Consider the following 113258-nt stretch of genomic DNA (forward strand, 5'->3'; position numbering starts at 1 on the left):
GATGGGAGGCTAGGGAGACCTTACCCTGGAGGGCAGGAGGTTCCAGAGGGCCAACAGTCAGAGTTCTTTGACTGGCAGGATCCGAAGTAGGTCCTCCCTGCCAGTCAGAGTAGAGCAGGCTTGACCTAGCGGGGTTAGACTTTTCATCAGGGAGCCTGGACCTCTGCCATGAAGGGCTTTCAAGGTCAGGAGCCATCAGCTGCTTTAATTCTGTTCCCCTTCTCCTTCACCCTGAACGAGGTAAAAGGAGAGGAGATCCTTCACCCGATCGCTGCGTGCTCTCTTCTGCCCAGTTACATCGCAGACAAAATGGTTCAATACAACTCTTGTCACTTTATTGCCAGTTGCCAAGAGGTTTTCTAAGGTTTCCATTCAATGACCTGTATGGCGATCTGGGCTGCTCTCTGCACAGCCGGACTGGAGTCGCACAGCCGCTTCCGGAACTCCGGCACGTACTTCAATAGGGCCTTGCGGCCTTCTGGGGCTTCTGACAACATGGTCAGGGCCTTGATGGTGTAGAGGCGGACTTTGCTCTTCTCATCATGGATCAGAGGCAGAAGATAATCAATAGCTTCTGCATTAATAGCCGCATATTTCCCTGAAACGGAGAGAAAACATAGTAGGGAATGGACTAGGCCAGCAGTGAGTGGTAAATCTAAGAGGTGAGATGGAAGCAGCTGCACCCAGAAGGTCCGAGTGGGCTTCCTGGCCCCCTTGGCACAACCCAGGCTTTTAGTAAAAACTGCCAAATAAGTTTTATTTAGGTGAGAAATACTACAAAACTATCCTGGATACAAAGTGGAAATTGCTTCTCCAAACTTGCCTTTCCCCTCCTCAGGCCAAGGAGTGCAGCCCAGAGGCTGCTGGTGTGGAGGGAACTAAAGGTGTCTCTAATAAAGACAGAGACGATGAGTGGAGGAAAGACCAGTTCTTTGGAACCCATCTGGATAAAGAAGAGGACGGGAGATGGCCCACATGTGCTCTGGCAGTTGCTCCTCAAGAGGGGAGCGCAGGACAGTGCTCTCCCATTGGTCTGAGAGCCGGGAGACGAAGGCACCAGCTAACATGCTCACAAACCAAGACAGTGACCTGGATAATCTGTTTATGTTTGATTTGCAAAAGAGGTTTTGAAGAATCTTATGAGAAAGGACAAAGAAGAAAGGGGAAATAAAATCAAATTCTATAGCATTATTTGATGGGGCTAAAGACTGATTATTAGAAGTAAAAGGAAGGAATATAAAGTTTGTTTATTTGATCACGATTAAAATACAGATGATGTCATTTCTGGTAACACATAATAGACTAGACACCAGGACTGAAATTGTGATGCTTTGTATAAAGAGATGGGATACGGGAAGATTTGTTGTAATTTAAGAGGAGGTGAAAAGTTATTAAAGTTGTTTATACTTGTGATGAAGGCTGGGAGTAAATTTTGTAAACTTTTTTCTTTTTCTTTTCTATATTCTTTCTTTCCTATTTTTCTTTTTTTCCCTGTACTTTTACTTTTTCTTTCTTTGGTTTATATTAGTTTTTGTTTTCAATTATAATTTCTCCCAGGGAGAAATGGCTGAGCCCCCTCCTCCTCTCCCATGGCTAAAGTGCTGAGCCCCCCCTCCCACGGAGAAAGGGCTGCCCCCCTCCTCTCCCAAAGGGCTGAGCCCCCCTCCTCTCCTACGGAGAAAGGGCTGCCCCCCTCCTCTCCCAAAGGGCTGAGCCCCCCTCCTCTCCCACAGAGAAAGGGCTGCCCCCCTCCTCTCCCAAAGGGCTGAGCCCCCCTCCTCTCCCACGGAGAAAGGGCTGAGCCCCGCCAGCTCTCCTTTGCCTCGCTCACCTTGGGTTGTCACTGCCGAATTCATGAGGGCGCCAGCTGCGTAGGCTCGTACCTCGGCATCCTCATCTTCCAGCAGGGTGACCAGGTCTGGAAAGACGTTTTCTTTGAAGACCATGTTCTTCCCCTCCAATGGGACACTGAAGTGGGGAAAGCATCCCTTTGGATCAGCTGAGGTTGGTCCGCTTGCCTTGCCCTTCAGAGCAGCCAACTAAGCCAGAGTGAAAGCACTCTCGGCACACCTGGAGCTACCCTGGCGCTCCTTCACCCTCTGCCGTGCGCTGGTGTGGCTCACCTGATGGCCATGAGGGCCTGGGCAGCCTTGCGCCTGATGCCCAGGGAGGGGTCCCGGAGCTTCTCCTTCAAGGTAGAAACGGCTCCTGTCGCCAAGGCCTCGAAGGCTTCAACTCGCAGGCAGCCTGTTAGGGTGTCCAGGATGAGTTCTTGGATGTCCTCCCTTTCTGTCTTCAGCTTCTGCACCAGCGATGGGACCAGGCCGCTCTCCACTATCCCAGTGGCCACTGCAAGAGTAAAGAACAGCTCACCCTTCCCTCTCCTGTCCAGCAGCCTGAAGGAAATCAGAGCGCAGGTGTGGCTGTAGGGATTCCCTTCCTACCCTGCTGTCATTACCATGGAGGGGAAGGGCGTTATGACAAAATCCTGGGGAAGAACACTCCGTGCTAATAAAAACGTGTTTCATGTGATTTTTTTAATCCTAAGAAAATATTTGCACTACTGGTCAAAACAGTTGCCTCTTTCTGCCCTCAAACTCCCCTCTGGGAAATCTCTGAGGAGAGGGGACCTTCTAATCAACAATCCTCCATACTTGCCCCAGGCTGCAGTGTGGAAGATTTTCACAACAGATCATGTTAGTTTCATTGTCATGAAAGAGGCAGGTAAATTTAGACTTTGAGGATGGAGCTGGATGTTACAAAAAGCAAAAAAAAAATCCTTTTCTGAGCTTCTGAACCTCAGTGAGTCATGTTGATCGGTGAGCTGCAGAAAAATCATGCAGGGCAGCATCTGACGCCATCCTAGAAACATCCAGCGAAACTCCTGCTCAGCCTCTTCATCTTGTCCCATGAAATTCCTCCAGAGATATTTTGTCCTTTCTGCTTTGAAATATTTACTTGAAGCCCCCACAAAAAGCCCTTCAGAGTTGTGGATTGGTGCCTCATCTTTACAGAAATGCCTCCCAGGACAAAGTCTCTTGCTAAGTGAATAGTGTCACATCCCTGAATTCAGTGAGACTCCCCACCTTTATACTTGGCCTTCGCCAATAGGCCAGGGGTCTCCAACCTTGGCAACCTTATGACTTTTTGACTTCAACTCACAGAATTCCTCAGCCAAGCATCGTCATAAATTGAGGATGCCCAGCAAGTTCCTGTAAGTTGACTCGTAGGTTGTGGACTCCCTGCACCACATTTTGGAAAGGTCATTGACAAACTAGACCATGTCTGGAGGGAAGCAAGTTGACAAGGAGGCTGGAAGAAAATCCTGATGGTGTCAGGAATGGTTGGAATGGCTGGGCATGTTTAATTTGGAGAAGACTGTAGGGAGACGCGAGAGTTGTCCAAGAAAGTACAGTAATGTAGACAAAAGGGCAGGATTGTGTTGTTCCAGAAGTCATGGGGATTAAATTACAAGGAAGACTTCAGTTGGATTTCAGGAAGCATGATCAACTGTTCCAAGAATGAAACATACCACCTAAGGGGATAATGGTGTCTCCTTCATTGGTCAGTTCTTTTTGTGAACTAAAATGCCCTAAAATGTACTCAGAATAATAGAATAACAAATTGGAAGGTCCAATCCAACCACCTGCTCAAGTAAAAGACCTTATACCATCCTGGACAAATGGCTATCCAGTCTCCCCTTGAAACTCTCCAGTGATGGAGCCCTCACAACTTCTGGAGGCAAGCTTTTCCACTGATTAATTGTTCTAGCTGCCAGGAAATTTCTCCTTATTTCTAGGTTGGTTCTCTCCTTGATTAGTTTCCATCTATTGCTTGTTGTTCTGCCATCAGTTTGCTTTGGAGAATAGCTTGACCCCTTCTTCTTCGTGGCTCAAATATAGTCAAGTGTCCTGAGGACATACAGGGAGATTCCTTGGGATCTCACAGTGCAGTCAGGCGTATGCCTGCCAGCTATTTGAAGTTTTGGATTTCTAATGCGGTGTGTCTAACTTCCAAAAAGGAAAATTAAAACTCAAGACTTAATGTCCTAAATACTTCAGTTGGATGCCTGTCAGGTGATTCTTACAGTCCTTTATTTACCAAGCAGGAAACTAAAGCATCTGGGAAGTCACTGACATTGTTAAGGACAAATTCTAATGAGATGAAGGGAAAACCTGGATTCATCAAAGGTGTTACAAAGAGGGCAAAACCCACTTCAGGATGCTGGAGGGAGAATCTGACAGCTCAGTTATTCTGATAGTTGATTTAAGAAAAAATTGGGGGAATCCTTCAAACAGATGCTTTGGAACTGACTTTAGGAATTTGGACAAAAGTGTAAGCCTTTTTTGATTTAAGTCAGTTCATATTCCTTAATATATTTATGCTGGTTTGTACAGATTTGGCTTTGAGCATATTTGCTTGTTAGCACTACGGGTCTTAATTAGATATGCAGCTTGTGATTTAATTTTCAGGAAATTCCTCCATTCAATCAATGCAAGGATGTCAAAACTTTCCCTACAACCACTTATAATAAAATGTTCCAGCTCTTAAATTGGTTGAAGTTGTATAACGTTGAACAACTGTGGTGGTGGTAGTAGAAGAAGGGACCATTCAGTAGTTGATAGAAGCGACCCTCTTCCAAAAGGCTACGTGGGATGCAGGGGTCCTGCCAATAACATTTATGCTTGTGGGTCTTGTCCTGCTCTTCCATGGATCTCAAAAGATTCTAGAAAGATGGAAACAGTGCCAGGAAAATATAAGAACATTCCAGCTGACTGACAACGTTTCGAAGACTTCCCCATTAAATGTGAGTGAATTAATTATGGTGATTCCACACCACCTGTCTCTTCTGGATGTAGGTTACGCCTCTGACGTTTTGTGAAAAGGAGCAAAAATTAATCTGCAGGTCTTAGTTCCAGAACCAAACAGCTGAACTGGGATCTGGCTTCTTCAATGAAAAAACATCTAAGGGGGAAAAAATCCCTTTGGAAATGGATGTGAAGGTGCTGAGGTTAACTTCTGTTGAAAGTTATCCAATATGTGTATTTGTCAACAAACTGACAAACTGTTCTTTTTTCAGAGCAATGAGAAGCCCAAACCACTAACTACTCAAGAAAAAAATGAGATGGAACAGTCAGTAATTCCTGCCAGACTGGCTTAGTTTTTTTTAAAAAAAAATCTAAAATAAAGTTTTCATGATGCGATACTTAAATTAAAAATTAAAATAACAAATACAAAAAGCAGATTTCATTTTGAAAAGCAATAAAGAAAAACAACAGGTACGTCGCAAGGAGACCCTGTACTAGAGCAATGTCTGGCTGTACTGGCCTATCGCCAGCTGTTTTTCTCACGGAAAGCCCTGAGGTTGGAAGGAGCCAGAAAACAGGGCCAGAGTTAGGGGGCCGCCCGTGAGGAGGCCCAGCCCGGCCCCAGGAAGATTGCCACCACCACCACCACCCCGGGCTGATGTTCGGACAGGAGATGAGAAAGACAATTCATGGACCCAAAGCTGTTCCAGGCTTTGCAGGCTGAGGACGGCAGCTGAAATGGGACCAGTGGCAGCTCCCAGGAGAACAGTGGGACATTTTCAGGATTCCAGTCATGTGGCTGCTTTGAGCCGCCCCGCTCAACAATCGGGCAGCTGTTTTGAAAGCTCGCCCTGCACGGAGGAAGACAATTGAGGGATTCTTAGGCCATGAATCAGAGGAGGCAGCGCTCGTGGTCCCAGGAGGGTCTGGGCTGGCAGAAATTGGGCAGAGGCTCTTCGTGCCAGGGAGGCCACCCGCATCGCTAAGACCAGTGGATTCAGGGAAGAACTCCGGCAAAAAGCACACCGGCTCTTCCGGAAGGAGGGTCTTCTGCTCTTCCTGGTCCCAGGGAACATCTGTCTACAGTATTTCTCTGGGCTGAGGTTCGGTTTGTTGGCTCTCACCCAGTGTCCCAGCCGCGGTAAGGTTTATCTTTTTCTTCTCTAAGCACGATGCTCGCTGAACTCTACATTCCGATGCGGCATAAAACTATTAAATTTGCATGCCAGGTGAACACGTCTGGCCATTATTTGCCTGGAGAGCAGGGGTAGGCTCTGAGATGGGGGCCCTGAGCTTGCTAAAGGAACGGGCTGCCCTTCAGCCTGTGCTCTGCGGCCAGCCACAGCAGCAGCAGCAGAGAAGACGAGGTTGTCCCAGCAGTTATGGGGCAAGATGGGGCACATCAGGAGTAACCTGACTTTGGCAGCAGATGGGGTGATGGTGGTGGTGTCTACATGGGCATCAAAAAAAAAAAGGCAAGAAGATGGCTACAAGCATGTAAATGGAAAAAGGGGTGGGTGGGTCTCTGATTATATGTTGTTTGTGGCTGCCTTTTATGACCCTCCTTGTGGGCCTGCCTTGGGGAAGAACAGCTGGGGAATTCTCTGTAGTTTTCCCAGCATTGGAAGAAAAGAAATATGCGGCCTGACATAATTCGAGATTCAGCTGATCCAGGATAAGATGCAAATGGTAAGATAATATACATAGGATGCTGTGGGTCAGTCAAGACAACTTAGAACACTTTCAAGTATGCATTCAATTGGAAAAGTAAGGTTTTTAATTTTTTGCACATATGAGAATCTATTTGATTTGAAAAAATTGCAGAATGTCATTTAATTTTTGATTATGAGGACCCAGATTGTTGGGGGCAATTAAGCTGACTTTGTAATAATACCGCTTGGAGGGGGGTGAAAGCCCTAATAAGCAGGCATATACATAGAATGAAGGCTATTGCTAAGCACATTGGTTTGTGCTTAAATTGTAAGCCGCCCTGAGTCTTCGGAGAAGGGCGGGATATAAATGGGATTAAAATAAAAAAATAAAATAAAAATTATCTGATTTAAAGCTAATCCCTGTAAATTATATCCCCAGAGGATATACTATTTATTATTTATAGTAGGTCAGCAACTGCAACAATTAGATTAAGTGAACAATGGTTACTTTGTCTATGAATTGATAGAGGAAGGGAGGAGATTTTATGCTTATATACACAACTGGAATTTATACATTGGCCCGGGAAGGAAAAATGGATTACAAAGGCAATGATTCCATTGCTTGCGATATGAGATCTATGGGATTAAGTGAGTAAGTCACAGTTAAGAAGTAGCTCCTGGGTACCAGTGTCACTACACTCGGCAGGTGTGCAACCAGCTAGTTTGGTCTTGTAAGGCAGGAGCGTTGGGTATGTTCACTGCCTTGAGTTACTTATAAAGTAATAAAGGTGGGATAAAAATGTATTTAATTAATTAAACAAATAAGGTAGACCAGACTAAGAAAAAATGTCATATAGGCCAGGACTACTCTTATTGTAGGAAACGTCAGTTGCATTATTGGGGTGATGGGTGGCATGAATAGATTAGAATAGAACAGAAAACAGATGAGACGAGAAGAGATCGTAACAGCTACAGCGAGATAATTTGCAGGTCTGAATGTGCTATCACAGCCTTGTGAACTAAGGAGGGGCCAGAGACCGGGGGCTCCAGCCCCTCTTAACTGGCTGTTGCCTGGGTAGTGGCTCTTCCTCCGGCCCTTCAAGGCGGTTCCCTCGGTTCTCCACACAATGTCACAACACACATTTTGTCATTCTCACCCCCCACAGAGGCTTCTGAGCTGCCAAGTGCTCCTCGGCAAACGTGGCATTCAGCAGCCATCGGCCAGGCCTGGAAGAAGAGGGGCCTAAGAAAACAGAGGTCCTACTTCTTGGAGACAATCTCTGCTCTCCTTCCAAACTCGCTCTGCTCAGGCATTTGGGCCAACTGCTCCTCCCCCTCCTCGTTGCTGCCCACCTCGTTCCCTTTCCCTCCTCCACACATTTGTGCCCCCCCCGCCTTCAGTTCCTGTATTCTCTTAAGTCTGCAGACATCTGGCTCTCTAAAATCATCCATTCATCTTGCTATCCCTTTTTTTTAAAAAAAGTGCTTGAAATACGTGAAGAAAAAAAGAGCACAGAACGAAAGGGGAAAGGCAGCGACCTCAGCCTGAATCAAACTCCCAGCGCGACCCCATTGAGAGTGGATGATGGAACTTCCCCAAAGAAGCCCAGCCCTTTGGTCTGAATCTTTTCCTCCCCATGCAGACCCACGGCCTGTGGCCACGTGGTCAGGATTCTTTTTTTTTTTTAAATTTTTATTAAATTTATTATTTAAAAACATTGGACACAGTACCAGCGAGCTGACAAACCTTTTTGTCTACAATGTTTAAATATATATATATACATGTATATATGTACATCAAAAATACACTTAAATACACTTAGATTACAAATCGGTGAAATACCACAATATTTAAAACAGTGAGCTAGTCTGTAAAACCTAATAGAGACCTTTCTTTTTATCCATCCAAAGATACAATTTGTTCCAAATTCTATAATAGTCTGATTGATCTTTATTCTTTAATTCCAAAGTTAATTTGTCCATTTCAGCGCAATCCCAAATTTTCCTAATAACCTCTTTTTGTCCTGGGATCTCATTCTTTTTCCATTTTTGCGCAAATGATATTCTAGCTGCTGTGATAATATGGATCGTTAAGTATAGCACATCTTTAGTGGTCAGGATTCTAACGGCATCCCTCGGCCAGCAATTATGCCGGAATCCAGACACACACCTGGATCCTAGGAAACCTTCATTTGTGGCTTTCTTGCTGATTTTGCATAGCTTCTGCACCACCACTCTTTCTCTATGGAAGGCATCATGGACAAAGCCTTGCCCGTAGTGTAATATTTATATACAATTTTTATCTTTTTATATTTTATTTGCACACCATCCAGAGTCACTCTGAGATGGGCAGTTTCTAAAGTTGACATATCCACAAATATAAAATAAATAAATAAATGAGGGGGTGGGTAAATGATGCCTGACCTGAAATATGGGACTGTATCTGCCACGGCTGCCAAAGAGAAGAAAGCAACCACGGAAACTCTGCAGGCACTTCCCGGGAGGCATCTCCCATAGGTTGACCATTTCTGGTGGAAATCAGCGCTTAGGAGGCGCCGCAGATTCTGCCAGAGCTGGGCCTGAATGCTGATGGCCAAGGGTAGAACCGGCCCTAGGAATCTGGAAGGAGGCCTCTCTTAATGCTGACGTGGGAAGGTCAGCGGGCAGACTGGAAAGGAGGGGGGGAGGGAAGGAGGGAGGGTGGGAGGAAGGAAATGGGTGGGAGGAAGGAAATAGGAGGTAGGTTAGGAAGGAAAGAAAAGGAAGGGAAGGGAAGGGAAAGGAAAGGGAAAGGAAAGAAGGAAAGACAGCAAAAGGTGCCAGACCCAATGGGCATTGCAAACAGTGAGGAGGATGTGAAAAATGCTGGAATGCAAATTCATCTGGCACAAACATTTCTGTCATTTCTGGGGCTTCTCCTTGGCACACTTAGTCAAAGATAAGTTTAGCTTTGGTCCTGTATTTTCAAATTGTAAAGAGAAATAGTGTGAGGAAAGACTTACAAGATTATGAGCCTGTTTTGTTTTTAGAATAAAAATGACTAACGGAAGATGAGATGCTGATTAAATTATGAATGGTGACTTGCTAAAAGAACATACGAGGCTAATAATCAAGCGAGATTAGTCAGACGTGCCGAGTCCACATTTGCCGTGCTTGGAACAGGAGTATTCACTGTAGCTGGATTAAAACCATCCTAGGTCCCTCAAGACCACATCCCGATCCCGGAATCTTAAATCGGAGGGATAATTAAATGCAAGGGAGGGCAGTTGTCCTTGGAATAGCAGCATTCCCAAAATATACCTTTCCAAGAGCTTCATATACTACTCTTGGTGCTGAAACCTGCTTTTATCGTGTTTAACACAATGTTGACCTTTCTTTAACAGTAAGCACTGCTTAAAAAGTGCTATGGAAACCTCTGGGTAGATTCCCCAAAACTCAAGTTAGGGGGGCAGTCCTATGGGGATAAGCAAGCCCGCCCTTCTGCACGACAGGCGTGCAGTCCCCAAGAGGACAGAGTGACAGCCACCACCTGGCGCTCCCATTGTCACTGGTGTTTGTGGCAGACTACCCAGGAACGCAGAAGCTCCACAGGGGCTCCAGCTGCTGGTAGCCTCACTCCCCCTCCTCCTGAAGCCAGCGGACCTCAGCTCTTTTCCCTGAGCACAGATGCTGCGCTTCCATGAGGTGCTGACTGAAGGACTTTGCTTGGTTTCCCCTCCATCCCTGCTCCTCAAGTCCAGTGAAAGGACTTTCATTTTCTTTATTCTATTTATTTGCTCATTTTCTATTCTGCCTTTGTACTGGAAATGCTGTCCACGGCAGTTAATCACAATAACCAATAGATAAAATGCAGAATTGTAAAGCTGGAAGCAAATTTAAAAACAAAGCGCTGTAGTTAAGAATTAATCACTTGCAACTCTATTACGGCAAAAGTGGAGCCTGTCTGAACAGAAGCAGGAAGGGGGTTCAGAGAAGACCCCTCCTCCCTTTGCACACCTGTTACACCAGACATGTCAAACACAAGGCCCGGGGGCCGGATCCGGCCCGCGAAGTGGTTTCATGTGGCCCCCAAAGCCATCCTGGAAACAGGGAGGGAACCGCCCCCACTGCCTTGGCCCTGGCCCAGAGACCCTCCTTCTGCCAGAGACCCTCAGATCTGTCCCACTCCTGCCCAGGCCCCCATAGGCACCCTTGATGCCAACGATGTAGAGCTGGCGTGGCTAGAGCTACCCACTCTAGCCATGCCCACCCAGTAGGCCACGCCCACCCATGCCACACCCACCAGGCCCCTTGAGGGCAACCGCAATGCTGATGCGGCCCTCAATGAAATTGAGTGACACCGTGTTACACTATGCCGCCTTCCTAAACTTCCCTGCAGATGATACCACTCTAATGGCAGAAAGTGTAGAGGAACTAAAGTGCCTCTTGTTGCGAGTGAAGAAGGAGAGTGCAAAACTTGGGTTGAAACTAAACATTAAGAAAACCAAGATCATGGCATCTGGCCCTCTCAATTCCTGGGAAATAGATGGGGAAGAAATGGAGGTAGTGGCAGATTTTATTTTCCTGGGCTCCAAGATCACCGCAGATGGGGACTGTAGCCAAGAAATTAAAAGACGCTTGCTCCTGAGGAGGAAAGCCATGGCAAATCTAGGCAGCACACTAAAAAGCAGAGACATCACCCTGCCAACAAAAGTGCGTATAGTCAAGGCTATGGTCTTCCCAGTTGCAATGTATGGCAGTGAAAGCTGGACCATAAGAAAGGCCTAGCGCCAAAGAATTGAAGCCTTTGAACTATGGTGCTGGAGAAGACTTCTGCGAGTCCCTTGGACTGCAAAGTGATCAAACCGGTCAGTCCTAGAGGAGATCAACCCTGACTGCTCTTTAGAAGGCCAGATCCTGAAGCTAAAACTCAAATCCTTTGGCCACCTAATGAGAAGGAAGGACTCCCTGGAGAAGAGCCTAATGCTGGGAAAGATCGAGGGCAAGAGAAGAAGGGGACAACAGAGAATGAGGTGGCTGGATGGAGTCACTGAAGCAGGAGGCGTGAGCCTAAATAAACTCCAGAAGATGGTGGAGGACAGGAAGGCCTGGAGGAACGTTGTCCATAGGGTCGCGATGGGTCGGACATGACTTCGCAGCTAACAACAACAAACTTCCCTTGCACCATCACCTTTAGGAGATCTGTACGTCCTACATAAAAAGTCTGTATGATAAAACTGGCTTTTCTTCTTGAAAAGTAACTGCAATGTAAGAGAGGATAATAAAGTAATGATTTGTTAATTTCGGAACTGGGTTCTAACTAGATTTTGGGGGCGCTGTTGTAACTGTGAAGGGTTGCTAAGCGACCAGTTGTAAATCGAGGACAACCCGTAATTTAGTCTTCTTGTTTTCCGCATCCTTTGTCTGCTTCTTGAGAAACTCATCCTTCCACCGGCCTGTAGCCTCGTTCGGGCATCCCTGGCATTTCACCCTCCTCCCCTCCACCCAACTGCCTTCCTGCAAGCAGCAGCCTCCATCCATCCTTTGCGGTGACCCAGGTACGGCTCGACACCCGGTCGTGAGCTGAAACGGCACCACCCAGTCGCTGGGGCGGAGGGGGCTCCTCTTTCCAAGGCCTGGTAGCCCGGCTCGCCCCTCCAAGACTGCCCAAGGAGCGCTCTCCTTTGCCGGACACAGTCTTGCCTTGCTTGAAGAGCGGATGGCAACCGCTTAGGCTCCGCTCTATCCCTTCGGCTAGTTCCCTTTTCAGTTGGCCCGTGGCGCGCAGCCGATTCCTACGGCGCGGCAGAGCCGATGGCTCCTCGGGCTGGGCCAGGAGGCGAGAGGCGCTTCTCGGACCCATCCCCGCCTTGGCCAGGAAAGCCAAAAGCCGCCCGGGGGCTCAGGAGCGAGGCGGCCCCCACGGAGAGCGGGGAAGGCGGAGGGCCCGGCCGCTCCGTCTGCCTCCCCGCAGGGCCGGCGGAAGGCTCGGGCGCGCCTCGGACCAGGCCCTTCATCGGGCTCGGCTGGAAGGCAACCCCGCCGCTCCGGGGGGCCCGGGATCCTGGAGCCCGGCCGACCGCCGCGCCCCGACGCGCCCCCTCCCTTTCGGACTGCGCCCGGGGGACGCCCGAGGCCGCGGCTGAAGGACGGGAGGCCGCCCGAGTCGCCCCGCGGCCAGGCTGCCGGGCGTCGCGCGTGGGGACCGGCGGGGGCGGCCCGCGAGGCAGCGGCGCGACGGCCGGGCCGAGCTAAGGGGGCTCCCGCGGCCGCGGACCCGCCCCTTCCCCGGCGCGCCGCGCCATTGGCGCGCGCCGACGCCGATCCGGGGCCGGGCGACCAATCCGGGCCGCGGAGCCTCTGCGGCGCGCCCGCCTCCCCCGCCCGAGGCTCCGGAGCGTGGCCGGCTCTGGCGTGCGGCTGCGGGGAAGCGGCCAGGCGGGCAGGCGGGCGGGCGGGCGGGCGGGCGAGCGAGCGGGGAGGCCGGTGGAGGGAGAGGCCCGTCCGTCCCTGCTGGGCGCGGGCAGCGGCCGGCCGCTTCCTGCCTCTGCCGCCTGCGGGCCGTCGCGGGGCGCCGCCGATGGGAGCGCCGGCTTCGCCCAAGCGCCGCGGCAGAGTCTGCCCGCCCCGCCGCCGCCAGGAGGTGAGTGCCGGCCGCGCTGCCTCCCCGTCCCTCCGGCGCCGGAGCGGCTCCTTCCCCGGGAGGCGCCCGCCGGCCCCGCCGTGTGCCGCTGCGGGCGCCTCTCCGGAAGCGGCGGGGCGGCGGCCGCCTCCTGCGGGAAGGGGCGGCGGGGAGCCCGGCAGACCCCGCGGAGGAGCGCGCGCCCCCGCCCAGCCCTGCGCAGCCCGCCCGCTCGCCGCTCCCGACGCCGCTGCCGCAGCGCCCTTCCCGGCGGGGCCGCCTCCGGCCAGTCCCCGAGCGCGGCGGGGGCTGCTTGGCGGGCAGGGGAGGCGGCGGCTGGGCTCCGCGGGGCGGCGGGCGCGGGCGGGGGGAGCCGGAGGGCGCCGGGGCGGGCAGCCGGGCAGGGGCGGGCAGGGCCTCGCAGCCGAGTCCTCGCCGGGGCTGCGGGTCCGTCCAGCGAACCGCGGGGCCAACGGAGGCTTTGGGCGCGGGTTGCGGGTGAGGAAACGGCGACCCTGCAGGGCAGAGCTAGCCGGGGGCCTTCCCGTCTCGGCCCCGCCGCCTTTGCCAGCGCAGCGGAGGAAGGAGCCCTCGGGCAGCTCCGGAGGAAGGCAGAGACGATGCTGGGAGAGGCTGCTCCGGCCGGGCAGAATCGGCGAGGCTGGGCGGTTTCTCCCTGGGGCCGCGGTCAATGCCAGCCGGCCACGTTTGCGCGAAGGGCGCTCGTTTCTTCTGCCTTAGGGCGTCGGGCGTCATTTGAGGCTCGGCCGCGGTGGGTTTAAAGGCAGGCAGTCGTCAGGTGCGGCCGGGCTTTCTCTTGGGAAGGGCCTAGGGAAGCAGAGCCGGTCCCTGCAGTGCCCAAGGGCGGCCAGGATGCTAATGGAGCAGGAGGGTCTGGTGGCGTGTCCAGTTGGTGGCCCGGGTTGGCTTGGATTTCTTGGGAAAAGAAGGATCCGTGCAAGCCCAGATGTCTCCTAGGCTTGAGAGTAACACCCAACAGGCACGGGATGAGCTGGGAAAACCCTGGAGGAGGAAGAGGCCTTAAGTGGCATCTGATTTTGAAGCCTCCTCCTGGGGAAAGGAGAGTTGACCCTCCTGGTTATTCACCCCCAGGCAGCTTGAGACTCATTTGGCAGGCAACCGCTGCCCTAGGACCATGTGGCCATTAGGGTAGTTGCTGTGTTAATAAAATCCGGTGTTGATGAATGGTTTTCACTGTACAGAGCCACAAATATAAAGCAAGCGGGTATAACGTATGATTCCCTGCACACGTACTGGGGAGAGAGCCTCAGAGGCCTCGCTGGAAGTGATAAATATGCAGTGGCTCAGACAGCAATATTTAGATGAAGTCACAGGTGAATATTCTGTTTACATGGTTTTGAATCTAAGATTGAAGTGAGGGACGGCAGCTTTAAATCCTGCATATGTGCTTAAATCCTTCAGGCTGGGTATGAAATTGTAGAAACGTAAAAATGATCTGTGCAAGGTTGCAATGGCTGGTCCAGACCACTCAGGATATTTTATCCCATGTGACATCCAAAAGCAAATTACGATCCCAGTTATATTTAAAAACCTGAACCCTTTGACATAACATGTAAGTGCAATTAAAAGATACCTTTACCAAGATGCGGTGGAGAAAAATCACCAAACCTTTAATGACTGAAAAGTGTAAAAACAAACAAACCATAAAGCAAATATCAACAAAGTATAATCTGATTTCCCAACGCAATGAGTTGTTTTTTCAGAGAATAACCATTTCTGCCATATGAAATTAGCACTGGTTCCAGTGAGTTGCAGTTTTCATTTAGAGTTTTCTAAAAGTAGCCCAACAGTGCTTGATGTGCCATATCAGCATCCCAACTCCCAAAATAGACAATAATGAATCTCTGAAAAACCACGAACTTAAAGAAATATTAGACGATTCGTAATGCTGAAGTGGGAGGGCTATAAGAGATGAGAACAGAGTCCATCCGCCACTCTGCCAACCGCAGGCAGACCAGAAGTCTTCCTCTTCAGTCTCCAAGGAAAAAGTAGGGAAAGGGCAAATTTTAAACCAGGGCAAACCGGTTCCACCTGGAGAGCCTGCACGCCTGGGGCACCACGGACGGAGGGCCAGAGTGGGCAAGGCTTCCCATTTTTGGCTGTACACCGTTGCTTCTCAGTTAGCATCAACATGCTTCCAATTTGTGGAGGGGGTCCTTCTCTGATGTCTTCTGTGTTTCCACTTGGTTTTGTGGATGGTTGGTTGATTATTACGGAAAGTAGGGATTCCTCCTTAGGGCAGTCCAAGCGGAGAGCCTGTATATACATACATACATGCATACATACATACATACATACATATATATACATGAGGCATCAAGGGCTGGAGGGACAAAGTAGGCAGTTTCAGTTTCCCATTCTTGGCCTCTGCCGGCATGCCATCATCTATCGGTTAGCATCAATGTGTTTCCAACCAACGGGTTGGTTTTGTAGATGGTTGATTGTTATGGGAGGTAAGGATTCCGCCTCGGGGCAGTCCATGCTCAGTCCATGATAGGAAACTGCAGAGGTTTCAGCCAGTTAGGCAAAACGGCATCATAGCTCAGGAGGTGGATGACTTGGGGCCATCAGACTGAATGGGAAGCTGATGAGGACTGTATAATAATCAGAATAGTGGAGGTCATGTAGTCCAGCCCTCTGCTCAAGCAGGAGTCCTCCCTATATCATTTCCGACAAGTGGCTGTCCACTCTCTTTTAAAAGTCCTCCAGTGATGAAGCACCCACAACATCTGAAGGCAAAGCTGTTCCACTGGTTAATTGTCCTCACTGTTAGGAAGTTTCTCCTTAATTCCAGGTTGCTTCTCTCTTTGATCAGTTTCCAACCTTTTTTCTTGTCTTACCTTCTGGTGCAAGACTGTGGACTTCCTTCTGGAGTCTGCCCATATTTTGTCCATTCTTAGCTGTGAGAGAATATAAAAAATGCCAGCTGTGCTATCAAGTAGCCTTATTTTCAGCAGAAAACTCAACTGCTCTTTGTTCCTCTTTCATTCTTGTAATCTAGCCAGGTAAAAGCCGTGCGACAGAGCCTTAATTTAAATATGTGTTTGCGTCACTGACAGTCTCCCTCCAAAGGATTCTACTTGTATAAATTCTTTTAATTCTGCAGGTCTGAGAAAGGGAAATTCAGCTGATGTGCTTCTCTGGGCCTCTGAAAGAGGCAGCCTTGATAGAACTGAAAAGCTGTAGCAGTGATTTGAATAAGTTCCTGTAATAACAACTGAATTATCATTGGAACAAATCTAGGTACTTCTGATTAAACAGGTTCCATAAAAAGGCATGGCAAGAAGAAACAGTGAGCTGGTTTGAGTTTTTATGGCATATATAGCCTGTCTGCTTCTCTGGTTAGTACCCACTGCGTGGGTTCCAGGGGAGGTAGCTGCCTTCCTCCGGGATCCAGCCCTGCCTTCAGCCTGATTTGCAAGAGAGTCAGATGTGGGAGTGGAGCTCACGGCAGGGGGCATCCTTCGCTGGTGGACACCAGGTGATGATCCGGGAGCTGTGGCATAGCCCAGAGGGCTGTGGCTGCAAATCGTGCCGGTTGGGAAGAGGCATCCTCTCCCTTTCCTGCTTTCCAGAAAACCTCTGCCCACGAGCGAATTTGAAGCAGCAGTGCTGTGTGGCAGCTAGCATTTTACATGCATGCAGGTGATCCCATGCGGAATGCAAGTGAGGCTCGGCCGTCTCCGCCTAAGAATGGCCACAGTTACGGTAGCAAAAAAGAGAATATTTATAACTAAGGTTGAAATGGGTTAGGGTCCTTGGTTTGGTTGTTTTCTTGCGGACTTTCACGACCCAACTAGGTAACATCATCGGTGCAAATCCCACTCCCCAAACACTGATGATGATGATGTTATCTAGTTGGATCGTGAAACACCTGCAAGAAAACAGTCAAGCTCAGAGACCGCTAAGGACCCCACAGTGATGATGAAGGTGCCCTCACCTGGGCCTGGAGTGACAGGGTCAGTTTTGTGCCACTCTTGAGTAACGCCACTTGCCCATCGGAAGGCGCCCAACTCAGTTCTGAAGAACAAAGTGCCTTGCTTTACCAGGAAACACTTCTAACCTGCCCCAGAGTTCAGTCTCCTCTCCTACCCTCAGCCCACTCTGCATCCAGACATTACCTTTGGACCTTCAGGGATTCTCTGAATCCAGGTGAAATGACCTCATCTGGTTTTGGAAAGTTTAAAGTGGGTGTAGGACAACCCAAAGTTATTCTGGCCTCTGGGGCAGACCTTCTTAATGGCTGGGTGTTTTAAAAAGCAGCTGGTGACCCAGATCTGCCACCTCAGGTGCCTCCTGCTGTTTCTCTCATCTCTGAGCACAGAGGTGGTAGCAATTCTGGCTCCATTTATAGCCAAAAGAGAGAGGTGGGTGCAAAGCTCTCGTTTCCCCCCTCCCATAAGGCAACGCTGAATCACAAGAAGGCGGTCTGTAATTAAATGGTGCAGTTCTAATCCAGCTTTTCCAGGGCTCACTTGAAATGATATTTACTATTCAAAATGGATTTTCTTTCTGGGAAATGGAAAGATAGTCTAACATCTGTAACTTATTAACAGAAATCCTTTTACCTGCTTTTTTATTCTAAATGCTACAGAACCAGCTGTGGATAATTTCCCCTGGTATATTAACAGGGAATTTTGTCTACCTGTTTGTGAAACCAGGGTTTCAGTTAATTATTTAATTATTATTTTATTTGTATACTACCAGATTGAATGGGCTCATGGCAGTTTACAAATAAAACGGGAAAATTATTGGGCAAAGCCTCTTGCAGCCCAATTTTGCACATTAACTTGGCAGTGATTCATTCTAAATTGGGAATTTCGGCTATGTTTAGAAATGTGGCTTTTCTTTGTTTATGTTTCTCATACTGGATTGTTTCCTATTTTGGTGTTATGTATCAATGATCTTTTATCAATTTTTCACTCTGATCAGTTGGAATTGCTTTGTTATTTTTCAGAAGTGTCTAAAAGAAAGCTAAAGACTTTTCTAAGATAGAGGGACACCAGCAGGATGTCTTAATTTATTTTCCACAATTCTGAGAGTAATTTAAATAAGAGATGTAAGTTCTAAAAGGTAATCTTTCTAAATTATTTCAGTAAACAGGAAATTCAAGTAAATTTCATTATTTTCTAGAAAAAAATAGTTGATAGATATTATAGACTTAACAACCCAAGTTGTATTTCTGAAGAAAGCTTAAAGGATGAAACTTCAGAGTATATTTACTCAAAGATCTCTCCAGACAAAAGTAAAATGGAAGCAAAGGTAGACTTTCTAGAAAGCAATCTGTGTGCAAACAACCTGAAATTTAAGCACACACCAGAAGAATTTGGTAAGGAAACTCTAGAAAACTACTTGATATGGATGAATTTTTGAAAGTTCTAAAAATTGATGGGATAAATTTCTGGAGAGTATGAGGAAAACAACTGCTACACAACCTATTTGTAAAACAGTAAAATTGTTTTTCCTCAAGACAATTTTTTTACTGAATTTAGATAGAAAAAAATGAACAGATCCTGAATCAAATATATGGAGAAAATGAAGTATTTTTCTGAAGAGAGTTTTTTCCAGGCTAACTTAATTTCTGAAACTTACTTAACTCTAGTGTGGGAGGCAAGTAAATCACTTGTGAGAGATTGCTGATCTCTCTTGCAGTCAGAAAGCCATAGAAAGAAGCCTTGTTAGGCCACAGCTTCTTTATACATGGAATTGTGCCATGTCTGAAATTTGGGCTTTAGCATTTATATCTAAGTTTAACTTAAAGTCTGAATGTTAGCTGCAATATTACTTACTTTTTTTTCTTCTTACAGATTCTGATTGGGTTAACTAAAGTTTCTGAAGGTGTATCTGAGATTTATTCACTATCCACCCTTATTTTTTGGCTGACTTACTGATTTTGTCTTGGGATGTTATGATCTGATCTGGTGGTAGAGTTAGTAGAGGATTGGAAAAGGGCTGATATGGTCCCCATCTTTAAGAAAGGGGGAAAAATGGACCCAGGAAACTATAGACCATTGGTTTAATATCAATACATGGGAAGTTCCTAGAAAAGATAATCAAAAACAGATGTGCAAACAACTAGAAGCAAACAAAGTCGTGACTAGTAGCCAGCATGGGTTTGTCAAAAACAGATCATGCCAAACCAATCTTATTTCATTCTTTTTTTTATTTAAAAAGTTTTACAATACATTTTGACTTTAATCCCCCCCTCCCCCACCCCTATCTAGCCCTCCCTATCCCTCTCCCCCATTCCCTCCTCCCCCCCCCCGACTTCCCAGAGCTAAATACAGGGTATAAAATCGAAAAACAAACATAAGCACCCCTATGTTATCAACAATAAACTATTAATTCTATCTCCCTCTAGCTCATATAAAATGAATACAAACAATATTAATATTACAAATAAAGTAAAAAAGAAAAAGAGAAAACAGAAAAAGAGCTTTACTCAGAATAGATTTTCTTAATCCCAGTCCTTATTCATATTAATTTCAAAAAAAAGGGAAAAAATTTTTCACCTACTATTTGCATTCTCCCACCTTTCTCTAATTTCTAAACAAATTCTCAATTACGCGCCAAAAGCGCCTATCTCTGTTAACCTTAATAATCTCCAACCAAACTAAACTATGATCAAAAATAGTTCTTGCATGTATCACGCCAAATGTCTCGCAGTTCCAGATCATCCTTGAGTTCAAGTAAAAAGAATAAAAAAAGGTTTAGGCAGTCTCTAAGACAACTTGTTGTTAATTAGGAGCTTGCGTACCCATTCTCAGTTCAACACATACTTTTAGTCCATAACCCTAATATACTTTTCTAGCAAGCAAATAACATCAATCTTAAATTGTGTTAAATATTAAAAAAAAACTTTCTTTCTCCTCTATGATAAATTTAATCCATTGAGATTCTAATTTAAAAATTTAATCACCAATCTTGACACCCCAAAGCTTTTGGAGCACGTCTGTCATAACCCCCATAACTTCTTTGGACCGCGCCCCATCCACAGCTTCACTGTAAGTACACTTTGGAGATTCCATAACTTTCTGCTGGTCTTGCTCTTGCTCTCGTCTCGCTCTTCTTAGGGCGGCACGCGTCATCCTCTGGCCTCCTGCAACAACCGATGAGACTGTAACTTGATCCCCTCCAACACCATTGTCCTCTGTCTGTCTATCTGCAACATCTTGAAGCTTTCCCTCGCCGTATCCCTTTACAGCTTCCAAAAATGATAGGGGGGTTGCTTTTAACACATTGCTATAAAAATCACGTGCCTGGGCCACAGTAACCAGACGATGTCTTTTACCTTCGTGCGTCACCACCAGTCCAACTGGAATCTCCTATCTAAACTTAATATCACATTTCTTAAGTTCCTGTACTAGAAATGCAAAATCTTTCCTTCTCCTTAAAATCTTCGGAGGAATCTCTTTTAAAACCAAGACTTCTTGCTCAGCCACTACCAATTTAGTATCATAGGCAGCTTGAATGACTTCATCTCTAATTACTCTCTTTGTAAAATAGACCACCACATCTCTGGGTAACTTCCTCTGTCTTGCAATCCATGAATTTACACGAAAAATTTTGTCCATATTTCCCTCAATTTCAGATGCTGGCTGGCCCAGTACCCCTTCCAGAGCCTCAGAAATCAGCTGCTTTAAATCTTCTTTACAATTCTCCTTTGAACCCCTGATTCTAAAAGCATACTGCATCTGATGATACTGAACAAGGCTCAATTCTCCGTCCATTTTATCCCTTGTATTTTCATTTTCTAATACCTTTGCTTCTAATATAGAGTTCTTTTGACTGAGATCCTCCACTTTTACATCCAGCTGTTGCACACATTCAGCTACAGATTCAATCATAGACAACATGTCCACCCTCATTGCTCTAAACTTCTCTTCCATCTTCTTCTCCAATTTCTCCATTTTCTCCTCCAGCTTTTTCAACTTTTCATCCATCATGTCAGACATCAATTGTGAATGCTTTCCAAGAGCATCTTGTAAATCCTTAAGCGTCAATGCCGGAGGAGGTGCAGGAGGAAGCAAAGCTTGCAATGAGGTCTGTTGCACCAGGGAAGACCCCGCACTCCGAAGAGCTTTAGAAGTTTTAGCCGCCATCTTCCCCCACTTTCACTTATTGCGCACTTTCACTTTAAAGCTATAAAATCCATTGAGCTAGAGAGTAAAGATAAGAGTCCACATCACCTTGACCTCCTGTACCACTCTGCCTGCATCTTGATAATCAAAAGTATTTCCTTTTGGCAGGGGTGGTTGCTAACGCCTGGCTCTGCTCCAAAAATCCCAGAGCAGGGGCGCTGCGCAGCTCGGAGCAACCCAGGCTTCGGGGGGGCTCAATCCTTCAGCCGCCCAAACTCTCAGCTCAGGCGGCCCCGGAGAACTCAACCCCTACCTGGGGCCTCACCCCCTCTTCTCCCGAGGAGGGGGCTTCAAATCCATCTAAACAGCTGATCGGCGCTGTTTACATGGAAAAACACAGCTGCGGAGCGGGGCAGCCCAAAAATGGCTGTCTTCAGCGTCGCGTCACCACCGGAAGTCCCCCAATCTTATTTCATTCTTCAACAAAGTGACTAAACTAGTAGACCAGCGAAATACTGTGGATGTAGTACACTTAGATTTCAGTAAGGCATTTGATAAGGTAGACCACAACCTACTCCTTGGTAAGCTAGAAAAAGGTGGAATAGACAACATCACCACCAGATGGATTTGTAGCTGGCTGGCAAACCGTACTCAATGAGTAGTCCTCAACGGCACTACATTCACATGGAGAGAAGTAAGCAGTGGGGTACCACAAGGATCCCTCTTAGGCACTCTTCAATATCTTCATCAATGAATTAGATGAGGGAATTGAAGGGGAACTCATCAAATTCGCAGATGACACCAAACTGGCAGGAGTAGCCAACACCCCAGAAGACAAACTCAGGATCCAAAAAGATCTTGACAAACTTGAACAATGGGCCCTATCCAATAAAATGAGTTTTAATGTGGAGAAAAGCAAAGTTTTAGATTTAGGCAGGAAAAATCAAAGGTAAAATTACAGACTGGGCGAGACCTGGCTTTAAAACTGTGACAGGTGGGTTAACTTTGCATTGGTATTTTATGTCTTCTCTTTGACAGTTACAACATCTGGCTTGTAAGGATAAATAAGTCAAAGTACAAAACTGAAGCCATGGCCTTCATCCCCGTTGCAGGGGGATCTTCATGAGGTTGTTCCAGAGGCAGCCTGGAGCTGTAACGCTATTGCTACACACAGGATCCGGCTCCTCTTTTTTTCACAAAAAACACACCTTAGGGCAAAATGACAATTTTATGTCTGGGTGGGAGGATTTGGATGAACTGAGCTAACTGCTAATTTGTCCGATTCCGCCTGCCTTTGCATTTGCTGCACCCAGGAGGATCCAGCTGGGTGCCCTACTTTGAGAGGCAGGTGGCAGGACACCAGCTTGGTACCAGGGCTATCTTTAAGTACGAATCTCTTGAGTTTCTAGTTAGCGAAGAAGGCACCTTCTACATCATGCTATATGAGGTGCTTGCTGCTGGAAATGGGAGGTCAAAATATGAATGTCACTCCTGGAAAAGTTGGCATTTTTGCAAGGCAGAACAGATATTTATTTTCTGTCTGTCATCAAATTTATTTATAAAATTTATTGGTCGCCCATCTTACCATGGGGTAACTCTGGGCAGCTTACAGTTACATATGCAGTTAAAACATAAAAAGACATTTAAACCTGGGGAAGGTGTGGGCGGCATGGGGGGGAGGTGGGATCTGAAGTATTGCTTACTCAGCAGCACACATGTATACATACACACCCATAATACACATATTTATGTACTATGGTCTGGTACAGGAGTGGTCAACTATGGCCCCTTTATAACCTGTGGACTTCAACTCCCAGAATTCCTGAGCCAGCCATGCTATCTATATGCACCAGAGAAGCTGGCTTCTCTAAAATAAGCCACAAGCTTTTAGAGACAAGACTGGAGATAAAAGCTGTTTGCCAGGGTTAGAAACGTTTGCTGGGATCAAGAAGATCCTCGGTTCCTTCCAGCGCCTGGGGAAGAGGGTGCCCTTGAAGGCCTGCTCCTCTGGGGTAGCTGACAGGAGGCGGAGCAGAAAACCTTTTCTGCAAGAGTTCCTCTTCTATAATTCAGATTCACTCCTTCTTCCCCAAATGTGTTAATTTTTTTTTAATCTCAAAGACCTTCAGGGGATAGGACTCTTGTCTGAGCGAGAAATGCTGTTATTAACTGCAGCTGTTTGTGTTGCAGGCATTTTAAAAAAACTTTTTTATTCCACCTTTATTCCTTTTATAAATAACTCAAGGCGGTGTACATATCCAGTACATCTTCCTTGTCCTATTTTCCCCACAACAACAACCCTGCAAGGTGGGCTGGGCTAAGAGAGTTGGCCTTCATGGCTAAGGTGGGAGTAGGATTCACTGTCTTCTGATTTTCTAATTTTTATTATCTTGTGGGGCTGCGTTATTAGCTATCCTGGGCTGTGGGTTGGACACGCCTGATGGAGGCCATTCCAAGTCAAACTGCCTTTTGCAACGGATGGATGGAGATTTTGTCAATGCCGGTCATGTTCAAGTGGTGCTGCAGTCGTTTTGGGATTGCACCCAAGGCTTCTATTAGTGGCACAATTGTTCTACTTCTCTTTGCAGGTTTTGTATTTTGTGTTTTCTCCAATTCGTTTTCTTTTATTCTGCCCTCAGCAGGCACTGCAATGTCCACCACTTCTTTTTCTTACCAACAATTGTTACACCTGGGGTGTTACGTAGCAGGTACTTATCTGTTTGGATTCTAAAGTCCCAGAGCATTTTTAGCCTCTTCATTTTTTATGACTTTCTCTATTTTGTGGTCCCACCAGTTTTTTCTTGCAGATCTTCCAATGCACCACTGTTGCTATTTTGCCATGCCGTTGCTTGCAGCAGCTTCCTGCAGCAGCTAGCCAGGGGGGCCCCTGTTTCTTCAGCTTCTTTGCAGAGGTATCGCTTCTATTTGCTGCTGTCTTCTCAATTCGGGCTTCGTATGTATTTTTTCTTAAGGCTTGGTCTTGCGCAGCCAGAATTAGCCCCTCTGTCTCTTTCTTCAACTTTCCTGCTCTTAGCTATTGCAAGGTCTTTCTTGTTGTTATCTGCTTCGCCTGCTATTTTTAATGCACTGGCCATGTAATAGCTTGTCTTGCCGTTTCTCATTTTTATTCTTCATTTGGTCTTTCAAGTAGGCCAGTGTGGTCTCTCTACTACTTAGTAAGCCAACCTGGTATACTAGCTTCAGTACATCCTCTTCTCTGTCCTTCAGATATTCTTCCAATGCCCTTTTCCTTCTTCAGCCATCTGATGTACTTGCAACATTTCACACCCACCTATTTTTCCTTGGTAAGTAGAGTCTGTCAACATTGCTGCATTGATGAAGGGCATGATTCATTGCCATTATTTTTCTGCTCTTCCTATCCAAGCCTTTTAGTTCTGCTTGAGTCCAGCCACTATTCCAGCTGTGTATCCAATGACAGGAATTGCCCAGCTGTTAATTGCCTTGATGGCATTTCCTTCACTGAGTTTGGACTTTAAGATCTTAAGTTTCATGATGTATTCACTTCTGACCTTCTTGACTTCAATGAGCTTGATGAAGTCAACTTGGAGGATATCCAGAATGATTGTCTTCCCCAGACTCTTGATGTTGTTTACGTAGGGCATCTTGATTCCTTTAGTTTTTCACTATTTTTCTCTTTATTATTAACTACTTTCACACTTAACAATATATATGAAAATATTTGCTATGAGGGGTCCTTGGTGCTCTCAGAACTTGTTTTCTTGCAGACATATCACTACTCAAACTAATCAACATAATCAGTGCTATTGTTCACTACTGAGAGTGAATATTCACTGCTTAGAGTCACTTGTAATTGAGGTGATATAAAAGATTGGTTCATAAATAAATAAACAGAGCAATTACTGATCCTATGAAGTGCCTGTCACTGGAGCACAAGTTCTGAGCAAATTCTGCTTACTTCAGAAGTCTCTTAGAAGTAAAAGGACGAAGTAACTAATCTTGCTGCGGAGAGACCAGCTTCTCCAGATGAAAGGTCCTGCTGTAATCCCATCTGGATGATGCTGCCGGGACCCTTCCTCTCTAGAGAACGGGAGGACCCAGCAGGTGAAGGCAAGTGCAGGCACTGCCCCTGGGGGGGGGGGAATTCGGGAAGCTTTGCTGGACTGTTACAGAACCGAGTGTCTCAAGCGCTTCACTAAGTGCGTTCTGCAGCGTGGAGGAAATGCATGTTGCAGAAAAGGGGAAACGACGACACTGCTGTTTGGGAATAGGACAGATGGAGGGGAAAGATCCTTACTTGACCTGGCTATGGTAATTCACAGCCTCCTTCCCCCAGGCCCAGAGATCCTGCCTGGAGCCTTACCCAGGACTGTCCTCAGAAATTACACCTGGCTGAAATGTAAGGGCCTCTCTGTTAAATAACATCGGATGTGCTGCTTCTCAATGGGGGTGTGTGTGCTGTGGAATTGTTCCCTCACTTGGCTGCCCCTTCCTGAAAATTTTCAAGGGGGTCATTAAAAATGGAAGCTTCAGGTGATGCTTGCCTGCTGCACCAAGATTAACTTTGCTTTCTGTTTTTTTCTTGTTTTGCTATAATGGTGGTGGTTATTTTTAGGATTTAGTCAATTTTTCTTGTTTCAATCACACCGATGTTTATTTTTTTTGTATTTCTTGTAAACCTCTGCAAGCTTTGCAGCAGTATATAAATTGAATAAATAAATAAGCAAACAACATTAAAAAAGACAAGTGTTTCTCATGGGTTATTTTGTTTTTCTCTAAAGCTAATAATTTTTAAAAGTTATATTTATTTCAAATCTTAGGTTTAGCAAACATCTTTTAAACAAATATAGCAATAGTACTTAGACGTATATACTGCGCCATTGTGCAGCACTTTCTGAGCGGTTTATAATGTCCACATATTGCCCCCAACAATCTGGGTCCTCATTTCAGTCTTCAGAAGGGTTGAAGGCTGAGTCAGCTATTATTACAGACCAATCAATGGCTGTCCAGTCTTTTTTAAAAAACCTCCAGTGATGGAGAACCTCTAACTTCTCGAGACAAACTGTTCCACTGGTTAATTGTACCTGCTGTCAGGAATTTTCTCCTTCTAGGCTGAATCTCTCCTTGAATAAGTTCCATCTGTTATTTCTTGTGCTGCCCTCAAGTGCTTTGGGAAATAGGTTGACCCCCCCCCTCTTCTCTGTGACAGGCCTTCAAGTACTAGGAGACAGCTATCATGCCTCCCCTAATGCTTTTCTTGTAGAGGCTAGACATACCTAGTTCCCTCAACTGTTCATCCTGTGGTCTAGCCCAGAGGTCCCCAAACCGGTTCCGTGGAGAAAGGTTTTTCCACGGACCGGAGAGTGCGTGGTTTTGTCTGCTGCCTGCATCCCACGGATGGGGCTTTGCTTGTTTGTGCAGACTGGTTGCTGGCGTGCCGTGACCCGATACCGGTCCATGGACCGGGGGATGGGGACCCCTGGTCTAGCCTCTTGCTCTCCTCTGCATTCCAGGGTCTAGGGCATAGGTGTCATTGAGGAAAGGGGGTCGGTGTGAAAATGGAGTTGATGTGAATGAAATCTATTTGTAATTTTATTCCCATATATTCTGGGGGCATTTTAGAAGGGGTACTGGGCCACACCCAAGATCTCAAGGACTGTGGGGAACCCCATTTTGAGCACCCTGCTTTTAACCAGGATTTATTAAAAGCTGTTAGTCATACTTTGCCATAAACTACAAGTCAGGATTTTTATCATATAAGGGTGGGGTTCATGCATCATGGAGGATGGTCCAATGCCAGATGACTGAGCAAGGGCAGCTGTTGTTCTTCTCTTCAGTAAGAGGGGAAAGAGGAGCTCATTAACCACGGATCAATGTCGCTCAATTGACCTCATTTTTAGTAGCAAAATCAGTATAGTTGACCGCGGGAATGAACCCAGAAAGCATCTGGCAGCTTCTTCCGGGAGAGTCTGGTAGAGCAAAGACCAGGCGTGGCCTGGACAGGGCTGTCCTTGGAGGGACACAGAGCCAGCGGCACCCAGCGGGCCCCGGGCTCTGGGTCAGGCTGGAGGAAGTGGGGCGTGGCATGAAACGAGGCGCTCTTCGAGGCGCTGTGCTGCTCAACCTCTAGTGAGGGATGGGGGTTGCCACGCCAGGAATGGGGCTGGGTCGGCAGAACTGGGAGTTCTAGTCCTGCCTTAGGCACAAAGCCAGCCGGGTGACCTTGGGCCAGTCCTTCCCTTAGGAAGAAGGAAATGGCAAACCACTGCCAAAAAACCTTGCCAGGAAAACTGCAGGGATTTGTCTGGATAGTTGCCAGGAGTCAACACTTAGAAAATACTGTAAAAATTGCCGCTGACACAGAGATAGCAAAATACTATAGGGTGGTATAAATATTCAGGGGAATCTGGAGAAGCACAAACAGTGGGAAGAAATTGGCAAGATGTATTCAACAGGGACAGATGGAAAGTCCTTCAGGTGGCAAGGAATAATCACAGATGTGAACAGCGGCTGAGGGGAGCCATCTTGGTCAGCAGTACAAGGCAAATCACCAGGGTGACACAGCCCCAATGATAACGTGTAGTCCTGGCTCCCTTCCAACCCCATTTTTCTATTATTCTGTTCTAAGATCAAGGGAAGTCCTAGTTCTTCTCTCTCTGCCTTGGGCAGACTGTACTTAGTATGCTGTGTGCAGTTCATTCTGGGAAGAACGCTCTCCACACTAGAGGGTGTCCAGAGGGGACCACCAAGATGATACAGTAGCTGGAAGGAGGAAAAGGAAGAGGAACAGTTGGAGGCATCCCATAGGCTTATTTGGGGGAAGGCCAGGAATGGCCTTGAGTAGAAGATGGAGCAGCAGTCTTCCAGGTTCTTGCAGAAGAGAGGACAATAGATTTAAACTACACAGAAATAGATTTTGGTTTCAGAAAAAAAAATCCTAATTGAGCTGTTCAGTATGGAACAGATTGCCTTGGGAGGTGTAATGGGCTGTGTGGGTGACCTTGGGGGACGAGGGGAAGAGAAGCTGCCTAGGAAGCAACCAGGCAAGAGAGGCCGGAGTCCCTAAGTGGCTAAACGGACAGAGGAAGAAACTTAGAAATGGATCTGCACTAATGGATCAAGTACTTTTGTGGCCGAGGGAAGTTTCTGTCTTCAGACTTGCAAGATTTTGTTAATGCAGCCTTACAGTAAAGGAGCTTCAGCTCATCAGGTTGTGCTTCCTGTCTGGTTTGGCTAGGAGGGCTGACAGAAGGTGATGATGCTTCTTTGATAGAAGCCTTTGAACGGGTGCTGGGTGGCCCTTTGTTGGCGATGCTGTAGGAATGGATTGGACCAGATGGCCTTCAAACTAAAATCTTTACATTCTGTCATTTGATCTTGCTAAATCCCAACCGTAGTCAGTGTGATACACAAATGGGGTGAAAGTCAATCAGGGTTTCCAGTCCTGCTTGGGCCCTGCAACTGAAAATGAGGAGACCCTTCCAGGTGGTAGCAGCAATTCTGAATTGTTTGTATCTGAATGTGTGCAGGTGTGTATGGGAAATGGAAAGAAGCAGCTGTGGCTGTGTGGAGGAAGGTCTGTGTGTTGCGAGGAAGGAGCAGCACAGTCAAATCCTGGCCTGGAAGCACTTATGAGTGGAGGAATCCAACAGCACACTGAACCCAGAAAGGGGAGGGTGAGCAAGAAGGCGGAGCTGCCCTGGACCTAGTCCTAATATACTGCCTTGGGCAGCCAGATTGGGAGGGCTATTCTGAATTGAGAAAAGAAACAATCTGCGTGTAGTGGAAGGGATGGCAAAAGAGGCATCAGCTTAGAATTCTTGTGCAACCACAAAGTCCAACCAACCTCCTTTGAATTACGTTGACCCTTATCTCACTCCAAGAAGGTGCCAACTCTTAGTTCAGAAAATTCCTGTGTGTGGGCATGAGTAGCAATAAATCAGTTTAGTTGGATCTTCATATGTGGACCTGGTCTTTTGCACCTAACATTGTGGTTGTGTTATTTAAAAGCAGGTCTTTCTCAAAGCTTAAGATCTTCCTGTTTAAAAATCACAATCTCTTGCTTCTCGCATTTGTCCCACTGTTGCAGAGATGCGGGTTGCGTTGTCCTTGCCTAGCTTTTACATGATGGAAGAAGCATCAGAATCGGGAGGGTTTGTCCTTTGGCCAGCTTGTCGCATAGCCTGATGCTGTAAATCATAATTTATAAATGTCAACCTGTGATTCATAAATGCCAAAAAATGCAAAGTGCCAAAATATGAAGAATGCTCTGCTTATGCCCAGAGGTGCTCTTGGCCAGTCAGAACTGTTTGACTTCTACCTCTTCTCCTGTCTGCGCTCCTCATGGAGAAAAGCTGGTCAGGAAGGAAGGAAGGTCATGAATAACACATCTGCTTTGCCACAAAATGGAAAGATCAGGCTGGCAAGGCCAGGAGCCCTGCTGGGCTAGGCACATATTCCCAGCACAAATCCGCTTCTCCTCAATGGGCAGTCCCACCATTACCCCTCTTCCATTCAGGTTACAGGAAGAGGAGAATAAGGTCTTTAGGAACACAGAAAGAGCCAACAATTGAGTTTATTTATTTTTCCTTCTTTTTGCAGGTGGAGTCTACTGAGTCCTGTCCCCAAACGTGACATCGGCCCTAAAGAATTGCCCGAGAAGCCAAATGCATGCAGCACCACGGTTTCCCAGGGCTTCATCTGCACCTGAGGGCCACTTGCAAGAGCAACTGGAGCATCCATAGCAGACCGAAGCGTATCCAGCTGACGTACATCGATTCCTTGTGTGCAGAAGAGGATGGCAAAACTATGCTGGAGAAGAAGGGCAGGCCAAGGAGAGAGAGAGATCTGACTCTTTCACGGGAAAGGGAAACTCCCTCCCTTACTGAAATGCGCAACTGCTTATTTCCCCAAGCGAGAGTGCCTTGAGATCTGCTGCAATGGTGGACTGTAATTGCTGGTAACGCATTCCAGTTCTGTACCCCAGCTGGGAGAGACGGGGCTGCTGGTGGAGGGGCATTTTAGAGGAGCCAGCTGTCCGTCCCCTTGAGACCCGATTCCCGGAGCTCCAGAGAGTCTCAGGTGGCCTCTCCTGCTCGCCTCCGCTGTACCATGGGATGTCGGCAAAGTTCAGAGGAGAAAGAGGCAGCGCGGCGGTCCCGAAGGATTGACCGCCACCTGCGCTCTGAGAGTCAACGGCAGCGGCGGGAAATCAAGCTCCTCCTCCTGGGCACGAGCAACTCTGGCAAAAGTACCATTGTCAAACAAATGAAAATCATTCACAGCGGCGGCTTTAATTTGGAGGCTTGCAAGGAATACAAGCCCTTGATTATCTACAATGCCATCGACTCTCTCACCCGCATCATCCGCGCCCTAGCGTCCCTGAAAATCGAGTTCCACAACCCCGACCGCGCCTACGATGCCGTGCAGCTCTTTGCTTTGACAGGCCCTGCGGAGAGCAAAGGGGAGATCACGCTGGAGCTGCTGGGGGTCATGAAGAGGCTCTGGGCTGACCCCGGGGTGCAGGAGTGCTTCCGCCGGTCCAACGAGTACCACCTGGAGGACAACGCTGCCTACTACCTGAACGACCTGGAAAGGATCGCTGCCTTGGACTATATCCCCACTGTGGAGGACATTTTGCGCTCCCGGGACATGACGACGGGGATTGTGGAGAACAAGTTTACCTTCAAAGAGCTGACTTTCAAAATGGTGGACGTGGGTGGGCAGAGATCCGAGCGCAAAAAGTGGATCCATTGTTTTGAGGGGGTTACAGCAATAATTTTCTGTGTGGAGCTGAGTGGATATGACTTGAAGCTGTATGAAGATAACCAAACGGTAAGTGTGCCTGAGCTTTTTTGGTCCCTCTTGAGCGCCTCATTACGGGGCTTCTGACAGAGTTTGTTGTGTTGCTGAACGGCGGTTCTGAATGGTTCCTCAAGCCCAGGGGTAGGCAACCTCGGCTCTTTTATGACTCATGGACTTCAACTCCCAGAATTCCTGAGTCAGCATTCTGGGAGTTGAGGTCCATGAGTCATAAAAGAGCCGAGGTTGTCTACCCCTGCCTAAGCCCATCCTGCTACCCCTAGCTCGGCCTCCTAGGCTTCCCTCCTGCTGCACTTACAGAAGAGCTTCACCTTCTAATTTACTCAAGTCCCAATGACTTACTTAGATGAAAGATAAAGTAGCTGCCTGTCAATGGGGGGAGGAGTATTTTCCCTGGGAAGTTAGTAAAAAAGATGCCGCTAAAGGCAGCCCAATGGCAGCATGGGGAGGTGTGAAGTCTTGGGGAGGGGGGCTGCCAGATGTCGAGGGGAATGTGTGGATGGGGAAGCCTCTTCTGCCCAGGAAAGCTCTCCCTATGAAAGGGCGCAGGAGGAATTCGCAGGGGGTCTCCACGGATGAAGAGGCTCTGCCCTGCAGATGCCAACTAACAAGACTAGTGAGTCTCACCTGGCAGGAAAAGCCCAAAGCCCTGCAGGCCTTATTGCAGAAGAAGCACCTGCAGTCTCCTAGTGCTTGTGACCCATCAGCCTTTTCCTTTTTAGCAGTAAAATGGAAAAACAATTCCTGCCTAAAGGATCTCATATCTGATTTTTACCTCACTTTACCAGTTGCTTTTCAGAGCAGTTGAGTTTTCAAGAGCTATTTCATTAATTAATTATTTGTGCTTGCTCAGTCTGAATGTCCACAGCCTCTCTTTTGGTGTGTGTGTATATGTGTGAGTCTCCTGTCAAAGGAGAGGAGAGACATAGATTTTGGATGTGCAGTTGAGAAAATCAAATAATTCTACAAGTGTGATCTCTCATTTACATGAAACTGATTTTGATTCAATTATTAATTCAATAAATTCTAATTTTTCATCCTGGCTGGGGAGTCTGGCCTTAGGATAGATTATAATAATAAAAATAACAACAACAACAACAACAATAAAGTTGGAAGGGACCTTGGAGGTCATCGTCCAACCTCCTGTTCAGTCAGGAAACCCTATACCATTTCAGACAAATGGCTGTCCAGTCTCTTCTTAAAAACTTCCAGTTGTTGGAGCATTCACAACTTCTGGAGGCAGATTGTTCCACTGGTTAATTGTCAGGAAATTTCTCCTTAGTTCTAGATTGCTTCTCTCCTTGGTTAGTTTTCATCCATTGCTTCTTGTCCTGCCCTCTGGGGCTTTGGAGAATAGCTTGACTCCCTCTTCTTTATGGCAACCCCTGAGATACATTGGAACACTGCAATCATGTCACCCCTCATCCTTCTCTTCATTAAACTAGAAATACCCAATTCCAGCAGCCGTTCCTTATATGTTTTAGCCTCCAGTCCCCTGATCATCTTTGTTGCTCTTCTCTTCACTCTTTCTAGAGTCTCAACATCTTTTTATACCGTGATGACCAAAACTGGATGCAGTATTCCAAGTGTGGCCTTACCAAGGCATTATAAATCATGTGATTTTCATTCTATCCCTCTTTTAATGCAGCCTAGCACTGTGTTGGCTTTTTTGGCAGCTGCAGCACACGGCTGGCTTGTATTTAAGAGATTGTCCACCAGGACTCCAAGATCTCTCTCACAGTTACTACTATTCAGCAAGGTACCTCTTATACTATACCTGTGCATTTGATTTTCCTTGCCTAAATGTAGAACCTTACTTTTTTCAGCATTGAATTTCATTTTGTTAGATAGCGCCAATGTTCAAGTCTGTCAAGTTCCTTCTGTATCTTAAGCCTGTCTTCTGGAGTGTTGGCTGTTCCTGCCAGCTTGGTGTCGTCTGCAAATTTGATAAGTTCCCCATCTATCTCCTTGTCCAAATCGTTGATGAAGATGTTGAAGAGCACTGGGGCCAGAACAGAGCCCTGGGGCACCCTACTACTCACTTCCCTCCATGTAGATGCAGTTCCATTGAGGACCACATGCTGTGTATGGCCTGTCAGCCAGCTACGGATCCATCTGGTGGTCATGCTGTCTAAGCCACATTTTTCTATCTTATCAAGTAGTAGGTTGTGGTCTACTTTGTCAAATACCTTACTGAAGTCCAAGTAAATTATATCCACAGCATACATATAAATGCATACATGTAGACAGACATATATAGTCATACATATGTACTCACATATGGAAGGAGAGATGAAGAAAATGTTGAGGGTTCACTTCAGTAAAATTGGACAATTTTAAATAGGTAGGTTAAGGAACCAAGCAGTGAAGAAAAATTTGTCTGCGTATTGTGTCCATGTGTGTGTGCATATGGACACGCATGTGTGCTTGCAGTATTTTGACTATCTAACTTTCAGGGGTGGGCAGGACGCATCTTAAATTCTGTGTTAAATTTCTTTTGAGTATATATGGTAATATCAGCTTGGAATTTGAGCAAACATAATTATGGGAATCTCTGGCTATATAAAAGTATTTTGAGACTGTTGCTTTTACCCTCCCAAACTTGATTTTTATTGTCAATTTTCTTTGTTCTTCCAAAATCTTGCCTTGCTATAAAATTTATCTCTGGCAGCAACCTGCATCTGACATGCCTTCTAGTATCCATCTGTTCTGATAGAGCTTCTGGACAACCCTTTCTGTGACCAATGAAGTCCAAGAGCTGGGTGGTACCCTGGAAATAGTCGTCCCAAGTGTGAGGTCCATGAGTTCAAGTCCTGGTAAATGCTTTGAATGCCATAGAATAAATCTGAGGAGTCCCAGTAAAGCAGGGGTTCCTAACCCCTGGTCTGTGGACCAGTACCAGGCTGCGGCATGCCAACAACTGGGCCGCACAAACAAGCAAAACCCCATCCACAAGAAGCAGGCAGCACACAAAACCATGCACCCTCCGGTCTGTGGAAAAACCTCTCTCCATGTAACCGGTTCCTGGTGCCCAAAAGGTTGGGGACCTCTGCAGTAAAGGATAAAACTATTCCTTGGTGCATCTGGTGATCACTGCAATTCTACACAATCAGTATATTCTTATTATTTATTAAATTTGTTTGGCGCCCATTTTGCCACAAGGTCACTCTGGGGGCTTTCAACAATATGAGCCCTTCATTGATTATGGACTCTGAGAAAGATATCATTTTCATTTCTTTAAATGATAACTCCTGGGGACAATTCAGTACAGCCCCAATTCCATTTGGCTCAGCCACATTGTTGTATCCCTCTGTCTTTCTACACATCTCTAGAATTCAGGCTTAGAGCCATGTGCACACATCCAGGCCTGCCCTCTCTGGTTGGTATGTTCTTTTTCTGTTCCTCTGGTCACCTAATGGATAGGAAATAGGAATACTTTCTGGAATTGAAGAAAAAGCTCAGGATTTCTCACCATCATTCAGCTTTGGGTCCATAGAAACTTCTCTCTGCTTAATTCAGAGAGATCTTTGTCTTCCAGCAAATAGTGGGAGAGGAAAATTTCATTCTGAGTCCTAATGCAGTTTAGAGAAAGCTTGCTGCGGTCAACATTGCATGGCCAATGTTCTTGCATATAATAAAGATGCTCTAGAATTACACCAGTAAGGAGAGATCTGTGCAAGCAGTCTGAAAAGGATCAAGATTGTAGAAAGAAAATGCACCACCAATAGAAGAGAATAATTTCAGTTCAGGGTTGAACGGTTCGGTCTGAGCTCAGTTGTTTTCTTGCAGACATTTCATGACCAAGGTAGGTAACATCACCAGGGCAAACCCACTCCCTTCTAGCACTGATGATGTTTCTGGAATGTATATGAGTCAATATAAAAGAGAAAAAAGTGACATTGTCATAAGTGTATATTACAGGCCACCCAACCAATCAGAAGAAATAGATGAACTCTTTGCCAGCCAGTTAATAAATGCATGTAGGAAGCATACCACAGTAGTAATGGGAAACTTCAACTATCCAGATAGCAACTGGGAGACAAATTCTGCAATGAGCGGGAGATCAAACAGAGTCCTAACCAACTTAGCCAACAACTTTGTCACCCAAAAGGTGGAGGAGGGAACTAGACGTAAAGCTGTACTGAACTTACTAATAGAGAATAAGTGATAGAGGAAGTTGAAGTTGCCAGAACCTTGGGTGAAAGTGACTATGTCATACTGGAATTTAATATAATGCCAACACTAGCAATAGAAAACAATCCAACCAGGGTCTTGAAGTTCAAAAGAGCTGACTTTAACAAACTCAGAGAGAACCTGGGAAAGATCCCATGTATGAAAATCCTAAAGGGGAAAACAACTCAAGAAGCGTGGGAAATCTTGAAAAATGCGATCAGAAAAGCCCAGACCAGCACAATACCATTGAGAAAGAAAAGCAAGAAATTCAAGATCTCTCTGACAAACTGAAAGAGAAAAAGGACAAATACAAAAAATGGAAAGAGCGGAACATAACAGGCCGATTATTGGCAGACAGCCTGAACATGCAAAGATGAAGTCAGGAAAGTCAGAATGAACAAAGACTTGCAACAGAAATCAAGGATAATAAAAATGTTTCTTCCAACACATTAACAACAAGAAAAAAATCAAGGAAACTGTAGGTCCACTAAAGAGAGATGACAAGGAAGTAACAGGCAGTAGGGAGAAAGCAGTGCTGCTTAACTCATACTTTGTGTCAGTCTTCACACAAAAAGAAACTATAACCCAACACACCAAAAAACCACTGCAAAAGATATCCTACAAAACAAAAATTAAAATAAACAAAAAAAATGGTAAGAGAACACCTATCCGACCTTGATGAATATAAATCACCGGGACCCGACAGATTACATCCCAGAGTTCTGAAAGAGCTGGCAGATGTTTTCTCAGAACGGTTGCACCACAACTTTCATAAATCCTGGAGCACCGGGGAAATGCCAGAGGATTGGGAAAGGGCTGATGTGGTTCCCATCTTCAAGAAAGGGGGAAAAATGGACCCAGGAAACTACAGACCAATCAGTTTAACATCAATACTTGGGAAGATCCTAGAAAAGATAATCAAAAAATAGATCTGTGAACAAGTAGAAGCAAACAAAGTCATAACTAGTAGCCAGCATGGGTTCATTAAAAACAGATCATGCCAAACCAATCTTATCTCATTCTTCAATAAAGTGACTAAACTAGTAGACCAGTGAAATGCTGTGGATGTAGTACACTTAGATTTCAGTAAGGCATTTGATAAATTAGACCACAACTACTCCTTGGTAAGCTAGAAAAAGGTGGAATAGACAACATCACCACCAGATGGATCTGTAGCTGGATGGCAAACCGTACCCAATGAGTCGTCCTCAACGGCACCACATTCACATGCAGAGAAGTAAGCAGGGGGTACCACAAGGTTCCATCTTAGGCCCAGGACTCTTCAATATCTTCATCAATTACTTAGATGAGGAAATTGAAGGGGAACTCACCAAATTTGCAGATGACACCAAACTGACAGGAGTAGCCAACACCCCAGAAGACAAACTCAGGATCCAAAAAGATCTTCACAAATTTGAACAATGGGCCCTGTCCAACAAAACGAGCTTCAATGCGGAGAAAAGCAAAATTTTACATTTAGGCAAGAAAAATCAAAGGCACAAGTACAGACTGGGCGAGACCTGGCTCAAAAACATTAACTGCGAGAGGGAGCTTGGAGTCCTAGTGGACGATCACTTGACTATGAGCCAGCTGTGTGCAACAGCAGCCAAAAAAGCTAATAGAATCCTGGATTGTATAAACAGGCATAGAATCAAGATCGCGCAAAGTATTAGTAGCAATTTATAAAACCCTAGTAAGACCACACCTGGAATACTGCAGCCAATTTTGGTCACCATATCACAAAAAAGATGTTGAGAATCTGGAAAAAAATTCAGAGAAGAGCAACAAAGATGATCAAAGGCCTGGAGACTAAAACTTACGAAGAACTGCTATGGGACTTGGGTTTGGCCAGTCTAAAGAAAAGAAGAAATAGGGGAGATATGATAGCCGTGTTCCAGTATCTGAGGGGCTGCCACAAGGAAGAGGGGGTCACATTGTTCACCAGAGCACAGAGGGAAGGACGAGAAACAACGGTTGGAAATTGATCAAAGAGAGAGGCAATCTGGAATTAAGGAGAAACTTCCTGACAGTGAGGACAATCAACCAGTGGAACAGCTTGCCTCCAGAAATCCTGAGTGCTCCATCACTGGAGATTTTTAAGAAGAGTCTAGATATTCACCTGTCTGGGATGATATAGGTTCTCCTGCTTGAGCAGGGGGCTGGACTAGAAGACCTCCAAGGTCCCTTCCAGCTTCTATTCCTTTCCATTCTATTCATCCAAGAAGTTTCTTCCCTTCTGACTGAATGGTGGAGAATTGAAGGATTTATATTCCTTGCAGTCACTATTAACACTGTTCGGGTGACCCTGAGGGCACAGATAAACGTCTGAGTGGCCTCAACAACTCTCAGAGTGCTAACAACCAGATGACTGCAAGGGATATAAATCTTTCCTTTCTCCACCATTCATTCAGAACTGAAGAAGCTTCTTGGATGAGAAGTAAAATGTCTTCAAGGAAAAACAAACTCCAGATGCCTCTTGAAAAAGCACCTTTGGGATGGACACAGACACAGACACACACACACACTTTACTGTATGCCCTTGACAGTTTTCAAAGTCGTAGTCACAGTCACAGGAAGGCAGCCAGTATTGACTGGAGGAGCACCAGCTCATGCGTGCCAATTCTCATATAAAGTAATCAGCTTATGTCACTTGACCTTTAGTTCGGTAAAGGACCCCTGCTCTTTTCTAGAGCCAGAGAAAATTACAGCTGCACTTCCTTTACACTAAATGCCCAACTTGAATATTCGGGATTGAAGAGCTTTTATAGACAATCTAGCAGAAATGTTTTGTGAATAATATAGCACTCACACAAATGTTTTTCACATTCCCTGAGCGAAAGAGAAATTGGCCAGACTGCATTGTGGTTTTGGTCCAAGTGTGAGGAAACAGAGTCCTCTAGGTTAACCAGCTGCTAAACCACATCTGGAGGGCTGCACTCCCAGTTGTGCATCCACTAAGAAGGCGAAGGCTTAGGTATGCACCTGAGGGAAATATTTGTGTCACTCATTATAGCCGCAGGCACAGCGTAGTACGTGATCGTTATAATTTACACTGATGTACAAACAAATGAGTGTGCAGTTCTTCCCTCAAAATGCTGTTGGCTTTGCACCACTCCCTGAAGCGTTCTCATGTTCTTTGCCTTGCCTCACAAATTAAAAATACATTTTCAACCATGGCTAGCTAGAAAATAGACTGTTTGCTTTGCCCCACTATTATATTAAGGTATTTGACAGAGCAGATCACAACCTACTTCTTGGTAAGCTACAAAAATGTGGGACCATCAGATGGATTTGTAACTGGTTAACAAACCACATGCAACGTCTACTCCTTAGTCGAGCTACATCTACATGGAGGGAAATAAGTGGTGAGGTACCCCAAGGTTCTGTTTTAGGTCCAGCTCTCTTCAATATCTTTATAAACGATTTAGACGAGGGGATAAAAGGGGAACTCATCAAATTTGCAAAGAACACCAAGCTGGAATAGCCAGCACCCCAGAAAATAGGGTTAAGATCCAGATGGGTGCTCCATCACTGGAGACTTTTAAAAAGAGACTGGACAGCCTGTCTGAAATAGTGTAAGCTCTTCTGCTTGCACAGGGGATTAGACTAGAAGATCTCCAGGGTCCCTTCCAACTCTGATGATATTCTATGATGTTCTATGTTCTATATTCCCAGCTAGAAGAAAAGACATGAAAGGGAGCAACACAACTCTGCATATAGGGCATCTTGACAAATTAAATTAAATGTTGAGATATCAAAACCAAACATGCTAGAATCCTGAATATATCTTCCATTTTCCTTGTCGGCTTCTGTTTTAGAAAATTAGAAAAAAGCCAGTGTACTGCTAATTTTTAAAAAGCCCTGGCTAGGCTGAAGGTGATGATCCAGCCCAAGCTAGGCATAACTTCTCTGATGGATAGATGGGTGGAGAGTGGGGTTCAGTTCAGTTCAGTGAGACCTGGAAAACCAGAGTAGAAATGAAACAAAAAACAAATCTTGCCAAGATATCACATTTAGTGTAATTTATAGAGGGTTGTTTTGCCCAGCCCCAAATCACGCCTGGACATGCTCCAGTATGTCAGTATCCTTCCTAAAATGCAATGCTGCTGAATGCAACATTCAGTGTGCAATCTGTCCAGAAGAGAAGAGACAGGAGCATGGCTTGACGTGATGGTGATGCTGCACTTCAGTTCCTGCAGCCTGTTAAATTGATCTTGCTAGCTTCTGCCACTGCCCCAGCTTCTCAAGTTTCTCCAGAATCCTGATTCTATCCCTTTCAGTTTGTCTGTCTTTCTGCAAATGCAACTTTTTGGTGTGACCCTGTGATATTTACACTCATGTTCTATTTCCTTTATATGTGCCTGTATGCAATCCTTTTAAAGGTCTACATCTCAGCAGGAGAACTGAAAGGCATGTTGAGTACGAGATAGGTGAGACCATACGGGGTGACACTAATTTCTGTTTTTATGTGTGAAAAAGTTCTGGGTGTATTGGTAACTGAACATGTACTCACTGTCAAGCTAACAGTGCGATGGAACTGCAGAAGGAGAAAAGCCAGTTGTAAGCTGGCTCTGCAGGAGGGTAGCGTGAGGCTCAAGATAAATGGTTGCTCCTTTCTGTTCTGCACAGCTAGGCCACATTTGGAATATTGTGCTAATTCTGGGCACTGCATTTTGGGAAGGAGGTTGACAGACTGGAGCATCTGTAGAGATGAGCAAGCAAGATTATAAGGGTCTTGGACTAAAAAAACAAACAGGAAGCGTGACCGAAGGACCGCCCTGCGAAAGTGGAGCAGAATGGTGGTTCCACAAGAAGCAGTGGGCGCCAGTTACAAGGGAGATAATCCACCCGGGACTTTGGGGCAGCCTTCGTACACCAGTAATACCAGTGAGCCAATTCCATCCTGAGCCACCAAGGCTCTGCTTCCTGGGAGCCTGGGTGGGCTTCTGGCTCGCTCTTACGTTCTTACTGAGAGAGAGAGTACTCTGGACTGGAGCCCTGTGCTGAAGCTCCTGGACTCCGGGTGTGCCTGCGTTTCCCCTCATGTCTTTGGCCTGTTCCTTGTGAGTCCAACATTTATGTTGCTAAGAAAGAAATTTGTTAAGCTAGTTTTGCCCCATTTGATGACTTTTCTCATCCCACTTGTCAAGTGAATTACTGCAGTTCTTAAAGTAGTCACCTGGTTGCTAAGTGAATCTGGTTTCTCCTGCTTGTCAGAAGGTTGCAAATGGGGATCACATGACTCCAGGACACCACAACCGTCATAAATGTGAGTCAGTTTTCAAGCATCCAAATGTCAATCAAATGATCATGGAAATGCATAAGTGTGAAAAATGTTCATGTCACTTTTTTCAGCACCGTTGCAACTTTGAATGGTCACTAAATGAATTGTTGTAAGTTGAGGACCACCTGTATACGCTTGCAATCCATTCAGCATGTTCCGAAGCACCTCCTGGATTGCAATTATCCCTTTGCATTAAGACAACAAAAAGAATTATTTTCCATAATCTGCATAGAGACCCTGCAATTCTGGGCTTGCCAAAATTGACCTATCTTTTCCAGTTTATAGATGCTCATTTTGTATGCCTCTGCTGCCTGCGCACTCTTGGCAATCCCATTCCCAACATTCGGCATTGCACTGCTTTGCCCCTCCTTCAGTCCACTCCCTGGATTTGCCAGGCATTTCCAAGCCCATCCTTCCTAGTTCTTGGGAGTTGCAATCCCTGTCTTGCCAAGAGTCCTTTCTTTCAGAAGTGCCTCCTGTTCCTGAAGAAACCCAACTCTTCCCACGGGCTCCATCTGCAGGGCCAGTTGTCCCCTTCCCTCTGTTCTGGGCCACGCCCGTCAAGATAAAGGAGGGAGGAAAACATCTCTGCCTGCAGCTCCTTCACACTCTTAGCCAGGGCTTCCTAGTCCCTGAAGCTGTGTCACCCGTTCCCTTGGGGATCAGCAGAGGGGGCTTCTTGCCGGTGGGCTTTTAGAATCCCAGCTGGGTGCTCTCTGTCCAAAAGACACTTGCTGAGGACTCTGTTAGTAGGGAGTCTCCGATGCCCAGACGGTCTGCTCCTCTTCAGGTCCGAGGCAAGAACCCCTTTCCTCCCTTCTGCCGAGCTTCTAGAGTCCTCTCCCTCCGAGGCTGGGGACTGGGGCAGCCGCTCTTTCTTCAAGGTCCAGAAACACCATCTGTGGAGGGATGGAATCTATTCGGAAGCTCTGGAGTTGGAGACGTCTACCTGACATCCTCTGCCTCTGTCTTGTTTCTTCGTTTTTACTCATATTCTTCCTATTACTTCATTTCTCTCCTTTCCTTTTGCTTCCCCTCAAATATTAAACAAGGCCTCCAGAAAGCAAATGTTGCCCACTCCAACAAACAGCATGAACTTTAGATCAGTTATTAGGATTGGATGATATATTTTGAATTGCCATGTAAGTATTATTTGGTAAAACATAGATGGTAGCCACATATGCTTTATTAAAACACCTTTTGACGTCTAGTCATGGGCTGGCAATCCTAACTATTAAAGAACTCTCTCTAGAACCAAAGGGTTTAATCAGAAATTTGCAAAATATCAAGCACATAGCAATGGTTGCTGGACTTTGCCAAATTAGATATTGAAAAGTATAGGGAGCCATGGCAAAAAGAATTGTCACATCCAATATATGAATATCAATCTAATCATCTATTTGAGCATACACGTCCATGGATTTAGAATTACAACTTAAAAGGCTGAATGCAGAGAAAGAAGGTGGTATAGGAGAAGCAGGTCCTCATCTAAGCTCCTCATGCTTTTCTAGACTATTAGGATCATAATCTTTGGTTGCCATGATATAAAAAGATAATTCTGGATAATTAGCAGGATATCTAGCAGGGTAATTCTGGGAAGAGTGCAGAGAAGAGCAACAAAGATGATTAGAGAGTTGGAGGCTAAAACATGAAGAACAGTTGCAGGAATTGGGTAGGTCTAGTCTAGTGAAAAGAAGGGGAGACATTATAGCAGTGTTGAAGGGCTGCCACAAACATTGATCAATCTATTCTCCAAAGCACCAGAAAGCAAGACAAGAAGCCATGGATGTAAACTAACCAAAGAGAGAAGCAACCTAGAACTAAGGAGAAATTTCCTGACAGGGAGAACAATAAATTTGTGGAACAGTTTATTTTCAGAAGTTGTGGGGGCTCCAACACTGGCAGTTTTCAAGAAGAGATTGGACAGCCATTTGTCCAGGATGGTATCCTGTTTTAGCAGCGGGTTGGATTAGAAGACCACGGAGGTCACTTCCAACTCTGTTATAGTTAGGATTCACATCAAGGAACTTATCTTTCAATCCATTCCTGTTATTTTCATATTGCATTTATAGCGTTTGATGTTTTAGTTTTTAAAGTTTTATGAGTTTTTAAATAAGTTTTATTAAGTATCCAAAGTGAGGGAACAGGAATATCAACATACCTGGCAGGAGTAAGAATAGAATTGTGACAAAGATGCTTTACAAAGAAAAATTTCAAAACAACTGAAAAAAGATAAGCAGCAACCAATCCCTCCCCCCCCAAAAGCCCCAGAATGTCTGAGTCTGCCTTGCCTTTTAAATCAGCAGTTGACAAGTATCACACCTTAGCTGATTGGAACTCTTGACAAGCTCTATGTATAACCCTTGATGGGGATAAAATTGTAAGACCTTTCTTTAAGGTCCAAGTTGTAAAGTGAATTAACAGGATCTGAGATACCTGATATGTCCTGCGTATCATACTAAGTTCACAAAGTCTTGTACCCAACTTGAGGGCACCTGGAAGGCTAAGAAGCGTTGCACCTGGTTAGTACTTGATGTGAACCTTCAGGAAATACGGCAATCAATTTTGGTCACCATATTACAAAAAAGAGGTTGAGAGAAGAGCAACTAAGATGATCAAAGGCATGGAGACCAAAACATACGAAGAACGGCTGCAGGAGTTGGGTTTGGCTAATCTAAAGAAAAGAAGAAACAGGGGACACATGATAGCAGTCTTCCAGTATCTGAGGGGCTGCCACAAAGAAGAGGGGTGAAACTATTCACCAAAGCACCAGAGGGCAGGACAGGAAACAACAGTTGGAAACTGACCAAAGAGAGAAGCAACCTGGAATTAAGGAGAAACTTCCTGACAGTGAGGACAATCAACCAGTGGAACAGAAGTTGCCTTCAGAAATCGTGGGCTCTCCATCACTGGAGGTTTTTAAGAAGAGACTGGACAGTCATCTGTCTGAGATAGTATAGGATGGTTCTCTGCTTGAGCGGGGGGCTGAAGTAGAAGACCTCCAAAGTCCCTTCCAGCTCTATTCTGTTCTATTCTTTTCTAAATGATGTAGCTGTAAGTTAGCCAAAACGTCCGAGGAGGAAGCGAGGAAAACCATTTAAGTGTTGTTTGCAAAAATATCTGTGAAGAAGTCACTGTATGTCAACCTTATTCCAAAGATCCTTTCTCTTCATTATCTTAGAGTACATGTTTTCTTCTACTTGCTTTATTTCTAATTAATGTTGTAGACACTGCTATTATCTTTATATATATATATATATCTCAAAACCTTTATAAATTAATATCCACTTAAGTTATTTAACATGCCCAACTTAGCCTTCCCTAAATGTTTACATGTTTAATAGTTTAATCCTTTTGCCATTATGTTTAATAAAGAATGTAATTGTTTTGCCATAACAGCAGACATAATCATAAACAAAACAGGTGGAACACATACTGGATCCTTCCTTTTCCTCGGTATTAATATTTGCTACCATGGTGCCTTTTTCCTTATTATTTGATTTTTAATTAAACTTACTAGGGACAATTCACTAGGACATTGTGTTGCCCAGGTTGTCTGTTCAGTCTGGGATTTTATTATGGAATTGTCCTCCAGTTACACTTCTAGTTATTTTTTCTTTCAGCACTGCTCTTATTGTTACTTGTATAAAATGTCCATCCTCTGACAAAAATTAAAAAAATAATAAAAAAGAAATAAATTAATTTTTAAAAAACCCAAAAGCAAGAAAACGAACTCAAAGGGCAGACTGTGTTCCAGCCGTCTTCTTTCTCGGTGGGCTTTGCCTCGGAGCAGGAAAAGATTAGGAAGTGATGTTCCTCGTGTTTTCAGGGCAACCCGTTTGCTTGCAGTTACTGACTCAGTTGCCAACCTGCATCCTGAATTGCCATCCTTCTTGCTGGAACATCTGCCTTACTTTCTTCCTCCTCTCTTGCTTTTTTGTGGTATCTTTCCCTATGAAGAATTCTGGAACGTTGGAAAGTGTGGTTGTGTGTTTTGTGCAGTTTGGGTCAGTTCCATGAACAATATTAATCAATTCTGGAAACGAGCTGTTGCTTCACAGAGCAACACAGCTCGCGTTGCTTCCTACAATTTCCTGTAACAATCTTTACGGGAATTAATAATACATTGCCTCTTTCTTCCTGAGCCTTGATAACACGTTACGACTGAATTATGTGGGCAAGCTACTGCGGAAAGGGGATGCCTCGAAAACAAGCATTTTTGCGGTGAGGAACCCGAGTCCTCCAGTCTCCTTCAGCTGATCCAATGGACTTGAGCTCACCAGGATCAGAAGTGGCTGCTTTTGAGTTCCTGCTCTCCCTTCAAAGGCTCGTTTCCCAGGGAAAATTCCTTACCTGTAGCCCAGGTGGGTTCCCTGTTTTCATGCCAAAACCAGGAACATTCTTAGCAGCCACCTTCACCTTGTTTTTCCCCAGATTGCCTAGAACTCAGTTGCCATGGTGATCTTATCCTCTCCTTCCCCTACCTGCCCTTCTGGGCCCTTTATTCTTCCCTCCATCCTCTTTTCCTGCCTTATCTGACCCACTTCATAGACTGTTATTTAACATCTGGCAGTTCTCCAGGAACATTTATCCAAACCTTTCTTCACCCACCATCGAAGGAAACTCTACTGGATCCTTAAGGTATGCTAATTACTGCCCTATATTGCTCCATCCTTTTTCGTTGAAAATCCTTCAGAGAGTTGCTGTCCCACAATTCATTGAACCAGCCGCAATCTTGCCAATTGTAATGGGATGTGAAGGGCTTTGGGGGATGAGGTCAAGAGATGCAGCCTAGGGAACAATCGGAGAAGAGAGTCATGAGCCCCCAGTGGCTTAATGGTCAGAGGAAGAACCTGCTGTCGTTGGCAGGAAATTTCTGTCTTCAGACTTGCAAGATTCTGTTAATGTAGCCTTACAATAAAGTAGATTTAGTGTATCCGGGAGGCTAAGACCAATCCAGGTCAGGATTCTGAACATGTCATTCAACCAAGATGGGTCGGGAGTGATGCTCTGCTTGCCGAGTGCTGTTAGATCTATCCATGGCCACTCATAGACTTGACTAGCCTCGGATCCCTGAGCAAGACTAGTGGTTGGATCCAGCCGTCTCTTGCTGGATGCCCCTTTTCAGGCTCCTTGTGTTCCTCGGGCTCCCACTTTCAGAGAGGTTCCCCAAGCTTCTAATCTTGGTCCTGTGGGGTTTTCCCCCCTCAAATACCATTCCTCCTAGCCGATAATTTCACAACGAGCCTTTAACTATATTAGCTGTACCAACTATACTCAGGGTTGCAGGTTTTTGTGTGATAAATAATTTTAGATTTAGATTTTATTAGATTTATATACCGCCCTTTCCCGAAGGACTCAGGGCGGTTTACAGGGCATTTTAAAATCACATCAATATAAAATACAAAGTTAAAAGAGAATTAAAAGATTAAATTATCCCTGAAAATAAAACCCCAGTTAAAATTCTCAGCCTGGGTCAGAGAGCTCAAAGAGCCAAGTCTTCAGGTCCCGGCAGAATGAGCGTAGGTCAGGGGGAGTCCTGAGCTGGCAGCTGGTTCCAGAGGGCAGGCGCACCCACAGAAAAGGCCCTTTCCCTGGGTGTTATCCGCCGGCAATCTTTTACCGGCGGCACCCTGAGAAGGCCCTCCCTCTGCAAGCGCACTGGACAAAGGGAACTTGATGCTGGCAGCAGGTATTCCATCAAATATCCCGGACCCAAGCCATTTAGGGCTTTATAGGTCATCAGCAGCACTTTGAATCTCACCCGGAGAGCAACCGGAAGCCAATGCGGCTCACAGAGTAGAGGTGTTACATGGGAGTATCGGGAGACCCCCATCACAACTCGCGCAGCCGCATTCTGCACCAGTTGTAGTCTCCGAATGGTCCTCAAGGGCAGCCCCATGTAGAGAGCATTGCAATAGTCTAAACAGGAGGTCACGAGCGCATGAGTGACTGTGCGTAGGGCATCTCAGTCCAGGTAGGGTCGCAACTGGCGCACCAGGCAAACCTGGGCAAAAGCTCCCCTGGTCACTGTTCATATATGATCTTCAAAATTGAGCCGTGAGTCCAGGAGGACGCCTAAGTTGCGAGCCCTATCAACGGGGGGTAACATCACGGGGGGTGCCCCATCATTAAAGGTGGAATAGTTTGGTTAGCCCGAGATGCCGGTACGCAAAGCCACTCAGTCTTGGCAGGATTGAGACGAAGCCTGTTTCTTCCCATCCAGACCTGGACCGCCTCCAGGCAACGGGACATCACGGCTAGGGCATTGCTGGGTTGGTTTGGGGTGGAGAAAAAAAGTTGGGTATCATCAGCGTACTGATACCCCACCCCGAAACCACGAATGACCTCGCCCAGCGGCTTCATATAGATGTTGAACAGGAGAACGAGAGAAGGCGAGAGAACCGACCCCTGAGGGACTCCACAAGCAAGAGGCCTTGGGGTGGATCTCTGCCCTCCTGTCAACACCGACTGTGAGCGGCCCAGGAGATAGGAAAAGAACCACCGTAAAATGGTGCCTCCCACTCCCAGCCCCCTGAGACGTCGCAGTAGGATACCATGGTCGATGGTATCGAAAGCTGCTGAGAGATCTAATAGGACTAGGACAGAGGAGCAACCCCTGTCCCGAGCCCGCCAGAGATCATTCACCAGCGCGACCAGTGCCGTCTCCGTGCTGTGCCCGGGCCTGAAACCCGATTGGTACGGGTCCAGATAATCAGTTTCCTCCAGGAACAGAGGAAGCTGTTGTGCCACCACGCTCTCAACAACCTTCGCCAAAAAGCGAAGGTTGGAGACTGGACGATAGTTATTTAAAACAGCCGGATCCAGGGCAGGCTTTTTGAGGAGTGGTCTCACCACCGCCTCCTTCAAGGCGGCGGGGAAGACACCCTCCTTCAAAGAAGCAGTTATTACTGCCTGGAACCAGTCTCGTGTCCCCTCCCGAGCCGCATAAACCAGCCAGGAGGGGCACGGATCCAACAAACAAGTGGTGGAGCTCAGCCTCCCCATGATCCTGTCCACATCATCAGGGAAAACAGGATCGAACTCAGTCCAGATAACATGCTCAAGACCGTCCGATTCCTCCACGTCAGACTCCACCCAGTCAGAGTCCAAACCGGCCCAGATCTGAGCAATTTTGTCCGTCAGATGATGACTAAACTCCTCGGCCCATCCCTGTAAGGGATCCTCCCTCATCTCCTGGTTAAGAAGGGAGAGAGTCACCCTAAACAAGGCGGCCGGGTGATTATCTGCGGATGCAATGAGGGCGGCGAAGTAGTTAGCCCTCGCCGTCCTCATCGCAGCAAGATAAGACCTTATAAAGGTTCTTAACTGCAGTCGGTCAGATTCGGAACGGCTGGACCTCCAACTGCTCTCTAGACCCCGTCTCCGATGTTTCATCTCCCAGAGCTCCACAGAAAACCATGGAGCCCAACGGGATCTGCGTCGGGTCAGAGGTCGCAAGGGTACAACACAGTTGAGTGCTTCAGTGGCCGCCCTTTCCCAGGCATCCACCAGGACATCAGCTGGGCTGTGAGTGAGGGCGATAGGTATAGACCCAAGCGCCATCTGGAACCGTTCAGGGTCCATTAGGTGCCTGGGGCGGAACCATCTAGTTGGTTCCGCCGCCCAGCAGCGGGGGGTGGCATAACGGAAGACCAGTCGCAGGAGATGATGGTCGGACCATTACAGGGGAGTAGCAACCGGTAAACCACCTCCCAAATCATCCAACCATTGTCCAGACAGTAACACCAGGTTGAGAGTGTGACCCCCCACATGGGTCGGGCCTTGAATTACCTGGGTCAGGTCCATGGTCGTCATGGAGGCCATGAACTCCCGGGCTAGTTCCGATGACCCTCCCAGGGAAGGTAGGTTGAAGTCACCCAGCACTATGAGTCTGGGGAACTCCACCGCCAGCCCTGAGAGGGTGTCGAGCAGCTCGGGCAGAGTTGTTGCCACACAGCTGGGCACCAGGTATGTAAGCAACAAGCCCATCTGAATCCGAGAACCACATCTCAGGAGGAGGGACTCACTCCCACCAATCTCGACAATGGTGGTGTCCCGCGGACATAAACTCTCCCTGATAACCACCGCCACCCCACCGCCCCTACCCTGAGCCCGTGGCTGGTGTAGCACACGGAAACCTGGGGGGCATAACTCAATCAGAGGGACTCCTCCCTCTGAGCCCAACCAGGTTTCCATAATGCATGCCAGATCCGCGCGTTCCTCCTCGATCAAGTCTCGAATGAGGGGAGCCTTATTAACAACGGACCTGGCATTAAGGTAAACCAGCCTGAGCACAGGGGCCTGATCACCCTCACCCCCGGGTAAAAGGGTGCTAATTGGAGGGTCGGAGCGCGTCACCGCTCGCAAGCAGCGGGGGCGCGATCCCGGATGTCGATATGGCCCTCCGTGCACACATCTGCTGCCATTCCCTATCGTCGTGGGGATTTGAAGTCCCACCCCAGTACACACAGAACCAGCAGCTTCTCCCCTCAACCCTATCCCGCCGGGACCCCTCTTAGGCCCAGACTGAGTACTAATTAAAAATTCCCTCCCCATCCTACTATCCCTCCCCTTCCCTAATCCTTTAAAATACCCAGCTAAAAATGTATCGGGGGCCTCTTAATGCGTTTCCACCAGAGGCCCCTAGTTAAGCCCAGCCACCTCTCGGGGTCCCAACAATTGGGCCCGTCATCAAGGGAAATGATAGAAAAGGAGGCTGGTCGTATTTAATATAGTTAAATCTTAACACAGACAAGTATTTCACCTGACATTTTCCCCTCTTAAGTCTCCTTTCCCTCCTTTTTCAGAGCTGCGAGTGGTTCCTGTGTCAGTGACCAGAAACTTTGGGGTTCTGCTAGATAAGCGTTTCTCAGCCTTAGCAACTTTAAGATGTGTGGAATGATATTCTCAAAATTCCCTAGCTAACCTGAAGTCCACACATCTGAAAGTTGCTAAGGTGAAGAAACGCTATGCTGGATGACAGGCTTTCTTGTTGGCCGATTGTAGTGGCAACTGTAAAAATGTGTCGTTCTTACTTATTGAGCATTCACTGGATTAAGTGGCTCCTATCATTGCACATCCATTAATCCAAACTCTGATGGTTTCTCATCTGGACTACTACAGCAGTCTGTACGTGGGTCTTCCTTTGTCCTCTCTTCAATGGCTACCTTTGCAGCTCAGTGTGTTTTGGTCTTGCCTCCCTTTTCTGCCATCTTTCCTCCCACAGCAGAGCTGCTTCATACTGGTCTGTGGTGAGATGATCCGTTGGGACAGGTCTCCAAGACTTTCTAGTCCTCTTCGCGAAGCCGTTTTCTTCCCTTGGATGCCATTCATTAATTCAGCGGCCAAAACTGTCTTTGCATTTACAGATCTATAACCCAGCAGGTCAGGGATAAAACATAATAAAGAAAATCTGATCCACAACATTGACAAAGAGCAGGAGCCTCCCGACTGAAAAGGCCGAGACCTGATGAAGAGTTCCTCTTAGAATATTAAACTGAAGTCTCATCAGGAACCAAACAGCTGCTTCCAAATCAATTCACTCTTCAATCTTTCAATCTGCACAGTATTGGATACTAGTGTTTTATTTTTCTGATGAAATAGAAAATAGATAGAAAGCCATGCAGAAAGAAGGATAGATTTCTGAATGATCTGAAACAACTAGAATCAAGCCATAAACTTTGCCCAATTTTGGAAATAGAATAGAACAGAACAGAACATATGGAATGGAATGGAATGCAGAATAGAACAGAACAGAATAGAAAATATGGAACGTAATGTAATGGAATAAAATGCAGAATAGAATAGAATGTAGAACAGAATAGAATAGAATAGAATAGAATAGAATAGAATAGAATAGAATAGAGGTGGAAGGGACCTTGGAGGTCTTCTAGTCCAGCCCCCTGCTCGAGCAGGAGAACCTATACCCATGGTGGCGAACCTATGGCACTTGTGCCACAGGTGGCACGCAGAGCATGCTCTGTGGGCACGCATGTTGTAGCCCCAGTCCTAGGCCTTCAGCTGGGTTTTATAAAACCTTTTTGCTTTAGGCCTCCGCCGCTGTGTGCAAAAAAAAAAGGTTCAATCAATTTCAACTTCTCGTGGAAAAAAAAGATCTTGCAAAGTTGGGATTGATTGACTTTTTAGTCCCACCCAGTCTGGTGTTACCACCGCAGCCACACCCACCCCATGGGCCGCGCCTATCTGGCACCCGATGATACATAAGTGGGTTTGGGTTGCAGTTGGGGCACTTGGCCTCTAAAAGGTTTGCGCCATCACTGACCTATACCATCTGAGACAAGTGACTGTCTAGCCCAGGGGTAGGCAACCTCGGCTCTTTTATGACTCATGGACTTCAATTCCCAGAATTCCTGAGTCAGCTGACTCAGGAATTCTGGGAGTTGAAGTCCATGAGTCATAAACGAGCCGAGGTTGCCTATCCCTGGTCTAGCCTTTTCTTAAAAATCTCCAGTGATGGAGCACCCACCATTTCTGGAAGCAAGCTGTTCCACTGGTTCATTGTCCTCCCTGTCAGGAAGTTTCTCCTTAATTCCAGGTTGCTTCTCTCTTTGATCAGTTTCCAACCGTAGTTTCTTGTCCTTCCCTCTGGTGTTTTGCTTCCTTGTGGCAGCCCCTCAAATATTGGAATACTGCTATCATGTCTCCCCTATTTCTTCTTTTCTTTAGACTAGCCAGACCCTGGTTCTGCAGCCGTTCTTTGTATGTTTTAGTCTCCAGGCCTTTGATCATCTTTGATTGCAAATCCATTTTTCATACTTTCATACATAAAATATTGCTATATCCATGTGCTAAAAAGATTAAAAAGTACATGAGATGTACTTATTTTTTCACATGACTGTATAATCCATGTGTTTACATAGAATTTAAGAGAGGAAGAAAAGCAGTATCTGAATCTAATAACAGGGTTTAACATTATTGCAAAATTAGTCTTAGGAATTTAGTTTAAAAATAGTATTTAAAATAATATTTTATTTTAAAATAATGATTTTCAGAGCCAGAAAAATAAACCTGTCTATATTAAAGGTAAAGGTAAAGGTTCCCCCGCATATGCGTGCTAGTCGTTTCCAACTCTAGGAATATTTTAATTCTTCAGCTGTTACAATAATGTTTTCTTTTCCAAACGATTCTAAAACAAATTGAAAACAAGGTGTTTCCGGATAAATAGGTAATGAGCTACAGATGGCCCAGTAGAAGACCAAGGATTAAATTCAAGATTTTATAGGTTTGAAAAAGTGTGGCAGACTGGCGGTTCCAAAATTTAAACGATATCACCTAACCTGGATGAGTGAATGGGCTGTGGCTCCTGAGGACTTGCGATCTCTGTGGAACGAATGGGGCTTCCAGAGTCTCTGCATAAATATCCCCGGGCTGATATCAACGGAACTAGACAATTTATACGATATAATTCAATACCAAGTAAGGTATGGAATGTTTGTAATAAACAGAAGAGAAAAATAAATCCAGATTTATCTCCTCTTATTTTGCTATTAATTCTTTTTTTATTTTTACAAAGAGGAGAGGATAAAAACTCCACTCAGTGGAGAAATAAATAACAATTTGTGTAGATGGCAGGATTTGGTTATTCATCAGACAAATGTAAGATTTTTTGAGGCTCTTACTTCACAGGGATCTCGTTCACCATCTGGCTTCAGTATTTTCAGATAAGCTGCATTGTATTAAAAACAACTGCAGCAACAAAGAGAAACAGATTTGATGGGATTTGAGAAATCTTAGAACACGTAACTTGGAACATCTGCTGGGCATTATTTATAAACTAGCGGTGAAGTTTTGACTCAAGTTTTGACTGAATCAAAGTTTGTGTGATTCAGTGAACGCAGAATTTAGATGCAGTAACAGTTGTGTATCAATGACAATTTCAATGGAAAAATGACATAACTTTATCCTGCATGTGGTAATTAAAAAAAATAGGAATGTTTTCTGGTTGGTATGCTACTCTGGTTCTGTTCACAATATAGAATTCATTCTCTCAATATTGCTGAGAATGTAATGAGCAGATTGGATCATTCTTTCAAATTTGATGGCAGTGTTGTAAAACTCGGTGGTTTTGAAAAAGGATTTATGCTGGAATGAAACAAATTATTTCTTTATCAAGCTTCACTTATTCAGGTAGTCCTTGGCTTACGACCACAACTGAGCCCAAAATTTATGTCGCTAAGTGAGAAATTCATTGAGTCTTGCCCCATTTTATGACTTTTCTTACTACATTTGTTAAGTGAATCACTGTGGTTGTTAAGATAGTAACACGGTTGTTAAGTGAGCCTGGCTTTCCCATTGAATTTGGTTGTCGGGGTCAAAGGAGGCGATCGCATGATCCACGGGATGCTGCAACCGTCATAAATGTGAACTGGTTGTCAAGCATCTGAATGTAAATCACATGACCGTGGGGATGCTGCAGTGGTCATAAGGGCGACAAGACGGTCATAGGTCACATTTTTCAGTGCCGTTGTTAGCTTAGAACAGTCACTAAACGAACTGTGGTAAGTTGAGGACCACCCGTATTCCCTCAAAGTATACTGAATTAGCTTTGAACTGCCAACTGCCGCAACAATTCTTTTTCTTTCTTCCAATCGTGCCTAATTTTAGTTGGCTTCCTGCCCCAGGTGAGACTAGAACTCCCGGACTCCCAGTCTCCGGCCTGAGGCCTTCCCCACTGCACCCAACTGGCTCTGCCTCAAGGACGTTGCCTGCCTTTTGTTGGAAAGGAGGCCTGAGCCTCCCCATGGGGGGCAGGCTGAAAATAAGGCTGATGTAGCATTCATTTCAAGTTGGAAGCCATTCCTAGATCACAAGTGGATACATGGATTCCGAAATTTAGGTTTCTCTATGCATCTAATCCTTATTTCACTTTTACACAGGCTTTTAGAAATGTAGATTGAAATGTCCTGTCATTCGTAATTAGGTTCTGTGATTTACTGATTTGCAGAGGAACTGATCGTGGTTTCCGGTATTTGTGTTTTGCGCACAATGATCACCAGGTTTTTAAACAATATATTTGGTTATTTGCAGTCAACGAATGCTATGCAGCGAGTCCCCAGCTTACAACCACAATTGGGTCCAAAATTTCTGTTGCTGTGCAAGGCAGTCTTTAAGTGAGTTTTGCTCCCTTTTACAACCTTTTTGCCACAGTTGTGAAATGAATCGTGTGTCATTAAGTGAATCTGGCTTCCTCCGGCTGGAAAGGTTACAAAAGGTGATCACATGATCGCAGGAGACCGGAACCGTCGTAAATACATGCCAGCTGCCAAGCGCCTGAATTTTGATCACGATCATTTTTTCCACTGCCGTCGTAACTTTGAACGGTTGCTAAATGAATGCTTCCAACTCGAGGACTACCTGTCCTGGAACATTATAATCTCTGTGGCATTTGTAATCCAATCCCTGGCATATTCATTTGTATTTTTGGCTTGAAACTTAACATTAAGAAAACCAAGATCAGGTTATCCGGCCCTCTCAATTCCTGGGAAATATATGGGGAAGAAATGGAGGTAGTGACAGATTTTATTTTCCTGGGCTCCAAGATCACCGCAGACGGGGACTGTAGCCAACAAATGAGAGCGAGAGGGAGAAGGGTTGCTCAGCTAAGCGTGGGGGGGGAGGTTCTGCCCAAGTGGATCCTGGTGGGCATTGGATGGAAAGGCATCAATCAAGCAGGGAAAACCGCGGGCAAGGATCACCCAGGAGTATTTGCCCCTCAGAGATCAGGTCCGTTTGTACCTGTGTAGCAGGTATGAATCAAAATCTACCAGCTCATTTTGATATCTCTTGTCAACCTTCCTTCCTAGACAATCCAGTGATAGCCCACAGTATGTGGCTACTGTAACGCCTTCGGTGTGATGTTGCTTACTTGCAACTGCAGCACAGCCCTATCAAGCCACAGAACAATGAAGTTGGAAGGGACCTCAGGGGCATCTAGTTCATCCTTCTGCTCGGAACTGCTAATCGAGATGCTAAAACCTTAGCATTGATAAAAGTCCAAGTCGCTTCCCATTTTCTGTAGTTATAATTCATCCTGTTCAATAACAGCTGCTCCAGAGCCTGCATAGTTCTGTGATTTCTTGGGCCTAATGGGATCAGGATTTGTACAGATCCATTGGGGTGCCAAATCTTAACTGCTCAAGTTCAGACAACCAATAGATGGCTGCCAAAAAATAAATACCAATTCCCAAATTTTTGTTGCTGTATAGCAGGTCTCTGGTGTTTTGTGCTGCTCAGATCAGGTAATTGACTAATAGCATTTTAGCAGCTTTGTTTCCAAATCCATTAGTCAGTCACTAAAAACAAAAACAGCAAAACACAAATTTTATTCATTGATGACTAAAATAGCCCGTGGAAGATCAAAATCAATGAATACAAATTTAGTATTGTAAAATCACAAAATGATAGTTTTAAAATTCCGCCCTGACGGGCCCTGAGATTCTAAACCGGGAATATTAATCTCTCTGGCAATACATAGTTATGACTGTTCAGAGAGCAACTCTGACCTGCAGTCCAGGAAGAGAAGAATAAGGTCACATCTATGGGGCTGTGGCTGGTTGTTAAAAGAGGCATGATCCAGTCTTTGCGCCCATTTAAGCAAAAGGGCAGGAAAGGAGGAGGCAGCCTCTATTTCCTTCAAGCCCCCCCCCCAAGGCTCAGATGCCGTTGAATCTTCCTTCAGAAGAGCAGCTGATGGTCAGGCATGGAGGGAGCCTCCTGTGTGGAATTTGGCCATTGCAAATGGTCTTCCTTGTAGGTGTACAAAGTCATAGATCAACCTTAGTTGCTTTTGTAGGTCCAGGTTGAAAATCTGCTGTTTTATTTCTATTTATGCCATTTGTCGTAAGCATTTGAGATCAGATTCAGAGTAGAAAATCTGAGGTGCCTTAACTTTATTTTGAGGGAATATCCTGCAAAGATGAGAACTTTGAGACATCTCAGATGGCAGAGTTGAATGAGGGCCTCTACTCAAGTCTCTCTGTCTTAATCAGGAAATATTGGGTCCACCAGATGGGACCTTGGAGATTTTCATTGAACTGCTACTAAAGGGGCCGTGTTGTAAGACGTGCATGTTCCTGTGTGCCCACGTAACTTGGTACCTTTAGCTGTGAGAAATGTAATCGTCACCATGGCATGCTGTAAGGGGCAAATTGATGCTTCTTATGTTGAGTTTGCAGGGATAGAATGGCAAGGCTTGAAATAGAATTCCCAAATATTTGGATGATTTTGGTTTTTTTGATATTTAAAATTGTCAATTTTTCAGGAGTAGTCATCTTTAAAGGAGCCTTTTGAAAATACCCTAGCAAGGGGTCACTTTGCGTCCATCTAGGATGCAGAAAAGATGACAGCAGCATCTGCCTACAGGCAGATTGAGACTAAATAGACTTCTTTGGCAACTGCAACATTAGTTTATGGTGCCACTAAGTCTGCCTTAATAAATCACTGTGAGCCTTCAGAGTTTGGCTTGAACGGACTCCTTTAATCAACCTCTTCCCTCCCCCCCAATTCTTGGGCTCATCAACATCTAGCTGCTGCAAGACCACCAGGACATCTTTGTGGAACATTTTTGGCTAATGTTCTAAAGAAGGTATCTCTGGGAGACTGGGAATTGTTCCAACAACTATTAAGTCTGATCTCTTTATCCTAAATGGCTCCATTGGTAAGGAAACTAGTAATACATTCTTGAATCCATCACCGGAAGACTTTTGCCCTAGCCAACTCTCTGGGGGAAAAAAATGGAATAAAGTTGTCTAAGACAGAGGTCCCCAACCTTTTGGGCACCAGGGACTGGTTCCACGGAGAAAGGTTTTTCCACGGACCGGAGAGTGCGTGGTTTTGTGTGCTGCCTGCATCCCATGGATGGGGCTTTGTTTGTGTGGACCAGTTGCTGACATGCCACGGCCCGGTACCAGTCCATGGACTGACCGGGGGTTGGGGCCCCCTGGTCTAAGAGGGTGGAGGAAGTTTTCTCCTTTTTAAATTCAGACCAAACCTTGCAAGCCATTTGCAATGGGCTCCCAGCCACAGTCATGCACAGCAGCCTCCAAAAGGCACATTGTTTAGGCAGGCTGTCCTGGCAAGAGCTTTGCTCAAGAACCCCAAAGGCAAAGGAAATGCGCAGTTTGATCATGAATATGTAAACTGTGGGATAAAACTAATCAATATCTGAAGTCAGATGAAAGTAACAGTTCCCAACAACATTGTGCTTTAGAGGAAAATTAACCATCTTTGCATGCCCTGTGTTTCGAAAAGCCCATCATTCCCTGTATCCCGAAGCAATTCCCCCACAGGTCAGGGGCAGCTATTTCAGAGCTCAATTATGTGAAATTCAATCTCTTCTCCAAAAGACTCCGATCCCATTCTGAGATTGGCAGTTGAAGCAACAGTAAGCTTCAGATTGGACCTTTGCTGAATTACTGGAGGCCTGTTTTAGCAAATCTGTTCAGATATACAGATTGTGGGGTTCTTGATGCTCTCTGAACTTGGTTGTTTTGTTGCAGACATTTCATTACCAAACTAGGTAATATTATCATCAACATCAACACTGTTGATGTTATCTAGTTTGGTAATGAAAGGGCTGAAGAAAAACAAGGTCAGAGAAGACCAAGAAACCTACAGTTCACCCTGGGCTACAAATATTTTCCAACAGTAATGCATTCAGATGATACAACTCAGATTCTAAAAGACCAGAGCAAGTGTACCACTGTTCTGTTGTTCAGAAAAGGTCCTAAAGGAAGTTATAGGTAGACAACTAGCTGTTGCAAAATAATATTACAGTGGAGAAACAAGCTGGCTTTTGTAAGAGACATTCAGCATTAAACCACTAATATTTCTTTTATCCATACTTTATATTAAAAAAGGAACTCCACCCACTTACATTGGGCACCAAATCAACAAAAATATAACATTTGATGATGGTGGATGAGAAACTGGAGGAAACATTTAGCATAGTATTAATGTAGTTTTACCCCTTCATGGATTACTGCCTTGTTGTGGCGAAGAAGCTTGCGTAATTCAATGAAGCTATGAGCTATGCCGTGCAGGGCCACCCAAGACAGGTCATAGCAGAGAATTCTGACAAAACGTGATCCACTGGAGAAGGAAATGGCAACCCACTCCAGTATCTTTGCCATGAAAACCCCATGGACAGTACCAAAAGGCAAAACGATATTACTCTGGAAGATGAGCCCCTCAGGTTGGAAGGCGTCCAATATGCTACTGGGGAAGAGCAGAGGGCTAGTACTAGTAGTGCCAGAGAGAACGAAGCGACTGGGCCAAAGCCGAAAGGACGCGCAGCTGTGGATGTGTCTGGTGGTGAAAGGAAAGTCCAATGCTGTAAAGATTTTTTCTCCATAGGAACCTGGAATGTAAGATCCATGAATCAAGGAAAGCTGGACGTGGTCAAACAAGAGATGACAAGACTAAACATCGACATCTTAGGAATCAGCAAACTAAAATGGACAGGAATGGGTGAATTTAATTCAGACGGTCATCAGGTATACTACTGCGGGCAAGAAACCCTCAGAAGAAATGGAGTAGCCTTCATAGTCAGTAAAAGAATAGGAAAAGCAATACTGGGATACAATCCCCAAAATGACAGAATGATCTCAGTTCGAATCCAAGGCAAACCATTCAATATCACAGTAGTACAAGTCTATGCCCCAACCACCGGTGCTGAAGAGGATGAAATTGACCGGTTCTATGAAGCCCTACAGCACCTTATAGAACTAACACCAAAAAATGATGTCCTTATCATCATGGGGGATTGGAATACTAAAGTAGGAAGCCAAAAGATAACTGGAATAACAGGCAAGTTTGGCCTTGGAGTACAAAATGAAGCAGGGCACAGGCTGATTGAATTTTGTCAAGAGAATACGATGGTGATAGCAAACACTCTCTTCCAACAACCCAAGAGACGGCTCTACACATGGACATCACCAGACGGTCAACACAGAAATCAGATTGACTATGTGCTCTGCAGCCAAAGATGGAGAAGCTCTATACAGTCAGTAAAAACTAGACCAGGAGCTGACTGTGGCTCAGAACATGAGCTTCTCGTTGCAAAATTTAGGCTTAAACTGAAGAAAGTAGGGAAAAGCACTAGGCCACTCAGGTATGAACTAAATCATATCCCTGACGAATATACAGTAGAGGTGACAAATAGATTTAAGGAATTAGATCTGATAGACAGAGTGCCTGAAGAACTATGGACGGAGGTTCGCAACTAAAACCATCCCAAAGAAAAAGAAATGCAAGAAAGCAAAATGGCTGTCTGAGGAAGCTTTGCAAATAGCTGAGGAAAGGAGGGAAGCGAAAGGCAAGGGAGAAAAAGAAAGATATACCCAGTTGAATGCAGAATTCCACAGAATAGCTAGAAGAGATAAGAATGCCTTCTTAAATGAACAGTGTAAAGAAAACAATAGAATAGGGAGGACTAGAGATCTCTTGAAGAAAATTGGAGAGATGAAGGGAACATTTCATGCAAAAATGGGCATGATTAAGGACCAAAATGGCAGGAACCTAACAGAGGCAGAAGAGGTAGAAAAATTACATAGAAGAACTATACAAGAACGAGCTTGACGTCCCTGATAACCATGATGAGGTGGTCACTGACCTCGAGCCAGACATCCTAGAATGTGAAATGGGCCTTACGAAAGCTGAGCAACAACAAAGCTAGTGGAGGGGACAGTATTCCAGCTGAGCTATTCAAAATCTTAAAAGACAATGCAGTAAAAGTGCTACACTCAATTTGCCAGCAAATTTGGAAAACTCAGCAGTGGCCACAGGATTGGAAAAGATCAGTTTACATTCCAATTCCAAAGAAAGGCAGTGCCAAAGAATGTTCAAACTATCGCACCATTGCACTCATTTCACATGCTAGTAAAGTTATTCTTAAAATCCTACAAGCTAGACTCCAGCAGTATGTGGATTGAGAACTACCAGAAGTACAGGCAGGATTTCGAAGAGGAACTAGAGATCAAATTGCCAACATACGCTGGATCACGGAGAAAGCTAGGGAGTTCCAGAAAAACATCTATTTCTACTTCATTGACTGTGCTAAAGCATTTGTGTGGATCATAACGAACTGTGGCAAGTTCTTAAAGAGATGGGAGTACCAGACCATCTTATTTGTCTCTTGACACGGAACCACTGATTGGTTCAAAATTGGGAAAGGAGTCTGGCAAGGCTGTATACTGTCACCCTGTCTGTTTAACTTATATGCAGAGCACATCATGAGAAAGGCAGGGCTAGATGAATCAAAAGTTGGAATTAAGATTGCCGGAAGAAATATCAACAACCTAAGATATGCAGATGATACCACTCTAATGGCAGAAAGTGAAGAGGAACTAAAGAGCCTCTTGTTGCGAGTGAAGAAGGAGAGTGCAAAAGTTGGGTTGAAACTAAACATTAAGAAAACCAAGATCATGGCATCCGGCCCTCTCAATTCCTGGCAAATAGATGGGGAAGAAATGGAGGTAGTGACAGATTTTATTTTCCTGGGCTCCAAGATCACCGCAGACGGGGACTGCAGCCAAGAAATCAAAAGACGCTTGCTCCTGGGGAGGAAAGCCATGGCAAATCTAGACAGTACACTCCAGAAGATGGTAGACGACAGGAAGGCCTGCAGGAACGTTGTCCATGGGGTCACGATGGGTTGGACACAACTTTGCAACTAACAACAACAAAATGTAGTTTTAAAAAGTAAAATCCTAGATAGAAGGATGCAGAGGGCCAGTGGAGTCTTACTGTAATTCCCCCTTCTGTAGCGCTGTGTTACCGGGATGCTACTGATTGACATTGGTGTGAGTCTGCAGCATTCACAGAAAACCAGCCACCAATTCTCAACCAATGGGCAGAGAGGTTTTAACTGACGGGGTTAGCTAGCATGGAACCGAGAAAATACAAACATTTTCCTCTGTTGGGTTTTATCTGCTGGTGTTTGGCTGTGGCTCAGGAAGGGCCTGCTTGCTTGCCTATCTGATGCATACTGGAAAAGAAATCCGTCTTCATCAGCAAAGCTACAAATGACAGAATGCTGCTTCTATTTCACCTTCCCTCTGGGGTGGCCTAGAGATGGGAGTCTGGACCTTTGGGGCACTCTCGTTGGAGGAGGGAGGGAAGCGGGATAAGCTGGCCGGCCTCTGGATGGCTGCCCAGGGAGGGAACCCTTTGGTAGCCCAGCGGCTTTCGCTCAGATGGTTCCCACTGATCTCCCAGCAGGAGGCAGCGGCTGCGACTGACAAGCAAGGAGAGGCCCTGCTGGCAGTGCCAAGTAAAGGGGGGAGAGGTAGCAATTTATTCCAGGGCTGGACCTGAACCCAGATCTCACGATGTGCAGGGAAAGGGCTGTCCCCTTGCCAGAAAGGCACCTCTGCTACCAGCTTGTCTAAGTGCCAGTAGTGTAAAGAAAACCACAACGATCCAGGGTTTCTCTCTCTCGCCAGTGTAGAAAGAAAAGAGAACTCCTTCCCCGTGCGGAGCCTAAAGAGGCAGGCAAAAGAGAGAGAGCGCCACGGTTCCATTCACGTTCAATTAAATTAAACAGTATCTATTAGGGCTTAGGCTACTCTTTCATCCCCAGGGCTGCTAGGCTGATGAAGGAGCCCTGGCTGTGCTACAGGGTAGCTGGGCCTGAAATTGCGTCCTGCGCGCTCAGCAGAAAAAGGAGAGGAGCCGCAGGGAGCTGCCAGCAGCTCTTGCACATGGCCACCGTTCACGCTGCGCCTTTTGCCTCGTGCGAGAATGCAGGCACAGGGAGGAGTAACGTGCAGCAGGCCTCTGCAAGAGGAAGGGCTGCTCTCCTCCTCGCAGCGGGTCACCTGGGCAACGTCGCAGTGGTGCTGCTTTTGCCCTCCTCGGAGGTGATGGTGAAGTCTGCTTTTAAGGGAGTTGGGAAAGGGCAGCTGCCCCCCTCCCCCCTCTCTCTGGAGGAAGGCTAGACGAGGCCCACCACGGTCCTCTTCCCCTCCCCCAGTGATCACTGGGGTTTGGGATCTCTTGGTGGCTTTTGCTAATGTTGACCAGAGATCCATCCTTTGAAACTGGAGGCCCTCATTTGTAGCAATTCACTTTTCCTGCTGGGGCACGCTGTGGTTTGGCTTTGGGGGACTCTGGCCACGTTCCTCTATATTCGGCACTAAACATCTTGAAAACTTCTGCGCATCTCTAGATTGTATGAGCCTGGAAGTGGGAGGGTGGCTGATGCTGACTCCAGACCAGTTCGACTCATATGGCACAACTGCTGTGGATAAGGGAGGTGGTCAACAGCCTCCGAGCCTGCTGGAAGCACTAGGGATGCTGGAGGCCACAACATCGTGCTGCCTCTCACCTAGAACGGGAAGGCTTGGCATGATGGGTCCATGTCAGGTTGGATTATTACATGATTTAGGTCCAAGCTAGCTTAGGCTCCTGTATATCATGTGCCCCTGGATTTGGAACAGGACATTGTTTTCGGATGCCATCAAGGGCTTGTAACATCAAGAGTAAATTCTGCTTTTTCTGTAATTGCATAACTATGAAATAAAATATGCACCTTGACAAGTGGCAACAGGAAAGCAAAGGCAAATGAGGAAGGACTTGCCTCTGTCACAATCCAGAAGAGGGTTCAAAATGAAGTCTAGTTTTATTAGTTTTTTTATGCTGCTGTTTATATGAAGCAGTATGGGTGTAGATAATTTGTCTGAATTTATCTAGTAATCCTCCCAGAACCATTGGGGCAACCACAATTATCTTTTGGGTGGTTGGGATTTGGGCTCTCTTTATAATGGAACAGTCACACTGTTACATGGGAGACAGATTTTGTGGCATCTTTTCAGCATCTGCTGTTATCATTAAATTTTTATCCCTCCTTTTATGGTTAACTCATGACAGTCAACTGTCCCCACAACAACAGCCCTCTAAGCTGTGTTGGTGTCAGAATCCATTTATATCATATTCATAAATGTATGTTTAAAACATTATTCCATAGATCCTGCCATCTCCCGAGGAGGAGGGAACGGATGTGTATTGAGCCAGTATTAGGCATTTCAAAGGAAAAGAGAAGCCTTTTGAACTGGGGAAACAAAAGGGGGGGTTTAGGGTAGAAGCATCTGGCTTGTGTCACGGAACAGAGCAATAAACATAAAAGGTCCTAAGTTCCTTTTTCCCACGAGAGGGATGATATGAGGTAAATGATGGGGGTCTGACCAAATGGGGTTAAGGGGGGGTTGAACCAGGAACTCTTTATAAGGTTTTAGCTTGTAGAACAATATTAAGTCCTGTCTTGTATTCCTACAACCAAGCATGTCATAGTAAAGATTCTTTTTGGACTAGATTTGGCTCCAAGAGTTTTGTCTTCCTAAAACGTGGTTTGGGGTGGGTCCTGACAGTTGGGCTGAATGGGAGGGAGGAAACCACAGTTTTCCTGCCTAAGGGAAGCCTGGAACTCAATATTTTGAGTTTTGCTGCTTTTCCTCATTCAAATGTCCTCTACACAAACACTGGATGTATTACTGCTTTTAGTATATTCTTATTATTTTATATTTTACAAATTGATCCAAGGATGTATTTTCAAAAGGCAACAGGAGTTTGTTTTGCCTTGAAGACATTTTGATTCTTATCCAAGAAGCTTTATCAGTACAAAACTGAAGAAGCTTCTTGGATGAGAAATGAAATGTCTTCAAGGACAAAGTCCTGTTGCCCTTCAAAAAGCACCTTTGGGACAACCATGATGACTTAGAATCTCCTTAGACTTTTGCAAACTGAATGAAGATCCACTTTTATAGGAAGCGGCATAAGATACATTGATAATAATTCAAAATTTAAAGCCCCTTGAAGACTGTGACTCCTGGCGTAGTCTTTGTGGTGGTGCTCTTGAAGCTTTGAGATGTCCCACTACAGCATGTTTCAAGTTGGAGGTGGAGTGTGTGTGTTTGTGTCTATAGGAATGGGACAACACTCTTTCCACTTGCAGGACAACATCCTATCTCCAACGGGTCTTTGGGTGAAAGTGAAATAGGGTGGTGGAGCTTGAGCCCAACTGACAAGGAATGGAAGGAAGCCTGTGCTGATTATGCAGCTTTTGACCCGTGTGATCGCTCCCCCCCCCCCCATCCCCAGCACTGCAGCCTGACTTGGATTGGACCAGGAATCACTTTTCCTCTGTTAATGTGTTAAGTGGAGACAGAACCCTCTTTCACTCTGAAGGAGAATAAAAGCTGCATTTATTGTTTGTTTTTTTAAAATGACCCCCCAACTCCAAACGCTTTTCTGGCTAAGGCATTTTTCCCATTTGAGGATTAGAAAAGTCACAACTGATAGTAGGAGACTCACTTTCGTCAGCCCGCACACACTCTCGGCTGTCTGGGAAATGTGTGTGCGTGGAGACTAGGCCAAGAAGATTACACTCCTGTTTTTCTGCCTCCCTCAGTGTTACAGCATCTGCCACATAAATCTTTTGCTGTCGTTCAGAATACATTAACCCTTGGAATATCCTTGGAATATCCATTATTTGCTATTTCCATGGAAACCTGAAGAGGAACTTGGAACGACTGTGTCAGTTTGGGAGCCTTCCCTTGTTTTCTAGGGCTAAACTGCTTTCAGCCAGCCAGGTAAAGCTCTCATTAGAACAGAGCAGAGCAGGGAACGATTGGTAAACAAGATCAGAAGACCCAACGCACATAAAGTGCTAAATCTGTGATGGCGTTGAAGATGTACAAGATCCTGGGACCTTTTCTTGCCAGCTGCTTGGACTGCTTCCAGACAAGTTAGAAGCTTCCAGTGCAATTGCTAACGACCATCCAGACGTATGCTGTAATATGCTGATGTTGGTTAACAAAAAAGGGCGTGATAAAACACCCTATAACTAAGATGTTGGACTGGTTTGCATCACATGCTACAATGGCTGTTTCCCCCCCCCCAAAAAAAAGTTTTTATGCTCCAGAGAGAAACCCCCGAGGTAATCAAGAGCAATGATCCAGGTCCCCATGCAATTCCCACAGCTATTTAACCACCAAGGTTTCATTTCTGAAACACAGCAGCTGGTGATGAGGTTTCATAAGGCTCTTCTGAAAGGCTTTGTAGAAGTTAAGAGTAGACCATCTTTCCTACAGGATATAAACCCTACACAGGCTGTTTATAGAAGTCAGTAGCTAAAAAGCAACAGTAAATATAATACAAGCACCTTCTATAAAGACTCACAGACTTTACCTAATAGTCTCGTTGAAGGACAGGGGAAGGGGCATCTGCCACTGAGGCGCTCGACCTTGTTGTCTCCTTTCGACCCCTAATCCGGCGCAGATCCTGGTGGGCTCCATGGTTTTCTCTGGAGCTCCGGGAGATGGAGCGTCGGAGACGGGGTCTAGAGAGCTGTTGGAGATCCAGCTGGTCTGAACCTGACCGATTGCGATTAAGAACCTTTATAAGGTCTTATCTCGCTGCGATGAGGACGGCGAAGTCTAATTACTTCGCTGCCCTCATCACGTCCGCAGATAATCGCCCGGCTGCCCTGTTTCGGGTGACTCGCTCCCTCCTTCATCAGGAGGAGAGGGAGGAGCCCTTGCAGGGGCGGGCCGAGGAGTTTAGTCATCATCTGGCGGATAAAATCGCTCAGATTCAGGCCGGCTTGGACTCTGACTGGACAGAGTCTGACGTGGAGGAATCAAGCGGTCTTGAGAGTGTTACCTGGACTGAGTTCGATCCTGTGACACCCCCCCCCATGAGGTGGACAGGATCATGAGGAGGCTGTGCTCTACCACCTGTTTATTGGACCCGTGCCCCTCCTGGCTGGTTTATGCAGCCCGGGAGGAGACACGAGGCTGGTTCCAGGCAGTAATAGCTGCTTCTTTGAGAGAGGGTGTTTTCCCTGCCGCCTTGAAGGAGGCGGTGGTGCGGCCCCTCCTCAAGAAGCCTGCCCTGGACCCGGCTATTTTGAACAACTATCGTCTGGTCTCCAACCTTGTCGAGAGTGTGGTGGCACATCAGCTCCCTCTGTTCCTGGAGGAAGCAGATTATCTGGACCCCTACCAATCGGGTTTCGGGCACAGCACGAAGACAGCATTGGTCGCGCTGGTGAATGATCTCTGGCAGGCTCGGGACAGGGGTTGTTCCTCTGCCCTAGTCCTATTAGATCTCTCAGCGGCTTTTGATACCATCGACCATGGTATCCTACTGCGGCGTCTCAGGGGGTTGGGAGTGGGGGGCACTGTTTTACAGTGGTTTTCCTCCTACCTCCAGTACGCTGATGATACCCAACTTTTTCTTTCCACCCCGAACCAACCCAGTGATGCCCTCGCTGTGATGTCCCGTTGCCTGGAGGCGGTCCGGGTTTGGATGGGGAGAAACAGGCTTCGTCTCAATCCTGCCAAGACTGAGTGGCTGTGCATACCGGCATCTCGGACTGACCAGCTTTTTCCATCGTTAACAATGGGGGGTGAGGTGTTACCCCCCGTCGATAGGGCTTGCAACTTGGGCGTCCTCCTGGATTCACGGCTCAGTTTTGATGATCACATAGGAGCCGTGACCAGGGGCGCTTTTGCCCAGGTTCGCCTGGTGCGCCAGTTGCGGCCCTATTTGGACCGAGATGCCCTATGCACAGTCACTCATGCGCTCGTGACCTCCCGGTTAGACTACTGCAATGCTCTCTACATGGGGCTGCCCTTGAGGACCACTCAGAGGCTTCAACTGGTGCAGAATGCAGCCGCGCGAGTTGTTATGGGAGCTTTCCGATACTCCCATGTAACACCTCTTCTCCGCGAGCTGCATTGGCTTCCAGTTGCCCTCCGGGTGAGATTCAAGGTGCTGGTGATGACCTATAACGCCCTAAATGGCTTGGGTCCGGACTATCTAAGGAAACACCTGCTGCCGGCATCAACCTCCCATCATCCTGTGTGCTCCCACAGGGAGGGCCTTCTCAGGGTACCGCCGGTTAAGGAATGCCGACAGGTTATTCCCAGGGGCGTTCTCTGTGGCTGCGCCGGCCCTATGAAACCAACTACCCACGGAACTTAGCATGGCCCCCGACTTTTGTTCATTTCGCCGGGACCTGAAAACCTGGCTCTTCGAGCTGTCTGGCCCAGACTGAGGGGTTTTTAATTTTTAATTGGATTTTAGATTTTAATTTTTAGGGCTTAAATTTAATTAATTGTTTTAACTGATTTTAATTTTTGTATTTTATGTTTTAATTGCCTTGTAAACCGCCCTGAGCCCTACGGGAATAGGGCGGTATATTAAATAAATAAATAAATAAATAAATAAATAAATAAATAAATAAATAAATAAATAAATAAATAAATAAATTAAATAAATTAAATAAATAAATAAATAAATCTTTCCAGCACCCATTTTTGTGACTGCCTTACTGCATTCTAAGAGGACATTCATGTTGATTTAGGACAACCTGTAACTGACAATCTTTGTTCTGCTAGGGACCACTTTCAACAGAAAATGCACTGGGGACTCATTTTTAGCTTCTTCGTTATATTCAGCTATTTGAAAATCAGATTTTTCTGGAGTGCAGTGCATGTTGAAAAAAGGGCTTGTTCTTCCTTTTTCCAGCAGGCTGTGGCAGATTGTGTAAGCCTGTACAACCTCTTTGTCAGAATCCATTCATTTCTCACTATCTCCTCTGAGCTAACCCCAAATCTCATCTCCCCCTGGATTCTGCCATCCCAAGGGGGAGAGGGAACAGGCATGGAGCTTTATGGCTTTCACTTCCTCCCTTAAATGTAACCTTTGTTTATTCCGCCTGCTTGCTATCCATCACAATATAATCAATTGCTTTCTCACTAGGCATTCCTTCTCATCTTACGAGTAACTAAGAAAGGGGGTGTAAAAGGGAGGAATGAAACTCTCCGGAATCTGGTTTGTTTCTCCGAATGAAGTATGAGGGGGGTGGAAATGATCCTGCTGCAAACAGACTGTTATCTCTCCCATGATGGGCTTCCCACCTGGAGCTTGGCTGATCTGAAACTGACCGAATGAACTGTGGGGTGGTGGGGTTTGCTTGGGGACACTTTAAAAATCTTGATCTGTGAGGGGATTCCTCAGATCCTGTCTATTATGCCTGCTATCTCCTATTTCTTAGTAAAAGTTCCTGCTTGGAAAATCTTGTCTCGAAGAGTCCTTCTTTCTTAAGATGTGGGCTGAGGTGGGTTCTGACACTCTTGCAGCTTCTCTCGCGCAAAGAGAATTTTGTTAAGTCTTGTTCCTTTTGAGTCCAGATGAGGGTGATGAGTACCTGGGGCATAGCAGTCCATGAGTGTAGCAGTCTGAATGAGGCCTGCATGAGAACTAGAGAGCATGACTTCCTCCTCATAGAAAGCGTGAAGGTTTGTGATCCGTTTTCCCAGGGTATAATTGCTCGGAGGAGTTCTACAATGTTCATTTGTGTGAATGCGCATTTTTCTTGAATCCTCTTGTGAGGCTATGCTCTTTTGAGTAATTTGATGTCATTGTCAACCTTTAGTTAAAGTTTATTAATAACTATTGTTGAGAAGAACTCTTAATGCTGCCATTGGTCTTCTCTCCCAGAATTTGATCCAAGTGATGAGTTTCTGCTCTATTAAGCTGGTCCTTGCAAAGCATCATTGTGAAATTTTTCGTTCATGGAATTCCTTGAGGCCAACGGAATCATGGGTCGTTCCCCCCAGTTCCCAGGCTCGGCAGTGCAGAGGCAGGAGCTGGTCGTTGGAAGGGATTCTCAGAAATGGCTCTGCTGAGATGTCTTTGGGCTCCCCTGATCTGCACCACAGAGGTGATGGAACTGGAAAAAGAAGAACACGGGGGGGGGGGTTAAGGGGCTGGATCAGGGGTGGGCAACTGTGCCAACTTGACCTGTGGACTTGAACGCCCAGAATTCCTGAGCCAGCATGGAATTGAAGTCCACAACTCATAAAATTGGTATAGCTGCCCATCCCTGGGCTGGAGGGTCACTGAGGAGACTCCACCTTCAGCTTCCCGGGTGACTCTTGGCCAGCCACGGCCCAACCCTCTGCTGGGGAGGGAATAGGAAGGAGTACAGTGTGTGCCGAATAAACAATGGGCTGAAAATCTCACCCGTGAGATGTGCCAGGAACTGACTCTCCTCTGGATTTAGATACAGATGGCCTACAAAAATGAGACAAGAAAGTAACTTTCTAAAATTAGCAGGTCTGGGAGCTTAGAAGAGAGGTGTAGATGTTGGGATGTGATAAATGAGGATTGCTAGTTTAGCAGATTTGGGCATATCAAGAATACGGATTACTTTATTTTAATAATATTGAATAATTGTAATTTTTATTCCCTCAGCCAACTTATCTCCAAATTCTCTTAATAATTTAGTAGTATATCAATTTCTTTTGCAGAATTGAAGTTTATTTCTCTTTTGAATTTTGGTAGATGTCCTGGAGAGGACATTGCCCTTTCATTTCTGAATCTAACAGGTGCACCCAAATCTGGCTGTGTATCTTACTTTATATTGCAGTAGCACATAGCTGAGAACCAGTTTGGTCTTGTGCTGAAGGCTAGAAAGCGTAGGGTAGAAAACAGGTGACTGTGAGTTCTAGTCCTACCTTAGACATGAGGGCATCTAGATGAACTTGGGCCAATCACACTCTCTTAGCCCTAGGAAGGAGGCAATGGCAAACCACTCCCCCACCCCCCAAAAAATCCCAAGAAAACTGCAGGGACCTATCCAGAGGGTCTCTGAGAATCAGACACAATTGATTAGAATTTTTTTAAAAGCACCAAGGTAGTGTATGTGAAGTATATGCAGAACCGGGACAAGAAGAATGCAGCCATCCTTCTTCATCTGAGGGGTCCTTGGGGCTGTTTTCTTGCAGATGTTTCATTACCAGAACTAGGTAATGTCATCAGGGCTAGTTAGTTTGGGTAATGAAGCCTCTGCAAGAAAACAGCCAAGTTCAAAGCGCACCAAGGACCCATTTCAACCCTGAGTTACAAACATTCTCCTCTATTGGTACCTTCTTGATCGCACAGCATCAGCTATAGTGTCCCTCTGGCCCATGCGCAGGGTGAGAATGGGGGGCATGGCGCTGTGGTTCCCTTCCAGTGGGAAGCTTAGCCGGTCCAGAATGCGATGATGGCATGGCCAAATAGGGGCACACCTTGTCAGGCTCATGTTCTACTTTTGCTCTGGGAACTGCACTGACTTCTGGGGCAATTCAGAGTGCTGGTTGCCAACTATAAAGACCTTTGGGGCACGCAGCCTGGTTATCTGAAGGGTTATTTCATAGCATCGCTTGATCTGTGCAACCCGGCAGGGCTGGCGTGTACCAGGCCCCATCCATTCAGCTGATGGGACGGCAGAAGCAGCCTTTTCAGTCACGGCACAGAGAGGGAGGCTCGTTTCCAGTGAAAACTGCTTAGGGTTGTTTAACATTGGATGAATCTATAAATTTCATGAATAAGTACGTATATGTTTAAGAATATTAGCTTCCTTGATGTGGTCCTGTGTTTTTGAAAAATTGTTTTATAGAAAGAACAAATTGTCAAATTAGGAAGGCAGAAAAACTCCCCAACAATTATGTTTGCTGCCGTCATAAGATTTTTCTGTCTAAATCTTTTTTCTTTCTCATAAGATGTGGCCAGGAAGGCGTTCTAGTGATTGTGATCTGCATGAAGCGCGGGGTGGCAAAGCGCTGCCCCTGGGCTGTTGTCTTTTCATCCTTTGCTCCACTTCAGCCCTCTCTTCCTTTCCGCTAAATCTCTTTCAACAGACTTGGCCTTCAGGGAATGTGGCTGGGGAACGTTTGGGCCAGTGGGGCAAAGAGGCACAGTTGTTAAGGACTGCAATGTGCCCTCCCCCCGAAAAAACCCATGGTATTTGGAATACGAGCCAAGAAGTTTGGAAGATTTTGAATTATTTTATATGAATTTTCCTGGAAGCACCATTCATTTGCTGCTTTTTCACAATGCTTAAGGGCCCTTTAATTTGACAGGTCAAATATTAAATCCTGCCGAGATGCTCTGTAAGTGGGGGAGATCTAGAGATTCCAGAAAAAGCAAATTTGGGGGCTCCTCCCTCGAACCGTTGCACACATCCTACAATTCTTTTCATGCCTGGAGCCAGCATTAGGCTACCGATGAACCACAGCGTGGCTTGCAAGCAGACAAGCAAAATACTGAGGAAAGTGGAATGATACAGACAGCACCGATTGTGACTTTACAGATTCAGCAAATAAAAAGAAAGTGTTGCTAGAAAAAGGGAGGGGGTCAGGACCCGCTGCTGTCTGATTCTGCATGGAGAGTGAGGCAGATCTGTGGAGTTGCTTTTGACGTAAGGTTATGCAATTCATGGGGAGATGGACGGCATAACATTTTAATAAATAAGTGCACTTTATTAAAGATGGGGAAATAAATCAGGATACAATAGAGAGTGAGGAAGATGATTTGGATTACCCAGGCAAAGGGAGCTGAAACTTTTTTTAAGCCTTGGGAAACGAGGTAAGATTGGGAAGTGGATTCTCTGGGATGAAGGAGAGGGGTGAGGAAAGGCAGCCTAGTCAGGCTTGCCCAATTTCCTGACGGGAGCCCGGCTCAGTCGGGGCTGGCCTACCAGGTGTGATTGGCAGGTAATAAGGGAAATAGCATTTTTTTTTGTTTTCTCCCTGCTGTGCTGAGCTTAAAAAGAGAACAACAAAAAACTAGGGAAAAATAACTGATAAAGGAGCAATAAGATCATGTAAGAAAATGAGATAAAATGTTTGACAAAGTGCTCAGTGCATTTCAGAGTGTATGTGTTGCATTTTTAATCCATTTCTTTCTGAGAAGCAATGTGTACCACGCTATAAAAAAATGGAAATTTGCCCAAATACATTGCACATTTTTAACATTCTGTTTCATGTCTCTTAAGAAATTTCTTTCTTTATTGCTAAATTTTAAAAGAATTACCTGCAAGGCTTCTAGAGCAAAAGAGTTAGTTTTGCTTCGCCGTTACCATGCAGTGTATTCAGTAAACAGTAAGATTTTCGGAGACGGAATGAACCTATTTGGATTCTTGAGCTGGATGTTAACATTCCTGTTTTTAAATTTTGCCCAGATCAGTATTTCTCAATCTTGGCAACTTGAAGATATCTGGACTTCATTTCCCAGAATTCCCCAGCCAGCTGAGCCAAGTTGCCAAGACTGAGAAACAATGGCCTAGATAAAGCACTGCAAAATATTGTGCTACTTCTATTAAACTGCAGAGTCCAGAATTAGCCACGGCCATCAAGTTGCTGCTCGGTACAGGAATCCAAATTAAAGCAACCATTTTCCTGGTCCAGCCAGAAACAAGCTTGCTGGGTAAAGATGTTAAATTAAAAGAAAAGCAGTGACACAATTTTCTGTGAGTTTGGGATATTAGATATCCTTCCAGTTCATCTGATGAACGTTCAGGTTGCAGCAAGCTGCTGTAGCAAGAATTTCAAATCAGAGGTGCTAAATATATCCAGGTTTTCACAATTGTTTCCTTCTCATACATGTGAGAGAAAATTAAAATTCACAGTAACATCAGGTGAATCAGAAACGGTTCCTTTTCTGAGGTGTTAATACTCTGAGAAGATGACAAGCCTGCTAAGGGAGGGAGGATGGGGGGGGGGGAAGAAAGATGCTTACATGGGAGACAAAGTCCAAGTGGGTTGTGGCAAAATCACACATTCCTTCACCACACAGGGCTGCCTCCTCCTTGGAATCTTCCCAAGAATTAGTTTAAATTAAAAATGGGCAGATCTCATCTTGAGAAGAGCATTCTTGACTTTGCAGAAATTGCAAGAATATGAAACGGCTGCAGTTGTATGCATTTTTGAGTTTGGGTTATTCATTCAAATTAGGGTAATCCTTCTATCCTTGTATATAACTATATCCAAATTAGAATACTGAACCAAAATAAAAAGAAAATGCTGATGAAATTTTTTAGCAATTGCAGTAAGGCAAAGTGTATACCAGAAACAAAACAAGGGTTGGTTATGATTGTAAAGAGATCAGTCATTAGGCAGCTTTTGAGCACATGATGGTAACTACCCAAATTCAGCATGGATTTATCAAGATCAAATCTAGTCATCCCATCCCAGGTTTTGATCAGGTAATGTCTCAATGGATTATGGAAATGTTGTAGACACAACATATCTCTTTTTCAGCAAAGTACCCCATGGGGTACTAGCCTTTTAGTTAAGTGTGAGTTGGAGGGTATGACCATTGAATGATTTCTCATCAACAGGAAGAGATATTGTGTGGAACACTAAAATATTTTATTAGAGAAGAAGTGGAAGGAATATTAATCGAATCTTCCAATGAAGAACTAATAGTCCAATGGGTAGTTTCTCCATTGTCTCCCTGTCCTATTCTTCTTTTTTAAGGGTTGTGGGCAGAGCTTCAGTAAAATGTCTAATACATTTTAGGTGTTTTATTATTCTATTCTGTTTTGAATTACCCATTTGGGGGAGGGAGGAAAATATTGTATTTGGCAGCCCCTGAACTTCTAAAGGGTCTCAAGCTGAGCAGACTAGTATGCAGACTGTCCCTTTGGAAAAGAGGTCAAAAGAATTGGGAATGCCAAGGGAGAAAAATGGCAGACAGTGGTACATCAAAGTCAGCTCCAGTTTCCTTCCTTCCTTCCTTCCTTCCTTCCTTCCTTCCTTCCTCCCTCCCTCCCTCCCTCCCTCCCTCCCAGATCTGTATGATAGATGGCAGTCCTTCTGAATAGAAAGCAGCCTTGTATACATAAAAGATGAGAGCCATGTAGAAATCATGAGGATCCGACTGAAACCAAACTCAGCAGTTCTTCGGGAGGTGGCAAGCCCTGAGTTCAGACACCAGCAGCATCTTTTGGCCAGATTCAGTTGAGCCAAGAGGATAACAGCGTCCTTATGTGAAAATTGCTTGTGGACAGGCAGTTGTCTAAAATGGTCATTCCAGCAATTTGTAAGGTCCTGCCTCTTCTATTTTCGCAGGAAAGCTTGACTCTTGAAACAAGTGTTATTTCTCTCTTTTACTGAAAGTGATTGCAGAGAAGCCAGGCGGAATCTGAAGTTCCCGCATGATTCGTTAAGCTAATTCCCCCGTGTTCAAACCCTACCCCAATGCCCCAGTCCATCAGGAGCCAATCCGCTGGCGTGAAGCTGTTGTGAGAACTCCAAAATCAGAAGGTGATAACATCATTCCCGGGCATCGCGATCTTGGTAACAGGCGGGAGCTGGCCGGAAAGGAGTCCATCCAGATGGCCCTTATGGCCCAGTCCCACCCCACTAATTCCCAGAGATACATGAAAGCAAAAGCATCAACGACTTCAATCCCAAGTGATCTTTCCCCTCAGAGTGGCAGCGTTCCAAAAGGGACCTGACACAATTGTTCCGATAAAATTCATAAAGGTTTACATGACTCATTCTAGCTTTTATTTCTAAAACTAAATGAAACTCAGTCTTTCGTTATCATTGCATCTGTTTATTGTATAAATGTTTGGAAGTGGCCAGTTGAGGGCAAACGAGAACAGGTTCCATTATTACATACATTTGGTTACAGCCTGTCTTCTGTTCCTAGCTTACAGAGCAATCCTTTTCAGACCTGGGTCAGAATTTTAGGATCTATAATTAAGGACCAACTTATCTTTTTTTCTTATACTATTTATTTGGTTGGTTGTGTAGTGCACGTGGTGATCCATTATAGTAACACTGAATCACACAAAAAGGTCTCTTAACTACCTATTGAAGATGCGTATCTAAACTGGTGTCTTTGAATAAAAAAGAAATAATAATTTTACTAATTTTACTAATCTTAGTTAGCAATTAAAGAAGGAAAAGTTTAATTCACAGCTAAAGCCCTGAAGCTGTTAATACAGAGGAATTCTTGAGTCTGTCATTTGTACCTCTGTTACTGTCTGGTTTGGCATAGCATTGAAACAGGACAGCTACAGAATCCAATGGATAGTTAAGACTGCAGAAAGAACAATTGCAACCAACCTTCCATCCATAGATGACCTATATATTGTAAGGGTCAGGAGGGCTGAGAAATATCTACAGATATAAGCTGTTTCAACTCCTCCCCTTGGGATGTTCTGTAGGGCATTGCATGCCAAAATAATTAGACACAGGGCCAATTTTTCCCCCCTCATGCCATCATTCTGTTGTATTCCTAATTCTCACAGTATTGTCTTATGTCAATATACATTTACCCACGCTGTATGTCTGCAGTATTATTATCCTTCTCATCTTGTCTACTATCCAACTCTTATTGATACAGGTAGAGATCTAAGGCTGGGGGACGCTTCTCCAGCCCAATTGGGCCACAGGGGGCTGTGGAAGCGTTCCCCGGCCTCAAATCCAGGCGGCAGCAGCCTGGAAAAGGCCTCTGGAGCCTGGATCAAGCTGCAGTGGGGCGCAGAAGCTTCCAAGGGCCCGATCCAAGCCTTGGAGGGATTTTCCTAGCCATTTGTGCCAGGAAAAAACTCCGTTCCTGGTGCAAACGGCTAGGAAAATGCCTCCAAGGCTTGGATCAGGCCCTTGGAAGCTCTGTTCTGAGCGGCAGCAGCTTGGAGCAGTCCTCTGAGGGCTGGATCCAACCTCCAGAGGCATGCAGAAGCCTCCCTGGCCTCCATTCCAGGCCGTTTGGATGAGGGCTCCAAGGCTCCAGGGATAACGGGGTCACTTTCTCCCTCAGCGCAGCAAGCTCCGGCGGGCTGGACGTGGGTGCGAGGGGCCTGGCCCTCTCCCTCAGTTGAAAGCTTCAGGCTTTCTGTCAGGCAAAAAGGAGTTGTGGGCAGAAGCATCTTTCGCATGGAGAATGAACGTTTCTGAGGTCCGTGAGGTCTGTTCTATCCTATCCTGTCCTGTCCTGTCCTGTCCTATCCTATCCCATTCCATTCCATTCCATTCCATCCCATCCCCATTCTGACAGAAAACCATCTTCAACAATGTCCAGTGATCTGAATATGTTCAGTGCAAGTTTTCTTTTCAGGAAAGCACTACTCCCAAACGCTTTATTAATTCTGGCCCATCTTAATCTCTCAGTGGCTTTTGATGCCATCAGTCATGGAGTCCTTCTGGATCAGTGAGGCAGCCATATAAACTGAGCTACATTGTTAACATGTAAAAGCTGTTAGAAAAGTAGAGAGCAACATATGGTTTATTGTGAGGAATGAATGACTGCAAGAGAAGCAAAATGTCTGTTTATAAGACTTGCTTCTGCCACAGTGTATAAGCGCAAGAGTTGGGTATATCAGGAGAAACAAAAATGTATTGGATGGGATGCTTAAGTGTGTATTGTTTAAACAAGAGGTAAGCTGAATGGGCGGAATATGAGGATGGATTGAATTTTAATCTGAACGACCAGTGTGAAAGAAGCGTTTTGAAACAGGGTGCAAAGAGAACAAAATGAGGATTGACTTACAAGCATATATGAATGGAGGGTACCTGGGTTGAAAGGAATGGAAATGGAGGTTGGATTGGATGGAAGTTGTGAGAAATTTGAAAATGAAAAGAGGAGGAGTTAAAATAAGCCATATATGGAAATGCTGAAAGCAAGAATGATTAGAAAAAGGCACAGAGGGATAATGATATTGGATTAAACTAAACTTTGTCACATGTTTTACTCTTATTCTTAATTCCTCCCTTTAATTTCTTCCGATGCTAACTCTTTGCTCCAGAACGCTGATGACAAAGCATGTTATGTTCCCGGTACCTGATGTTCTTGCTGACACTTGCATCTTTTTCCACAGAGTCGGATGGCCGAGAGCCTTCGCCTTTTTGACTCCATTTGCAACAACAACTGGTTTATCAACACCTCCCTCATCCTTTTCCTGAATAAGAAGGATCTTCTGGCAGAGAAAATTCGCCGAATCCCACTAACGGTTTGTTTTCCTGAGTACAAGGGCCAAAATACGTACGAAGAGGCGGCCGTCTATATCCAGCGCCAATTTGAGGACTTGAATCGCAACAAGGAGACCAAGGAGATTTATTCACATTTCACTTGTGCTACTGACACCAGTAATATCCAATTTGTGTTTGATGCGGTGACAGACGTCATCATTCAGAACAACCTAAAATATATTGGCCTTTGCTAAGGATCCTCTGAGGAAATGAGCCTGGCTTCGTGTGGCGATGCAAAATAGGCAAATCCCTCCATTCACAGAGGGAAAAAACAGGGCACACTTGGAAGATCCAGTTAGGGAGGGGAGACTTTGCCTGGCGCACATTCGCAGATCCCTTCAGCTGCCTCCATGTTTTCACAAAAAGAAACGGCGGCATGCCTCCCTGCAAATGGTGAGGTTTTGAACCGAACTGAAAAGTTTTCACCGTCCCGGCCTCATGGGCTCATTCTGCGTCCTTTCCTTTCCTGCGGTGGCAGATTATTCTCTTTCCTGTCCTAGAAACCAGCTTCCTGTTGGGAAGAAGGCAGAGCCAGCATGCGGGACGCAGGATGTGTCAGGAGCCCCTTGCCAGAACAGCCTTTCTTTGCCTCCACCCTGGGACCCAGCCTGGTGATCTCGCCCCCCCCAAGCACCCCCCCCAGTCACATTCCTTGCAGCACATGCTAAGCAGATCCCAGGTACACACATTGTCTTTATGTAACTGTGTGTCACAAAATATTCCGCCTGCGGAAGGACCTGATGTGGGGGAACGGTTTGGGAGGGCTCACCTGAGTCATTCAGATTTTCAGATTGTGCAGCACGAAGTGAGAAATGAGTAGAATTACTAAACTGAAGACCAGGCTAAGTTGTGGTCACTATTCTACCAGGGAGGAATTTTATAGGTTGAAAGTTTTTCTTTTCAATCCTTTTTTGCCAAATAATTGTGTCATTTCACACAATCTCTAAAATGAGTGGTTGATTTTTTTCTTTTTGAACGCAGGTATATGGATTCTTTCTAAGTTATTGTTTTGTGTCTAGATTCTGTGTGTGCCAATGGATAGACTTACTCCTTTGCTTCACAAAAATTCTGAGAAGTACGGCAGCATTTGCAACGGCCTTTCAAAACACAGGAGCCAATGAAACTGTATAATAGAGCCTTTTAAGTCTTTTTTGGTGTTTATTTTTAAAATGTGTTGTAATTATTAGGTGAACAGATGAGTGATATGAACAATATTTAAATGTCTTGATATTTAAATTTTTAAAACTTAGTGGAATTAAAGAAATGGAAGTGATGCATTTTTCAGTTCTCTGTCATTGTGTTAAAATAATGCTGAATGGCCTCTTCCTCTGGCAAACACATACTTAAGTGGGCCAGAGAAACTGTTGTGTCTTTACTGAAAAACCTCACCTGGGGCATGTGGCCAGTGGTCACAAAGCTCATTCCCCCCCACCTCCCACATAAGTGTTCTTTCCAATTCCAGTGCAAGCTAAATGTGTAAATATGTATTCAAGAATTGTAAAGCACATCCATGCACTCATAGTTTCTCTCTCTCTCTATCTCTCTCTCTCTCACAAACACACACACACACACAATCACACTCGCCTTCCTTCCCCTCCCTCTGTTTCCCAATTGTATGAACATTAGTGGGAATTCACAGCCAAGGGCTTTAAGAAAAATTTAGCAGAAATAATGTTACAGGCTGTCCACTTTAAGAAAATAAATTCTCTGAATGGTCCTAACTGGTTTGTGGTGTGCTCACTGTTGCTCTGAAGCTTCGTGGTTTCGCACAGGTGGGTTTTGTGGGTATTCCACTTCAGTCAAAGCCAGTCGGAGAGCAGCTGGTCCCGCTCTGAGGAGACACGTGGGAGAAGCAGCCCCATTTGGAGGCAGAGCCTGAGGCCCAGGACGTGGCTCTTGCAGGGTGGGGGTGGGGGGGACTCCATGGCCAGCCCTGCTTGGCCATAATGGCCCTTCAAAGAAAGAGCTGCGATGTCTGGATTTCTGAGAAGAGAACTTCAGAGACTGCCGGGGCTTTGGGATGAGATGGGTAAAATTCCCTCAGGGGCTGCTTTAATCTCTCTTGTTAATTCACCACTTTGCACGTTTATCTTCAGTGATGTTATGGCTTAGATTTCCTTTTTTCTTGTTTGCTTTTGTTATATGTGACCCAGAGTTTCACAGCTTCCTTTGGGCGCCCAAACAGATGCTTTAAATAAATAAATAAGGTGTGGATAAAATTGGAAAAAAATGTCTTCCAATCAGATTCCATGGTGTATAACATTAGTGGGGCTGGTACCTGAACTTGCAGGTCCCAGCACAGATTTAGAGAGGGAAAAGATTCCCTTTTGGATCCGTTCCCCAGGATGGGAGGCAGGAAGAACTAAGCTAAGAGCAGGAAGCTCCTTCAGTTGGAAAGGTGGCCCGCCTGCAAGGGGTGGGATTTGCCTCAGAGGTAAATTTGGGAGTGAAGTTTCTGAGACAGAAACTGTTTTTATATAGAATGTTTAAACCTATTCTACAAGTTGCAGCAAATTCTAGGCTAGCTCCACAAAACTAGAAGATGTTAACCATAAGTATTCCATAAATATACATCATAATACTCTTCTTTCTATAATCTATCTTGTCTAATCATCAAAGCCATAAATCGTACATTCTTTTTTTCATTTCTACATAAAAAAATCCGTAAGAAATTTCCAGTCACCAATACTGTAAATTTCTCTAATCAAAGAAGTTACCGGTAGTTTATTCATTCCCACTGGCCTTTCTACCTTAATTGCTTTTTACAATGATTGCAGAATTAACACCAGAGCCCTTCCCTTAAAAAATACAATAATTCTAAATGTAGCAGAATTTCAAGTTACCCTTTGTATTTAAACGTATAGGAGTATGGACATTTGGCATATAAATTACTCTTTTTTCTTCTGCTTTTATTGCATGCATTATGATGTTGCAATTCACAACCCAGATAAGTGACAGTGATAAGTTTTTTAAAAATTCTCTGGAGTTTAGAGTTTAAATTTTATTTAAAAATTGTCCAATTCTCTAGATTAAAAATCCTTAATTAACTGCACCCTATAGTTTTCTTGAATAGATTAGGCTGTTCTAGTATCAGTGCACTAAATCAGCAAAAAATAGGATTTGACATCTGAAACAACAGCTTGCAAAATGCAACATAACGGAAGCGGTGCGGTTGCCCAGAATGAAACTAATCCAGGAAATAGCACCTGTTCTAGCAGCTGGGGCGGATTTGTGATTTTACTCTCTAGTTTTAAAAGGTGTTATGGAAAAAATGCTAAAAGAGCTTTTGGTGATCCATCACCCTGAACTAGGGAAAATTAGAGATGGGATTTTAGAATAGATTAATCTCTTGGCTGTAAAGCAGCCCAAGCAATATGGTGCTCACCAACATCCTTCTGTCCTTGCTCCATCCGAGTCCTTTAAAAAACAACAAACTGTTGTTGTTTTTTGAAGAAAGAAACAAAGCACCACCCTCGAGCATCATCTTTACAAGGATGTCTTTGAAGGAACAGCCCCACGCAGCCTCCATAACCATTGGAACAACTGAAGTGACTCTGCAGATTTTCTTTGCAAGCCCTCCCTCTCCCCCAATTAGAAAAGGTAAAAGGTAAAAAAAAAAGGTAAAAGGCTGTGGGGGAAATTCTACCAGCTGCTCTTTTAACAGACAGATGTTTCGCTGAGTAGCCAAGCTCACCCAAGTAGCCATTTTGGGAACAGGGCCTCTTCCTGCAGCAGCTGGTTTTGTGAAGAGCATCTACAAGGTACTGGATTTTTTAAAATAGTCCAGAATAAAGCAGGCTGCCTTTTAGGCCCCCAGGCAGAGCAGAAGAGTGTATAGGGAGTCCCTGAACTTACAACTGGTTGTTCTAGCATGTAGCTAAACCAGCATTACTCACTCTGGCACATATTTATTTATTTTTATTTTATTAGATTTATATACCCTAACCCTTTCCCGAAGGACTCATGGCGGTTTACAGGGTATTTAAAACAAGAAATACGAAAGTGAAAAACAATTAAAAAAATTACATCAATCCCTGAAATATAGTAAAAACCCCAATTAAAATTAAAATTAAAATTAAAATTAAAATTCTCAGCCTGGGGCAGAAAGCTCGAAGAGCCAGGTCTTCAGGTCCCGGCGGAATGAACGGAGGTCGGGGGCAGTCCTCAGCTCCACGGGCAGCTGGTTCCAGAGGGCAGGCGCACCCACTGAGAAGGCTCTCCCCCTGGGTGTTATCCGCCGGCAATCTTTTACCGGCGGCACCCTGAGCAGACCCTCCCTGTGGGAGCGCACTGGACGAAGGGAACTTGATGCTGGCAGCAGGTGTTCCCTCAGATATCCCAGACCCAAGCCATTTAGGGCTTTATAGGTCATCACCAGCACCTTGAATCTCATCCGGAGGGCAACCGGGAGCCAATGCAGCTTGCAGAGCAGAGGTGTTACATGGGAGTATCGGAAAACCCCCATCACAACTCACGCGGCCACATTCTGCACCAGCTGAAGCCTCCAAGTGGTCCTCAAGGGCAGCCCCATGTAGAGAGCGTTGCAGTAGTCTAAACGGGAGGTCACGAGCGCATGAGTGACTGTGCGTAGGGCATCTTGGTCCAGGTAGGGTCGCAACTGGCGCACCAGGCGAACCTGGGCAAAAGCTCCCCTGGTCACGGTTCCCATATGGTCTTCAAAATTGAGCCGGGAGTCAAGGAGGACGCCCAAGTTGCCAGCCCTATCAACGGGGGGTAACACCTCACCCCCCATCGTTAAAGGTGGAATGGTCTGGTTGATCCGAGATGCCGGTATGCACAGCCACTCAGTCTTGGCGGGATTGAGTCGAAGCCTGTTTCTCCCCATCCAAACCCGGACCGCCTCCAGGCAATGGGACATCACGTTGAGGGCACCACTGGGTTGGTTCGGGGTGGAAAGAAAAAGCTGGGTATCATCAGCGTACTGATGATACCCCACCCCGAAATCACAAATGAGCTCACCCAGCGGCTTCATATAGATGTTGAACAAGAGGGGAGAGAGGACTGACCCCTGAGGGACTCCACAAACGAGAGGCCTCGGGGCGGACCTCTGCCCTCCCGTCAACACTGACTGTGAGCGGCCCAGGAGGTAGGAGAACAACCGTAAAACGGTGCCTCCCACTCCCAACCCCCTGAGACGCCGCAGTAGGATACCATGGTCGATGGTATCAAAAGCCGCTGAGAAATCTAATAGGACTAGGACAGAGGAACAACCCCTGTCCCAAGCCCACCAGAGATCATTCACCAGCGCGACCAATGCCGTCTCCGTGCTGTGCCTGGGTCTGAAACCCGATTGGTATGGGTCCAGATAATCAGTTTCCTCCAGGAACAGAGGAAGCTGATGCGCCACCACACTCTCAACAACCTTCGCCAAAAAGCGAAGGTTGGAGACTGGACGATAATTATTTAAAACAGTCAGGTCCAGGACAGGCTTTTTGAGGAGGGGTCTCACCACCGCCTCCTTCAAGGCGGCAGGGAAGACACCCTCCTTCAAAGAAGCAGTTATTACTGCCTGGAACCAGCCTCGTGTCTCCTCCCGGGCCACGTAAACCAGCCAGGAGGGGCACGGATCCAACAAACAGGTGGTGGAGCTCAGCCTCCCCATGATAGGTTTATTATTATTATTGATAGGTATGTGAAATTTGATCATAAATGAGTGCATTGATTAGAAAATGTTTTTTGTTATTATTATCATACAGAAAGTCTTCGACCTACCACCATTTGTTCAGCAACTGTTCAAAGTTTTGACAACCCTGACTTGTGAGTGGCCCTGGGAGTTCTGGCCTGGCTGTGGTCTGCGATGCAAGTGCCCAGTGCCCAGTGCCCAGCTGGTGATGATGTTGTGGCATCCCATGGTCATGTGACCACGATGGCTGGCATTACCTGCCAGTTTCTCAGAAGCAAAGTCAATGGGGAAATAAGTAGGCAGCTGGAAGTTGCGGTCACGTGAGGTCTTTGCTTAACAACCTGTGCAGTCCTTGCTTTATGGGACTGTTGGAACTGCTGTCACTATCTGGCGTGGTCAAGTGATGTCACACCTTATGACTGTGTTGTTTAGCAGTGGTGATTCAATCTCAATTGCCTTTGTAAGCTAAGGACTATATTTGTGAATGGTCACTAACTGAGGCATCACTAAACAAGGAGTTGGTATGTAACATGCTGTATCCAAACAAACCATATGGTAGCATAGTATGATGGCCTGATTCAAACAGCTTGCTAAGACAAAGTTCCCACAACTGAGTGAGCTATTGAATACCCAACCATATTTTAACTTAGTCAACCATGTTGTCCTACCAAAGACAATAGGTCCTTTCCAAGTCTCATTAAATTGCAAACAAACGAAACGTAAGCTCACTGCTATATATCTTGCTGTAGAAATGAACAAATAGGATTGTCAAGCTAGAGGAAAGCTACTGTGTACCAGAAAAGAAGTTGAAATGAAGAATAAGGTACTACTTGGTGACCGCAGTCAGTAGGACACAAGGTGCGCTGAAATGGCAACTCTCAGAATTCTTAGTCAACTTGGCCATCCTGGCTAAGAGTTACAATTTCAACACATCAGGAGATGCTGGGCTGGAAAAGGCTGCTATAAAACTACTAAGGAAAGAACTGAGTCATTCACTAGTTCCAGCATTCAGCCTGAAAATGATTTAGCTCTTCTGCTCAACAAGACCTAGCAGGAGTTGCGCATTCCAGTCTGATCAGCCTGCCTGATTCATTGTCCAAGGGCCAGGAAAAACTGGGATCCAAGCCTTTCCTCTGGTAGCCTGGCCAGACATGCAAATAACCTAAGCACCCATTTGCTTCTAAACATATTCTATACTTAGCGATTATCTTCATGCCTCAAGCTAACCACAAGTTTTGTTTAACCACAGGATAAATCAAAATTAGCTGATTCACACCACACACACTACCTAAAGCCAAGAAACCACATTAAACACTACTATGATTTGTGTCCCCAGACAGAACGTGGACCTGCACATGCTGCTGCCTGACAAGACTGCATTTTCAACAGGGCCAGAGTTGTTGTTATTCCTTCAGACTTGCTTTCCATTCTGCAGCCTCCCTTCTTTTTGCCTGGCATCTTTGCCCATTCAGCTTCGCAAGCGTGGAGTACAACCGGCATTTAATTAGTTCCAGACACCTCAAGCAAGGAAGTCAGGCTACAAGCTTCAAAGGAGACAGATTCAGAAGGTTTTGTGGGAAGTTTTACATCAAAATATATTTTATTCCTTATAGCGTCTTCATCTTCCCTTAAACATTAACAGAATCCACAGTGGACTGAGAATCAGTGTCTCTGCTAGATAATTGACCGTCTAGCTCTAGCTGAAACTAAGTGAATCAAGTAAAAATAACAAACGGAAGAAAATGTTTTGCTCAAACTTCGTTAAACCCCCAAATAAATTACCCAGACCTAATCCGTGTATCATAGAAGGTGAGTAAGCCCAGAGTTAATTGAAACAGTCTCCCAGTGGAATTGCATGTTCACAAGAATAAAGACAAACCCACGCCCCTCAAGCGTTACCCTAGAATCAGCATGTACACACTTCCACACCCAGGACAAGCTGCCCTATGAAACAACCCCACTGCACCCCATTTTCTCTGCAGCTGCCCCCATAGGCAAACCTTTTTGCTTTGGGGAATAAATAATTCTCCTTTCCTCACAGCTGTCTGGATTTCATTTTTATTTATTCTTGCACAATCCTGGCTCAAGTTGGAGCCCGAAATTATTCTTCTCACAGTTTCTGTGCAAGGGTACTGACATGGCATCAGTGTAAATATTTGAGGCCATCACACACGCTTGCACACATATAAAATACAACTTGAAAGACCCAAAGCTTTCAAGAGATTAAAGATTGTTAGGTTTTTGTATAATAATTAATCTGACCTGTAGGTGTTTCTGATAGTAGTTTCAGTGCATAATGCATGTTCCACCGACAGATATCAACAGGATCATTCAAAAGCTGTGCCAGTGCTGGGATGACTCCATGTTCTACAAAATTCGTCCTAAAATTTGGAGCACCATAAATTCATCTTTCCAGAATTTTGAAAATGTAATGTAGAATAACTTTAATTTCCCCTGCTCTTTAAACTGCATTTTTACAAAATACCTACCTGCCAATGCTGTGTGTCGCCATTATGTATAGGACCTCTGTAGTTTTTTGTCGCACAGTTTTATCTTCATCGAGAAGCAGCTTTTTCAAGTTGTCTAGAAAACCTGAAAGGAAGAATTGCATTTATTTATTCCATTTATACCTGCCTTTCAACAAAAGAAAAATTGAGAAAATGAAGAATATAAAGAGGCAATGCAAAGGCAGAATTAAAAACAAATACTAAGCATTATAAAAGTGCAAGAGGATTTCTTAGAGGAAAGGATTACAAAAGAGAGCGCCCGATAATGGCAGAGAGATAAAGTAGATCCTCTGTTACCTTCTGACCAGGCATATATACAACCATTTGTTCAGCACTTGTTCAAAGATAACAATGCCAGTAAAAAAAGTGACTTATGACTGGTCCTCTCACATATGACCAACACAGCATCCCCACAATTATGTGATCAAAATGTAGCGCTTGGCAACAGGCGTATATTTATTATGGTTGCAGCGTCCCAGGGTCATGTGATTACCATTTATAGCCTTCCCAGCCAGCTTCTGACAAGCAAAGTCAGATTTGCTTAATGACCATGTGATTCACTTTACAACGGCAGTGATTTGCTTAACAAAAGGTCACAAAAACAGGTATGACCAGCTTGCTTAGCAGGAGACATTCTGGCCCCAGTGGGGGTGTGTGTGTCAAAAGTTAAGGACGGTCTGTGTGTGGATCAGGAATCCTGCCAGTACATCATGCCTGAACTTTGACATAAGAAGTTGAAAAGGGGATCATGTCCCTAGGGAGACAGCAAAATGCAAGTGTCATAAGGTCCAGCTGCATTCTAAATGCAAATTGATAAAACAAGAAAAATCAAATGAAATTAGAATTTATATGAAAAGGGGACAAAACTTCAACCACACTGCCACATTCTGCTGTGCCCACCCACCCCATTCTCCTTACATCCTTATGTTAATGACAGAACTTTTTCAAGGCCAGATAAATCAGTCAAATAAATTATAACATGCAATTAGTTTATACAGCTTGTTTTTATTTCCAGTATAGGAAATAAAGAATAGGATTGAGCAAAGCCAAATACTATATGAATTTTCATATCAAACTGTATTATAAAATTAGCTTTTTCCTTTATGTGGGAATTCATAATTATTAATGGTTATTTATAATTTAACTTAAAACTTTTAAATTCAGTTTTAAGTTTAAATATTTTTATTTCTCTTGTGCTGTTACAAGTACATGTTTTCTGGGGGGGTTTTAAAATGTGTTTCTACATAAGAGAATAAAATGTGAACTTAGAAAATATATATATTATTTATTTATTATTTATTTATTTATTATTTTGATTTATGAATCTGCCCATCTCAAATTCATAACTCTGGACAGCTAACAATATTTTACAAACAGATTAAGGCATAAAGAACAAGCAGTGACAACACACATGTAACTGCAGCTGGCTACTGGGAAGGTGCCATGCAAACCTGACCCAGAGGTGAGAGGGAGAGGGGGACAGAGAGAACAGAGGCTGGAAAGTAGCACAACTGCGAAAGTATAAAGAATGTGGTGGCTCTCAGTAATGAGCACAAAATATAGGAAGGCGTGGATCAAGTTCTGTGACTCAAGGAATCTGTGCCAATGCAACAAGTATGGAGAAAAATAAGAAGTCTTCATGCAGGAAATGAATCTCGGGCATGACTCTCCCTAGGGTCTTAAATAGGTCAAAGTACAGGAAGTGGTAAGGTGCTTTCAGACTTGCAAGACTCTGTGACTGTTGCTTTCCGAATCTGGTCCACCTCAGAGCCTACTTCGCCTGATCCACTGACTGCCGATTCGTACCCCTCGGCCCTGGTCTTACCCTCTGTCTGGGGCAACAGGGAATCAGTCCACACCTTCCTGGGTGGGAAAAATCCTTCAGCTCTCTGAAGACAGCAGTTACCCCTCCCCTTGCTCAGATGTTTAGACCAAACACCCAGGGCCTTCAGCCCCTCCTTGTACTGGGCTTCACAGCCTTCGGAATGTGCTCCTGTGATGGTCTTTTGAAATATGTCTCTGGATCTGGACTCTCACCTGATAGAATGGACTCCATGTCTATCGATGCATCAGAAACAGAAAATAAGCCAACAGTCCAGTCTAACTTCGGAAAAGGCGACTGCAATCCTATTCTGTGAGTGGGTTGGGTGGTATCTAAACCTGACAAACAGCCTTGGCAGAAATTTAGAGTTCAAAAGGGCTCCTTGCTCCTCTCTTTTCTGTGCCCCATGCCAGGTCCTGCATTTTAGGAAGGACCCTGACCAAGCGGAGGCCAGTGGAGGCGGGAAGGGGCACCTGCGGTGGCAGCGCAGGTGCGTCCGAGGCTGGACTAGATGATATTCCGGGTACAGGATTTTTTTTTACCCTCCGCAGTCCGGCTCACTCCCAGCCCGGGGAATCACCGGAGGGTCACTTTAAGAGCGGTGGACTTCAACTCCCAGAATTCCCAGGGCGGCACTCGGGGCCGAGGAGCTCTGGGAGTTGCAGTCCACGCCCCTTGACGCGGCTCAGGCGAGGCACGCGGGGCTGGACGGCCGCTGGGCGCCCGGGCCTTCTCCCGCCCGCCGTGGCCAGGCCGCCGCCGCCGCTCACCCAGGCCGATGGCTTGGTAAGCGTTCTCCGGGTCGTGCACCAGGTCGCAGAGCGCCATCAGGGCCCGCTGCCGCGTCAGCAGCTCGGGGTGCTGCAGCTCCTCGTTGAGCTTGGGGAGGCCTCGGCGGCCGAAGGCCACGGGCGCCTTGGTGGGGTCGATGTCGGGGGGCAGCTGGGCCGAGATCCGCGGGTGCGCCATGCCGGACGGGAGCCCGCCGAGCCGCGCGCGCCTGGTTGCTAGGCGACGGGGACGCCGGGCGGGAAAGTCTGCGCACGCGCACCTGCCTGCTCGGAGCGGGGCGGGGCCTTCCCGCGGGTCTGCGGGCGCTCGCCCGAGCGGCTTCGGGAGCGCTCGGCGCCCCTCGTGCCTGTGCCGCGCTCGGAGCGCTCCGCCGCCGCCTTCGCCCGCCGCCGCTCTGCCACTCCGCGCCGGGCCGCGGCTGCAGGGGGTGGAGGGCTGCCGCGGCTCCCGATGGAAACCTCGGGAATAAGCCCTTCCCCTGCAGGGGAAAGGAGCCCACCTCGCTTGAGAAGCTGCTTAAAGAGAATATTGCAAAGTTACGAGAAGGGCCGGTCCGAGCAGGTGGTTCAAACCCAAGGCGAGGATGGCGCAGCGAATCAGTTGCCAGGAAGCCCGCTTGTTTTCTGGATCGCTCGGTTCCAAGAGCGGATCCGCTCCTGTACAAGCATCGGCGGCTCAGAGCCCCGTGCCTTTGCTGATCGGCCGCCCTCGCTGCTGGGTCGCTGCGAGTCGGTGATGAGTAAGTGGGGTCGCCTCCTGGAGCTCCTGAGCTGCAGCAGGAAGATGGTGCTCAGCGGAGCAGGATCAGACCTCAGCTCCTGAAGGGGCGTGGCTTCTCTTGTGGGACCCAGCCAGATGCAACACAGGAATGCAGCTGTTTCCCTTCTGATCAGCTGGTGGGCGTTTCCCTGTCTTCTGGGAAGGTGGAAGGGTGTCTGTTTGGCTCTGAACTGCTGGGCGTCCCAAAGTGAAGAAAAGGGACAGGAAAGGGGCTCAGGAGAAGTGGAAGGATTGTGGCAGAAATTTTGGAGCTTCGGAAGGCCAAGAAATGCCCAGACAACAACAAATTTGTGGGGCTAGGAGGTGGAAAGAGGCAGAGGGTAAGCCAGACACGAGCGCTAGCAAGGAAATAGAGCCTTAACCCTGACTGTTCCCAAAGGGAAGTGGAACCAGACCAACACTGTGAGCTGATCAGAGAAGTTTCTTTATTGCTACTTGCCTCTTTGCAAGAATCTCGGCTAGACTGACTGCAGTCTCTTGGGAATGACCAGACAAGGGCTACAAGGGTTTTAGGGAGGGAGGTTAGGTTTGGGTCACTTTCCCCCCTGCAGGGACTCCAAGGTAGCTAGTAGGGAGTCTACCATGAGACATGCAGCTCAGAGGAGTAAACAAGAGATAGCTAATTTAAGGAGCGCAGGCCTCCGTGCCTAGAAGAACAAGGCCAGGGCCAGAGGAACTGTAACCCTGGAGGACCCTTGCAGGCCTGGGCAGGTGCCAGAAGGGAAGAGTGAACGTTGCTCCTCTCTTTAGAAAAGGAAAGAAAGTAGAGCCGGGAGAGTAGAACCCAGTCAGCTGGGTGTATACTGTACAAATGACAAGGTCCTCCTCAGGCAGGTCATGGGTGAGAAAAGGCCTTTGGTGGGGTGCAGCTGCTAAAAGGCAAATGCAGTTAGGGGTGCATTAATGGGCTCAGAGCATGAGAAGCAACTGTCCCCCTCCCCTCTCACTTGCTCTGTCCCCCCTTGCAATTCTGTGTCCAGTTCTACTACCACCACCATCTAAGCAGGATGATGACAAACCGGGCTGTGATCAGAGGACAGCTGTCCAATTAATTTAAAGAATCAGTTTCCCTTCCTTAGAAAAGCCACCAAGGTCTTATCTTCTTAGTTAGAGATGGCCTTGAAAGGTGCAATCCTACTCATTCCCCCTCCCAGCCTTAAAGGAATACACAAGTTTAACATATGAAATAGCTACTTCTTCATCTCTTGTCAATCAATAACATTCGATGTTAGCAGCGTTGATATCCGGCCCCCCTTACAAAAAGGACAGATCTTGTAATGTAAACAAAACACAAGCTAGGAACTGGCTTTTGGTTTGTTGGGGTGTTTCTCATAAAACCTTTTGATAGGTCTGTCAGCTTTCACATCAGTAGATTTCACCCAAATGGCTTCCTTTCCATTGTACTAGGTATTGCAATTTTCCCTTAAAATTTCTAGAGTCAAGAATACGTTTCACTTCGTAATGGGTCTGACCTGCTACCATGAGGGGTCTAGGTGCTTCCTTAGGGGGAGGTCTTAAAGTGGAGGTTCGAAAAGGTTTCAGCAAGCTACAATGGAACACCGGGTGAATTTTCCCCAAAAGTCTGGGTAGTTTCAACTTTACTGTGACCGGGTTGATGATTTTCCCAATGGGGAAAGGCCCCAAGAATTTCGGTCCCAATTTCTTATTGGGTAGTTTCAGGCATAAGTATTTGGTCGACAAATAGACCTTTTCCCCAACTTGGAATGATTTTTGGGGAGCTCTCTTTTTGTCAGCTTGCTTTTCGTAGGTCTCAAAAATCTTTTTTAAGGCCACTTTTGTATTTTTCCAAACTTCTTCCCAACCCCTCACCCACTGATCGAGTCTGGGAAGTGGAGGGTAACTGAGGGTATTCCGGTATGGGGTTGAAATCTTTCCCTGTGGCAACATGGAAAGGAGTGTAGCCGGTGCTGCTAAGTACTGAATTATTGTAAGCCACCTCTGAAAAAGGGAGGTCGGTCCAGTTTGTTTGTTGGTAAGAGACGTAGCATCTAAAGTATTGTTCCACCATTTTGTTGGTGGATTTTGCAGCTCCGTTAGTAGCCGGGTGACAAGCAGCTGATAGGCCTTGAGATGATCCAATTAATTTAAGAAAGTTTCTCCAAAATTTTGCTGTGAACTGTACCCCTCTGTCCGAAATTATTCGCTTAGAGGCACCATGTAGTCGATAGATATGTTTTAGGAACAATGTAGTCAGGCATTGAGCTGATGGAAGTCCTTTGCAGGCGATAAAGTGAGCCTGTTTGAAAATAGGTCTATCACAGTCCAAATGACAGTATTTCCTCTACTGTCGGGTAGGTCTACTATAAAGTCCGTAGCTATTTCTTCCCATGGTTGAGAAGGTTCGGCCACCGGTTGCAGTAACACAGGGGTCTTTCCTGAGATTCTTTTCATGGTGGCACATACAGTACAGCTCTTGACATAGTATTCTACATCTCATTTTAGTCCTGGCCACCAAAATTGCCGGCGAGTGAGATGTACAGTTTTTAGATATCCAAAATGTCCAGCCTGTTTGACATCATGGCTGTGTTTGAGGGCATTAAGACAAAGAGCTTCAGGCAAGTACAATTTTCCCCCCTTGTAAGCCAGACCATCCCTGCATGTTAGGGATGTCTGATTGTCTTTAAACCATTGATCAGTGAGGAATTCTCGCTTTGTTTTGTTTACCCCGGGGTCATCAGGAATAGGGGTCCTGCGAGGTGTGAGTTGGGCCGCAGTTTGTGGACCAGGGATAATTGCCTCGTGAACTTCTTCACGTTTGCTTTTGTACTGTGGCAATCAGGAGAGCACATCAGCTAGTAAGTTTTTTCTTCCTGGTATGTACTTTAGAGTAAAGTTAAAACGGTTGAAGTACTGTGCCCATCGTACTTGTTTTTTTTATTACATTTATATCCCGCCCTTCTCCGAAGACTCAGGGTGGCTTACAAGCTTAGCTTTGGGGACAATTTGCGGGGAGTTTTTAGTGCCTCTAAATTTTTGTGATCTGTCCTTACTTCAAAAGGCACCTTGCTCCCTTCTAAGTAGTACCGCCAGTTTAATAGCCCCCACCTAATAGCGAAGGCCTCCTTCTCTCAGACTGTCCATCTCCTCTCGCTTTCAGTACATTTCTTAGAAGTGTAGGCACAAGGTTGCAGGACCCACTTTTGTTCTTTTGCAGTAATACAGCTCTGACTGCCACATCGCTGGCATCTGCCTGAATTACAAAGGGCTCCCCTGGGCAGGGATGCTTTAGGACTGGTTCAGCCACAAATAGTCTTTTTAAATTCTCAAAAGCTTTCTGACAACTCATAGTCCATGCTAGCATTTGGCCAGGTCGCAGTTTTCCCCCTCGCCCGTTTTGAGTAGTTCTATAAGAGGTAGAGCAATCTCGGCAAAAGAGGGAATAAATTGACGGTAGAAGTTGGCAAACCCTAGGAAGCTCTAGAGCTGTTTGCGGGGTTTTGGGAGCTGCCATTCAATTATGGTTTTTACTTTGGCTGGGTCCATTTTGATACCCTCATTGGAGATTCTATAGCCAAGATAATCTAATCGGGTTTGGTGAAATTCACATTTTGACAATTTGACATAAGGTTTGGCATTCAATAGTTTCTTTAAGACTTCTCTGACCAGTTTTATATGGTCAGTCATATTCGTGCTGTATATCAGGATGTCATCAAGGTATACTAGGACCCCTTTGTATAGGTGTTCATGTAGGACCTCATTAATCAACTGCATATATACGGCTGGGACTCCCTGCAGTTCAAATGGCATGACTTTGAATTGGTAGCTCCCCAAGGGGCAGTTGAAGGCTGTCTTCCACTCATTCCCCTCCTTTATTTTTACCTGGTAATATGCTTCTCTCAGGTCTAACTTGGTGAAAACGCTCCCCTTCGCCAGGTGGGTTAGCAAGTCTTTCAGTTGGGGGAGAGGGTATTTATTTTCCACACTCACAGCGTTTAAGCCTTTATAGTCCACGCAGAGACGTAGAGACCCATCTTTTTTCTCCTTCAACAACACAGGGGCTCCCACAGTAGACTTGGCCCGTATGCCCAGTCTCAAGGCACATGACAGGCTAATGATGCATCAGGAGCAGCCGGTATCGTGTAGCACTTTCAGGTCTACTTGTGCTCCTGACTTAGGGATTATGAGTTTAGCAGGCAATAAAAAAGGTAGGATGCGTCAACTCACCATCGGGTCTTTCTCCCCTTCATCGTCGCTGTCAAAACCGGGTAAAGTGGGGGTGGGTCCGGTCAGTGGGCCAGCGTCCTCCTGAGTGGGGGACGTAATCTGGGTAATGGGCTCCTGGGTGGCCCAGTTGGACTTTTCTCTCGATGGCTGCTGTATGGGTTTCTTCCTCATTGTTGAATCTGGTCTACTTTGCTGTTGCGAGTAAGGAACTGTGCAATTTGCTGCTCAATGTCCCTGCTGTCCACATCAAAAGCACTTGATTAGCGGACCGGTAGGTGGTCTAGGTCTTTCAGCCATAACAGTCGGGGGTTTTCGAGGGGGTGGTAGCCATCTGGATCCTGGTATTGGTGCAACTTCAGGTGGGGGAGGCTTTTTATAGCGGGGGAGCTGGACATCTAATTTCACCGCTGCCTGGTACCATTCACGCAGCTGGTCAGGTACAGCTCAGTAGATACATGACTGAGAGAGGTGGTCGTCTAACCCTTCTCTAAAAAGATGAATTATTGATTGCTCAGGCCATCTCTCTATCCGACCTGCCATCTTTCAAAACTCCCGCATGTAATCTAGGGCAGGCCGGTCAGCTTCCTTTATCTTATGGATTTGTTCTTCTGCTTTGAGGGCAATGGATGGGTCCTCAAATCTTTCCCTAAGCCCCAGGAGGAAAAGGTGGGGGTCCTCCAATTCAGGGGCCTGCTCGTTATATAAATTGTTCAGACGCTTCTCCCTCTAGGTTGGATGCAATCACATCAAGCATCGCACCCGGGTCCGGGTAAGTGTGACCCCAGCGATTCAAGTGAGAGCGTACTTGGTTGAGGAAAAAAATCAGTTTCTCTGGGTCCCCATCAAAGGTTCCTCTGAAGGGTGGGCTCATCGCTTGCTGGGGCCCCCATTGCTGCTGGCCCCACCCTAGTTGTTGGTTCAACGGTTGTTGGGGCCCCCACTGCTGCTGGCCCCCTCCTGGTTGTTGATTCACCAGCTGCCAGGGCCCCCACTGCTGTTGTTGTGTCTCCAGTTGCTGTTGGCCCCACTCTAGATGTTGATTTAATGACTGCCAGGGCCCCCACTGCTGTTGTTGTGTCTCCAGTTGCTGTTGGCCCCACTCTAGATGTTGATTTAATGACTGCCAGGGCCCCCACTGCTGTTGTTGTGTCTCCAGTTGCTGTTGGCCCCACTCTAGATGTTGATTTAATGACTGCCAGGGCCCCCACTGCTGTTGTTGTGTCTCCAGTTGCTGTTGGCCCCACTCTAGATGTTGATTTAATGGCTGCCAGGGCCCCCCCTGCTGCTAGCCCCACTGGTCCTGCTGTACGTTCAGGGGTTGCAGGTTGGGGTCCTGCTGCTGCCGCCCTTGCTGTTGTCCTCCCACCAGCTCCTGATCTCCAGGCTTCTGCACCACCCCCAGCTGTTGCAAGGCTTCTATTAGCTGGGGCAAGCTCAGAGGTTGTTGGCCTTTCACTTGTGGGGGCTCCCCAAACTCCCATTGCTGCAGAAGCCCCGGGCTGGGGTCCTCTGTCTCTATGGGTCTGGAGGGCCTGGCAGGTCTGGCAAGCAGTCTGATCTGCAGACAGGATTTTCCACTCACCCGAGTATTCAATCTCAGCTGGCCTGGCTGCTCTGAGGCTCCTGGAGTCTCTGCTGGGCTTAACCCACTCTCCTGGTTGTTTGGGTCTAGCTCCCAGCTGGGAGGATTGCTGAAACTCTTTCCTTACTGGCTTCTACGCTTGGCCCTTCCCCCACTGGGGTGGCTGCTGGTGCCGGGGAGCTGCCTTCAGGCAATTTTACTCCCTCCATTGTGGGATCTTCTCCAACTCTTTGCCAGACTGCCTCCCAAACTTGGAGACAGCTACGGGAGGTGGGGACTCCCTAATTAGTTTAAAAATAGTGTGGATTCCAGCTTGATGTGAAGTTTCCAGATGTATGGGCTTTTCAAGTGACTCTGAGGCATTGTTTACCTTAAAAGTCCTTTATTAGCCTAATACACCGGCAAATGAAGGAAGCTGGAATCTGAAATCTCCGCCCCTTGCACAATATATTAAAACACAATTCTCCACCTTTCTAATTTTGTCATTAATCATATTCTCCAATTAATTTAAAGAATCAGTTTCCCTTCCATTAAAAAACCTGCCAAGGCCTTATCTTCTTAGTTAGAGATGAGATGGCTTTGAAAGGTGCAATCCTACTCATTCCCCCTCCCAACCTTAAAGGAATACACAAGTTTAACATATGAAATGGCTACTTCTTCATCTCTTGTCAAGCAAGACCGTTTGATGTTAGCAGCCTTGACAACAGCTGTTGATGGGATGAAGGCTCTGGAAACTAACTAGGGCACAGAAGAGAAGGCTGGGAAAAACGTGGTGGTGCTCATCAGAAATCCAAAGGCTGCCCTGCAGAAGGGGGGGCAGCACAAGAGCCGGAGACCACCGTGGAGCGGATTGGGGTTAGGGCCCAGGAGAAGCTGCCTTCGGGCTGAATTGCAGCCTCTTTCTTGGAAGTGTGAAGTTTCCATTCTCCAGAGGTCTTCCAACAGAACAACAGACTTGGACCCTGGAGGTTTTCTAGTACAAAACACAAGTTGAGAGAGTAGATGACCTCCAAGGTCCCTTCCAATTGTATTATCATAAGCTGCATTTCCGTAAGGACCGTTGGAGGTCATCTTGTCCAGCCCCCTTGCTCGGTGCGCGAATCCTCAGGCTGTCCGTGTGGAATAGCTGATCGCATCGAATTGGGGGGGAGGGGGAGGGGGAGGGGCCGCCCTTTTGGGCACGGAGCCTCTCCTGGCACCGGAGGGGGGAGGGCCGTGCCGGGGAGGCCTCTCCCCCCTCGGGCCGGTTGCCATGGCCACGCGGCACCGGCGCTGCCCGTCGAGAGCGTCTCGCCTCCCGCTCGCCTGCAGCGCCGCCGCCGCCCTGCTCGGGAGCCGGTCCGCGGAGGCTCCGGGGCTGCGCGCTGCCCTTCGCCGGGTGCGGGGACTCGGCGGGCTGCTGCGGGTGGCCGAGCGGGGAAAGAGTCCGCCGCGGCCCTTCCGCTCCCCGGGGCTGGCCGGGCGCCAAAGGCTGGAGCGCGGCGGCTGCGGGGAAAGCCCCGGGGGAGCTGCGCGGAGGGCCGGCCCGGGCGCTGGCGCTGGCCGGGGCGGGAGCGAGGCGCCTTCGGGGCGGCCGGGCGGGGCGGATGCCGGAGGAGCCGGCGACAGTCCCCTGCTCGGCTGCCGCTGTTCCGCGAAGCGCCTCCCGGCAACCGGCGCTCCCTCCGCTGGTCCGGAGCCTGGCCGGGCGCGGGGACGACCGTCGGGCTTCCGCCGGGCGGGTGCGGCGCAGGGGGCGCCCGGACGCGGGGCCTCACGGCGGCTGCGGCTCTTCGGGCCCCGGCCGAGGGCGCCGCGGTCGGCTGAGGGGCCCCGGGCGGGGGAGAGGCGGGGCCGGCGAGGGCGCTCCTGCCGGGATGCGCGGCTCTCCCGGGTGGAGCTTGGAGGGCGCCGCTTGGGCCGAGGGGCCGAGGCTGCCCGCCCGCTCTCTGCCAGCCTCGCGGGCCCGCAGACGTGCTGGCCTCCGCCGGCCTCGCCGGGGGTGGAGGAGGGGAGCGTGGCCGGGTCCTCATCGCTTTCGCTTGTCCTCGCAGCACCGCAGGCCGGGCGATGAAGGGCGCGCTCCTGCCCGTGGGCAGAGACCGGAGGATCTCCGACTTCCCCAAGGTGAGCAAGGAAGGCCCGTCCGCTCCTCCGGGGGCGGGGGGGAAGGGCGCCCCCTCCCAGGCTGGGCGTCCTAGAGCTGCCGCTCCCTCTGCCCGCAGTGCTACACCCCCGAGGCCTGTCTGCAGCTCCGGGAGGACTTCCACGCCCGGGTGAGGGCGGCCTGCCAGCGGAGGAACCCGGGCTCCGTCGGGTGAGTCTGCACTCCGTGGGCAGCAGCCCTTCCGCCTGCCGTCCCTTACTTAGCCAAGCAAACCACCCGGGTTCCTCCGGTTTTCTAATTCCTGCAATCCTGAAATAGAAACTGCTTTGGATCTGAAGGACAGGAGTAACCTTAGGAAATCGTCTCACTCTGGTTTTTTAAAAATTACTTATTGTTTTAAATTGGCCACCCAGTTCCAGGAGATTCTGAGCAGCGTACAAAACTAGAAAAGACATACAATCAGCGAAAAATATTAAATCAAGCCAGCACATTCTAATAAACAACAAAATCCAGAAAACCAAACAGAGGCCCTTAAGCAAATAACAAGCATCAGCCCCAGGCCTGGGACCCAAGCTTTCCACAACCTCAGGAGAAAAGATCCTGATCTCTTTCTTTGAGGGGGGGATCCTGTTCCAGAGAGAGGGGCCCCAACAGAGAAGGCACTCAGCCCAGAACAACATTTAATGGGGGGGATGCTGGAGTGCTCCCACTCTGCTGGAACGTACTGGGCAGGCAGAAGCCTCTCAGGTATCCGGGCCTTTGATCAGACGCACCTGTTGCTGCTGCTGGCGCCACTGCATTTTGAAGCCCCTGAAGCTGCCGTCTGCTCTTCATGAGCATCCCCTGGTAGAGCCTGTGAGATGACTAGGGCCTGAGGGATTTTTGGAAGGGCCTCCTGATGGAAGAAATGGTGCCACCGGAGCACAAGGGGAACCTCCTGTGCAAGAGCCAGGATGGCTGACGGGGGAATCCTAGGGACTGAAGGCTGCCAGGATTGAGAAGCACCGCATGAAAGGAAAATGGTGGGTGTTGCCGTTCCTGTCGGGGAAGGCAGAGGAGTTGTTGGGTAAAATGCGGGTCCAGCATTGTGGCCAAAGCTGGACTGAAATCTGGAGGCCGTTTCTCAAGCCAGCCCAGTCCTGACCACCTCCTGCTGGGAGACAAACCACTTAAGGCTCCTCGGCATGCCAAGGCCGGGAGGTTGTTCGACACACCGTGCTGCTTTATCGTGGCAGGGTCTGAGAAGATCCTCTGGCTGGGATATTTTCAAGCCCCACGAGGGGGCTTCCGGTGCTCTGTGCCAGAGTGCCCCAAAACTGTAAAGGCGGGGTGGGGTGGGTGGAGAGGGCAGCTTCTCAGGGAACATGAGAAATTGACCTCTGGGAAAAGAAAGAGAAGGAGAAATATGCAGGAAAAATGTGATTGCGCAGGTAACTCTGTTGGACCCAAGTGAAAACACTGATTGTGTATCTTCTAGGACGGGTAGGCAACCTCGGCTCTTTTATGACCCGTGCACTTCACGAGTCATAAAAGAGCCGAGGTTGCGTACCCCTCTTTTAAGAGATCAATTATTATAAAAAGGTCTCCCTCTGTGAATATATCCTAGTCACTGCATCTCTAAGCTAGAGAGTCCCAGCAACGTGCTGATCAAAATGTTGGACCAGGAGCCTGGAGCCCCCCCCCCCCGGCAAGCCCCTGGAGGGGTGGGGGGTGAGCTTGGCTGTCCTTCTCGCTGGGCTGAGGTTTGTGAAGTGCAGGTTTGTTGAGGGAGAAGTAGGAGAAGATGGCAGGAAGGAAAGGCAGGCAACCTAATTAATATGTAAAGGCTTATTCTGCTTCACATTTTGCTGGATCTAAACAAATGCAAGGTCTGTTTGTTTTGTGAAAACAAATCCATTTTGGTTCACCTTGATGTCCTGATGTTGTCTTTGCTGTGGATCAGGAAGAGGAGCCCATTTCTGGAGCCCTCCCCCCTCCCCCCCTACCCCCAGTTTGCTTTATGCTCAGATTGAGAAAGAATTGCGGGGTGGGAAGCAGAGGGATGTAAAACCGCATTGAAGTGTGAACTGCTTCAATCTCCAAAGAAAGATGCGATGCTTCTGATAGGCCAACTTGGATCAAGCCATGTAGGGCCCCAGATTTTGCACCCCTCGAAAGTTCATTCACTCCACGAAACTTTTTCCTAACACTGTATCAATATGTCCAATGTGAAAATCTGTGTTCCAGCCTAAAGATCTCCAAGGCGGTCGTGGTGGGAGACCTCTGTGTTGGAAAAACAAGCCTTATCAACAGGTATTATAATGCTTCCTTGCCAAAATCATTCCATTTTGCAGTAGCAATTAATGGCGGCTTCTGTGTTCCCCACCCCCAGGTTATTCTAAGTTCACTGGTCATTTCCTGCAGGGATCCTTGAGTGCCACGCAGGCTGCTTTGGGCCCTTTCTAGGATGGCTGAAGCCCCTGTTCCTTGGGAGGCTGGTGGAACTGCCGGGCCTCAGAGCCGGGCCATGGGCAGGGTGCGGAGGAGGAGGAGGAGGAGGAGGAGGAGGAAGAGGAGGGCTTCCTCCTCCCTTCCCTCCAAGGAGGCTGTTGATGGACCCGGAGCTCGAAAGCCAGACTTCTCTCAAAAAGGGTCTAATGGCAGGTGTGGGTTATGCAAGAGAACCAGGAATATGTACCCAGCTTCTAATAAAAATCTTAGGTTATGACATTTATCCCTGTTCCCCAAAGCACGGAAAATATTAGTTGTTGTGGGCGTCATCGAAATAACAAATGTGCTTATTTGAAATTCAGCCGTTCTTGGGCTTTTCTCACTGAAATTTCAGAAGGAACGTGGAGCGCCTTTTCTGGCTACCAAGTTTTATTTTAAAGCAGCCGCTTACTTCATCAGAGGCAGGGAGCAGTTAAAACCATCCATTTTCTCTGCCATTTTGTCTCCTTCCCATGCTGATCATCTGGCCTCTCTCCCAGATACGCACATGAAGGGACAATCACAGTCTTTTGAAAGAACTTCCAAGATCTAAAATGATATACTGATTTTTTTCCTAACCATTTTTCAATTGCAGGTTTTGTAAAGAGGTTTTTGACCGGGATTACAAGGCAACCATCGGCGTGGATTTTGAAATTGAGCGTTTTGAGATCGCCGGGGTGCCCTACAACCTTCAGATGTGAGTTGGAAAGCAGCCTCTGCCCCTGTTTCCATGTATTTGGAAGGTTTCACTAGAATAACTTTAAAGCAGCATTTCTGATGGAAAAGTCAGCCTTGCGTTACAGAATGCCTTCACTTGAGGGAGTGTACAAATTTTATCTGCATGCATGCAACCCGACGGACAGAGAATTTTTGCCAAGTAAAGTGTGTACTCAGGATGTTGGGCATTGTGGTTCAACTCCCAGATTCTGTCAGCCCTCCAAGGAAACCCGGCTGGAACACTGGAGGTCTCGGACCACTTTTATTGCATAGTTGCAGTATAGGTGGTCCTTGACTTATGACCGTAATTGGTCGTGCCCACTTCGGTCATGTGTTGTGACGGTTGTAAAGCGGGTCACCCACATGACAGACCTGACTTTACAACTTTTTTTTTTGAGGCGGTGTTAAATACATTTTTCACGTTTTTGGCATTTTTGCTGGAAGTAAACGCCAGTGATTGGCAAAAACTTCATAAATTATGACCACGGGATGCTGCAAGCAGCTGCAAATGCCAGCCAGCCCCTGAGATCCTGAAATGTGGTCACCTGACTGCGGAAGGGGGAGCCATTCAGACTCTGGAAATGGGTCGTAAATACCTTTGGGGAGGTCTGTTGTAAGTCGAGGACTATCTGTAACAGATTCCTGCAAGCCTGAATGTGCCTGTGGGCGCCCCTCCCCATGAGAAGTAGGGAGAGTCATGTCTGAGAAGCTTTCTCAAATTAGTTTCTGCCTCAATTCAGATTTCTTTTATCTGAACATTGCAGCTTTCCCTCCGGTCCCTCAGGGTTATTCCTCCTTGCCCATCAGAGACCCCCTACCAGCCCTCTAGCATTAGATCTGAAATTCCAGTGCAGTTGATAATGCTGGAGTTAAGATCCAGCTGGGTGCCCACCTCGGTTGCCTAAACAACTGCATCCCTCCTTGGGCCCCGTCTGAGCCTCGAGGCACAGCAGTGGAAGGCCTCTCAGGAGCAGAGAAGCTAATCAAGAGTGGGGATGTCTGCTTGTCTTTGTCTTGGGGCCTGTTCAGTTGGCCTGGTCTCCTGGTGCCTTCAGCTAAACGGGCTACTGAGGGCATTACTGGTTGGCAGTAACCACTGACCCAGGATGGAGGCTGGCTGGCTGGGATGTCTCAGTGGGAGCTTCATCTGAGCCTTTACAGGAGACCTTAGAGATTCCGGGTAGCCGATTCTGGAGGGCTGTAGCACTTGAGGGAGTTTTCTGGGAAGTTTCCTGCTTGGGAGATTCTTGAAAGCTCAGAGACGGTTCGATCTCACGGAAGCCAAGATCGAGAATAACTGGGCGTCTGAACTGAAGAGGCCGGGGGGTCCGTCGCAGGGTGGGCTCTAAAGGAACGGCCACCTGTACCCGGCTGCCTAATTGAATTAAAGCAAATGGGGGTGTGGGTGTCCCATGCCTCCGGAGGGCCAAAGAGGTCCCCTTGTGATTTAAGCTGCTGATCTCTCTCGGGTAGGAGAGGCCTTCAGATTGATCCATGTCTCCAGAGCTCTGGATTCCTCTAGCTGATTTGGTGGGAAGCATCTGGGTTTATTTGGCACCAGAAATAGCACAGCAGGATGTATTTTGGGCTCAACAAGAGGCAAAGATGCCCAGGACGCTGAATTCTTCCATCGGCTTCAGACTCCTTTGAACTTCCTGCCCTGCGACCTTTCCTTTGCTAGGCTCGGTGGACGTGGAGTCCTCAGCTGCAGGTAACCAGGTTCAGTCCTGGATCAGAGATCAGGCTGGAGGCGACGGGCCACCCACAGGCACCAGCGTGTCCACATGTCCACCCTTTGGCATTCCCCAGGCCACCTGCAGCACCCGATCTTCACTCCTTCTTAAGGATTCTTGCGGTTAAACAAAAAGAAGAGGAATCCTGCATGGTGTAGAAAATCCCTGCCACCTTCTCCCCCCAGAGGACCCCTGGCGGATGACCTTGCCCCTGTCTGGTGGGGAGCTGGGGGGGCTCAGAGCTCCCGGAAGGCTGCAGCGACGTCCCTTCTGCCTCACGGGGAATGAAGGGGCCTTGGCCACTTCGGGCCCTCAGCGTGGCCACTGGGCGGAAGCTTTCGCAAAACGCACCGGCACCTCAGATGTATTTGTTGTTCAGAAAATGTTGCTCACTCCTGATCGAAGGACCAAATGTCCCTGAATGGCTCCCCCAAAATGCGGCTGTTCAGTGAACTCGGTAATGAACTCGGCCAAGGAGGGACTTTCGCTTGCGGAGCTGCGATCTAACTTGCTCTTTCTTTCTCACATACAAGAGTCTCCATCTTCTCAAGCGGGGAGTTATTCAGCACGTGGGCTGAAAAGAATACACGCTGTCCTCGACTTATAACAGCTCATTTAGTGACCATTCAAAGTTACAACGGCACTGAAAAAAGTGATTTATGACCATTTTTCACACTTATAACCGTTGCAGCGTCCCCAGGGTCAGGTGATTTACGTTTGGACACTTGGCAACCGACTCGCATTTATGACGGTTGCAGTGTGCCCTGGGTGTGTGTGTGTGTGTGTGTCATGTGATCCCCTTTTGCGATCTGACAAGCAAACTCAATGGGGAAGCCAGATTCATTTAACCGCCTTGTTAACTAATTTAATAGCTGCAGCGATTCATTTAACAAACATGTTAAGAAAAGTCGTAAAATGGGGCAAAACTCACTTAACAAATTTCTCACTTAGCAACATAAATTCTGTGTTCAGTTGTGGTCGTAAGTCGAGGTCTGCCAGTATTGAAGCGGGGGATACACGGATGGTGATGAATAATAGCCGGGGTGATTTTTATTTAGTACGTATATTGTGTCTGTACTTTAATTTTGAAGAAGGGGAGGAAGTTGTCCTTTGGGCTCTTGGCCCCATCTCCCCTCTAGCTGTGTCAGGGGGGGAATTTGGGTCCCCCAAAGCCCCCGGGTGAGTGTCTCCTTCCCTCCTGCCCAGATGGGACACGGCCGGCCAGGAGAAGTTCAAGTGCATCGCCTCTGCCTACTACAGGGGAGCGGAAGGTGAGCCGAGGGCGAAGACCCCATCTTTGTCTGTCCCCCCCCGTAACCCCCCCTCAATCTTTGGCACGGCCAGCTGGTGGCTCCAGGGTTGCTCAAGCCCTGCACAAGTCTTCTTTTGCTTTCTTGGCAGTGATTATCACAGTTTTCGACTTGGCTGACATCCAGACCTTGGATCACACCAAGTAAGTCGCTCCAGTTTTCCCTTGCGGCTGACTTTGTGTATCCCACTGAGCCGTGAATAATGGAAGCACGTTCATTGGCTGAAGAAGACCTGCCTGCTTTTACACAAAGCCAAAGTCCAGCAAACCCTGTTACAATTCAGATCATTCCTGCTGTAGCAGTTTCCGCCATCTGTAAGATTTTTTCCAACCATGTTTTGGGCAAAATAATACCATCGTGGGTGGAAAAATGGCCTATTAGTATCTCATCATGAAACATTAAGCTTACCTGGATGATTAAGGGGATCTGATCCTGCACGCCCGCTCTGACTTCTGCCCCCCACACACTAGACAGAAAGGCCTTTAAACTGGCCTGTGGGGTTTCTTTTTTTTTGAGAATGTTTATTGATTTTTTAATAACAGAACAAAAGTACTTATTCAACAAACGTGTTGTCTGGGTTTATCATTCACTAATACAGATTGAATTCCTAATCCCTTATTCTTTTCTCCAGCCATTGATAAAATAAGTCCCAAGTTTGAAAATATTCTGTTTCCTCTTTTTCTTTCAACCTCAGAGTAAGTCTGTCCATTTCCGCACAATCTAGTATTTTTTTAATTATTTCTTCCTCTGGTGGTATTTCTTCATTTTTCCAAATATTGTGCAAATATGATTCTTGCCACTGTTATCACATGTAAAATCAAGTATATAGTTTGTTTGTCAAGTTTTTCTGGCCTGTGGCATTTCTGTAGCGAAAAGTCAAGCTTGGAGTGGTCGTCACCAACTGGAATTTGGAGTCATGGCTACTCCACATCTAGGTGAGACAGCCTCAGAAAAGCCACATGCGAGTTAAATATTAACTTGCACACAGGGAAGAGGCACGCATGCATTAACTCTGTGAGGAACACGGTTTCACACAACCTGCCGACGAAGGAGGCACCCTTTTCTCCCTGCTGTGTGGAATCAAGCTGGGCAGGTCTTCCTAGAGGGGAAGAAGGAGGAGGCCAAGGGAGGGTGGAGGCTTGGCTGGTCCTGATGCCCTTATGTCAGAACCACCTCTACAGGCTGCGCATGAGGGGAGGGCCCAGCCACGCTCAGTTCTGCTGGACCGCTTCCCTCTAGCCCTTGAGATGCATTCAGCTTGGCTCCAGCGGGCTCCGGGGTCTTCTTCGGCTCATGTGGTTTTACCCAGGCTGTTTCCGAGGGGGAAGACCCGTTGACTCATTAACTAGACTTGGTGAACAGGAGGCCCGTATCCGAGGGACTGGCACAGTCTTGTTTGCTGAGCGGGAGAACAGATGGTGGGCCTTCCTTTCCGCTGCCCTCTGCCTCTCCTCCCCAGGTTGGGAGTCTGCTCCTTCTCTTTCTGCTGCGTTACCACTTGGGGCATCACTAGATCAGTTTGCCAGTTCAAAGGAGCCATGGCGTAAACATGGGCAGATGGCTGGCCACCATCTGATTAGGTTTGTGGAGGGGAAAAGAGGCCGAATGCCGAGAGGCAGAGATCTATTCACTTATTTAAAACATTGCTCTAGCTCCCCCTGCCTTATAACAGACTTTGGTTGGTTCCCAACCAAGAATTAAAACAACATAAAATCTTATTGAAAGCCATAAACATTGAAAATAAAAACCAGGCACAACATGCAGTTACCTCATCCTATCGCAGCGTTTGGGGGAAAGCGAGGCCTTCAGTTCTTTCCAGGAGGGCCGAAGCCTGCCAGGGTTCAGGGGAAGGGGTGTTCCACGGGGCAGCGGTACCACAGAAAAGGCAGGCTTCCCATAAAATGGCTCTATTTTGGGGAGGGGACCAGGGCCGTCCCCACCCTATCTGATCTGGCAGGGTGGGTAGATAACCTAGGGAAGGTGGTCCGGCAAATAACCTGGGTTTTGAAAGTGATGACCAGCATCTTGGATTGCACCTGGAAAGAAACTGGAAGCCATGTAACAGAGATGTTACGTGGGCAAAGTTTGGGGCTCTGCTCTGAATGAGTTGGCGTTTCTGGATGGTTTTCAGAAAAATGTAACGGACATTGCAGGAGTCCGTACGGGAGGTGAGCAGGGCACAGGTGACTGGGGCGAGATGCACTTGGTTCCCCTGCCCTTCCAGGCCCTGGGGGAGCTTGCCCGTTGCAGCCGGATGGTGGGAGGCATCCTTGGGGCTGGCAGAAGGCGGCCTACGCAGGGTGCTTTTTGGCCCAAGCACGACTGATGCAGGTTTGTCTTCTCAGCGTGTCCCTCACTCGCTCACCTGTCCTCTTCTCCCTGTCCAGACGGTGGCTGGAGGACGCCCTGCAGGAGAACTGCCCTGGCTCCAGCTTTGTGTTTCTGGTGGGAACCAAGAAGGATCTCCTGGTGAGTCTGAAGAAATCTGTCTCAAGAACCAAGTTGGTCAGTTGGGAATCCATCTGCAGCACAGTGAATGGAGCCTGTCTGTCTGTATGAGAGCCCTGACAGCTTGGGGGAGGGGGGGGCTAATGCTGGCGGAGTGAAGAGCTGCAAGGCCCCCAGGCCCTGCTTCTCCTCCATAAGGGAACAGGTGTCAAGATGGCAGCCAAAACACACATAAAAAACAGGCAGAGCTTCCATTATATTGTTCTGTCTCCCATCTTACCATAAGCAGTAAGACACTGGAGTTATTCCCTAGACCAGGGGTAAGGCAACCTCGGCTCTTTTATGACTCGTGGACTTCAACTCCCAGAATTCCTGAGCCAGCCATGCTGGCTCAGGAATTCTGGGAGTTGAAGTCCACAAATCATAAAAGAGCCGAGGTTGCCTACCCCTGCCCTAGACCCATTCTTTCTGGGTGGGCGCAGTAAATTTGAAAGATCAAGAACACGCATTGGATGTTCTTGTGAAGCAACTGAGGGGAGGGTGGCCTCTTTGCTGCCCCCTCACCCCAAAACCTGCTCTATCTCCCCACTATTTCTTTTCTCAGAAAGCTTATTTGGGCTCTTCTTGGAAGAGGGTGCTGGAGGTGAGGCTTGGGGGCTTCCCTGCTTCCCCCGTTGAATCTCTTTTTCACGCAAACAAGGCCAGAAGCGCAGGGAGCACACAGAGGACCCCAGGCTGTCTGTCCCCCCCCCACAGCATCTTCCTTTGCATTGCTGCCCCCCTCCCTTATCTGAGTTTTCTTGGCTGAATGAAGGATCCACAGCTTGTTGGGCTGGCTGTGTGGCCCAGTGCCGTGTACCCCACTTGTGGCATTCAGGCTGTATGGCACGGCCTGGGTCAGCCACCTCTGGCCAAGGCAAGAGTCCATTGCCCTGAGTGAGGAGCTACTGGACAGGGGCAGCCACTCAGCCCCCAAGTGGGGCAGGAGAGGGCAGGAGGGGAGGGGGCTGGCCTGCAGAGTCCTAGTACACCAGGCTGTGGAAGTTCGGCTGCAGTCAACTCTGCCCCCTCATCTACTTGGGAGGCCTTTTAAGCTCATTGTCCCACCCTACTTCTGCAGCTGGAAACATCCCCACAGCCCCCTCGTGGACCGGGAAGGGGGCAATGGGAAAGCAGATGCTTATGTTTGGGGGCAGCACCCCACTCCCTGCCTCTCGCTCTTTCCGTTTCAGTCCAGTGCAGAGAGCGAACGGACAGAGCGGGATGCCATCCGTCTGGCCAACGAGATGCAGGCGGAGTATTGGTCCGTCTCGGCCAAAACAGGTCAGTTGACCAACAGGAAGGCAGCACAGCAGATCCAGGAGGGAATGGCCCCCCCTTGCCCCCCAATACTCTCTGGAAGGAGCCGCTGGGCCCGGAGGGTCACCCAGCCACCTTTGCTGTTATAAGGAGGCTTCCTCGTGTGCAAGGGAGGTCTTGGACCACAATACCCATGCGCGTGTGCATTTGTTCTCCCAGCATGCAGCCACGTTTTGTCTGTTCTCTGAATACAGCAACAACAGTTAGCAACTGTATCTGCTTGCTGGGTTTTAAGAATTTGGGGTGTCTCCCCCCCTCATTTTTCTCTTTCTTCAGGGGAAAATGTCAAGGAGTTTTTTTTCCGGGTCGCTGCCTTGGCCTTTGAGAGGTCTGTGCTGATGGAGCTGGAGAAGAGCTGCAACCGGCTGGTGCCGATCGGCACAGGAGACTTCATCAGTAGGTGGACCCAACTACCTCCCCCTCCTCGGAAGGGGTCTTTTTTTCTAGATCACCTGAAGACGGATGGACTTCAAGCCTCAGAATTCCTCAGCATGCTGACTCTGGAATTCTGGGAGTTGACATCCACCCATCTTCAAGTTGAGGATCACGGAGAGGGTGGCTGGAGTGCTCCTGTCCGGAAGCAGCCCCTGTGGGATTCGGTGGGGCTTCTTCCGGGTTGAGCCCAGGTAACTGCAGCATTCAACTCTTCCAAAGTGGCCGAGGGGACATCCAAGCCCATTCCGAGAAACACAAATTCAGTAACTGGCATTTGGGGCTGGGAGGAGGAGAATGCTTTGAAGCCTTTCCCTCCCCCGGGTCCCAGGTAGCCCCCGTAGCCCTCCCTTGGTCTTGTCTCCTTGCAGGGATAGAAGAAAGCGAGGTGTCTTCACACGGATCTCGTCCATCCAACCTGAACTGCTGCTAATGGCCGACAGTCAGCTGGAGTTCCCAGTGGACACTGCAGGCTGCCCTGCTCACTCTTTGACAAGCGGGAAGTCACTGGATCTCGGAGAAGCCCAAGGAGTGAGCAGAGCCGATCCCCACCCGAAGCCCTGCTGAGCCACGCAGGCTCCCTTGCAGGAGAGCGGCAGTCTTTCTCTAGGAAGGCCATCTCCCTGGAAACTCTTCGTGCTCCACCTGGTTACCTGCAGACGGTAGAAAGAGAGCAGGGCTGCCGACTGGGCTAATTCAGGGCAACAGCCCCAAACCAGGGGATCCTTCCTGGCAGCCGCAAATTCTACTGGAGCTGGACTTCTAGTTAAACCTTGACCATGACTAATAGCTGTTAAAGCCAGCAGGAGGAATTTGTACTTAAAAAGGAGGATATCTGGAGTGAGAAAAGCTGGTAATCCCTGTCTGTCTCCTCTTTAGGGCCCTTCTAGTGGACTCTCGGCACCAGAGCGTCTTGCGCTGAATTAATTGTTTGAATTACTTGTTAGCTTTGCTTAGAATTACTGCCAGAGCAACTCTTGTAAAAACAGAACTTTGTTTTTGTGTCCATGGCAGAATTAAAGGCTCTGCTGGAGGGCCCAGAATTCTCCTTGTAGTTCAGCAAGCGATCGGTGAGCCCTGCCAGCCTGTGGGACCCAAGAGAGTTTGATTCAAGAGGCGAGTCCTCACACTTTGGCCTCAGGGAGACATATCGGCTAGTGGTGGGGACGCATGTCTAGCATTACAGGGAAACTCTGGAAGGAAAGAAATTTCCACAACTCGCCCCCTCGTCAGTGGATGTTGTTCGCAGCACATAAAACCACCTTGGTCCATGCTGTGCCAGGCGTGATCAGGCCCTGGTGGAAGGGGAAATTCACTCGTTCCAGACCGATGAATGTTTCCTGCTGCCAGTGATGCATCATGGGAAGTAGCTTTGTTTGCAAAGGTTTTCCTCTATGGGTTTATTTCTTTCCCCACACGTTAGCTTTTAGTAGTACAGGTAGTCCTTGACTTACGACCACAGTTGGGCCCAAAATTTCAATCTGTCACAACTTTAAACAGTCACTAAATGAAGGGCTGTAAGTCAGGGACCTGCACTGATAATGTCCAAGAAGCAAATGGTGCAACCCGGCCTTTCCTTAATGTTTCTGAATTTACACGTAACAGACTAGACTTAGTGCTGCTCCTGAATCCCGTCAGATCACATGTCAGGAGCCCAAATAATTTTGGAGTTTTTTTGCCATTATAACTGGGGGAAGAAATCCCTCTAACAGGTAAGACACCCCCCCTCTGTGCTCCCAGCTGAACGTGCACCCAGGAGACTGCTGGGTCCAGCCAGTTGCTGTGAAAGGCAGACCCCCCCCGCCCCCGTTGGCCGCCTCTGAATTGCCCAGCCGAGTTTCTTTGGGAAGGAGGTGCTAACTAACCCATGTGATGTGTGTGTGACCGCATAGTCTCCTCAAGAGTAGGAATGCTACTTCCCGCTAGAGCTCTGCTTTGTCTGGAGATGCTGTTCTGCAGCCTGTCTGTCATTCCTTCAGTGGACAGAGCAAAAACGGTGCTGCCTCTGGAGCTGTTCTGGGGCTGCTATTCAGGCACTGCTGAGCACAAAAACCTCTCCAACATCACCACCACCATTGCAGGGCAAGCTTGCGATGGGTGGGAAAGCCCTGAGGCTGCTTTTTAGGCAGAATTGAGCCAGGCCGTTCCAGCCTATGAACACTGCAAGAGCCCAGTGGCGGGAGAGGCACAGCTTTGCAAAAGGATCTGGGGTACAAAGTCACAGCAGAGAGAATAGTTTTCTTCTGTTATTTGCCCCAAATTGCAGCACTAAACTTCCAGGCTTTGCTGAGTGTGACCATCTGACATTTCTCCAATCTTTTTTGGAGCACGGATATATGCAGTATTCTCTGACACGCATGTTGTTGTTAGTTGCGAAGTCGTGTCCGACCCATCACGACCCTATGGACAATGTTCCTCCAGGCCTTCCTGTCCTCTACCATCTTCTGGAGTCCATTTAAGCTCACGCCTACTGCTTCAGTGACTCCATCCAGCCACCTCCTTCTCTGTCGTCCCCTTCTTCTATTGCCCTCAATCTTTCCCAGCATTAGGCTCTTCTCCAGTGAGTCCTTCCTTCTCATTAGGTGGCCAAAGGATTTGAGTTTCAGCTTCAGGATCTGGCCTTCTAAAGAGCAGTCAGGGTTGATCTCCTCTAGGACTGACCGGTTTGATCGCCTTGCAGTCTAAGGAACTCGCAGGAGTCTTCTCCAGCACCCTAGTTCAAAGGCTTCAATTCTTTGGCACTCAGCCTTTCTTATGGTCCAGCTTTCACTGCCATACATTGCAACTGGGAAGACCATAGCCTTGACTATACGCACTTTTGTTGGCAGGGTGATGTCTCTGCTTTTTAGTGTGCTGTCTAGATTTGTCATTGCTTTCATCCCCAGGAGCGTCTTTTAATTTCTTGGCTACAGTCCCCATTTGCAGTGATCTTGGAGCCCAGGAAAATAAAATCTGTCACTACCTCCATTTGTTCCCCATCTATTTGCCAGGAATTGAGAGGGCCGGATGCCATGATCTTGGTTTTCTTAATGTTAAGTTTCAACCCAAGTTTTGCACTCTCCTTCTTCACCTGCAACAAGAGGCTCTTTAGTTCTTCTTCACTTTCTGCCATTAGAGTTGTATCATCTGCATATCTTAGGTTGTTGATGTTTCTTCCGGCAATCTTAATTCCAACTTTTGATTCATCTAGCCCTGCCTTTCTCATGATGTGCTCCTGCATATAAGTTAAATAGGCAGGGCGACAGTATACAGCCTTGCCGGACTACTTTCCCAATTTTGAACCAATCAGTGGTTCCGTGTCCAGTTCTCACTGTTGCTTCTTGGCCCACATATAGGTTTCTCAAGAGACAAATAAGATGGTCTGGTACGCCCATCTCTTTAAGAACTTGCCACAGTTTGTTATGATCCACACAATCAAAGGCTTTAGCATAGTCAATGAAGCAGAAGTAGATGTTTTTCGGGAACTCTCTAGCTTTCTCCATGATCCAATGTATGTTAGCAATTTGATCTCTAGTTCCTCTGCCTCTTCGAAATCCTGCCTGTACTTCTGGTAGTTCTCGATCCACATACTGCTGGAGTCTAGCTTGTAGAATTTTAAGCATAACTTTACTAGCATGAGAAATGAGTGCAATGGTGCGATAGTTTGAACATTCTTTGGCACTGCCTTTCTTTGGAATTGGAATGTAAATTGATCTTTTCCAATCCTGTGGCCACTGTTGAGTTTTCCAAATTTGCTGACAAATTGAGTGTAGCATTTTTACTGCATCGTCTTTTAAGATTTTGAATAGCTCAGCTGGAATACTGTCACCTCCACTAGCTTTGTTGTTGCTCAGCTTTTCTAAGGCCCACTTCACTTCACATTCTAGGATGTCTGGCTCGAGGTCAGTGACCACCTCATTGTGATTGTCAGGGACGTTAAGCTCATTCTTGTATAGTTCTGTGTAATTTTGCCACCTCTTCTTAATCTCTTCTGCCTCTGTTAGGTCCCTGCCATTTTGGTCCTTTATCATGCCCATTTTTGCATGAAACGCTCCTTTCATCTCTCCAAATTTCTTAAAAAGATCTCTGGTCCTCCCTATTCTATTGTTTTCTTCTATTTCTTTGCATTGTTCATTTAAGAAGGCATTCTTATCTCTTCTAGCTATTCTTTGGAATTCTGCATTTAATTGGGCATATCTTTCTTTTTCTCCCTTGCCTTTCGCTTCCCTCCTTTCCTCAGCTATTTGCAAAGCTTCCTCAGACAGCCATTTTGCTTTCTTGCATTTCTTTTTCTTTGGGATGGTTTTGGTTGCTACCTGTTGTACAATATTGCGAACCTCTGTCCATAGTTCTTCAGGCACTCTGTCTATCAGATCTAATTCCTTAAATCTATTTGTCACCTCTACTGTATATTGAACAGGGATATGATTTAATTCATACCTGACTGGCCTAGCGCTTTTCCCTACTTTCTTTAATTTAAGCCTAAACTTTGCAACAAGAAGCTCATGGTCTGAGCCACAGTCAGCTCCTGGTCTTGTTTTTACTGACTGTATAGAGCTTCTCCATCTTTGGCTGCAGAGCATATAGTCAATCTGATTTCTGTGTTGACCGTCTGGTGATGTCCATGTGTAAAGCTGTCTCTTGGGTTGTTGGAAAAGAGTGTTTGCTATGACCATCATATTCTCTTGACAAAGTTCTATCAGCCTGTGCCCTGCTTCATTTTGTACTCCAAGGCCAAACATGCCTGTTATTCCAGTTATCTTTTGGCTTCCTACTTTAGCATTCCAATCCCGCATGATGATAAGGACATCATTTTTGGGTGTTAGTTCTATAAGGTGCTGTAGGGCTTCATAGAACCGGTCAATTTCATCCTCTTCAGCACCGGTGGTTGGGGCATAGACTTGGACTACTGTGATATTGAATGGTTTGCCTTGGATTCGAACTGAGATCATTCTGTCATTTTGAGGATTGTATCCCGGTATTGCTTTTCCTACTCTTTTATTGACTATGAAGGCTACTCCATTTCTTCTGAGGGATTCTTGCCCGCAGTAGTATACCTGATGGTCATCTGAATTAAATTCACCCATTCCTGACCATTTTAGTTTGCTGATTCCTAAGATGTCGATGTTCAGTCTTGTCATCTCTTGTTTGACCACCTCCAGCTTTCCTTGATTCATGGATCTCACATTCCAGGTTCCTATGGAGAAAAAATCTTTACAGCATCGGACTTTCCTTTCACCACCAGACATATCCACAGCTGAGCGTCCTTTCGGCTTTGGCCCAGTCGCTTCATTCTTTCTGGCGCTACTAGTACTAGCCCTCTGCTCTTCCCCAGTAGCATATTGGACGCCTTCCGACCTGAGGGGCACATCTTCCAGCGTCATATCATTTTGCCTTTTGGTACTGTCCATAGGGTTTTCATGGCAAAGATACTGGAGTGGATCACGTTTTGTCGGAACTCTCTGCTATGACCTGTCCGTCTTGGGTGGCCCTGCACGGGATAGCTCATAGCTTCATTGAATTACCCAAGCCCCTTCCCCCACGACAAGGCAGTAATCCATGAAGGGGCCGACATGCATATAGAGTACATAACAGTATACGCGGTGAAGAGTCTACCATGTTCTCCCTCCTGCGTGTCACAGAAGCTGCCAATTGCACTTGGTAGCCAATTGCACTTCTGCTAGCCCCAGAAAGACCAGCCCAGCCCTCGCTGAGGGTGGCTCCAGGGACCAAATCAGGCAGGGCTGATTGTGCTGCCCCTCGTCAGCCTCTGCCTGATCCACTTGCAAACATGATCTTGTTTCTCAGGGCTTAAAAGCCAAGATGTTTATTTTCTTCCTTTTTTAATTCCTTGTGTGTCCAAGGAATTGGCCAATGAACCTATTCTATTCTATTCTATTTCCTATTTCCTATTCCTTATTCTATTCTATTCTATTCTATTCGTAATTCTTAGATAATAGAGGAGGCAATTTCTTTGTAGCAATTGTGCCCTTCCCAAGACTGTCAGCTGTCCTGGCATTAAGTTGCCTTCCCCTTGCTGCTGTTTTCCCCTCTAGCAGACTTCTCAGTCTGGAAAAACAGAACTACTGATTATTTCTGACTCCTTTTTCTCTGCATCGTGTTGCACACCTCAGAAGGGAATACTGAGAGGGCTACAGCATGTGGGAGAAGCCCACAGAGCAGCTGTACAAGATAAAATAGATGGCTTATTGAATCCAGAGAAGGAACAATTAAAAGAAAAATCTGCCTGGGATTCTCTAAGGCAAGGATGTGTGAGAAAGTGAACTTTTTAAGAGATAGAATCAAGATCACACGAGGTGTTGATACATATAATGCCTTGGTAAGACCACACTTGGAATATTTTGCTCGCCACAATGTAAAAGCTGTGGAAAGAGTGCAACAAAGATGATTAGGGGACTGGAGGCTAAAACATATGAAGAGTGGTAGTCCTCATGAAAAGGAGGACTAGGGGTGACTTGATAGCAGGGTTCCACTAAGGGGCTGTCACAAAGAAGAGGGGGGTCAATCTAGTCTCCACCTGAAGGCAGGACAAGAAGTGATGGAAACTAATCAAGGAGAGAACCAATCTAGAAACGAGGAAAGGTTTCCTGACAGAACAATTAATCAGTTGGACTTGATTCCAGAAGTTGTGGGTGCTCCAACAATGGAGGTTTTTAAGAGTAGACAACCATTTGTCTGAAATGGCATAGGGCAGGGGTAGGCAACCTTGGCTCTCTTAGGACTCGTGGACTTCAACTCCCAGAATTCCTGAGCCAGCCGTGCTGAGGGGAAAGGGAGAGGTTTCCAAGCTAAGCCGTGCTGGCTCAGGAATTCTGGGAGTTGAAGTCCACCGGTCATAAAAGAGCCAAGGTTGCCTAACCCTGCTATAGGGCCTCCTGCTTGAGCAAGGGGTTGGACTAGAACAGGGGTCTTCAAACTTGGCCCTTTTATGACTTGTGGACTTGCCAGGCTGGCTGATGAATTCTGGGAGTTGAAGTCCACAAGTCATAAAAGGGCCAAGTTTGAAGACCCCTGGCCTAGAAGGCCTCCAAGGTCCCTTCTCTGTTATTCTGTTATAGACAAATTACCAGCATTAAAAGATATAACAATTTTCACACTGAGAGGTTCTGTGGA

The 113258-nt window shown here is 46.8% G+C and overlaps 3 protein-coding genes across 4 annotated transcripts; 2 read left to right on the forward strand and 1 right to left on the reverse strand.

Annotated features, from left to right (window-relative positions):
* Positions 1 to 359: 359 nt before the first annotated feature.
* Positions 360 to 87221, reverse strand: RSPH14 (radial spoke head 14 homolog; the record flags this gene model as incomplete). The annotated part of the gene is made up of 6 exons (XM_083373859.1): positions 360 to 598; positions 1832 to 1968; positions 2124 to 2349; positions 84186 to 84304; positions 84413 to 84515; positions 87023 to 87221. The coding sequence occupies 6 exons, from the start codon at positions 87219 to 87221 to the stop codon at positions 360 to 362; spliced, it is 1023 nt and encodes a 340-aa protein (XP_083229985.1).
* On the forward strand, positions 12941 to 77955 carry GNAZ (G protein subunit alpha z). Its single transcript, XM_083373855.1, has 3 exons — positions 12941 to 13082; positions 29765 to 30997; positions 76129 to 77955. The coding sequence occupies exons 2-3, from the start codon at positions 30275 to 30277 to the stop codon at positions 76471 to 76473; spliced, it is 1068 nt and encodes a 355-aa protein (XP_083229981.1). The 5' UTR covers positions 12941 to 13082; positions 29765 to 30274; the 3' UTR covers positions 76474 to 77955.
* RAB36 (RAB36, member RAS oncogene family) lies at positions 86956 to 107188 on the forward strand. 2 transcript variants are annotated; one of them, XM_083373860.1, is made up of 11 exons: positions 86956 to 87038; positions 95625 to 95697; positions 95796 to 95887; positions 97904 to 97969; positions 98742 to 98843; positions 101803 to 101867; positions 101998 to 102049; positions 104294 to 104375; positions 105587 to 105677; positions 105990 to 106109; positions 106517 to 107188. In XM_083373860.1, the coding sequence occupies exons 1-11, from the start codon at positions 87031 to 87033 to the stop codon at positions 106576 to 106578; spliced, it is 813 nt and encodes a 270-aa protein (XP_083229986.1). In that variant the 5' UTR covers positions 86956 to 87030; the 3' UTR covers positions 106579 to 107188. The 2 variants fall into 2 exon arrangements, with proteins under 2 accessions (XP_083229986.1, XP_083229987.1); XM_083373861.1 differs by lacking the exon at positions 86956 to 87038 and adding an exon at positions 94912 to 94969.
* The last annotated feature ends 6070 nt before the right edge of the window (positions 107189 to 113258 follow it).

This window comes from Vipera ursinii, assembly GCF_947247035.1.
Source record: "Vipera ursinii genome assembly, chromosome: 14".
Lineage (NCBI taxonomy): Eukaryota > Metazoa > Chordata > Lepidosauria > Squamata > Viperidae > Vipera > Vipera ursinii.

Coding starts and splice junctions, on each gene's coding strand:
- GNAZ (XM_083373855.1), top strand. CDS start 30,275: ATGGGATGTCGGCAAAGTTCAGAGGAGAAAGAGGCAGCGCGGCGGTCC. Junction 30,998..76,128: donor TGTATGAAGATAACCAAACG/GTAAGTGTGCCT, acceptor CTTTTTCCACAG/AGTCGGATGGCCGAGAGCCT.
- RAB36 (XM_083373860.1), top strand. Junction 97,970..98,741: donor AAAACAAGCCTTATCAACAG/GTATTATAATGC, acceptor TTTCAATTGCAG/GTTTTGTAAAGAGGTTTTTG. Junction 104,376..105,586: donor GAACCAAGAAGGATCTCCTG/GTGAGTCTGAAG, acceptor TTTCCGTTTCAG/TCCAGTGCAGAGAGCGAACG.